At 41.3% G+C, this 144,179-nt stretch overlaps 1 protein-coding gene across 1 annotated transcript; it reads right to left on the reverse strand.

The window, feature by feature from the left end:
• Positions 1-12,355: 12,355 nt before the first annotated feature.
• On the reverse strand, positions 12,356-87,942 carry MAP1B (microtubule associated protein 1B). The gene is made up of 7 exons (XM_051642073.1): positions 87,776-87,942; positions 82,893-82,994; positions 34,878-34,960; positions 27,538-27,678; positions 16,116-22,635; positions 13,700-13,938; positions 12,356-13,024 (listed from the first exon to the last, which is right to left on the reverse strand). Exons 4-7 carry the CDS (start codon positions 27,667-27,669, stop codon positions 12,869-12,871), a joined length of 7,047 nt encoding a protein of 2,348 aa, XP_051498033.1. The 5' UTR covers positions 27,670-27,678; positions 34,878-34,960; positions 82,893-82,994; positions 87,776-87,942; the 3' UTR covers positions 12,356-12,868.
• Between the last annotated feature and the right edge of the window lie 56,237 nt (positions 87,943-144,179).

Consider the following 144,179-nt stretch of genomic DNA (forward strand, 5'->3'; position numbering starts at 1 on the left):
TTGGTGGTGGGGTGTATCAGCATCCATCCCTGCTTACGTTTCCCATCACTGCTGAATCTCATCAGCTGCAGCGACTATGCAGCTCACGGCAGGACGGGAGATCCAAGCAGCAGCCCTGCTGTATTGCAGCTTGTAATGCCAAAACCAGTGTTGTCTTACTGTTTTACTACAGGGTCTGATAAACATTTCCAGTTTTATCATGCACCTGTTTAGTCTTACAGTGGTGAAACTCACATCACAAACTCACTGTAAATCCAGTGAGAACACGCTGCAAATCTGTGTTTTAAGTGTAGGAAAGCATCTTATCTACATACACCAAATATTTTTCTTATTCCCAGCAAACGCACTCAGAGCCTGGTTGCTCTTTCACATCCAAAAACTTGGCAGTAACGTCCTTCACCCCACCTCGTCAGCAAGTTGCATAGTTTCTCCCATACTGCAGTAAGAGAGTGCTGTTTCCAGGTAAGTAGATCATTTTGTGGCTTGGCCTACCTAACCAGCAGTGGACTTCGCTGGACAACTTTTCTCAAGTCTCCAAAAATCTTTTCCTCTTTCTTGGTCTAAATTCTTTCTGATAACCAGGAGAGGTTAAGGAGCATTAGGGGAGAATAAGAGGCCAAACATGCTCTTAAGAACAATTTTGCTAAAACTGGTGACTTTCTAAAGAGGTCACCACTCCTAATCCAGCCACAGAAGAATGGAGTGTCCCTTTCTGTCCCCATGTTTCAGTTCTGCAATGTCAGAACATGGGTTGTACCTCTGAAGATTCACAATCACTCTTGCATCCTACTACTCAGCTTCTCTGTACAGACACCACCTCTTCCTCCTTGGATCTTTATACCACCAACAGTTCTTTCTCACTGATACATGGCTTCCAGCCACTGTAGCTGCTGATATTGTTGCTTGGGAGACACTGGCTAGGCAACAACAGACACTTGCACATTTCTCTTTGTTTCTTGTTAGCATCTGTTAGCAAAAGGAGCCTGTTTGTGGCCCCACATCCCCTCTCACCCTGCTCAGTAGACATGCCAGGCTTCTAATGCTAATTGAGCTCTAGCAAGCTGCCTGCTGCCATGTCCCCACTATCTCACAGAACATGCTTCACTTCCCCCACAACAAACCCCTCTTTCCATTATTTAGATTTAACTATTACAGCAACAGGAGAAAAAAAATCCTCTAAACTGAGCAGCCTATTAATGATTCTTACCAGGCAACCAAGGTTGCCTCCTTGTTTTACTCTAGGCACTGTAGATTTGAATGCTCAGCGCCCCATCCAGAGTCTAAACTTAAAACAGTGTTGGTAAAACCTTCCTCTGCCATCCCCTGTATGTCCTCCCACATTGCCCTCTGCCCTTAGGAGATGAGGGATTTCCCTGCCAAATGCATTGCAGGCAGCAAAGCAGATTTCTGGGGACAGATGAAGGACACCAAACTGAAAACTTGCAAAGGGTCCAGACCATTTGTGGCATAAGGAGCAAGAACTGCCAAGCCTGCTCGTCTGTCCCCTTCATATCCGGAGTGAGAAACCACTTCTGACACTTCCACCAGCTGGGCCATCTGCACACCAGGGCCCCTCTTGCCTCCCCATAAGGTATCAGCCAAGCATTTCTCTATGATCCAGTAGTATCCATGTTTCTTCTCACCTCTGTCTCACTTAATAGCAACCAGCTTCTGCCACACCAGTGTTGTCTCAGCTAGCAAACCTTCACATTTCCCACAAGCCTACCTGCACTCGCTTGAATTCTCCAACAATTCTCATGGCTTCTTCCCCTTTGATCTCAGCTTTGATCCTGTTCAAGTTCCTCCTGTGTATCTCACATTTTTCTCTCTATGTCTCTGCTCTGTACCTCACCTCAGCCATCAGTGTGCCCCCAGCTCTGCAGGCAGCAAAGCAGCTTGGGGTACCAAGACCTTGGGAGCCCAAGTGTTGAGGCCCCTGGGTACAGCTTGGTTTTAAGTGGTTGGAAACATGTATTAGCAACTGAAACTTGAGGGAGGGCAGGAAGGTACATTCCTCTTTGATGCTGTTTCCTACTTACTAGCTTTGAGTGTGGTCACCAGTTAGACAAATTGTGAGATGAAGTAATTGACAAACCAGTGTTGTTCAGGCATGGGCTCAGCTTCCTAAGAGAGACACTGACTAGGTGTGCACCATGAATGCAGCAGCATGAAAAATCAATAGAATATAAACTAACTAAGTGTAACTTGCCTGCTTTTCTTTTTTTGCTCTAGGAAAAGTAAGATAGATTTGACTGTCTGCCCTCTCGCATAAACCATGTTGCACATAGAACCTGTTTTGCTGCTGCTAGCTTGATTGCTCTTAAAAAATAAGTTTGAAGAGTACTTATAGCAACACGTAGGAGTGAAACTGGGCCCCAGCTAGTCAAAAGCTGTTCTGTCTGGCTGCCCATGGCTTTGTGTGCACTCTTTGTGACAGCCATCACCTGCTGTGAGGCAGCCAGCTGCATTTAGAAGCAGGACAGAAAAGTCATACAGCAGCTTTTGATCTGCTGCTGCTAGAACGTGAGCTCTGATGCTAAGAAAAGAACATGGATGTGTGTCTGTATGTGTATTAAAAATAAGAAAAAAAAGAAAAAAAATAAAAAGTACTTTTGTACTCTATCAACAGAAAAAGCTTCTAAGTTCATTCAATCCTGCACCCTGATACTCATTCAATGCAAGCTCCCAACCAAATGAGCACATCTGCGTGAGGACTCCCTCATGCTTTTGGAGATGTTGCTACACTGTTTCAGGCAGCCACCTAGACCTTTCTGCATGTGGGTAGGACTAGCAAAATATTTCCAGGAAGGGACAGACCAAAATGTTCCTTGGTAGTAACACTGTCTCCTTTTTTTGGATCACCTCTCCTAGAAATGTTCCATCACATCCTTCTTTTTCTTTGCAGCTACAGCTGTGATTTGGATTAAAGCTATTGCAGTTTTCCCCGTGTCAGTGTATTTCTAAGTGGGAGGAGTGGATCCTTCATGGAAGTTTTTGAATAATTTCCCTACTCATTATCCTGGTGTCTGTATAGCTAGAAGCAGGGGAAAAACTCCCAGTGCTATAAGCAATTCATTTGCATGCATAGTCAACGAGTTGTGCATGCAAACAATGTGTCCAGCAGCCTAAGCAATACCAGGCTGTTCTAATGCTTATGGTACAGCCTTGCCAGATTTGCACAGGCAAATGTGTTAACAGTGTTAGCAGCTCTCCCAGCTTCCCCAGGTCGGGGAGAGACCCTTCTCTCAACGACACTATCCAAAGGAAACAGAAACCAGTACAAATGTTAAGCCTGCTTGGTATGTTGGTATGAATTCATATAGTGTAAATAGAAAAAAAACCAAAACCAGGCACTTCAAATGTTAAAGCTGTGCCTCCTAATTTAAAAAAGCAGCTTCCCAGTTCAAATCCCATGGAAGACACCAAGTATGCTGCTGATTAAGCAAGCAAATATGTAACTACTAGTTGCTCTCAGACCCAGTCAGACACTGTGTCCTATACAAAGCACTGGAATTGAGCTACTTCCCACAGGTTTCAGCACCTGCTCTTTCCCCCAGTGGCCTGTCCCAGCTGCTTGCCTGCCTGTCCCAGGGCTCTGCAGTCATCCTAAAACTGTGGGACAAGAATGATTACCTACCCCAGCTACAGATGAAGGTGGGCTGGGGCAATGAAGTGTCTGACCTGATCAGCTGTCACTGTGCCACACAGAAAATAGTCTGGGGCACAGGCTAGCAAGTGTTCTGTCACATTCCCAAGTAGCTGGATTCATATAGTAACAAAAGACAATTGTACCCTCCACTTCAAAGGGTGCAAGATGTGGCTTAGGGAATAGCATCCAATTCTGCAAGTACTGCTGCTGGTTTTGCTGGAGCTGACTGTGTCAAAACTACAATTAAGCCTTGCAAAATGTATTTCTAGTGAGCATTTGAGCACAAATAGTTAAATTTACCTTCCCAGAAATTTAATGATAGGAAAATTTGAGAAGACAAGGTTTTTTACTGTAGAAGAGAAACTACAGCTGACATATATGACAAACTGAATTTGGGACAGTGACTTGTTGAAAACAAAGGAGAATGAAGTATAGGTCAAGAATTTGTGACAAAACATTAATTCATGAGTAACTTAAGATACTAAAGGTGCTAGAAAACTGTGCCATCTATTTTATGGTCAATCTCCCTGTGGAAATATGTATATCTTTCAGTAATCACAAAGTTTGTCACTGAACTCAGCCAACAATTGCGTAATACTAAAGTCTTAACCTTTCTGATAAACTCAAGTCCACTCAATACACCCTAAATTGCAGATGCCCCAGGCATTAGGGCCCCATTGAAAAGCACATTGGATTATCAGGATAAAATTCAGCTTTCAATAAATCTTGTTTATTGCAAATCCTTACAATTTCTCCCTTAAATGAATTAAGAAAGAAGCTTTCAAACCTGTTATTCTTACACATAGCAACTACTGCTATTAATTACACCTTTGGAAACTGTAAAGTCTTCCTGGAAATACTGACTTGCACTCCATGGGGGTTCATGTGAAGTGGCTCAGTGGTTCAGTTTCAAGTCTCTAAGGAATTAACACAGCTGACTGAGATAACAGAAGGTCTGTAAAAGCTCAAAATTAGTTTCTGGACCTTAACAGGTATACAAGGTGTAAGCCCAGTGTATACAGAATTACTGTGTATTCACTGAGGTTACACCTTGTAAGCTTTGTGCATATTAGGGGAGAAGTTCCATCCATTTCACCTACCCTCTCTGTATTTCACGAGCACAGGTGATGGGCTGAGCTGCAGTATGATGATAGCATGTGCAGTTGTTCTGGTGGTGAAGCTGGGGCAGATGCACTAGCAGCCTCCACCCCTGCCTTGCCAGCTGGAGGCTGGTAACGCTGGATTTGTTGACTGCAGAAAAGGAGCTTCATCAAGTGCTAAGGATCAGTGAGAACCAACGAACAGAGCTTGTGCAGACTACCACATCTACTGATTTAGTTCTTTAGTTCTCAGTATTCCATTCCTCATGGAAATGATGCTGACTGTGCAGTCAAAAAACACCAAATCCCCTGGGAAGCTGAGGGCACTCAGTGTTACTCGTCTTCTGGTGGTTTTGAGCTATAATGTGAAGAAAGCACATGCAGCACAACAGAGGGCAATGCCTTGGAGGCTTCATGCTAATGTGAACCAGTGTGTCTGTGGGAGATGAAAGTAGGGACCACAGCAGTAGGCAGTGGTCAAAAACTATTCACTGACTGAAGGACATGTGCAGTGCTCATGTAGCAGAAGTACTGTGTGCACAGACACCCTCTGGGAAGCCAAGGCGCTTTGCTGCAATGCTGTGAATGAGCCAGATCGATGAAGTGCCACTGTGGCTGTTACTCACAAGACCCTGGAAACCTCTTTTCACCCTGTCCTATGAACCATGAAAAGATACAATTTCCTCCCAACCACAGAACACTAGAAATCAGTATTAAACAGTCTCCAGGTCCAGGATACTACAAGACAGTTTCCTCATTTTACATAGACTGAAAAGGTTTGAGGGACTATCTTTTTCCCATGCCATCAAGAATACTTCATATGCTGATTGAATTTGTTCATTAACAACACTAGTGGAAATAAATTTTCCCCTCAGAGGCTGTGTTGAAGAAGGGATCTCCCATTTGGCATCTGGAAGCAGCCAGCCAAATGCTACAGATCAGGCTGGCCTGTGCTTACCCGCAGGTACCGTGGGTGGTCCCACCTGTACAAATCCAAAATTTCACCCTGAGACTGTAGGTGAATAATTGGGGTTGAAGGCTGACTTGGTCTACTTGGACAGTTCTACGCAGCAGTATATGTGATATATAAGATATGCACCAGTCGACTCCCCTCATCTGGTCTTCATTTTTCTCTGTCACTCACTCAGCCCGATTCAAGTCAAACACAGTATTTCTTTTTGCTAATGAAACCTTAGGTACTGGAGGCACATAAGGGTCCACAAAAAAGACTGCTGTTGGAAGGTGAAGGAAATCCCACAAGGCCACGGCATCTCCTGGGAGTGAGCACCCCTTGCTCCTTGCTGCTCCAACCTTTACCTGCTTTCATGTCATTACTGTCTCTTTGAGCTAAGAAAGCACTGACTGCTGCACCTCACCACAGCAGGCATCACAGCAGCAAGTAACACTACAAAGGTAGAAAGCCTGATCTTACAGCATCACTTTAACAGCACTAGAGGAAAATCTGATGTTTATAAGGTAAAAAACTAAATTGAGAGCCCAGCTTTCCCAAATGTTCCGTCCCCTTTCACCAGGATTACTGGATAGCAGTTGTCAGGAAGGGTCCCTATCCACTGGAGACAGGCTGTGCACTCTTGTTCAACTGCAACAACTTTGGAAAAGATCTCTTTTCAAAACCAGGGTGGGCTCCAAGTTTGATGTAACTTTATTTGTCATCACCTCTGACACAGATCCTTGAACTTACTGTACTTACTGAAAATTAGGCATTTTTCTTATGCTGCTGACAAATGAAGAAATGAGATCAGCAAAAAGAAGCCACATCATGCTACATAGAATCATAGAATCATAGAATCCTAGGGGTTGGAAGGGACCTCGAAAGATCATCTAGTCCAACCCCCCCACCAGAGCAGGGTCACCTAGAGTACATCACACAGGAAGGCGTCCAGGCGGGTTTTGAATGTCTCCAGCGAAGGAGACTCCACAACCTCTCTGGGCAGCCTGTTCCAGTGCTCTGTCACTCTTACAGTAAAAAAATTTTTCCTGATATTCATCTTAAACCTCCTATGCTCCAACTTGTATCCATTACTCCTTGTCCTATCACTGGTCATCACCGAAAAAAGCTTAACTCCATCGTCTTGACACTCACCCTTTACATATTTGTAAACATTGATGAGGTCACCCCTCAGTCTCCTTTTCTCCAAACTAAAGAGACCCAGCTCCCTCAGCCTTTCCTCATAAGGGAGATGTTCCACTCCCGTAATCATCCTTGTGGCTCTGCGCTGGACTCTTTCAAGCACTTCCCTGTCCTTCTTGAACTGAGGGGCCCAGAACTGGACACAATATTCCAGATGTGGCCTCACCAATGCAGAATAGAGGGGGAGGAGAACCTCTCTTGACCTACTAACCACACCCTTTCTAATACACCCCAGGATGCCATTGGCCTTCTTAGCCACAAGGGCACACTGCTGGCTCATGGTCATCCTCCTGTCTACCATGACCCCCAGGTCCCTTTCACCTACACTGCTCTCCAGCAGGTCAGCCCCCAACCTGTACTGGTGCATGGCGTTTTTCTTCCCCAAATGCAAAACTCTACACTTGCTCTTGTTAAACTTCATCAGGTTTTTCCCCGCCCAAGTCTCCAGCCTGTCTAAGTCTCTCTGAATGGCAGCACAGCCTTCTGGTGTGTCAGCCACTCCTCCCAGCTTAGTGTCATCAGCAAACTTGCTGAGGGTACATTCTGTGCCCTCCTCCAGGTCGTTGATGAAGATATTGAACAACACCGGTCCCAGTACCGACCCCTGAGGGACTCCACTAGTCACAGGCCTCCAACTAGATTCTGCCCCATTGACTACAACTCTCTGACTTCTTCCTTTCAACCAGTTCTTGATCCACCTCACTGCCTGATCATCAAACCCATACTTGATCAACTTATCTACAAGGATGCTGTGGGAGACGGTGTCAAATGCTTTACTGAAATCAAGATAGACCACATCTACCGCTCTACCATCATCTATCCACCTAGTAATTTCCTCATAGAAGGCTATGAGGTTAGTCAAACATGACTTACCCTTGGTAAAACCATGTTGACTGCTCTTGATGACCCCCATCTCCTTGATATGTCTAGAGATAGTGCCAAGGACAAGTTGTTCCATTACCTTTCCAGGGATGGAGGTGAGGCTGACCGGTCTATAGTTACCCGGGTCCTCCTTCTTGCCCTTCTTGTAGACTGGAGTGACATTTGCTATCCTCCAGTCCTCAGGCACCTCTCCTGTTGCCCATGACTTACCGAAGATGATGGAGAGTGGCCTAGCAATGACCTCCGCCAGCTCCCTCAGCACCCTTGGATGCATTTCATCCGGACCCATCGATTTATGGATGTCCAGATTATGCAACTGATCCCTAACCCAATCCTCATCTACCTGGGCAAACTCCTCCTTTATCTTGACTTCTTCTGGGGCTATATGAATCTGGGGCTCATGGGAAAATCCTGCAGGAGTAAAGACAGAGGCAAAGAAGGCGTTCAGCACCTCTGCCTTCTTCATATCCTCTGTCACCAGGGCACCCACCTCATTCAGCAGTGGGCCTCATGGTAATCATCATGGTAATCATACATCATGGTAATGTTTTACACCACAAGAGATAAAAGTAGCCTTCCATATTTATTTTCCAGTTTCTAAATGGAGATGGGCTCTTTATCGAGCATTTAAATAGTCATTGATCTTTTGAGAAAAACCCCTATATAGCAGGTAATCATGATTGAAGGAAAACTAAAAAATACACACATAAAGACAAGAAACATGTCAACACCACTTTACCACTTTTGTATTTTATTGTGGAACTGAGTTTGTTTCCTTTACATCAAATATCCTCAATGGAAGAGGGGATATTGCACACAAATATCATAAAAGCACTACATATTACTTTCACTGGAAACTAATTTTCTACATTAGATATGACTGGATAGAATAGAAGTGATGCAAGATTATAAGACATAATACCATACACAGCTGCAGACTGACACAAACACCATTCAGAACAAGAGAGAGGAGGTGTGTGAGGTGCTTCTCAGCCAGCAACAAGACTGTTTCTTTCCATAGTTGGAAGATAATGGCTGCATGCAAATGTGTGAAAGCCTATTTCCGATTTCCTCCTTTACAGTTGTGATTACAGCCCAGTCTTGAAGAGGTAGCTCCTGCCATCTGGAGCTCCTAACTAGTCTAGTACAGAGAAGCTGCTTTTTTTTTTTTTTTTAATTTTTTTTCTTTCTTTCTATATCTTTATGCCATTGTTTTATTTAGTCACCTTTTTTTTTTTTTTTTGTAAAGTCACAACAAACAGACTTTTTTCTTTTATTTTAAATAGCAAACATTTTAAAATGAGGTGAATAATATGGCATTCTAAGAAATGCTATCCCTACTTACTTTTAGTGTTTTGTTCAATTATTAAGTGAAAAGATGAAAGCTTACAGTTTCTTTCAAGTGTAAACATTATACTTCTTCCTTTCCTAGTAAGTCCAGACCAACAAAATTACTATTTTGCTCAGAACATCATTACTGAGCAAAAACTTCTGGCGACAGACGAACAAAGAGAAGCATATGACAGAAATGTCCCAAATGCACAGTAAGCACTCTTTGGAGCTGACTTGCTTGCGGTGGGAGGGGTTGAAGATTCAATTAACAAACTCATTAACTCTCCTAAAATGCATAAGCTATCATAGACAATGAAAAAAATCACATTCATATACACAGTTATCTCCATTCACCACAGTATGTAAAATAAGTAATAAAAAAAAAAAAAATCAAAAGTGACTTCTAATAAAGATGGGGTCAATGAAGTCAGGCCCACCACAGGACTTTGAAAAGGCATGCAAGAGAGGCCCTGTCCAAGTTCAGGAGCGGGGTGGGAACTCCAAAGTTAATTATTCATTGAATGATATGAAGCAGTATAGTAATAGCATAAAGATAATCACTGGGGTTGCTGTAATGGGTTAATTACCATCATTTAAATGGAGTGTCCCTTACACTCATATATTGGATCTTTATAATTGGAGTAATCAATAGCAAACCATGCTCCTAGAAATCTATGCTGATCAACAGCACTCATTGTTAATGTACACAGTACATTTTGATGACTGTTACACTAAACTAATTGTGTAGTACTAGGACTAGCACAGTTAGATTAGTTCCACAGGCAGGAAAGACAGTAAGGGCAAGAGGAGCTAATGGAGGAGTTCATTGCTGTGTTGCACCCAGGCACTGTTGCCTTTTGAAAGGGAATGGATGGAACAGGCATTACAGTATCTCAGAATAGCCAGACTGGTTTTTAATATTATTGTAGCAGAAAAGAAAAAAAGAAAAAAGAAAAAAAAAAGTACATTATAAGATCAACTGTAACTGTCTAATTCTTATTATTTTAAAAGTAAAACAAATCCTTAAGCCATCACAAACTTGCTTGGGGAGACATAAGGCTTGATTTCAATTTCATTTACAGTAGGACCAAATGACTGTAACTTCCTTGACTATAGCGAAATTGCTCCTGATTCACAGAAGTAAGTGGCATAAGTAAGATTGGTCTCAGGACCACTGTTGTACTTAAAACAGATTTTCTACCAAAGCAGAGATACAAACCATTTCAGGTATTGTCAGAAGATCAGAAAATCTGTTCCCACTCACTCAAAAAAGTTTGGTATCTGACCTATGTAAGAAAGTAGACAAAGCAGAAAGAATTTTAGAAATACTACATCTATTCTGCCAAACATTTTGCCTACAGCTTTGTAGACTATGTATTACAAAAGCAATTTTAAGTGAATGATTATGAGCCCAGCAAACATGCTTGTTTCCACAATACATTCCCATTTGCTTTTTGTGCCATAGTCATTCTGAGTTAGTCTTAACGACCTAAAAGATATAGCAATAAATAACATAGCATTGCTAGAGATACCTAAAAAAAGGGAAGACATTAAAAATAAATCAAAACCCCCAACAACTGACAAACAGTAATTCACAGCATTAAATGGGCCTCAGGAGCCCACATTTAAAGGACCCTAAAGCAGTATAAAAAAAAACCCTCATAAAAATTAGGAGTGCAAACATATACCTATTAAACAAAAATATCCTAACAATGTAAAATTGAAATAAATTATAAGTAAAGAAAATAAAATGAGGTCACAGTTCAGTAAACTGTGAAACTTAATACCAACCATAATGGTGAATCATACAGACCAGCACATATCTCCATTCTGGAGGCCTTTACACCTTCTTTAAATTCAGATTTGCAAACCTACAATATAACACAATTTTTTTGATTGGGGTAAAATTTCTGAGACTAAAAAAATCCAAATTGTCTTAAATCACAGAATAGTGATGCTGTTCCTCTGCAAGCACACTAGTGAAGGAAAGGAAGGGGCAGAGAAAGAAGGGAAAGAAAGAGTAAAAGAAGAGGCAAGGAAAGGAAGAGAAAAGAAAGAAGAAAGGAAGAAGAAAAGAAGAGGAAATTATGGCAGGGCAGGGGACTTACTTTAGCTTATTGCTTATTCTATCTTTTTTGAAGATCTTGTGAGGGTTGAGAAAGTAGGTTACACTCTTGTCTTAGGCAATCAACTTTTCAAATCCCATTTTCTGACATCATCAATAGATTAATTTTATCACCAGGATGCCCTTCCACCTCCCACCTCCCCAAAAGGTATTGGCAGTTGACTATTTTCACTAAATTTTACCTCAATATCCATTTTCACTAGAACCTTAAACAACATTATTTAGTTATTTTACAAAATTACTAAAAAAATTGCCTTCACCTGAAAAATTTTTCTCTGCATGTTCCTGTAAATGAAAACGTTTGTTAAAAATTCATCTATTAAAAGTTTATGCAATATTAAAAAAAAGGTTTCTATACATTTATTCCCATATTCACTCTTAAATTAAACAAAAAAAAATAAGGTAAGACAAAGGAAGGCTGAATACTGTACAGGCTCACAGGTAACCTTTTTATCGTTCTGAATGTTTCACTAAGTTTTGTAACTCTGATACTGGACACCACTTCAATCTTGTTTCCACAGTACAAAAGAAACTTTCAAGAAAATGCTCATCTTGCCTTGTTGAGCTGTCGAGGTGCATCAATGAAGTGTTCACATAGCTCACACACGTAATTCATAGCACCAAGCTGTTTGACCAGTCAGATAGGTTTCTAGTACCACGCTTGCACACTCACACTTCTATACTGGTGTAACTATGATCCTACACAGATGTTTTATAAATTTGCTGTCTCAACATTAAAAAATAAGTGCATCAAGTTTCTTTGTACATTCACATCACTTTCTAAGGCAAATTGTCTACTGAGTGTACTCCCAACCGCTTTGGTATTTTGCTTCAGTTAATTGACAGTGGACATGGGTGTTCAAGCATGTAGACTGGTCAGTTCTGGCTGGAATGGGTGGACTTTCACTGGGAGCATGCCTTAGACCAACAATTCTGCATGTTGAAAGAAAGCTTTTAGACTTCTGGATGAGGTGCAGACTACGTGCATATTTGGCCTATGATTGTTATGGTATGTCAGTATGCAGAGTTCAAATTAAAGTGGAAAACTGCTGAAGAGCGCTTAGGTTGTACGTCCCTTCCTATTCCTAGCCACATTCTGTTTCTTTTTATTTTCAAGCTACCTTAATTCTGTATAAAAAAGTATCCCCTTGCGATAGCTTAGATTGTTAAAAGTTTAAAACTTTCTTTTCATGTGAGAGCATAAGCAGACTGCAGTAAGCAATACATCTATTGCCATGAGAGTAATGCACATCTAATTATTTATTAGTTTCTCCTCCTACCATTCTCTCTCTTTCTCTCTCTTTGTGTTTCTTTAGAGGGCAAATGCCTCTACCTGGTAGAAGTCAGTTGGGGCTGCTAGTGCATGGTTTCCAAACGTTCAGCGGAGATGAAACTGGATCTATATTTTCGCAGTAATTTGAACCCTACTATGGGAAATCTGTTAATTCCCTTAGCAATCAGCAAAGACTGAAAAATATTAGTGACTTGCATCACCATGACACAGCATAGCATTTGGCAGGTATATAGTTCAGCAGTTGAAATAGATGGGTTGAATTTTTAGAAAAGGTGTTTTCAAACTGAAGAATTTCTGGAAACAAAGTTTAATCTTGTGGTGCGTGGTCTCGCTCTTACAACTCAATCTTGCATGCAGGAAAAGATTCATCTTGCATAACAACAGTGCTGCTGCTTGCCAAAACCATGATGTTGAGGTCCTGTTGTTTCTCATGGGTCTCTTGGTACCATTCCCTCATCACTTCTGAGTCATGGGTTGGGATCAAAGTCACCTGCAATACAAAACACAAGAAGTCCTGAAGAATGGACAATAGAAACAGCTGATAAGAAAAATGCCAATGTAGAAACCCCATCCAACAAGTATGTTTCCCTTTTGGAAAGACTGGGTCTTTATGCAGTAAGTACTTGAATAGGATGGATAAAAGGAAATATATAATGTGTAGGTAAAACAAAATTACTGCAAAGAAGTAGTTTATCAAAATAAAACCTTGGTTTTTTAAGGTGCTGAAATGCACTGACAGCTCTTCAGATTGTGACCAAATACTTTGTTTACTTAGTGATCATGATGGAAAAGCACATGAAGTTTCCATGTGCACATGATTATCATATATCCCATGAAACCTTCACTATTCTTTCCTAGTTACAAACTACAACATTCCTAAACTTGGATCATTTATAGTATTGTATTAAGATGAAACAGCCAAATGACCCTGTAAACCAGCTCCCAACTGTTTTATTCACCAGGGACAGGTCAGAAGGTCCAGAAATGGGAGGACTAGCTAAGTGCAGTGCAGCTCTGTGCTTCACTCAGGTGTCTTTTCACATCATCAGGGAAATGCGGTGCCCAGTCTGGGCGGCCCATTCCTAGGCAGCTGCCGTTGCAGTCCAGAGGCACTCTGGTTCCCAGAGGGTAAATTTCCAGGTAGAGACACTAATGAAGAGCCTACCTGCATGTTACTCTCCCACTGTGCCTTGCCCTCCAGCAGGGAGTCCAGAACAGCCCTGCTTGGCTCCTCAGCTGCAGAATCATTCCCGCTCACCACATAATAGGATGACCGCACCCTCTTGAAAAACTCAACATCAACATTTTTGCTGTTGCTGTGGTTGGGAATGTACACCAGATCCAAATACACTGGAGGTCCTGGAGGCACTGCTGTAGATTTTGCCACTTTAGTATTCCCAGGTCCTTTGGAAATCAAACAACAAACAGAAGGTATCACAGACTGGTTAAAACCATGAATTTATCAATCACTGTTATAACCACTGAGAAGAGATGTGTCCAATTATGGCATTACCATCCTACATCTAATTATATATTCCAGCTTTGTTGTATCTGAGTTACAATTGTAATGGGAGGAAAAACCTGAATAACTGTAACTATATAATACAATAAAAACTCACTACCACAGAAGCAACAATTGACTGAACCTTTCCCAGTAACATACTACTGTTGTCTGGCAACTACCATGCAAGGCTGTGATAAACTAATTGTCATTCAATAAATGGTGTTACTACTTTCCAAGTGAATAAGCACAGCTTTTTTGAAAGTCTCAAGTATGCATGATTATAAAAACAAAGGTCACACAGGAAGCACTGCAGTTTTGAAGAAGTCCTGAGACATGGGGTATCAGCACACAGCAAGAGATGGTAGCTGTTGATATGCTTAGTTTGCCTTACAGGTGCATCAGCAAGATACTGTATGTGAACAGAAAGAGGAATGAATAAGAGATTGGGAGGACAGAGAGACTTCTAAAGCAATTACTTCAGGGAACTGGGAACAAGTGTTTGTTTGCCTGCTGGACCCTTATTTGCATACACAATTTAGCCACTTGTCACAAAAAGCAGGGGAATCAGGCTTTTACTGCTGTACATCGTCTAATACTTCTTTTAAGTATTAAGAAAGTACTAAGTACTTGCTTAAATAAAAAGGAATTTCAAAGTTTAAACAGTCACATCATAAATGCTATCCAAGAAAGGCAGCTTTTCCTATGCGTTGGATCATGGTATGAACGGTATGAACTGATAATCAGGATTCAACCAGTAATTGTATCCAGATGATCACCATTTATGTTCTATTAGCCTTTCCATGTTGTTTCATAGGATTAAGTTTGGTAAACAATTATCTGAGCAGTGCTGTGTATTTAGGGCCATATTCTGTAAGGCCAGCAAAGTCCATTACAGTTGCTGAGCATGTACTGCCATTCATCATAGGGCAATATGCAAAACAAGCATCACAATGCGGTAAGTTTTCCTGAACTAGAGAGTTTTTAGTATTGGTTATGTTACGAAAGATTTTATCATCTTTTATAATGAGAAATCTGTGATACATCTTCCTGCATTGTGGGTACAACACTGGATAAAATATTAGCTGTTACATTTTACACTTAAATGTCATTATCAAATAGAGCCTTGGTCTGCTATAAAGAATCTCATATAGAGCTAAAGTGCTGGAGAAATGTACAGCACAAGTAACTACACTGCTGCTTTGAAATGCACCTACTAACAGAGACATGAGAATGATAGTGTAAGAAAGGAACAGTGGAACACTTAAAAAGGAGAAGCTAAAGGCAGGTGAATGCTGGTTTGTTTGTACTGAATTCTAGACCTGCTCCTTGTAAAAAGGCTTCAAGCAGAACTGGCTCTCAGTCCTGACAACAGCAAAATCAAAGTATCCCCCAAACAATCCCTAACAAGATCTGCCAGAAAAAAACGGATTTGCACAATGCCTCCTTCAGTAATCTAATTCATATTTTATTACTACTTATGATACACAACAGTAATTCAAAATTACATTAACTTTCTGTATGTTTACTCATCACTGATGGCATAAGACTTTAACTGGGTTATGTGATGTACATGCTTAGTTCACTGACAGTGCTTCTACTACTGTTAAATTTTTTTTTAAATACTCCTTTTAAAATTAAGCCAGCAAAAAGAGCATCCAATGGTTGATGGTACCTTTGCCTCCCACAATATCGAATTGCATTAATATTAACAGAATTGTGCCTGCTTGTTTCTTAAAATGAATAAAGTGGTTTGCTTTGCTGCTGATTTCACTTCAACAACAAAAGTGGTGCTTTTTAATCTATTGGTTGGTTAACAGTTTAGACAGCTAGTGTTAAGTTTTTTGTATTTCATGTACTCTCTGAGCAAGTTGACACATCAAGTTTCTCAGATTACAAAAGCTAATTTAGTGAATTTCATGCATTTAAATATGGCCTTTATACAGTGGATTTATATTTAAAACCTGGTCTTAATTTGGGGATCTGCTACAAACCATGTTTTTGTATAATATAAAGGCAAACCACTCGCACTGCAACAACTAAAAAATCTTAACAGTAGGGAACTGCTATCTGTCTTTACCTGTGCTTGCAGTCTTTGCTGACTTGGATGTTGTTGTATTTGCTGCATTTTTGGTGTCCTTATCTTTCTCTTCCACTCGAGACTTTACTTCTGGATTAGAGATATTTTTGGTTGCCTTCTCCACAGACTCCTTCTTTTTTGGAGAAGCTGTTTTGGAAATTTTGTCAAAAGATTCTTTTATAGCTGGCTTTGGTGAAGCCACTTGTTTTGATTTACCATCACTTTTTTTAACAGGAGACGATGACTTGGTTTTAGTACCCTGCTTTTTTGTCTTTGTCTTTTCTTTGAGGTCCTTCTTCAAAGGTTTACCCAAATTCTGATCAACAGGCAGAGCCTCTGGATCAACCATGGAAACATCAGGGTGCCTAGGGGACGGACTGCGATCCTGCATCGGGACAGGCGGCGGGTCGATGTGTTTGTACGTAATTGTCTTGTCCGTTGGAATGGTTTCTGATTCATCTTCCGAGTCAATGTTAGCATCTGCAGTGATGGAAGGACATTCCTCAGTCTCAGGGGGAACATCCGAATCAGTCTGAGATGGGGCAGACTCACTCACGGATGTGGGAGGGGTTTCATCACACTGCCGCCCTTGCTGCTTTCCCCCGGCAGGTGGCTGGGCTCCCCCCGACTGCGTTAATGGCTTCTCTTGATCTTGAGACTGATCTTCACTTGCAAACCACTCAAGGGGGTTTGGGTTGATAAATGAAGGTGAAAGTTCAGTTTTGGGATGCTTATATTCACAAGAGGACACAAGGCATAAGTCAACATCTTGACGGGATTCTGATAATGACTTTCCTGGAGTGAAATGTGCACTTGCTTCATAGGAATAGCTAGTAGCTTCAGGTGACCCACTGGCTCTCCCAGTTGTCTCAAATGAGTAATCTGTGGCTTCAGGTGAGCTGGAGGCTTTCCCAGTTGTCTCATAGGAGTAAGTCATGGCCTCTGGTGACCTGGTGGTTCTCCCAGTTGCCTCATAGCAGTAGCTAATGGCTTCTGATAACTTAGTGGTTTTCCCTGTTGTCTCATAGGAGTAATTAACAGTATCGGGTGATCTGGTAGTTTTCCCACTTCTCTCACCGGAATAATCTGTGTCCCCGGGTGACCTAGTGTTTTTGCCAGTTGTCTCACAGGAATAATCCATGGCCCCTGGTGACTGGATGGCCTTCCCTGTCTTCTCATAAGAATAATCTGTGGCCTCAGATGACCTCATATTTTTTCCAATTATCTCATAGGAATAATCTGTGGCCCCACATGACCTGGTAGTTTTCCTGGTTGTCTCATAGGAATAATCTGTGGCCTGAGGTGATCTAGTAGATTTCCCAACTGCCTCAAAGGAGTAGCTAATTTCCTCTGGTGACCTAGTAGTTTTCTCTGTGACCTCATAAGAATAACTAAGTTCTTCTGGTGATCTGCTGCTTTTCTCTGAATCATCTCTTTCTGGGCTGAGTAAAGGTTCTGGGCTGTGCTTTGTTAGGGGTCCCTGGTAACCAAATGCTCTGACAGAAGACACCTGCAGTGACAACGAAGGTGTATGACTAGCTGACACTGCTTCTGGGACTGCAGGAGGTGAATCTGGAAAACTAGGAGAGTATAGAGGAGAAGATTCCCTTGGAGTTAATGGAGATAGGTCAGACTTTGGTGACAGCTTTTCTCCTAGGCTCTGCACCTTTTCTGAGGTAAAAGAAGAATGTAGTGACATATCTCTGGGTGGAACAGCACCTGAAAAAGTTTCCTCTGGCAGTGGTGAAGTTACCTGAGAAGGTGTATGAGCTGAAGAAGTTGAGGATGAAGCTTCAATTTGAGAAACTGAAATAATTTCTGAAATATCTTTCTCCTGAGAGTAAGATGACTGCTCTACAGGGGAAATCTTCTGTGCAAAAGTAGGCTCCTGTATATCTGAAGGGCTATAATCTACTTCTGTTGGTCCATTTTCAGATATATGGTGTATACTAGTGCCTACTGTAGGATATTCTGGAGATTGCCTACTGAAGTCTATTGCTAATGACTGCTCAGGGGACTCCTGACCAAATCCTACTGACATAGTTGACTGCTCAGGAGATCTGTGATCATGCACCAGTGTTCTTGCTTTTGCAGTTTTAGGGGAGAAATCTGGTGGAGAAATTGACATGGGTCTTGGGCACTCTTCCTTAGATGGAGACATGTCTGTTTCCTGAAAAGTTGTTGGTGTTTGCACAACTGACACTGAAAGAGAATCATCAACTTCAGTAGAATGGGGGGATCCAACCTCAGCATGCAAAGAAGGAGATACATCATCAGTAGTTGGTTCTGGAAATGAACTAGTCGCAACAGATGCTGTAGAGACAGAAGCCACTCCTTCTATATGGGAATAGGTGTCTTCTGCTACAACCTCATCAACAGGAGTTGCAGACTTGTCTGAAACAGTGCCTTCAGAAATGGACATTTTGGTATCTTCTTTTAAAGAAGGGAACTGGCTGATATCTATTTGAGTAGGTGAGAGGTCACCTGCTAATTTCCGCTCATCCAAGACCAGTGAAGACTGGGAGCTGCTGGGTTCTGTGTCCTCCATTTTTCTTTCAAGGCTGAAGCCTTCCTTCATTACCATAAACTCCATACTTTTTTCATCTTGTTTTTCTTGGAAAAGGCCCACTGAGCTGGCTTCAGAAGCTGGACTCATCTGAACTGGTGATTTTTCTTTTTCAGGCTTCACCTCAGAAGGACTTCTGTAATCTCTGGTGGAAGATGTTAAATCAGCACTCAAAAATGTATCATAAGTCATCTCTGAACCTATCAGTGGTGGACTCCGTAGAGGTGAGAGAACCTTTTCAATAGGAGATTCGGAATCTGGCACAGGCTCATCCATAGGGCTTATTCTGGGTTTTGCAGAGTCATCTTTGACTTCACTGATTTCAAAGCTAATGGGAGCTTCTGTTGACTTTTCACTGGTTTCAGAGGGAAGCTGACTGGACTTTTCATCAGTGGGAGACTGATAATAGGGTGTGTGGCCAGCACTACCAGCAGCAGACTGTAAGGGAGATGCTACTTCTAATGTTTTATCTTCAGGGCTTGCACAGTGCTCTTCAGCAACTTCTTGACGTACTTCAGACAACTTAGCAATGGGAACAGGCTCAGACGAGACTTTGATCTCATTGGGAGTGAGTGAAAAGTTCACACTACGTTCGCTCAGTGGTGTTTTGGCAACAGGTGATGGAGGGGACAAACTGTCAGATGGACTCCTGGCTGGACTATGTTTTCCACCAACACGTTCTTGATAGGGTTCTTTGATTTCTAATTTGGCAGTGCCTTGGATTTCACTTTCTCTTTGCCGGTACACATCTTGGAATGCAGATTTGCAGAATTTGTCTTCCTCTAATGATGAAGGTGGTGAGATGGTGGAAGCTGAGGCATTATAGTCTTTACCTTCTGTGGCTTCTGTTTTGGATCCTTCAGATAATCCATTAAAAGCATCTGGAAGTGGTGAAAGTTTAGGTCTGCCAAATTCTTGAGAGTACAGTGAGGTCTCATACTTGGTAATGTTCACATACTCCTGAGAGGGTGACTCACTTTCCTCATTGTTGGTTTCATCACTCATGACATCCCGGGGTGTTGACATTTCATCCATTGGAGTTGGTTCACTGGATATTTCGATGGTAGATTGGGTGTAACATGAAGTCGCAGTGAATTCCTCAGGCTGATCCTCCCTATTTTCTTCATCAGAAACAGTGGCTTCACTTTCTGAACCACCAGGTAATGTCTCATCATGGATAGAAGACGCTGGCTCAACTGCTGGAGACTGAGGTTCTGAGCATTTTGTTGGTGTAATTATGAGTAGGCCATATTTATCTTCAACTTCACCAGCTTCTGTAGCTTTGTCTACCACAGCCATCACATAATCTTCAGCTTCTATTCTTTCTGTTTCCTCTTCATCTCTGCTGTCTTCTGCCTTGTCTTCCTCCTCTTCTTCAGTCTCTTCAGTTTCTGCTTTTTCTACTGCTTCTTCTCTGTCTTCCTCAGCCCGCTCATCTGATGCCTCGTAATCTGCCTTTTCAATATATTTGTCATCTTTAATGCTAGCATCTGCTTCAGCCATTATTTTTAAGCTCTCTTCGATTTTTCTTGCTTTCTCCATATATGGTTTTGTGGTCTCCAGTGGTGTCTTTTCTTCTTCATCTTCACCTTGTTCTTCAGCTTCTTCTGTTTCTGCCTTTTCCTCATAATCTCCTGCTTCAGATGATTCTTCCAAGCCAGTTCCCTCATCTTCAAACTTTTCATTGTCATCAACCCTGTGCTTTTCCACAGGTTCCAATTCTTCAGGTGTTTGTTCACACTCACCCTCAGCCTCTGTGGTAGTTATGCCTTCATCAGAGGATTCAGCAGGTCCTTCATTATCTAATTTTTCTTTTTGTACTTCAAATACCTCTTTTTGTACTGTGCTAGTGAGTTTCAGTTCATCCTCTATAAGTGCAACTTGAGGTTTTGTTTCTTTTATTTTTTCTACTTCTTCAGCTTTTAATTCCTCAAAGTCCTTTGTTAAATCCTCTGGTGAGGACATAAGGGATCTCTCTGCCTCAAGTTCCTTTCCACTGCCTGTAATTTCTGCAGCTGCTACAGTTGTGGCAGCAACTCCAACTGCTGCAAGGGCAGCTTGTGCTCCACTGACTTTGATCTCCTTCTTCACAGTCTTAACTTTTCCTTTTTCCTTTGGCTTTCCAGAAGATACTGCTTCTTTTTTAGCTGGTTCCTCCTTCTTCTGTGTTTTAGGCTTTGCTGCTGGCTTTTTGACTTCATTCAAAGGAGTAGCTGTCTTCTTTGTTTCTTTAGGAACCTTTTTGATGTCTTTTTTGGCTTCTTTTTCTTCCTTCTTAATTTCTTTCTTCTCTTCTTTTTTCACCTCTTTTTTAAGTTCCTTTGGTGAAGCTTCTTTCTTTACTTCCTTCTTAATTTCCTTCTTCTCTTCCTTTTTCACTTCTTTTTTAACTTCTTTCTTTATCTCTTCTTTTTTTGTTTTTTCTTCTTTTTTGATGGGTGTTTTCTCTTCTTTTTTGATTGATGTTTTCTCCTCTTTTTTAGAAACCTCCTTCTTTGGTTTTTCTTTTTCCTCTTTCTTTTCTTCAGGTTTGGCTTTCACTTCCTTTTTCACTGGCTTCTCCTTTGACACTTTTGGTTTTACATCTGTGCCTTGTTTTTCAGGAGTTTCAGATTTTACTAATTGTTCTTCTTTACTTGTTATGTCTTTTTCTGCCACTATAGGTTTGGTCTCCACTTTCGCTGGTTTATCTTTTTTAACTGGAACTTTTTCTTTGCTTTCCAACTTCTGAGTTTTTTCTGATGCTGGACTAGGCTTTGCAGGCTCTGGTGTTTCTTCTTTAGATTCTTTTCTGACAGGCTTGCTCGGTGGTGTCTTTGCAATAGGCTTGAGACTCTCCTTGCTGTCTGCGCGTTGCTTCAATTTTGTTTGTTTCACAGCTGGGCTAGCAATGTTTTCTGTTAGGTCTTTTTGTGTAACCATTGGTTGTTTAAGGAAGTCTAAGTGTTTGAGCTTTTCTAGTCCTTCTAGAATATTATATTGGGTGCTGTTTCCAGGAAAGAGAACTCGGATTATTTTTTCTGCAGGGTTAGCTGGATGCCACACAATCAGGGAGGAGACTGAGGTGAAGTAGGACAACGGAATGTCTAGTTCTTGACCATTTGGCAGCAGGAATTCAGCTTTGTCTTTGTTAGTACCACTCCACTGCTGCATGAAATAGTGCATCTCTTTGCTATTTTTGACAGGATTAAGCACATACATCTCAAGCTTTCCAACTCCCATTTTCTGAAATAAAATGATGGGGTCAATGGTATTTCCCAAATTTCTGAAAAGAGGTTCTGGTTTCATGGACAATTTATTTAAATATTGGAGAGTAAAACAAGCTTCTTCCACACTCCTTTTTACTCTAAAGCTCGGATCCAGATTCTTCAGGTTCTCAGGAACATTAAGGAATACAACTCCTAAATCAGGGGAGATCAGATTTTTCATCCAGTCACTGTTGGTAGTAGATCCTTGGGACTGTTCCTCTTCTAGTTCAGCTATCTTTCGCTGAAGCATGCTATTGATTCCTGGCAGGTTGTCATCTCCAATGTGAGTGAGCAGAATGGAATCTACCCTGTCCAAGTGCCGGATAAGTTTCCAAAAGCAAGATTTTCTTTCAGATCCGCCATTGATAAGCATGTTGAATCCATTCACTGCAAATAATGCAGAGTCCCCTCTTCCCCCGGGGAAAATATAACAGCAGGGTTTGGAGAGTTTCAAGAAGCCTCCTGAGGTTGGAGGTTCTAAAATGTCAAAGGGTGATGGCACTTCTACAGATTCTGACAGATATTCTGTGAATTCAGACAGTCCTTCCATCTCTGGCAATATGGAAGCTGAGTTGAGTTTAATGTTAATGAAGTCTTGGAGGTTGTGTCTGTCAAGATTGGAATTTTTCCAGTCGCCTTCCTCAGGGCAGAAAAGAGTTAGGCTGGCTTTGTTGGCAGGGTGTGTGGTGCTTAACAATTCACCAATCTAGGGTTGTAAAACAAAAAAAAACAAGAAAATGCATGTAAATTCATTTTTAAATTACACTTAATGTCAGAACATAGTATCTCCTGATCAGATAGATACAATCTTTTTTATTCATTTCTGCATTGGTGAGTACCCACCTAGAAAACAAATGAACCTGTTACCACAATTAGTTTATTACTGTATTGTTTTAAATACAAAGAAGGACCTTATTCCTGGTCACCACTGCCCAAAGAAAAACAGTACCCCAAGGTTTCCCCTTCCCTCCTCCACCCTTTACAGGAGGAGGCAACAAGCTTTTATATGGAGGGGGTATGAGCACTATAAGGCTAATGCTGCCAGAGCTGCCACTATCTCTGACATTGGTTCATGAATCTCCCTGCTGCCTCAGCTCATCCAGAAGAGCCAGCCCAACATCTAAGGGACACAGCACATCCCCTTAACAGGCAGAGAATAACTGCAACCCAGAGGAGGCCAGTGTCCTCCAGGGGCAGCTGCCTTCTTCACCCCTTCTCTCAGGGGATATACTCCACCACACCATTGTTACTCCAGTTCTTTCTGCAGACTGGCTCCTGAAAAGCCAGTGTCACTCCCAGATTAGCACAACTGACTGCAGGGATGTTTTCCACAACACTAAGAAATCAGTTGTTTATTCAGAAATGCAAAGAGCTACAAGTTTTTAATTTCTGAGACTATGAGGTACAGGGATAAAGAGGAAAAAAAAAAAGTGTTAGGGTTAAAAATGCAGATATGCTAAAGCTGAATTATTTGAAAGTCTTGGACCACGAACTGAATCAGCAGGAAAAATTAATATAAAAAAATTAGTGTCATTTGATTGTAGTAGATCTTTTTGGGTCTCCATGTGTGTATGTCTCCCTTTCTTTGTGTTACATAGTTTATTTCCAGCATTTACCAAAAATAAAACTCAGCAAAGAGGAAGTGGCTGTTAACCAAAAAAAATAATCCAACTGATACATAAATAAAGCAAAAAATAAATATGTTCTGTCTTCATTTGTCAGCCTTACTTAGCATCCAAACCAGATGACAAGAGTATAAATAAATCTCACTCATACGTCAGACATGGCTTTGTCTGAAAAGGAACAAACAAAAAAACCCAAAAAAAACCCAAAACAAAACAAAAGGCTGAAAAAGATGAAAAATAAGGAAAACAGAAGAACCATTCCTGTTGTTTATTGCAGAAATAGAAAAAGAGGGGCAGTGCAGAGCACAGCTCTGAAATGGATTTAGGATCTCAACTGTACTCCTTATACTGTGTCTCTGGTCAAGGCTGAAAATAGATCATTAGGATGAGACAAAAGTTGTGAAAGATAACTTATTTTGGATTAATTAATTGAAGTCTGTTGCACACAGAAGGAGATAAGTATATACTGTTTCTCATGTAGGCCCAATTTTCTGGTTAGATAAACAGTTCCACTGCTTACACTATTTGATAATACAAAGACAGGTTCTTCTCTGCTCCGGATTCAAAGTCACTCTGGAAGCAAAGAAATGTATCTGTGAACCTGATCATCTTTTCAGGCACTGAAAGATGTCTCTTGAGGAATCCTTAAGTTTCAAAGGCGTCACCCCTGGTGAAGGCAAACAGCAAGTTGACTGCTCAGAGAAAACATTAAATTGTTTCCTGCCCTGGGTCACAATGGTAAAAAGAAAGGTAGCTGTTATTGCAGAGGCAGGGGAATGGGACAACTTCAGTCTTTTGGCATGAGAGAAGCTGAAAACACCACTTCTAGGCATTGCGTGCAGGGAGTTCTGCAGGCTAGACAGAGGTTTTGGAATTAGATTTCTTAAGAGTATCCTCCAAAGGTTATTTACTTATTTGTAAGACCATACAATGATGGTCTGACACGAATCTGAAGGTGCACAAGTCCATGCTCCCTGATAAGATACATCCATGGGACCTGAAGGAACTGGCAGATAAAGTTGCTAAACCACCGCCATATTTGAGAAGTTGTAGCAGTCTGGTGACTGGAAAAGGGGAAACAAAACCCTCACTTTTAAAAAGAGAAAAAAAGGAAGACCCAGGGAACCACAGCCCAGTCAGTCTCACCTCTGTGTCCTGCAAGATCATGGAGCAGAAGATCCTCCTGGAAACTAAACTAAGGCACATATATTCTTGTTTCTAAATTAGAGACACATGGACTTGACAGATGGCCCACTTGGTGGATAAGGAATTGGCTGGATGATGACATTAAAAGGGTTGCTGTCAATGGCTCAATGTCCAAGTGGAGACCAGTGACGAGTTGCATTCCTCAGGGGTCGGTATTTGGACAGGCACTGTTTAACATCTTTGTCAGTGACAGGGACAGTGGGATGAAGTGCATCCTCAGCAAGTTTGCTGATGACACCAAGCTGTGTGGGCAGCATGGTGGACCAAAGGGGTGCCAACCAGAGGGACCAACACAGGCTTGAGAGAAGGGCCCATGCAAATTGCATAAAGTTCAACAAGGCCAAGTGCAAGGTTCTGCATTTGGGTCGGAGCAATCCTGAGCACAAATACAGGCTGGGCAGAGAATGGATTGAGAACAGCCCTGAGGTGAAGGACTAGGGCGTGTTGGTAGATGAGAATCTTAACATGAGCCAGCCATGCGTGCTTGCAGTGCAGAAAGCCAGCCTGGCCAGCAGGTCACAGGAGGATTGATTCTGCCCCTCTGCTCCACTGTCCTGGAGTACTGTGCTCAGTTCTGGAGTTCCCAACACAAGAAGGACACAGAGAGGAGACGGTCCAGAGGAGGGACACAAAGACAATCAGAGGGCTGAAGCACCTCTGCTATGAAGACAGGCTGAGATAGTTGGGGTTGTTCAGCCTGGAGAAGAGAAGGCTCTGGGCAGACCTTATAGAGGCCTTCCATACCTGAAAGGGGGCCTACAGGAAAGCTGGGGAGGGGCTTTTTATGAGGGCTTGTAGTGCTAGAAAAAGTTTAAAACTGGAAGAGGGTAGATTTCGATTAGATATTACAGAGAAATTCCTTACTGTGGGAGTGTTGAGACTGGAACAGGTTGCTCAGAGAAGCTGTGGATGCTTCCCCCTGAAGAGTCCAAGAACAGGTTGGATGGGGCTTTGAGCAACTTGGTCTAGTGGGAGGTGTCCCTGCTCATGGCAGGGGGGTTGGAACTAGATGATCTTTAAAGTTCCTTCCAACCCATTCTATGATTCCAAGGTCCTATGACCATAGTTCAGGATTGGTCCAGTGAAGCGAAAATGGGTAGAGGCCAGAAACACCAATTCCACACAGTGCTCATCAAAGTGTACATGCTTATAAAATTATAGAATCATTTAGGTTGGACCCTTAAGATCACCGAATCCAACTGCAAACTTAACACTACCAAGACAGCACAGAAATTCTTTCTTCTGATCACCACTTAGAAAGCCACTAACTGCTTTTATTTTAGCCCTTTTTTCTAAGTTTTTTTCCCAATTTGTAGATCACCTAAGAATTTCCCAGTTACAAGACCCTTTAAAAAACACCACATGCACAGACTGCAGTATGGCAAATGCAATCTTTGCTTTTGTGAAATCTTGTAGAAGCACTCAGAGGCCAAGGCTGCAGAAACAATAAGCTGGAAGCCAGCACTTTTGAAGAGCGTTGCTAGTTGCTGGCAAACCTGCTGCCAGCTGCAGAGATGAGCCAAGTGAGCCTTACTCACAGCCCACAGGAATATGCCCTGCTTGCCCACCACTGTGGAAATCCCTTGGTGGCTGTACCTCATAGCCAGCCACCACCCCCCTGCTTTCCCGCCAACAATCTGCTTACTGATTGTAATGGTAGAATTTGTCCCTAATTTTGCATGTAGTCATAAAGTAATTATTAGTTGCTAACTAGCCAGAGTTGCAAAGAGCTCGGGTTTGCAATTTCATAGAAAAGTAACTCTGTGAACTGCCAGTGAGTTTTAGGCGTCATGTGTGTTTCAGAGAACAGGAAGCCAGATCTTTCCCCAGCCCCAAAATCATGAACATCATATGAACAAAAAGGCTTTGCCAATAGATTAAATGGATAAAATGAGGTCATGATGGAACTCATGCAAACTTCTGCCTTTTCAGTGCTGAACTTTCACATCTCACTCCACCGACACGCTCCTAATTAATTTTGGAAACTAAATTCTTAGAGATGCAGCCATATAGTTTATTTAAATATATGCTTTACACAGCTGTCAAATTAAGTGTGACAGCTTGCTAACTAAGGGTCCGTGCCCTGTGGGGGCTTTCAGACACAGTACATTAAGCAAGACAGCAAATATCAAGTCCTAAACCAAACAGCATTAAATACTAGCATACTTAATATTTATATTTTCAGTATGTAAAAATGACAAGATTTACAGATTTCACTGGCCAGTTTTTAAACACTACTATAAAGAAGCCAAGCAGGTATCTGTTGCAACAAACTAAGAGCTATTCCACCAACAGTCTTACTTAACATCACCTGTTACTTAGCTGCCACCAGACAAGAACCCAGTGTCAAGTTCAATTTCACTGTATGTGCACCTTGGGTAGACAACCTGCATATTTTAGACACAGAGCTCTCTCTTTCCATTGTCAAAAGGTTCCTTGATTTTCTGTTTCTGGAAGTTACAACTCCCCAGATTAAATTCTAATTCTTTTGTTAAGCAATTTACATCAATATAATTTATATTATATATGCAATATAAACATAAAATATATTATACATATATAATAAATATATAATGTGAATATAATATAGAATGTATATATTATATATACATATATAAATTAAATAAATGTTTTGATAGAATGCCTATAAGAAAGAGTAAAGAGCATTGGCATCAGGCTGCTGGTTCTAATTCTAACTAGAAAGAGGGCCATTTTCGGTCCTTTAGAAACCTCTGCCATCACACGACAATGTATGGAAGACACTTATCTAAACACACCTCTTGGTCTGTGAAGATCTCAATGAAGTTCTGGAAGGAGAAGGACCCTGACTGAAGAATGAGTTCTCCTGTGTTTTCAAAACACTGTCCAGTTAGTACAAGGAGCTTGTGTCTTGCAGCATCTGTGATCATTAAGCGCACCTAGAGTGAGGGAGAGAAAAACACATCAATAATGGGAGTTACTATGTGTTTCTGTATTCCACTGAGAACATGCAGTTTACCTCTCCTAATTTAAAACATAATTTGCAACACAGTCTCCCAGGATTGTTGAAACATTATCAAGTTCCATTTACAAAAGACAATAAGAAAGGCACAAAAGGGAAAAAGGAGCGACAAGAAGGAACTACAGAAAAGGTCTGTTTAATAAATAAAACTAATGACAGGAGGAAAAGAGCAAAGAGAAAAACAGAATAAAATTTTAATGAAAAAATATTTTTTCCAATGAACAAACATATTACCGAATCACAGAATCACTGGAGTTGGAAGGGACCTCTAGAGAGGATTGCCTAAAGCGTGATTGCCTAGAGCACATTACACAGGACTGCATCCAGGCGGGTCTTGAACATCTCCAGAGAAGGAAACTAGACAACCACAACCCCCTGGCCAGCCTGTTGCAGTGCTTTGTCACCCTCACCATAAAGAAGTTTTCCCTCATGTTCCATAGAATCATGGAATGATTAAGACTGAAAGGGACCTTAAAGATCATCAACTTCCAACCTCCCTGCCACAAGCACGGACATCTCACACTAGATGAGGCTGCACAAAGCCTCATCCAACCTGCCCTTGAACACCTCCAGGGAGGGGCCATCAACAACCTCCCTGGGCAACCTATTCCAGTGCCTTACTACCCTCATGGTGAATAATTTCTTCCTGATGTCTAACCTAAATCTCCCTTCTTTCAGTTTAAAATCATTACCACATGTCTTACCACTGCCCTCTCTGATGAAAAGCCCCTCCCCAGCTTTCCTGTAGCCCCTTCAGGTACTGGAAGGCCACAGTAAGGTTTCCCCAGAGCCTTCTCTTCTCCTGGTTGAACAGCCCCAACTCCCTTGGCCTGTCTTCACAGCAGAGGTGCTCCAGCCCTTTGATCATCTTTGTGGCCCTACTCTGGACCCTCTCCAATGGCTCCGTGTCATCCCTGTGATGAGGGCTTCAGAGCTCTACACAGTGCTCCAGGTGGGGTCTCACCAGAGCAGAGCAGAGGGTCAGAATCCCCTCTCTGGCCCTGCTGGCCACACTTCTTCTGATGCAGCCCAGGATGTGTTTGGCTCTCTGGGCTCCAGCACACACTGGCAGCTCACGTCGAGCTTCTCATCTACTACCACCCCTAAGTCCTTTTCCTTGGGCCTGCTCTCCGGCCGTTCTCCCCCAAGCCTGTATTTGTGCCCACACAGGTGCAGGACCTTGCACTCGGCCTTGTTGAGCTTTGTGAGGTTGGCATTGACCCACCTCTCAAACCCATCAAGGTCTCTCTGGATGGCATCCCTTCCCTCTAGGATGCCAACCACACCACACAGCTTGGTGTCATCAGCAAACTTGCCGAGGATACACTCAATCTCACTGTCCATGTCTCCAGCAAAGGTGTTGAACAGCACTGGTCCCAGTACTGACCCCTGAGGGACACCACTTGTCACCTGCCTCCATTTGGACACTGAGCCATTGACCACAACTCTTTGGGTGTGGCCATCCAGCCAATTTCTTATCCACGGAGTGGTCCATTTGTCAAATCCATGTCCCCCCAGTTTGCAGACCACGATGTCATGTGGAACAGTGTCAAATGCCTTGCACAAATCCAGGTAGATGACATCAGTTGCTCTGCCATTATCCACCATCTCTGTAGCCTTGTCACAGAAGGTCACAAAGTGGTCAGGCATGACTTGCCCTTAGTGAAGCCATGTTGGCTGTCACCAATCACCTCCTTACTTTCCATGGGCCTTAGCAGATTTTCCAGGAGGATCTGTTCCATGGTCTTGCCAGGCACAGAAGTGAGACTGACTGGCCCGTAGGTCTCTGGGTCTTCCTTTTCCCCCTTTTTTAGAAATAGGGGCTGTGTTCCCCTTTTTCCAATTGGTGGGAACCTCACCAGGCCACCATGACCTCTCAGATACGATGGACATAGGCTTAGCAACTGCATCTGCCAGCCCCCTCAGGACCCTGGATGGACCTCATCAGGTCCCACAGACCTGTGCACCTTCAGGTTCTCTAGATGGTCACAAGCCTGTTCTTCGCCTACAGTGGGGGATGCTTCATTCTCCCAGTCCCTGCTTTCACCTGCTGTGGCCTTTGCAATGAGGCTGGAGCACTTGCCGGAGAAGACTGATGCAAAGAGGTCATTGAGAACCTCACTCTTCTCAATATCCTGCATAGCTAGGTCTCCTGTTTCCTTCAGCAGAGGGCCTACATTTTCCTTGGTTGTCCTTTTATCCCCAACATACTTACAGAAGCTTTTCTTACTCCTCTTTACATCCCTGGCAAGATTTAATTCCATATGGGATTTGGCTCTCCTCACCTGATCCCTAGCTGCTCGGACAACCTCTCTCTAGTCCTCCCAGGGTACCTGCCCTAGATTCCACCCCCTGTATGCTTCCTTCTGAAGGTTGAGCTCTTCTAGGAGCTGCTTGCTTATACACTCCAACCTCCTAGAGTTTTTACCTGCCTTTCTCTTAGTTGTGATGCATCGCTCTTGGGCCAGGAGAAGGTGATCCTTAAATATCAGCCAGCTCTTATGGGCCCCTCTTCCCTCCAGGATGTTATCCCATAAAGCTCTCTCAAGCAGATCCCTAAAGAGGCTGAAATCTGCCCTGCTGAAGTAAAGGGCAGTAACCTTACTGTGAGGCCTCCTTGCTTCCCTAAGGATCTTGAACTCTACCACTTCATGGTTGATACAACCAAGGCTGCAACCACACACTCTAGGAACCTCGTGGATTGTTTGTGCTTTGCAGAGTTGTCCCTCCAAAAGATATCAGGGTGTTTGAAGTCCATGAGTACCATGTCTTGTGAATGTGAAGCTGTCTTCCTGGTCAGGTGGCCTGTAGCACATCCCCACTGTAATGTCACCTATCCCTGCCTCCCCTTTAATCTTCACCCACAAACTCTCAGTCAGCTCCTCCTCCATCCCCAGGGAGAGCTCCATGCACTCCAGCTGGTCTTTGACACAGAGGGCAACACCCCCCACCTCATCTTCCCTGCCTTTCTTTCCTAAAGAGTCTATAACCCTCCATTCTGGTCTCCCTGATGCCAATAAGATCATAGCCTTGCAGACACGCACACATCTCCAGCTCCTCCTGTTTATTCCCCATGCTGTGTGCATTTGCATAGAGGCAGTTAGGCTGGGCCTCCAGTGAAGGTGTCTGAGTAGCTGGAGGATCTGGGATTTCATTATGGTGTACTCCAGGTACTCTGCTGACCTGTACCCCTTTTGCAGGTTCTGGGCATCTGTTACTGGTACCAGCATCACACTGAAATTGATTGATGTGAGATGAATGGAGGTTCTCTCTCCCCCCAGCCTTATCAGTTTAAAGCCCTCTTCACCACTTTGGCTAGTCTGTGTCTGAGGATGCTCTTCCCCTTTTCTGAGAGGTGGATCCCATCAGGCCCCAGCAGACCAGGTTTGTCAGAGCTGGTCCCATGATCCAGATACCAAACCCCAAATACAACTCTTGGTGAATTTTAATAGCATTTAATCAGGACCCTCTTCACAAACTCTGTCCCACATGCTAATGAGGGACAACTCCATGTGTCAGACTCAGTGTTTGGAAGGCTATTCTTCCTCAGAATACAGCATTACTTGTCATTCAGTTGTGAAAATGTCACTGAAAAGTAACAACCACAAATCACACACAGAAGTGGCATATTTAGATTGCTATTCTGCTGTAACCTGAACCATCTAGACGATTAAAGAACAATTCTGCTTCACCATAATCATAAACTTGAACTTCAAGCACTCAGATGCAGTCACATACACTATTTACATCTCATTATGTCACTATGGACATGAAAAGTTTCAAAAGTGTGCCAACCTTAGACCTTTTTCAATACACAGTAGTAAATTAAGTTGATGTGTGATGGCACAAATCAGCTTGCTACTGAGAAATAACCTTGTTCTGCAGTTTTAATAACTCCTAACTATTTTGAAGTAGCTCCTTGTTACTTTATTTGACCCTCATTACAGCTACTAATAACTTCCATTTCCTCCCCAGGGGGAGATTTACTTGCATGCTAAGAGAAACCCATATATTCAGTATACTTCTATTGGCTAAATTCAACTTAAATTTAAGAACAAAACTAAACAAAAACTGTGTAAGATTCTGCACTTTTGACTACATTTTTTGTAATCACTTTCAAAATCTTGTCCAACACTGAAAAATTAATTCAACCTATGGTAAAGTATGGATATTATGTGTACTAATCCCTCTGTTCAACGAAGAATTAAGCCAGAATAGTGATTCCTGAACAAGGCTGTCCACATACTCAACTAAATGAGCAGAGTCCATCTGGTACAACTCCACATGATATTGCATGCAAGCTTCATCTCCATGGAGATGATATAATCACTTCAGCTCTCCTAACAAGCTGTTCTTTCAAATTTTTATATTGCTTGTTAAGCAACATGTTGTTCTAAATAACTCCTGAACCAGGCTAAACCGGTACGGCTCAACCTGAACCTCTGTTGAACAACACACGTTTTCATTAGAGTAGAAAAGAGGCACTGAGGAGCGTGTATCTGAAAGAAGACCCCAACTCCAGCACATATTCATTGTTATTTTATTGAATAAGGGGCCCTGATACTGAACAGCAGAAAGTTCCTTTAATTAAATGCAGGACTAATGCTGGTCTGTTATTAATTAAACTAAATAAAGTCAGAAATATCCTTGCTAGATTTAGTGTATCTATTTCTATTTCAGACAAAAATACAGTTAAGTGCAGACAGCTGTCTGAAGTGTATGGCTGTATTTGTATTTCTATATTGTATCTTGCCTGTTTTAGCTGTATTAGAACTGTAAAAGAACTGGCTTCCCCTTCTATGTTTTCACTTGTTGCTGGCAGCAGTGTTGGGCAGTCTGCCAACTTATGTGTAAACTCACCAGGTTTTTCAACAGCAAAATTATATCCTGACTTGTTAATCACAGATATGCAACTGTCACATGATTCCCCTTCAACCTATTTTTTTAATTGATAATGAAATACATTCTACAGAACTAGCAAACACAAAAAAAGAGTAAATATATGCTTTCAGATTACAGAGCATAATGTATGATACACTTGGAAGACCTTGAAGAGACACATAAATTCCGTGTCTGGGTATAATGAAGGCTTCCTGAAGGACTACCAGAAATTCATCTCCTGATTTCAAGACCACTTCATTTCAGACAAAATACTGCAAGGTGATTATTCTGTTCAGCTTTACCCTTGGTTGAAGTCCCAGATTGTCTGAAGGAAGTAAAGAGGAGGAGGTTGTAGTCTCAGTCAAAACAGAAGTAAAGATGGAGTGTGAGCAGAGACAGGAGGGAGCATCAGCAGATCAGCAGTTTCCCAGATTTACAGTACAGTCACAGGAGGGTTAGAGCAACAGAGCGGGATATCCTTAAGAACGACAACATTGTTCATGGGCATTTCAGAACCTTGTTTCCTTTGGGAAACTACAGTCTCTCTCCCTTTAGGCCTCTCTTTCCTGGGAGGTATTTTGGCATTTGACAGAACATGACAGGAGCTTTAGGCAGAACTATGCTCAGATTGCCATCAGTATGGCTATTATCAGACAGATTAGTAGATTAGGAATTTTTTAAATAAAATTTTCCTTTGTTTTTCCTGAACAGATAGATTCACATTCCTCTTCTGGTGAAGTAAGAGCTCCATGGTATGTCACAGTCTCCCCACATGCAACCTGGCAATCTCTTGATAGCTGAAACTGTTTTCTACTTGCCATAATGGGCAGAACCTGTCTAGCCAACCTCTGATTCAATTATCCTACCTCTTTCTTACTGTCTTTTTCTGGTTTATGTCCATCTTGCACACCAAACCAAGGTAAATCTCAGTTTGTAACTTCTGGTTGTAACCAGTTTGGCAAGATGAAGGTGAGAAATTATTGCCTCTCAGTCTACCAAGAGGGAATTAACCTAGCCAAACACCTTCCAGAGCCAAAGAAATAAAGCTAGGGTTCAGAAATAAAGCCAGGGTTCAGAAGTCATTAGTGGGCCTCAGACAGTGTTCTTCCATGTGGTCTTTCATCAAAGAACAGCAGTGACAGAAACAGCATTTCCCAACTTTTGGCAGTTCTTTGACTCTCCCTCCCAAAACACACACACACACATACACACTCACACACTTAATAGCTTTTTACTCTGAATGTCTGACTGTACGAGAAGCTGCTAGCCAGCTGATCCCCTTGCTCCTTACCAAGTACCTCTAGTGCCTTATAAGAGATTTTCATGCACAGTTTTTTAGTGAATGAGCTGCCACTAACAAAGCTGAGTTACTTATTTAAACTTTCACAACATTCAGAAATTTGTTCTGGTGTCCTTCCTCCTGTTTCTGTTCAATATCATTTAAGGTTGGTAACAAAACACGTTTTTCACTACATACTACATGCAGAGTCTCTTCACTTCCCAAATGAAATGGTAGCATGTCAGTGCTTCCCAGCACAGGCTAGCAAATGCAATTATCCCTATTTTTAAAACCTTCAGTCTCACTAGTTAAATTTGTCAATTTTGTCTTTGAACTATACGCTTAATTCTTTGACTCAGCTCTAGTGAGTTCATGAGGAACTGGCAGTCCTCTTCTGGGGCACTCACAAGTGCCCATTGAAAACATCACATAGTTTCTGAAGGACAGATAGATCAACCTAGAGTAATGACTACACAGCTTGTAGTTCTCCTTGAAGACCTAAATTTATCTCAGAGCACTTCCAGGCACTTTTTTCATGTGTAGAAAGGCATCCAGAGCTAACATACAAGGGATTAACAGAAGAAGAGCAGATGTAGTTCCACCACCGCTGCCTCCACTTCATCAAGAAGGGTGTTTGGTGCATTATTAAAGGAATGCTGGGATGAGAGGTTTGTTTCTGCCCTATACCTCTGATGTTTTATCAGAAGTCTGGTAAACCTGAGAGAAAATCAAGGCATGTATGATGTTTTTCATTATATTTGCTCCTAACGTGTGCTTTCATGCACAGTTAGGACCTGCTCTTTGTCTGCTAAGACTCTGAAAAACAGTATTGGGGTTTGTCAGTCACTGTGCTGGTAGGCAATAACTGATATTCAAGAATTGTTTTAACTACATGTGTTTCACTGCTCTCATCCTGTCTGCTAAATGGAGCTTTTACGACAGTAATTCTGACTTACCTCAGTACTAACTGCTTCATCTGAGGGATTGATCAGGACTACAGTTTCTAAGACATCGCTTCTGTGGTGAAGAATCTTCTGGCCTGCAAGCACAGAGAAAAGAAAATAAATTAAATTCTATAACCAGGGTTTAAACCAGCACTTTTCATGAGCTTGTTGTATGTTCTGCAGTGTGACAGCTCTCTGGTGACACGGAGCATCGCACACCAGCCACAGTAACTGCTCTACTGCTCATGTCTTCAGAAGCACCCATGGGAAGTGGTACTGTGGCCCAGAAACACTGCCCTGTACAATTCAAGGTAACGAAAATGAACTGGCAACAGCAGTAGGTTCTGTCCCTTACTCCTGGCTGGATGAGTCCCTGTAACTCACCTTGGTCTCACAGAGCTTGTGTGGATCAGAGACTGGACTATCCATCACCAGTGAGCATCTGGTCCTGTATTTTCATGGACATATCTACACCACAGATACAGCTGAGATTACACAGTCCTGTAACATGCCCGGGTGGTTTTAAGTGAGCTTTCCCCAGCAACTATTAGAGGCTTAACTCCAGCAGCAGGAAAGTCAGCATGGGGCTGCAAACTTCCCCTGCAAGAAGGAAAGTGAATTCTTGAGGTCAACACTGGAGCTGTCTGCCACAGCTAACAAGCACAAGTTTGTGACAGAAGTAAAGCAGCTCACCTTGCCACCCCACTGCCCACCACCACCAGCACTGTCTGGCACAGCACTCACATGCTCTCTGTTGCACACTGTGGGAGTGCTCCCAAGCCAGGCAGTGCCCCACGCAGACCCCCTGGTCCCTGGCTGCACCAGATGAACCAGGTGAAAGCTGGGACCCACCCTGTCAAAACTCTCCTTTCAGCCTTCTGCTAATACTCATTAACACTGGGACATTGCACGAAAATCTCTATGGGACTGGTCAGATACTTGCTTCATCTTCCTCCTGCTTAAAAAAATGAAGCAAGTTATGTTAGGCAACAAGAGTGACCAGGACTACAAATAACTGCTAGCTCCTGAATGAACAATGTCTGGGCAAATTTGGAGCAGCCTTGTGGCCTGCTGGCTTTCACACTTACTAGTCTGCCTCTGTATTTGGTAGTGATATTCATCCAACTGGAAGCAGATGCCAGAAAAACACAACAGGACTCTTAACATATTTTTTTTCTTATGTTAATTGGCAAGTTCTTATCAGGGTGTCTTTCTGTGAGAACAGCAGTGAGATTAATTAGCAACTGTATTGTCATTCAGAAACCCAGACTGGCAATTAGTCCAAAAAAACCGAAAAGGCTGCCTCTTCCAAGCAAACTGCTTGGTGCAGTATTAATCAATTAAAATAATTCTGCTTAAAAGGAAGTGCAAAGGGACACAGAACAAGTCAGCTATTTGCCAACTTAGAAAAACTCCCCTGTAAAGAGATGCAATATAACGAGGCAGAGAAGGCCTGCGCTAAAAGGAGCTCTGCATTCCTGAGAGAATCAGGAGGCTGGGGGCAGCCTGAGAGGGTGGGCAGTCAGCCTTTCCCACACCCCTGCTGCCCCCCAGCCCTTACCCTGGGCAGCCCCCCAAGGCAGCAAGCCCTGTCTGCCCCAGTGATGCTCTTCTCCTCCTGCCCTGCCAGCATGCCCCCTGCTCTCCTCCTCACCCACCCAGCTCACACTGTGCTGTGTCCTTTCTTCTGCTCTGGGGAATTTCTACACTTATAAGCACAAAAACTTATAATCAAATTGCATAAAGCGATGGAAAAGGAAAAAGAAGAATGTTCCTAAAATGTGAGATTTGTCTGTAGTTCACTCTCTTGTGCATGGCAGTCCCTAGAGACTTGTGGATAATCATCATTTGAAGAAACCTAGTTTTCTGAACACATATTCTTCTTGCTGTACTGCCTTGAAAGAAAGAGATACACTACTTTACAAAAGAGTAGGAGGGCGGGTTTCCCTCTGCATCATCTAATTACCTTTGTAATTTATTTATTTTTTATATAGCTCAAATTCCTTCCCTAACTGGAATGCATATATAAGGCTACATTCAATAAAGCATCCATATGGCTCTGTTAGCAGTGACTCCTTCAGAAGATGCTCTGCAATCTGATATTTTAGTTATTCTGCAGATTTTCCTCAAATTAAAAGATTAGGCAGTGTTTACTGGATCTAGTCTTTACCATTGGTAAGAAAACAAAGGAAATCATCACCCTTCAGATGTCATAGGTATTTCTTGCTTAACAGTTGGTGACACAGAGCACACAGCTTCAGGCCAGACTAAGCCTCAAATAGGATCAGACATTAGCACAATAAACACAGACGGAAAAGAAATGTAATTAGCCACAAAGACGCATAGCATCCACCTGACTCAGAGGTCTGCACCATGCACAGGGCGCGTGTTCAGAGCTGCAAAGCATGACTGCCTCCCTCTGCAACTCCTCAGCATCAACATGTGTTACTGCTTATCACACCGGGTGGGCACCCGGCGCCGGCAGCGTCTGAGTCAGTACAAGGGATTCCAGCCCACACAGAAGTGGGAAGTTTGTGGTTACTTTCTGGTGTCAGTAACAGTCCCATGTTACTGCCCGAGAAATTAAAAAAAAATATGTCTTTTTAAAAGCTATTTAAAATTTTGTAAGAGCAACACAGGCTTACTGCCCAGACTGATACCCCCAATATGCTCAGCTGGAGTGAAGGAAAGTCTCCCAGTTCAGAAACTATCACAGTGTGGGAGCAGAAAACAGTAACAGCTTTTCACAAACTGCCAAGAGACTGCGACTTACTGAATTACAGATGGAGTTGGAAAATCCAAGACTCATGTAGGAGATGCTTTAAATTAACTCTACTGGATTTTTGCAGCCCATCTCTACACTTTTGACAGAACATTTCTGTGATGTGTCAGAGGAACAAAGGAAGAAAATTCCATGTTGCACAAAGTGTTTGAGTTATCTGATTACAGTTTCTGAAAAGCAAGTCCAAGTCCTATCTAAGACCTTCAGAAATAAATATTCACTAAGTTTGGAAGAAATCTAAGTATCTGCTTACCCCTGATTTTATTAAGTAAAGCTTCAAAGCACAGAGAGAAGCAAACAGCAGGTGACAACTGTTTACAGGGTAATTTCCACACGTATCGTTCCAGTTCCTATGGCTGTAGGATCCCATTGCTCTCTTACCCAGCTAAAAATCAATTACATTTATAGTAAGACTATTGAGATGAGAATAGTGTCAGTAGCATTTCCTAGAGGAGTGACCAAACTTATTTCTAGCTTACACAGTTGATCTTTTCAGGCTAACCAAGCCGTGGGACCCAGTTTTGACAGTGACTATGTTAGATTTGTGCAAACACAAAATGTAAATTAACATAATTAAAGAAAGAAAGCCCTCCTTCAGGTCTTGTTTAACCAAGGATCAGCACTGACACACTTCACCTTGCTGGGCATGCCTGTGCAACACCAGCCCATTGGGATGCATGCTATAGGCCTCTTCTGCTGCCCCTGTATTGTAAAGGAACTTCTGAACATAGAAAGGAGATTGATTCTCCAAAGTGAACCATAAAACATCCATTCCTATAGTTCTTTCTTCAACGCAGAGAAGACGTCTTTAAAAGACAAATACAATCCACTGAGGAAAAGACATTTTCCCAACAGGGCAAGGCTGCATTTGAGAAGTAGCAACTTGCAACCTTTTTCCTAGACATTTCTGGGTATAAATGGCAGGAAAGGCTTGATGTACTTGAACTCCTACTCAAAACAATACCCTGTTTATTGATATCCACGCACAGTAACATCTTAGAAGCTTTAGTCCTCATTGCCTTTTTATCTATGGTAAGCAAGGGCCAAAAAATATCACCAGCAAAGGATTTCATATGAGTATATATGGGGCTTGGAGGTGAGGAGGGGGAACAGAGGAGGGGTTTTGCACGTTGTTTCCATGCATCCACACACTAAAAGTCAAGCCATAGGCAAATCAGACACTCTTTTATGTTTAATTAATTTGGTAAAAGAAAATACGCCTTTAGCAAAAAATGAAGTAATAAATAACCTGAGGAACACAACAAAGGTCTCGCCACTAACCAAGAAGTCAGATGGAGCACAGACTTTAAGCTGCCAATATTCTTAAAATACAGTATTTGGGTTTGTCAGTAACTATGCTGGAAAACAAGAACTGATGTTCAAGAGTTGTCTCAACCACATCTGTTTCAGATTTCCCATGTCGGATGAAGGGTGTCAGAGGTTATCATATCCCTTGCACAAGATATATTTAAAGCAATAAATTCCTTTGGAAAAGAAGGAGCTTTTTGCCTAGCCAACAGTAGCGAAATAACGTATACATTTCAAATAACAAGCTGCTCATTGTTCCACCTTTATTTAATGGAGGCTTCAAATTTGGCCTCTAAAAATATGTGTTAACCTTGTGTTCTGTATGGTTTTTCTCTATTATCAAGAGTATTCAGAGATCTGGATGACTGGTTATCTTTCTTAAACTAGTTGAATAAATCTTCAGCTTTCAAGACAAAGATCAATGGGCAGAAACGGTGAAATAATGCTTTAATTGTGACCAGCCCTCAAACCTAGGCCCAGAAAGTTGTGGTAAACAGGGTCTAATCTAGTTGGCGCCTGGTCACCTGTGGTGTCCCTCAGGGCTCAGTTTTGGAGCCATTCTTTATCACCTTTATCAATGATCTGGATGAGGGGATTGAGTGCACCCTCAGTAAGTTGAGAGATGACACCAAATTGGGTGGGAGTGTTCATCTGCTACAGGGTAGGAAAGCTCTACAGAAGGACCTGGACAAGCTGGATCAATGCGCCAAGGCCAATTGTATGAGGTTCAATAAGGCCAAGTGCCGGGTCCTGTATTTTGGTCACAACAACCCCAGGCAACACTACAGACTTGGGGAAGAGTGGCTGGAGAGCTGCTCAGCAGAAAAAGAACTGGGGGTGCTGGTGGACAGCTGGCTGAACATGAGCCAGCAGTGTGCCCAGGTGGCCAAGAAGGCCAACACTATTCTGGCCTGCACAAGGAAAAGTGTGGCCAGCAGGAGTAGGGACTTGATTGTGCACCTGTACTTAGCTCTGGTGAGGACAAACCCCAAGTACTGTGTCCAGTTCTGGGCCCCTCACTACAGGAAGGACACTGAGGTGCTGGAGGGTGTCCAGAGAAGAGCCACCAAGCTGGTGAAGGGTCTAGAGAACAAGTCATACGAGAAGCGGCTGAGGGAACTAGGGATGTTTAGTTTGGAGAAGAAGAGACTGAGGGGAGACCTCATTGCCTTCTGAAAGGAGGTTGTGACTCTTCTGTCAAGTGAATACTGACAGGACCAGAGGAAATGGCCTGGAGCTGTGACAAGGGAGGTTTAGATTGGATGTTAGGAAGAATTTCTATACTGAAAGAGTGGCCAGGCACTGGAACTGGCTGCCCAGGGAGGTGGTTGAATCACAGTCCTTGGATGTATTCAAGAAAAATGTAGATGTAGAACTTCAGGGCATGCTCTAGTGGCTGATATTGTAGATTTTGTGTTTGTGATGGGGTTTTTTTGTGTTGTTTTGTTTGTTTAGTTGTTTTTTTTATATGGTTGGCCTTGGTGATCTCAGAGGTCCTTTCCAACCATGACTCTTCTGTGATCCTCTTCACGTTCTCCATTGAGACAGGGCCACCAGAACATATTAAGTTTCCTGCTGACCTAGAATGAAACCTAGAGAAACAGTTAAGTGTACAACATTAAGCAAGGTAGTGGGTTTTACAGAGTTGTCAAGGCAAGTTCTCATGTAAAAATCTGGGTTTCTGTATCTGCAAATAAGAAGAAAATTGTTTGCAGACTTGATGGAGAAATTGCTATGTAATGTCCAGGCAGTGGGCTATGAGCACACAACTTCAGAAAGCCCCTTTCAGGCCCACTCTGAAAGCCTTGCAGGTGATGTCATGCGCTGCTTAATCAGTCAGTCTTGTAACAAGCTGACATGATGGGGAGTGCATAAAACAGGCATAACTCCATCTACACTAGAGAAGATTGATTCACTACCTCCAGGGCTCAATTCAGCCCGAAGACTTAATAAATTTAAGCTGTGGACAAGGTAGTTACAGTTATTTTTTCTAGAAAGAATTCTTATATATGTACAGATATCAGAGTAGTTGACACATTTCTAGGTGGAAATAAAACACATACCTGCTAGGATGCTGAGCTGACGTGACAGCTGTGGACAAGAAGTCAGCTCTACTAACATTGCTGAGCCCTCTGACGATGACAAGGATTTGGAAGAGTGACACTGACTGCAAAGTGTGACTGTTTTATTTGTAATTATTTAAACCTGCTTGCACTGAACACAATTCTCAGCTCAGATTCTTAACTAATGTTGTATGTTTTTTATAGAGAATTCTGTGTTGTCTCCACCAAGCTAGGTTAATATTTCTTGCATCTGATCTGCTGGAATACTGAACTGTGTTGTGACTCTGAAGGAAGCATAAATCCCTGTTTTATCTTCTCCCTTTCCTAGCATAAATGGTATGCATATTCAAATTTCATATGGTTTATCTGCAATCCGGTGATAGCTAAACATTTTTCCTTCTCACATCTGACCTGAAACAACTATAAACGACAGGTCCTGAGAAGCAATGTCCTACAGCTTATTTGTTTTAGGATTATTAATTTTATTATCACACTTATTTAATGAAATAAGGATAGTTGCATATAATTTCATTTTATCTTTTGGGTAAGTCCTTATCTGTCAGATTCCATTTGGGTTTACATACTTCCAGGTAATAATAGAGCCCTGAAAGTGGAAGGCTAGACAGAAGACAATGATGCAGCCTGAAAAGTGACTGCAAGATTCACCCTCAAGTTACTGTACATGAACCCCGCCCACCAATCCTTGCTCAGAGCTCTTGAGCTACAGTAAGGGATAGCAAGCTGGCCTGTTTGCACTAATATAAATAGCTACATTCCTATCTTCTGCCTCAAACTTGTACTTCTAATATTTGCAGACTTAAGAACTACACTGTGCTAGGAGCTACTGCAAGAACTGCAAGTGGTCACAGGGGATTCCACCACTCTTCAATTTTTTCCCACTTAAATCTCCTGAAGTAAATAAAGGCATTAAATCATGTTTTTAGATACCCTGCTAATCAACAGACTAATTGTATCAACTTTTCACACTAAAAATTGATTTCTTGCACTGTTTGCCAACTTTGAGTGACATCTAATTTGCTACCAAAATACAGTCATTTATCAAGTGGAAGCAAGCTGCTGGCCTTTCACTGCCATCTGTTAGTGTCAGGGACAAATTATTACCCTCAACTGTCATTCCTCACCTTCAGAAACAGTATTTTTTACATAATTCTTGATGTTTTACCATTTCGGGGGTCTATGAAGGACTGCTAAAGCATTAAAAATCTTTTCTGAACAAAGTAATACTATAAAAAATACTCTGGAAAAGAAGTAGAAGCAAATCAGTCTAAAGCACAATAATACTAATAATAGTTTATATATTACATTTTTAATGCCTACTAAAATAGGTTTATGTCCCAAAAAGGGCATATGCTGAAAAACTGAACTAAGTACCCTGGAGATTTAATTACTGATTTAAATAAGACTCTGGAGGGGAGTGAAATTTAAAACCAAGATTGCTGAAGACCTCAATAAACTCAGAGTCAATGAGAACTGAACCTCCTGTTTATACACTGAGTTTGCAGCAGTAGTGGAATCCAGTGCTCCTGATCAATGGGCTCACTCTTGACTTTATCTAAGGAAAAAATATATCCACTGGTCAGTCAACAGCATCAATCTGTGCAATGAGTTCAGCTGCAAGTTACTGCTATTGAGCATTAAAATCCTCCACCGACAGGAAAAAGATAAGTCTCTTCTTGGAGTGAGTGACTGTCTTTAACTATTGGAATACTTCTTTGATTAGGAAACCAAACATTCCTCATCCGTCCTATGATAACCAATTATTCCCAATCCCTGTGATTTCATATTTCTACTGGAACTAGCCAATACCCTGACCAGCTGTTGTAGACATAGTGGGTCCTTGGTAGCAGTCTTTGCTTTCTCATTTGATGCCTAATTACTGCTGTAGTCAGTCATGGGTGACTTTGAACTCAGCCATTTCTGTTCTTTCATTGACCTGTGTCATTTACAATCCAGACAGTGGATACAGCTGAAATCCCAGAAGCCTTGTCTGCCACTACTTGGCAGCACTGTAATTTCAGTGAGAGGATGGCAAGTAAAGGATATAAATGTGAACTGGCACAGCTGAAATTATGCTTTGCAGACAGGTGAGTGCACCTTTATGACCCTACTCCAAGAAATGATCTCCTGTAATTATAGGAAGGGGAAAACAAAGAGTGCTTAGAAAGCAGCACAGTTTAGTATCTGGGCAGAAACAGGGAAGAGGGATGGCTGTTTACCACAGGGCCATGCAATGTCCTTAGTCATGAGAACTAAACTGTTCAAGAGCATGTCTGTAGTCAGTGTGGCTTTTAGAAGCAAAAACACCATCCCAACCCAAATGTCTGATGTGAGCATTCATCATCAATTAATTTAGCTGGACTCACCATCTCCCTCAGGAATCACCCATCTAACCTTGAAACAACAGGTTTCAGAGACAGCTAAAAGACCGCTGGACTCATCAACATGGAAAACTTCGTATGTACCTTCATGTCTTATTCTTCAATTTTTTTCTTATTAAACCTTTTTATATAAATTGTGTAGTCTTTCCTGATATTTTCAAGAAAATATTTAGTACTTATTAATGCTCCATATAAAAAGAAACACCCTAAGATACTCCTCCAAAATATTCACAGTTCAGAGTGGCATCTTGAAATACGTATTTTAATCTAGTTTAGAGATATTTCCGCGTTTTGATTTTGTAGATTGAACGTCTAGAGAAACCCAGAGCAACTCTAGTATCTCAACATGTAATCTCTGAGTAATTACTTTCACAATGAATTTTATCTTTAGAATACATCTGATAGGTGTAAAAGGATTTTAACCCCATAAAATAGATACAAATAAACAATTTCCAAGGACATACAGAAACAGAAGCCTGCATCTTTAGAAGCCAATCAGAGTGGTGCAGTTACACAATCTTTTTTATTCCGGAGATACCTCAATGTGTTGTGCATTAAAAAACAGTGAATACTTTCAAAATTATGCATGGTGGATTATCTTTTTTAGACACACCCCCCAAGTCACCTTAAGCTACTTCAGACAGCTGAAATTTGTCTGGCTAGTAAGATTCCTGTATTATTTAACAAACAATAATGTTAACACTGTAGACCTTGAAACTCTAGTGACGAATTGCAGCAGAAAACAAAAACCAACACTCAATTTGTCAGAAATTTATATGGGACTATCTAGACAAAAGCAAAGGAATTTAATACTTTCATCTCAGTTTTCGTATTCATAAACTTGAGGCAGGCAAATGTGAAATTCTTTTGAGTTACACATCTCCATTATAAGTAATAATCTTAAAAAGCTGTTAACAGCAAGTCAGTACATGAATAGCATGTATACTATGGTCAGCTCTATGTTTTTAGGCTGTAACTCTTTCATTGCTTCAAGTTAATCTCTCTCCTGCCCTTAAATCTTAAATGCACAGCATATGGCAAGGGCAGCTTTATGATATGCTGCAGAACTGATCGGTGGATGAGGAGCTGCAGTTTTCAGCTGAGCACATTGCCCCAGTACTGCATAGAAATTGGCATCTGACTCACACTGCGATGGGAGATTGCAGTGGTGCAGAGCTGACTCATTGTTCCTGAAGGTCAATCAAAGTCTTTGTCTGAGCCTGCATTTGAGAATATTACTAGCCAGGGAAAAGAAAAACAGCCGCACAACATCAGACTTCTTCCAGAGACAACCTTTTCTGTCTAGGAAGAAGGAAACTTCTTCTTTTACCACTAGAAAGCCTCCTGGACCCTGAAACTAAAATAAACCTTAGCAGAGTGGACCATTTCCCAGTAAAATTTTTTTGCAATAGCTCACACAATGCAATATTTTAACTTTGCTAAGTTATTCAGAAAAGGGATCTTTCACATCCCAACTTGGTATTTGTTGTCAAATAGCCAAATAAAATCTTATTTAGGAAAGATACTACTTCTTTCTCAGTACCCCTGTGGCTCATTAGCTGCCACTCCACTGCTTATGAACAGCACCATATCGCATAATTCACAGAACGGCTTAGAAGCTTTAGTGTCCTTCTGTTGTACCATGTGCCTGACACATTCACATTACAAACAAAACTATGTACTAGGCTGTTAAAGATCTGCTCATCAAAAGAAAAGTGCTTGGGACTTTTTCCAAGGGCTGCTTTTTAGGAAAATCAAAAATCTGATTTATTTTAATGAATTTTTATAACAAAATATGATTGTTCCATTCTGCATTAAACAAAAGTGCCTAACTCAAATCCAAGTGCACTCTATAGGAAAATTGCCACTGAGCTCAATGAGGAATTGAAAATGTTCTCCAAATATAAATATCTGGTATTTAAAAAGAGATAGGGAACATCAGCATTATGTTTCTTGTTCATGGAACTTAAGGAAATAGCCAAGAAGCTCTGCATATTAAAAAAACCCAAACAAAACCAAAACAACCTCAGTTAAATGTACATTATTTCCTTTCTAACACTATTGCTAAAACCTTCTTACATCCTTCCATTTCAGCTCCCTGTGCTGCTCTGTCATTCTGCCCTCAGCATCCCAACTGCCAAGAAAAGGAAGTTTAGTCAAAGTTTTTCTTTTCCTTTTCTCTACAGCACTCTGTGGAGATGCTTCCTTGCACTTCATCACAATTCCCACCATATGGAAAAATGAGCACATCAACAGCAGGGAAAAGCTGATGTAAATGCAAAACAGGCAGCAAAGGGTAAATACTGAAATGAGTATTTCAGATTGCCATAGCCTACTTACTAGTGGGTTCTCCTCACTAAAGCAGTTGAACCCAAACCCAAAGACCTAACTAAAATCCTCTGGGGGTTATTTCTGGTCTTGGTCTTGCTGCATATGCAAATTACTGCATGTGCAACTTAATTTTAAGTTCATCTGCCATCTCTGCTGAAAGTCAGACAAGTCAATACCACCTATAGGGGTTTCATGTGGCAAACTGGTTCTTTCCTTCAAACACTTTTGCTTCTACATGCACTTATAAAGTTGTTCAGTTTATAAATAATTTCTTTCCCCTCCTCCTAGTTCAAATCAGACATTGATTTCCTTGCTTTACAGCCCCAGAGAAATGAATGACAGATCTGTCTGCAAGCACAGAAGGCTGTTGCAGGAGCACTTCTCTCGAGTTTAGACATTCAACCTTGCAATATATAAAATTACTTACGGTTTAATCTTCCTAAAGTCTGGTAATAAGTAAGTTTTCTTGGGAAAATCCCCACAGTCTATAACCTAGCCTTGATGTTTTTACTCTAATGGTAATGATGTACTAATAAAAATCCCAGGTTTGTCAAAATACCTCTTTAAACATAATTTACCTAGTGGTGCTCTTCGAAGAACTGTTAAGTTCTTCCACAAGTAACATCCAGCTTTATTGCGGTTTCCTGAAGACATGACACAACCATTAACAACTGTACTACAGTGGAAAAATTATATTTTTGAATACTTGGGTTTACACTTGTGTGCTTTAGAAACTTGACATTCTCTTGTATGTATTTTTACTGTCAGCTAATTTACCAGCCTCTGCAAAACCTAACAAGATGCTCTGTTTGTAAGCCTTTAATGAGAGCTGGGTTTAAGCTTTTCGCCTCACAACCATCCAGGTTTCCAGCTCCATGGGACAACTGGCCCAAACCTTTTATTTTGCTTTACATCTAGCCAGTGAAAAAAGCCACCATGACAACTAGTGTTGCTAATCAGTTTCTGGACCTGACTTTACTGTCCTGTTGAAGCAGCACTTGCTTCCCTCTTCGGAAAGAGGAGAGCAACTGCTCTATCTGAAGGCAGAGATCTTGCACCGCTAAAAGCCTCAAAACACCTTCATTCTCTGATTCTTTACTGGATGTGTGCAATTCTCCACTGTCAAGGTTTTATACAAATCGCAAAAGTAATAGGAAATCCATTGCCTATGTGTACAATAAAGGCAGGTACTATTAATCAATTCCACATTTTACCAAGAAGAAAATGAGGAGGCTCACCTGCCAGCTATATGTTTCAGCACAAAGCAAACATCGAGACTTCAGGCTTTCATTTCTGGAATTAAAACAAGCCATGAAGTCCTCCCTCCAGTTTTTTGCCTTAAATTTTCTGATTATGTGCTTGAGTACAACTAACTGGACAACACTCTAAGACTCTAGGACAACATCCTGTAACACTACCCTGTAATTAGCATATCAAAAACAGGGAGGAAAAAAATGGCAAGGATCTTCAGGAAATACAAACCCATACCCAAACAGTATCAGCAAAAGTCAATATCTTTTCATACCTAACTCTGAAATTTAACAAAGCAATTACCCTAATTTGGTTGGTGGAAACTGTAGTATCAAAAGGGAATGTATGAAAAACAAATAGTGATAGCTCATGTTCTCTGATACAAGAGAAGAATACCTGCTAACAGAAGGCAATGGTCTTGGAAATCAAAAATCAATGAACCGGCAAGTGTGAAAGAAAAAGCTGGCCTTCTGAATGATGAAGTGTGTGGACTCCAGAGGTCAGTCAGAAGCCTAGCTTGCATTCTTTTTGTATTTACATGCTCTCCCTGCATGAACTTCTGTATGGAAAACTAAGTGAGGAACAGATCTAGTTCTGAAAAAAATACACTTTAATCTTCAAGTGTTTGAGTTACCATTTCTGATACCCTCTCTTACTTCCAGTCTTCTTCCTAGGGAGAAGCAGGTGACCCCTAGGAATAGTTCAGGCAGCCTCTGAGTTGAGAACCAGATGACTACCCTTGCTGACCCTTACACAGAACAGCAAGCTTTTACAGGAGGGCGCTGAATTCGCACCTACTGAAATAGTTTCCTCCTGCTGATGCAAGAACTGCTGTGGAGAACTATGTAATCTAACTAAGTAAATGTCCAGCAAACTCCCAGGAAGTCCACTGCAATGCTCAGTACACATCAAAACTAGTTAATTTACAATGAAATAAACAAAAAGCTCCTCCTGTCATGGAATAGAAAAATGTCTAAGTAAATACGAGATCTGCCTCAGATTTTGTCTCTTGCCGCTAAGTCTTCTTACCTTTTCCTAAAGCTTCATTGTTATTTTGGAACCTCTAATCACCCTTTATGCCTCAAAAATACAAATCTCTGAAAATGCTTAATGTAACCCAGTGGGAACAGCTGTAAAAGTTCAGCCTGATCCTCTGTGAAATTGTTGGAAACCTTTAGCATACTATGATTACTTAAAACTTTAAGGTCTGTTCTTCCTTTTATGTGCATGCTTAACTCCTATTAATGCCAGTGCGTGTTATGTGCACACAACAATGGAAGATTAAACTGTTAGTTGTTTAAGAGGTAGTGATCAGTCCTGTGCTGCTTAAGTGAAAAACCTCAAAAATACAGCAAGTACTGTGAGGAGTTAATCTCATTACACACTACTAATAGCATTTGTGGCAGTGTTTGCTTCTTAAATCAACCATAGGTGACCACCTGGTGCCCTTTAACTGGAAAGCTGCTTCCACAGCACATGCACAGATCAGTCTCTGCTTAGGAGATTAATCTGTTAGCTGCTATGAATCTATTCTCCTGATACTTTCTTCCCCACTGAGCACAACATATATTTTTATTTTCAGTTTCCATATTTGTAACTAAACAACAGAGCATTTAAAATTTATTTGTGACTACATAAGTTGGGGTTTTTTGTTTGTTTTTCTTGTTGTTGTTGTTTTGGTTGGTTGGTTGGTTGTTGGTTTTGTTGTGTGTTTTTGTGTTTGTTTTTTTTTTTCTTTGTTTTGTTGGAATTTTTTTAAGAATTGTGGTTCAAATGCAACGTGTTTAGTTAGGAATTAAAATACTGTGATTTTTTCGGTTCAAACTTCACAGTCTTGCCTTGTTGTGTTACCATATGATTTGCCTCACCTAGTACTTTCCAAAAGTAAAATTGCTGCAGGACTAATTTTAAGTATGCTTCAAGACAGCAATCAAGAGAAAATAAAGACATTTGTGAAAGAGAAACTAGTACACTGAAAACCATGAGATGTCTCTTTCATCAATCAGCAATGTCTTGTCTATAGAAGCTATTAATACAGTTCTTAAATATATATATGGTAGACTTAGTGCTTACCAATTAAATCAGCAGAGTAATGCTGACTTGAAACAGCTAGTTACCTAGCCCACAAATCATTTTTACTGCAGATTTGAACAGAAAGGCTACTAATCACTAAGCAACTGCTCAGAGTCACCTACTGAATAATTAAAGCTGGTTTCATCATACTGTTAAAAATAAAATTACCATTGGCAACTCAACACATCTGCATCTGAAATTAAAAAATTTACAAAAATAAAACTTAAGAAAAATACTTTTTCGCACTAGGTTGATTATTAGAATTAATTCCTCTGGATTGCATCCAGTTGTGTGAAGCTTCAAGGTACAAGCAGGAAGAATGGTGATCACCAACTTTTAAAAGAAATTTAATATTTCTAATTACTTTTCGGCAATTGACACCAAGTAGCCTCCAGCATTGTGAAAATGAGACTTTAAAGATAATTAGAGAAGATGCGCTTACAAAAGTGTCCAAACTGAAATCTAGAGATGTGTTGATAAATGCTATTAACAGAGCTGATGTGTTGATATAGATGTAGGAAAATAAGGGCTGCAATTAAAGTGGAAACACTGATGAAAGAAATGTACAGTACTTTAATTTAGGATGTTTTAACAGATGTGTTGTATCCATATTCCATCTGGCTGATAATGACTGACAATTATAATTTATTAAACTGGTTGCTCTTGAGCAATACTGGGTGGGTCCTAGAGTTGTAAAGGTTCTGTTTAAACCTGGGGATCTAGATAGATGCAGATTTTTAAAAAGAGCCAGCCCACTTTCTCATGTATGAAGATGGTCCCTTCTAGTCTCTGGCCCCTCTACCCAACAGGCTCCAGGATTTGCCATTATGTCTGTGCACTGATAGCCCCTGCAAACATGCTTCAGGAGTCCTCCAGTCTGGAGGCTCTTACCTGTAGCCCCAAGGGTTATACTGTTGAAATTACCTTCATGCTGTGTTTCCCCAGATAAAAAAATAAACCTTGGTAACATGACAGCCAGAGGAAAAAAATCAAACCAAACCAGGTCATGGGAGTTTCTCAAAAGATGATGATGTGCCATAACATGGAAAAACATCTGAGTTCTCACACAGATGAGAATGAGGGAGTGTGGTATCAGTAGATGGAGTAAGGAGAGTTTTGTTGAAATTTTGTAAGAATAAATACTTTATCAATAACCAACATTTTCATTTTTATCTCAAAAATTCCTGTAGGGGTTCCCCCCAAAAATTCCGCAGAATCTGGAGTGACAAAAGTTGGAATTTTATAGCTCTTGGCATATATAGGATTTGGATACTAATATTCATTTGGATGTCCATAACCTTGGACAGGCACGCACAAAAGGAAGCACATTCTAAGCTCAAACCTTGAAGATCACCATTGGAAAAATAAAGAAAAAGACATTTTCCTGATTCAGATATGATGGTGTAACATCATGTGTTGTCTAAGAATAGATGTCTACAGAGTAAATGAAAAAGCTAAATCCAAAGTAGCATTAGGACAGTCAAGTGCTGTACAAATTAAGACTGAATGTGCCTCAAGCCACATCTGTCTTATGGTGAACAGTACACATTGGGTCTGCACATGTGGCAAGAAGCAAGGCAACATCACTGTTGCACAAAGGGTAAGGCTTCACTGTGTTATCTCTGTTTCCACATATTGCCTGCATTTCTAAACCTAAGGGTAATTTCTGGAGACCTGCTCTTCAGACAACAGTCAGTGTGCAGGTTTTATTGTTTGTTTTTTTTAATTTTCAGCTAATATATACAAAGACTCTCTTATCCAACTTAGAATCATAGAATCATAGAATCATAGAATGGTTAATGTTGTAAGGGACCTTAAAAGTCACCATGTTCCATCCTTCCTGCTATGGGCAGAGATACCTCCCACTAGATGACTTTGCCCAAAGCCTCATCCAACCTGGCCTTAAACACCCCCAGGGAGGGGGCATCAGCAACCTCCCTGGATAATCTATTCCAATGCCTTACTATGGTTGGGCCTCTGGGCTCTGAGCACACACTGGTGGCTCATATTGAGCTTCTCATCTACTACCACGCCCAAGTCCTTCTTCTCAGGAATGCTCTCCAGCCATTCTTCCCCGAGCCTGTATTTGTGCCTGGGGTTGCACTGACCCACGTGCAGGACCTTGTACTTGGCCTTGTTGACCCTTGTGAGGTTGGCACTGGCACCTCTCCAGTCTCCAGTCAAGGTCCCTCTGGATATCATCCCTTCCCTTGCAGCCTACAAATTGGCACAGGATGTGCTCCATATCCCACACTTCTCATTACTACACAGTTCTACCCAGTCTGATGAAATCTCCCCCAATCCTGAGAACTGTGTACTTCTCTCACTTGAAACAGAATGGGCACAGCACAACACTGAAATAGGCCATTTTTAAGCACCTGGAAAAAACCCAAAATCCAGTGATTATAAAAAGAGCTGTTGGTTACAGTGCCCTTCACCACATAAGCCCAGCAATGTATGTTAAATCCTCTACACCGCTGCTCAATTTTATGAATGCTTAGGAAAAAACTGGATATGACAGCTGGTAGGCATAGGGCATGTGATTGTATCTTTACATACAGAGGTTATTTATTCCTCGTATATATCTAAGAAAGATAAAACTAAAAACATACATGTCTATCCTTACACTGGCTCTGCACCACTGGAAACATTTAGCACTTACCCCAAAGCTGCTTGTATACACCCAAGTTAAAGGACAGAACTAGAGGAAGAACCATTTACTGATCTGCAAGGCTTGGGGGTTTTAGAAACAAAGCTCACCCTCAGGAAGAGTGGGTATCACCCAGACACCAGAGGGCCTTGTCACTGCCTCAGGATAGTTCAAATCAGCAATCCACAGGGAAACTGCATCTCAGTTTTAGGACCCCATCCTCCGTGATGATGGGCAATGGGCTCGGCTGAGATCAGAATGATGCACCAAGGTGGGTAAATTTGCTTCCCCATCACTTCTGGGAAAAATATGGCGGGTCAGAGCCAGTGCTGTAAGTAATCACTAACAGGGTAAGAATAAACATGATTTATATTTGAAAGTAATGTCTCTGGCCTTCTCCCTAACATCCCTTACTTCCCAGCTTGAAGGTCTCAATAAGATTCCCAGATTTCCATTGAGTCGTCCTTGCCCCATTTTCCAGAAATACTGTGAAACAGTACATATGCTTTTGGTTTTAATTTAGATGACAACAAAACACAGGCTAGAGTCCAATCAAATCCTAAGCACAGATATTGTCTAGTATGAATATTAGACCCTGACACTAATATTTCATACATTTATCAATAAAACCCTCATAATGATAGCTACAATTGAAGAATATACTTTCTTTTTCATGTGCCACAGAAGGAGAACAAACAAAAAATCCCAAGAAAATTGGCCCATTAATTTGCAAACTGTCCTTGGCCTGGTTGCTTTAAACAAAACCAGAAGTTCTTTGGCACAGCTCTCATTGTATATAGATTTAATCTATTTGCTGTTAGTGAATATTTCATCTTGGTATGCAACTGCACACAGATGTCTGCTGTTCCCTCAGGTCAAAGCATGCGGACTTATATTTTATAGATGTATCATTAAGCCACAACATGTTTGCAGTTAGTTCAATGTATTTATCAATAGCCTCCTGCAACTCTCCTTTGAATGCTATAAATTGCTTTCAGGATCTGCATAGGGATACTGAGAATTCAGGTGGTGTTGCAATATTTAATTAATGAAGCTTTCAGAAATACTTTATAACATTCAACTAAGACAGACCAGACAGTTCTTAAAAATACTAAGGGCTTATTTATCTTCAGAGTTTCAGTTTTCAAGCCCATGAGTTGTGCATGCAAACTACATTTGGGGGGAGGATATATTCAGGAACATAAAATCAATTAGTCAGTCTGACTTGAAATTTTAATTAAATCAATACAGTCCATCCTATATCAGGATATTTTCCCCTCACTTGACTTCTATATATTAACATTCCTCTGAAACAGTGCTTCATTCTCTTTTCTCTGAAAGTTGATCTATGGCAACATTTATATGGCCACATTTTTCTTATCTGCTCCAAATATATGAGCTCTTATCACCTCACCGTTGTCAGACTTGCTATATATGCTATTCTACATCCATGTCCATACTCATGATTCCTGTAGTGCCCTCCTTTCTCTCATTTTAATCTCCAAGAAAAATATTTATTGCCTGTCTTAGCATCAGATAATACATTAAACAATTATCAAACCAGAGCAACAATAGATTAATTTAAATTACAGATTGCAGTACATCTTCAAAGTTTACATGGCAGCAAATTCTGGGCCTTTCCAAATACTAAAAGATCTTAATTCTCATTCTTAACAACTTAATTCCAGCTTTTGCTTTGTGCCTGTGAGCTGCAAGCTGCAAGAGCTGCAAGCAGTTCATGCTTGTGCACTGAGGCGTGTAACAATAAGTGATAAGAGAAACATTCCATTATAATTTCTATGGTTATACGGATGTGCTTGGTTCTCACTTGTTTCAATTTTGTAATCTCAAGGACAAGCAAGTAGACACAGTAGCCATGACTAGATTACCATAGGGAGAAAAAAATATGTAAGTAGGTTAGTCCATACTGTACATGCTCAAAAAGATAATTCAAGCAAAGGCACACCAAAGTGATCCCTGAAGACCAAAGACCCCCACAGAAGGCCCTCAGAGGCTCAAAAAGGATGTGTAATTAGAATGCAAATATTACAACTAGTTCCAGGAAATAGAATGCAACCCAGGAAAACTAATGTATATGTACGCTGTTGAACAATATTGGCTTCGCTTGTTGCAACTGACTCCTGGTGACTCAGAAGGAAATAGGAGAATGGTAAGCCACCAGATCCTCTGGGAAGGTTTGGTTGTCTTACCTTACAATGGCTGAGGTGGCCCCCAACTTTACACTTTGAGAGTGTGAGGAGAGTGGGTGTGGGCAGTATGAGCACATCAGGCCACAGCTGTTGCTACAACTTACGACCTGAGTAAGTGTCCATACCTCAACTGTGCAGACCTTTGTCCTTTGCCCCACTCCTTGAATAGACTGGGGGAAGGAAGCCTTTGTACACAAGTCCCTGATAATGTCAGTCTTACATTGTATGGAAAACAAGTATTTTCTGCCAATATTTTAAAAAGAGAACTGAATTTTTACACCACATTCTATTCGGAAATTGTGGGTGAGCAAAAGGAAGATAAGATCTGACACATTTCACTTATATCTTAAAAATACTTCATCTGAGGGAAAAAATACATTTTAGCAGAATATGTGTTTTACTGGAAGGGTATTTTCAATTAAAATACACTTAGCTACAGTATTTGACAAGCTTTACAATCTTTCTTTTTAGTGAATGATGCCAAAATTCTACTTCTGGTTTCCTTTCAGCACTCCTTCCAGCTCACTTCCCTAGCTCCTGGGGATGCTTGCTTGCTTTATTCCTGACAAAACCTCTGCAAGCCACAGGGACCAGGGGTTAGTCCCTGTGTGCCAGATTCACATTTGGAGTGAGTGCCATGTTTCACAGCTGCAGCTGTTGGCCTACTGTTTCTGCCATTGTTTGCATTACAAACAGAGTCAATGAACTACAAAATAAATTCAAGTTCTGCATAGAAAACAAATGCCTTTTATAAATCTGACTCAGCTGCTGAAGTACCGAAACATGGAAAACGTGGTAAGATTGCACAGTCCATAATACTAAGTAGCATATCAGGTGAGATCAACAGTATTTATATGTCAAAAACTGTAATTAAAAAAACCACTTTTTCTACAGCTGGTGATAATCTAGTTTTCAATAAGTAATAATCTCACAGAATCACACAGAATCACCATGGCTGGAAAAGACCTGTAAGATCATCAAGTCATCAATCATCAAGTCCAGTCTATGACCTAACACCACCACATCAGCCAGACCATGGCACTAAGTGCCATATCCAGCTTTTCCATGAGCACATGCAGGGACGGAACCTCCACCACTTCCCTGGGCAGTCCATTCCAATGTCTAATCACCCTCTCTGTAAATAAGTGCTTCCTAATATCCAACCTAAACCTCCCCTGGAGCAGCTTCAGGCCAGGCCCTCTTGTCTTGTCACTAGTTGCTTGGGAGAAGAGACCCACCTGACTACAACCTCCCTTCAGGTAGTTGTAGAGAGTCATAAGGTCCCCCCTGAGTATCCTCTTTGCCAGACTAAACAACTCCAGCTCCCTCAGCCTCTCCTCATAAGACTTTCCCTCTAGTCCTTTCCCCAGTTTTGTTGCTCTCCTCTGGACTTGCTCCAGCACCTCAATATCCTTCTTGAAGTGAGGGGCCCAGAACTGCACACAGTGCTCAAAGTGAGGCCTCACCAGTGCTGTGTACAGGGGGGAATTATGCTCCTGGAAATTAGGAAGCAATACTGGAGCATTAGGAAATGCTCCTGCTGGCCACACTATTCCTGATACAAGCCAGGATGCCATTGGCCTTCTGGGCCACCTGGGCACCCTGCTGGCTCATGTTCAACTGGTTGTCAACCAGTGCTCCCAGGTCCTTCTCTGCCAGGCCACCCTCCAGCCACTCTTCCCCCAGCCTGTAGCGCTGCCTGGGGTCACTGTGGCCAAAGTGCAGGACCCTGCACTTGGTCTTGTTGAATTTCAAGCCATTGGCCTCGGCCCATGGACCCAGCCTGTCCAGTCCTTCTGTAGCTTCTTCCTGCCCTCCAGCAGGTCGACACTCCCCCCAGCTTGGTGTCACCTGTGAACTTACTGAGTTGCACAGTTTAAACACATTAAAATATGATTCCAAAAACAGTGCAATAGAACAAAAATTAAGGCTTAATAACTCTTCTTCCCCCAAGTATCAAGTCTGCCTTTCTAAGCTGGAAGTCTGATTAATAATTCAGATTGATTCCTAATTCAGACCTATTCTTGTGTCCTTTAGGTAATTTCTCACTTGCAGTGATTCAGAATTTGTAAGCTTACTTTGGAGGTTAGTGTCAGATATATTGGAGAAACTGCAGGCAGTGTTACAACTGGAGATTCTAGAGGGAAATAAAAAAGGCAGGAAAGTCAAAGAGAAGCTGCAACATCTCTATGCAAACTCCAGGGATATTATCTATGACAATGGTCAAACACAACCGCAGTTTATATGCTTCATTTTGGCATGGCAGCACTTCTGCAAGGTGCTTCTACAGCACTAGCATATCTGCAAGCAGGCAGGTCTTCTACAGAGAGCAGAATGAAGAGCTCTCTCCCATCTTTACCTCAGCTAGCCACTCTGGCCATTCCTGCTGTAAACACATCATTCAGTCCTGCTTCTCCTCATAGACTCCAGTGTAATTTAATCCTATTTGTTCTACCCTGTTTCTGAACAGCACTGTCATCCATGCCCTGCTGTACCCCCAAACAATATATATAATCACCTCTGAATGCCAAAGAATATTTCTGGCAAAAAAAACCCTATTCCCTGGGGAAAGGGCAGCACTGGAAATTGAAATGGCCACAGTGAGTGTATGGCTATGACATCAGACCTCTTAAGCTGATGGCTGGGACACTAATAACAAGAGTACTTTGCTTCATAATGGACCTCTGGGTTACTCAGTGCACCCTCGTGTGAATAGTTAGGCATCAGTCCTGCACTCAACTCTCTTTACCTTTTTTTTTTCCTCTTGAGGTAGACCTAGACAAGACATCTTTATAAAACAGTGGCAGAATCAAGGCTACTATGCTGCCTTCTAGTCCCTAATGGGAAATGTTCAAAGGACAGCTAGGTCCTGCAGGGACTCATTTAGTCTCATCTCTCTGTAAATGTCAGGATACACTTGCAGCTGTGGTGACTCAGCGAGGCACAAAATCAAGGTCCTCTCCACAGAGTCTCTCATGATATCTTGCAGAATAGCTTGTGTGTCACAACTGAATTCCTACCCAGAAGTAGTTTGTTTTCCACCTTCTTAGCTGCTCCCTGGCTAATATATTTGCTAGTTTTTGTGATAATTTCCTGGGTGCTGTTAATAAAGTCGTCACACATTTTGGTCTACGTTGTGTGTCAAATAAGGTAATGTCTGTTTACTGTTTGCATTTCTGTTTGTAAAGTTGTTTAATGAACACTTTAAAAATACTTGTATTTTCGAACTTGCTGTGCACAAGGGCCTTTGTTCCAGTTACGGCTATTGTGCATGATAAAAATAACGGGAATACTACAGAATATAAGCTACTGTTCTTCTGTATAGAGACAACTTGACTGTGTATATTTCTCATTCACCATCTATCACAGATACTGGAAAGAAAAAACATCCTAAGCTACAAAGAATAAAGGCCTTCAGACAACAGAACTTTTTCCACTGCCTTCAGTGGGAGCTGGACAAATTCACTAGAGAGCTAGACGAATGACAAACAACAGTCTAGAAAATATGTTTTACAAGATAAAATTACAGGATTTTTCACACTGCCAAATATATTGTAACTTGCTAGTCAGCAATTCAAGGAAACAATGCTGACAGATTTTCAATTAATTAATACACTGAGTGTGCACCACAATGTGAATTCTCCCATGACTTCAAGAATAAGTTAATTGTGAGTTGGTTCTTGGTCTAATATTGTGAACTCAGACATAAATTATTCACTCTCTCGCATATAGTTCTATATCCCATCTGCAAGTTACATGGAAGTCGCCCCCAGGCTCAAATTCCACCTAATGTAAATTGGTACAGCAACAGTGAATTCAGTTATCCCGTGTTTAGCACACACTTAGCAATAGGCCTAAGAAATTCTACTCAAGAATGTCTTTAGTAACTAAACAGCTCCTGTGTACCAAAGTTTGCAACATATGCATGCAGTAGCAATCCCAGCATAAACTCTATGGTTCACCTACCAGATGGATTAAGACCTGTAGCAAACAGTATAAAGAAAAAACAATATTTCAGTATAATACTAAAAAACAACTTAAAGGCATTGGTCTCATGCTACTAATTTAGACCCAAGCATCTGCAGATAGGTGATCCTTTTTTTTACCATTCAAGCTTTTCTGAACAAAATCAGATTAAGGAAAGAAGTCAGGGGACAAAGGGAAATCACTATAAAATGATTATGCTAAAACATAAACACATTCTTAAATCTTAGAGCCAAATCTGTAAGTCCACTTAACGAGCCACCCAAGTTACAAGTTCAGGGGTAGACCCAATGTTGTAGTGGTATAAGTATTGTGATACTAAAGTTCAAACATTTCAGAAGACAGTTTCTTGCTTGCACATCAATTTAGTGCAGGCGTTAGCTTTTTATTGTGTCTTACGGTAATGTTTAAAATGTACTTTTAATACTTATATTTGGGAAGGTGCTAATTACTTTACCGTTTAACTTTCATGGGTGCTTATTTCTCTTAAGTGTATGTGCAAATCACCACCCAGACTGACATCCTTCTTTAGTCCACAAAGAAACAGTAGCTTCTAGTTTATGTGCTCTTCATGTTGAAGATAAGTCCTATCGCTTCATATACTTCTCCAGTGACAACTTAAGGAAAAATGATCAGTGAAAATAAAAGTTATTTCACTTCCCTCTCTTACCTCCTAGCACTTCTGATTCTATTAATGCCTGTCCTTTGTGATCTCCTGTTGTACAGCACACAGCTTATCAAATGACACAAAAATAATAATAAAAGAATATTGTACTAGAGTAGAGAAAGGAGTTTTCTAAATATAAACTAACTGTCTGGTCAGACTTCTACCCTCATCCCCAAGGATAAATGCTGTTGTCTTATGACATCTCTTGACTTCTTGCAGAGCTGTCTCAAGCACTACTTGCAACTAGTAATTAGCCTAGTTCTCAGGTGTCTTGAGTGTCATTAGAGGGAAAAAAAGCAACAGCTCCTACACAAAGCTATTTTAAAATCAACTGCTTCAATTCTAATATTTAATACATTGATTGTAATATTTTAATATGGTGCTGTAGCAGCAGCATATCAGAAACATAAGGATAAGCAGCTGCTCGAGGCATGGAGGAGAGCTGGCTTGGCAGAAGCCTCAAGCATCTCATATGCAATATCACTTCAAGTAACAGACAAGAGGCCCAGTTGAAGAAAGTGATGTCTGGGAGAGGAAAAGTCAACCGATTCGATTTAAAAATACCGCAAATGGATATTAACAATCTCTTTTTCCTTATTTTTGCTATCAAAGGACTACAGAGTCAAGAGCTCCCAAATTTGACATTCAGGTGGCTTTTGCATGCCCTAACAAAGAAAATGGCATGTGACTTTGTCCTAGGGCATGGAAGAAATATCAGAAGGAAACTGCTTGAATTAAAAATTTAAGACATTTTTTCCATTTCAAACCTTTGTATGTTCTGCTATTTCTTGTCTTCCTTTTCCAGCTGACATTAACAAAGTGAGTAGGAGAGGCTCTCTTCTGTCTGGTTGTTACTAATAGGTGAAGTCTGATTTAGAGAATCAAGAAAATTTAACATATTTCGCAGAAGGTTGAGATAACAAAAAGAGAACCAGTAGGTTCCTGAGGGTTTCAGCCTTCATTTCAGTTTATATACTTGCACCTTGCAATGGAGTACACAATTATTCAAGTCCTTGGATAGTGACAGTAGTAATATTTCTATATTTGGAACAGCCTGAATATAGCATTTTCCAAATAATTAATTGGAATTGAAGCAATCAGCACATATTTGGCTTATGATATCAAAAAGTGACACAAACTTATTATATCTAAAGTTAAACAAGTAAGGTTTAGATTTATCATAGAAAGATTATATTGGATTAAGAATATATTAATAAGTATTATTATTTATAATTCTGAGGGAGAATAAAACAAGTGGGATTAAATCCCTGGGAACACTAGTAATTTTTAAGGAAACAAAACCTCAGTTTTCACTCTGCTATTTTCCTTTTCCTTTGCCACTGCCACTACTGTCAGGAAGTTATCTCACTGCTGATGAGGCTTCCAAAAAAGGTATTTAAGATAAAACCTTGAACAATTTCTAAGACTGGAGATAGTTAAAAGTACTTCTCATTGTTTCTGTATTTTTCATGTGGTTTTGTACAATGAAAATATATCATTCAGTCTCAAGGTATTTATGATCAGTATCTGCACTCTGACATACTAAAGCAGCACTATGAAGCTCAAGGAAGCACCACTGCAAGAGACTTCAGAAATACAAACACATTTTATCCGTAGCTTAAATAAAGCATTATTTACCATAGCAAAATTTATTCTAAAAACCTGGACCTAATTGTCCCTGTGAGGTTAGCTGGAAGAAAAGACCCTCTAGGGCATGAAATACCTCCTTGTAGAGAAGACAGCACTGGTCATCTACCCCCAAGACACCAGGTGCCATTGTTTGAGGTGTAGCATTGTTCTGGGTGGGTTCAGGGATGAGTGAGGACATACTGCTCCTGGTCCTAACCAGATCCAGGGACAATCTGTGTGAAGAGGCCAACAGGCAGGGTGTGTGAGCTTCCTGTGCAGTCAGACCTCGCAAGTACAGATGTCAAGACACGATCAAGGATGATCTCTACATGTGCCACTGCTGCTTGGGACTCCAAAGACAAGTCAAAACAACTTCATAGTTAGTAAGACATAACAAGACCTCCAAAGCTTTGAGCTTCTGATCATGGAACTTTCACTACCTTCACTACTTTTAAGTCACAAGAGAATAACATTTTAATGCATCAGAGTGCAATTACTTTGAAAAGGAAAATAACTGATCTTCCATTCTGTTTGAAGACATCTAAAAAAAAGCCCCCCAAAATTAGGGACTGTGCAAAAATCATAGAATAATTTTGGTTGGAAAAGACCTATACGATCACCGGGTCCAACCATTAACCTAGCACACTGTCAAGTTCAGCACTAAACCATGTCCCTAAGCACCACATCGACATGTCTTTTAAATACCACTAGGGATGGTGACTTCACGACTTCCCTGGGCATATTGTTTCAGTGCCTGACAAGCCTTTCAGTGCAGAAATTTTTCCTACTACAAAATTTAAACTTCCCCTGACAAAATCTTTTCACAGGAGGATCTGAAACACATCACGATGCACAAGTTTCCCTTTCCAGTAATAAAAAAGACAGGTTTTAATCATCTATTCAAACTAGCTCTGGCAGTTGGTTCTTGGGGACTCTCATCTCACACTTCCTACTTGCAGAGCACCAAATGCACTTCAGCTGAACTTAAAGAATTAAGTACTGTCTGTCCAATTTCACTAGTTCAGTACATTGGTAACAGAGCAGAAAATAAATGAAGTTACCAGTGACAGTAGTATGGCTATTAAGTTCAGATTAGTCACTTAGAAGAAAAGAATAAAATGTTAAAATTCTGTCCTTCAAAGTCTAAGGACTTGATGTGTAGAAAACAGATCTTCTTGCATACCTTCATGGGTTTGAACTTACAGCTTAAGGCTTAACACACTAAGGCTTACACTTCAGCATTTTACTAGCCAAGGAAAGATTAAAGAATATATTAAGTGTTCTCTTGAAACAATGCTTGAGTTTCTTGCACTATCTCGTGTTCACTGTGTATTGTATTACTGCATGATTATTCTAAAAAACCCTTGCTACCTTTTATAATAATGCACAAAATATTTTCAGTAAGAATTGCAAAATTGTAAAATCTGCCATCTCTGCTTTCTGTGTTGAGTAGTAATAAGGGTTAAGACAATGTCTGGATCCATGGCGTTATATGTGAACTGGTCAAGCCAGCGAAGCTGACAGAATGAGATCCAGCCTTAATGCAATTTCCTGACAAGGAAGTTTTCTTGCATTTCCTCCTGGGATCTGGGTATATTTATGCTCAGAATTCAGCTAACAGTATAAGATCTTTGTAGTGTACCTCTTACATCTAGCTTATAACCTCACCATAGGAATGGCCCTAGAGTATAAATGCAAGTGCAGACATTTTCAGGTCTGACTATCATAATTCACTTCCCTTAGAAAAAAGTGTAAGAAGATAAAAGTCTGTTGTATTGTTTTTAAATGAGTACTGAAATTTCACAAAACCATCAGGTTTTAGTTACGTTTCTAATCCAAATTTATTTTTGTTTCTTCTACAAATAAAGAAAAAAACAAACTCTAATTTTAAATTATCTCCCTCAGCTTAAAATCTTTTATGTGAATCATCTAGTTCAGGCCTTTATAATAATCCAGTAATCCTTTATTTTATGAAAATTATATATTTCCTATGCTGACAGGGTTAGAATCTAACTAGATGGGAAACTCGCAATGGAAGTGGGAGTAATGTAAGAAACATATTATAGAGTTCAAGGAAGCACTGAGTAAGGGTAACACAGAGAGAGCACTGCAGACTTGAGTTCCTCTGATATTAATGATTATTTTCTCAGCCATCTTTCTAGAGAAATTCGTACTGGAAATCTATTTAAATAAGGCACAATGGGAAGGTCTGGCTTCCCATCTCTTATATTTCTTTAAAGAGGAAGGGAAAGAAAAATTAATACTAAATATTAGTACTAAAGTAATTTTTCAAAGCATCTTGTGTCAGCTTCTGCTTTCACATTGTTTATGGAAAAATATACATACAAATACAAACTGCTTAACTACTTATGTAGAGTAAGCACTCCTGTGCAAGATTAGCAGCAGCATGTATGGTTTCCCACTTGGGGACTTAGTCCTTATTTTTGCATTTTATTACTTCGTCAACAAATGCAGATTTCTTAGTTATTAAACCAGCCATTTAAAGTTCTGAAGTATGTGACCATGTCACATTTACATTTGCTGCAATTTGTCCTCAATTATCAGGCTAGTACAGCAGAAGCCAGCTGTTAGCAGAAGCATCAAGATAACAAAAATAACCCAACTATAAAGAAACATAGCAGTGAATTATCCCTACCCTCAGATATTATTATGCTAATAACTGGTCTGAACAGGTTGTTTGACTACTGAAGAACCACTTATGTAGCAAAATTTTCAAAGGTGGAAGCATTATAAGAATTGCCTTTCAGTACTATTAATCTGAAAATTATGTTTTAATAGCACATGGAATAAGTTCTACACAGACTTTTTCTTAATGGGAACACAAAAGCAATTTCCAGCTCTGAAGTTCATTATAGGCTATTAATATTTATTGCCTCCAGGGAAAACATTGCATTACTTCGGAAACAGTAAGATTTCCCTTGAGCTGATATAAAGGAAAAAACAGGGTTTTTAAAGGTCTATTTTGAATATATATTTTTAAATAGCTTTTTCAAATAACAGTAAAATTAAGAGAAAACTAGTTACGTTGCAGTGTGGTATTACCAACAAAACATTTTCTCTACTAAGGAATAAAGCCTGCTCAGTGAGTCTCTCAGTAATACCCAGGAAAAGAAGGTGACTTTCAGTCTCCCTCATCAGCTGCTTCTCCACTTCTCCTCCAATCAGCATTAGCACAGTTCTCTTCTAAGGCTTGCTGCAGGGTGGATGGACAAGCTAGTAAGTCTGGTTCTTTGGGGTTGTCTTGTTTTAAAAGCTATCTCAAAACAGATTTGGCACAAGAAACAAATCAAAGCCTTTTATACCATCTGGAGTGATTTGGAGCTCTTCTCTTGCAGACTTACCTGGATGATGTTCAATCAGGAAATGAAGAAAAGTGGACAAACTTGGCTCTCATTTTAATGCCGGCATTAACTTTGGCTTCTGTGATCTGCACTTTTTCAGTGAGAGAGCAAAAAAGCAGCTGGTAGCTGTGAAAACTGAGGGGTCTCTGGCTAACCCCTTCTTAGGTGGAGGGACATTCTCATTAAACACTTGGGCCTGTCAGAAGATATGTGACCAGGTACCACAAGAGGTCTGAGCAGACCATAGCCCCTACCCCAAAGGGAGGTGACTGGGAGCATTTTGCTGGAAAGAGAATGCTAAGGTGCAAAAAAGGAAGTAAAAATTCCCTCTTCAGGGCTTCTGCCACTAGCAGACAACCAATAAATAAATAAATTTAAATTAAATAAATAAATAAAAATTCCTTGATGGTGTTCCAACATGAAAATATTGTAAAACTGGACATAAGTAAATGTAAAGGAATTGAAATATACTCTCTCAGCTCATGCATTAATGAATTATAAGACAACAGTAAATTTCTGCCATTTTATTATTTTATAGCCATGGGGGACATCCACAGATTTCATAGCAGGTGAGTAAAAGCCATCAAGTCTGCCCTTTTACCACTATCTTCTGCTTGATATATTCCTTAGCCCCTATCATTCCTCCCCCCAGAGCAGCTGTCACTAACACATCACTCCTCCTCTGCCTTAGAGGATGGAATCTGCAGCCTCTGGGAGGCTGATCTATTCATCATCTGGCAGATAATACTCTCAAAGGCAATTCCATTAGCAATATCCATCTCAGTGACAAAGCACCATCTTTTACATGTCTGGTTTCCAACCACACAGATATAAATGCTCTGCTGGGCCCCTTTTTTTTGAGAATGGAAATCACTGACCTTGTACAAGTTGTGTTTATTACCCATTTTCTTTCAGTCAGCAGGGTTGACCCAAGTTTTGCCTTAAAAAAAAGGCCTGTATCCTTTGGTGACAAACACGCTGGTTTGGCTGAACTAAGAAACCTAGTAACAAATACTCAGCTTTCCACATAAGGCAAAAAAAAAAAAAAAGTTTAAAAATAACTGATCTTTGGAGTCTGATGCTGTACTTTTAAAAGATTAATCTTTCAAAATAAGGTTGAGAATATTGCAAAAGGACCTTTGCAAGCTATTGGAGCTCTGCAATGAACTTTACATTACTATTGTTAAAATGAGAAAAGTAATCCAGTGAAAACTAAATCAACAACTTCCATGTGAATGTCTGTGGGCATAATTAAGATCATAGAAAGTCACACTGCTTCATCGTAAATTGATCTGAACAAGGTAGTAAATACCTACTGCCTTTTTAGTGTTTATAAAAACATTCTGCATTACCAATGTTTCTGAAACAGGCTGGCTGAACTGATTTTTTCCCTACATACACAGCCAAAAGGTAAATGCTCCAATGTTTTCCAGTGGCAGCACCCATCCTCCTGTACTTTTGCAGCAGGCAAAATAACCCTGATTAAATTAATCAGTGTCTCCAGCTACTGTTGTGCTCATTACCAACCCTCTAACATCGTATGTCTGAAGATACATTCTTAAGTGCAACAATTGTAGGCATTTGTTCATTAGCAAGTATAATCAACATGGGTCATCAAAAGTATATTTCATGCATAACAAACCCAGCCAATTAGTAAACCAACAGAGGAAATATCTAAGATCTACAGCAGATATTTCATTAACATAATTAGAAGAAGATGTATAATAACTTAATTTTCCACCTTCTTTCATCTAAAGAAGGCCAGAGATACTTTGCTGCTTTCTGCAGAGAGCTCATGCCCTGACTGGGAAAATGTCAGGTGAAATTAGACTATGTAATGAAGAAAATGTTATTTAGATGTGATACACTCCCTTTAGAAATCTTGCTTATTACAGACAGGCTGTGTAATTACACACACTCATGAACTGTCCTTCATTAGAGTGACAAAGTGTCAGCATTGGTGAGACCTCTACCGCACCTAGTATTAAATGAATACAACTAAAGTATATTTTTAGGATCGTCACCATTTGAAAAAAACAACACAAGGGGATGCTTTATACCAATAAAGTTGCATTTTTCCCCCCCAAAGATTAAAAAACACTCACCATTTAATTTATTTTCTCTTTTTTGGGAAGAGAAATGCTGTGAGTTTTAACATCTTCTCTTGATAAAGAAATGCAAAGATTGCCATTAGATTTCCACTGGAAGCTTCCATGGTCTTTCATGATAGGCAGAGCTGCATTATTTTTCTTTTTTCCATATTAATGGAGATACATTTTAAGTCTGGAACATTTAATTTTCTAAGGGAGTTGCACTAAAAGGAGAACTCTTACTAGATGTTAATTAACTGACGTATGCCTGATGATAGCTACAAGCTGTGCAAATGCACAAGTATTCTTTCTTAACTTAAGTAAAAAGTACTTACCTATGGAGAACCGGAATAGTAAATAATGTTTTCACTGAGATCAAGACCAAAATTCTGACTGATTTTGAAAAGGAACAGTTTCATATACAAGGCTTTTCTTCTACAAATCCAGGTTATATTGAAGACTTCAGCAAAGAAAAGGGAGGTAAATTTATGCTGAACTAGTAAATCAGTATAAACACACTTTTTGAATTGCTGACTGTGGTCCTTTACTGTATTTTTTTTGAGATGGCTACACTTCTACAAAGGTACTATACTATGTTTAGAATGGACATTCAGAAAATTTGTTCACAGAAAGAGTGGTTAGACACTGGAATAGGCTGCCCAGGGAGGTGGTTGAGTCACCATCCCTGGATGTATTTAAGGGTCGTTTTGATGTGGTGTTGGTGGATATGGTTTAGGGGAGAACTTTGTAGAGTAGGGATGATGGTTGGACTTTGTGATCCCAAGGGTCTTTTCCAACCTGAATAGTTCTATGATTCTATGATATGACACTAACCTGAAAGATACAAATTTTAAAATAGAAATATTTATAATAAATAGTATTATAAGCTTATATTTTAAAAAGTTATCTATAAGGAATACACACATGAATGTAAGTAGTAAACTCAACCATGTAAATAAAGCTTAGAAAGGGAAATATTTGTTTTCTGTACAAATTGTATAATTTCCTCTTACTAGTTGACATCACAGGGTCTTTCACCCTGACTTTTTCTGTTGAAAAGTTTTGATTTATGGCTTCTGTTTCAACTCCTTTGTGAATCCTCACAAATGAGCAGATTTTGCATATTGTTCCAACATGGTCCCTAAAGGGAAAACTGCTTTCCTTGTACAGAATGCTAAAATTAATTTTGGGAAAAAAAAAATAATGAAAAAATAGATCAACAATTACTTGATCATGCAAGCTCTCCTCAAGTGGCATTTAATGGACAGCCAGTGTAAACCTGGCTACTTACACAAGCATTTAGAAGACTGGACCACTTCATACTCAACATTTCACATCAAAATTGGATAATAATCAGAATAAATTTTATGCAATTAAGCTATCCAGAGTTCATCCTAGCACACTGGTAGTATATTCCTCTATAGTTACATATTTCTGCTTGGGCTTGATAATTTTTAGGCAAAGCCTTGACCCATTTTACATCCTCCATTCCACTCTACATTGCTGCAAGGGATGGAGAGCAGACTCTGAGCCCAGCTCTCTCTATCAAACCTATATAGCAGATGAGAATAGTAAGGCATAATAACACAGCCAAGACTAGAGAGAATACAGAGTCTGTCAGTGCTAATCCTTTTTAATATTCCACTTTGCTCCAGAGAGGATTTAATTGTTTCTTAAATGGTTCTAGGGCCTCTGAATGAGCAAACCTGTCTAACAAAGCAGACATTTTATTTGAAAGAATCTTTATAATAAATATTGATCTATCGTATCTGTAGATCATTCTGGAGTCATAGCAATTTCTTCTTGTCTAATTAAACTGTGCTAATATGAAAATGTGGGCCAAGCCCATAAGGCATAACAGATCTGCAGAGTGTGGAAATGCCTGCAAGTCCTGAGCTCTGGGAAGAAAGGCAGGGAGGCACATGAACTCTGCCTGCATGCTAATGAGGTCCACCAGATCACAATCCATACAGATGCAGCCAGGCAGAGGCAGGGATGGGCCCCGCAGAGGTGACAAAAAGCAAAAGGCTATTCCTTGCTCCTTCTCTTTCCCCTAGGATTTGAAGTTCATGTCAGTCACTAAGCCAAACTCAGACAGGTAATCAAAATGATATTTACTTCATCTCCTCATGGCATTTTAACTTTTATACTGTAAGTATTCCTGGACCGGCAAGATCGTTTTAGTAATCATAAAGCACATTTCCACAGACATGTGGCAGTGTTTGGAAACATTTCACTCCCACTTGACATGGAGCTTTGTTGGAGATGGCAGACAATATTTCATCAGCTTTTCTTAAGCTTTGCACAGACACTCAGCTTCCTACAGAAATTTAGGTCTAATGGAAGTCAACTGATTTATTACCAATTCCAGCACCACCCAGACTTGCAAGAAAACCACAGGAGAGAATTGCTGGGCTTTATATCAAGTGGTGCCACAGCAACCCAGCAGTGCAGCATTTCATTTTGCTGTTACAAACTATAGACCAGCTCCCCACAATTTCCCTCCAACTGTCTATAGATGGTATCTACAAACTGCAATTCTTCAACAGCACTCCAACGCTGCCCTAAAACATAATGTGGTAGAACTGGAGGAACTCTTCAGTAAAATTACTAGTAATTTACACTTGTTAAAAGCAGAATTTGTTAAAGTGATCTAGTAATCACAATTTAGAATAAACTGATGGCTATGTTTTTTAATATTTTTGCTTTTTTGTTTGTTGCTTGCATTGGTTTTTTTCCTAATAAGTGGTAATGGACAGCTGCTCCCAGTGACTATCCAGAGTCCTGCTACTTTGTCCACAATTAAATCAACTGCAAAGTATTTGAATGGCCATTTACCAGTATTTGCAGATATCAAAAGGCTTTCCCCATGCAGATGTATGTGGGTGTTCAGTTTCATAAAATAGTCCTCACATTTGTTTTTTTAATACAACTCAGAAATCTGATGGAGTTAGACAAATTGGCGAGTGACTAATCTCAGCTTTTCATCTTTTGTGTTATTTTCAAATCAAGTTGAGTGATCCCTGTAGTGATTACTTTCTAACATCTGGCTGGTAGTATTTGAAGAGAGTTGGTGGCCTCATTTTGAGTTCTAATGAAGACCACACTGCATAAATCACTGATGCTGGATTCCCTACTGGCACACTTGGCACAGCAGTCCTTGGTGGGAAGCAGAAGCAAGACAAAAATAATTAAATGTCATTACATTCCTGCAACTGAATAATCCAGATAAAGGATTGTCCACAGCATCTGAGTGTGACAGCCACAGACAGTCTTTATACAACTGAGGGCAACTGTTAAGGAATAAACTTTAGGTCTCTTGATTTAGGGTATATCATGTGTTCTATGGTCACTGAAAGCCATTGTTTGTCTGTTTTTTTTCCACCTCCAAGAAAGGTAAAAGGCCACACTGGGATTTAACATGTATGAACAAGTTTTTTAGACAGACAATACTGAAATGCTTTGTCAAACTACACACTACTGTATTCCTGTGTTCCTAACAAACAGTTATAACATAGACTGAGTCAAGGGAAAAAGTATGAGATCTACTAAACCTGACAAGTGAGTCTGAGTCTACTTGCTTAGGTCTCAGGTCTTTTTTTTCATGTTGTGCTCTAAATTAAGCATGGGAGAGAGAGGAAGCGCCACTGTACATCTAGTTGTGGTTATATTGCAGCTTCAAAAAAAGGGAAGCTCAGGTCTCTCACAGACATTCTGAAACTACAGAGAATAGGTTATCCGTAAGGCTGATTTCCTCAGCTGTAACTACAGCATGTGCTAATGTTTGCACAAATACAGCTGTAGGTGTAACAGTCTTGCTTTTCTCCCTACTGGCTCTGCAGAGTTAATATAATGTTAAGCATTTTCATAAATGATCACTATCTATGGTCTTCAAACTGAGAGCGCTCTTGCCCTGCATGAGCTATACTCTGCTTCTCCTTCATTGACTATGAGAGATCTGAAGTTTGTCACATTGAGAGATTTGTCCTTCACTGTCAGCAGAGCTGAATTGTCTGATATTTAAATTCCAAACAAGATCTCAGAGCAAATTAGAAACATGTGTCTTTTATTAAGTACTATGACCTAAAAACAGTACAGAAGTGATCACATGGACTTTAGCGTGTGCTCATTTACTGCACAGCAGAAAGTCTGGGCATTGAGAATGCCACCTACTGGCAAAAAACCACGAGGGAGTGTAATTCAATGGCAGACAATTCCCAAAAAAGGGAAAGCATAATGAACATGATGTGGGTTGTTAGTTTGCTTGGGTTTTGTTGGTTTTCTTTTTTTTGTTTCATTTTGGGCTTTTTTGTTTGTTTGGGTTTTGGTTTTTGGTTTTTTTCAATTGCTTATTTCAAGTTTTTTATATCAAGTAGTGGTAACTGCATGATATGATGCTGAATTTTCTGTAGAAACTTTGCTGGGAATGAGTTTTGAACCCTAAGCATATTATTAAAACTTAACTTTGTACCAGGAAAGGGTAATGTTTGAAAACAGTAACAACTTAAAAGACATCAGACATAATAAGAAAATATGAATACAGGGGTAAGACTGAGATTGCTCCTTCATTCCTATGCATCCCTTTATTTCACAGGATTTCAAAAAAGACTCTCAAGGGTTCTTTAAATATTTGGTGCTAATATTCAGAGCTTAAAACTTTGACACTAAGATCCAAAGAAGCATCAGGCTCAGCACTGAATCTGTTTGTTATTGCTGTCAGCTATAGCAACCATTATTTCAAGCTTTCTGTGGCCAATTTGTGATTTGATCACCAATAGTCATCTCAGTGGAGAGTATCTGTGCTGTTAACTCCACTTAGAAAGGATTAACTGCTGTCACAGTACTACAGCAAGGCAGATCCATGTAAGCTACATCTCTGCTGGTTTGAAAACATCTTCTCTGGTTTTCCCACTCAGTGACTATTGATGAGATTTTTTTATTGTGTCCTGTTCACAACTAGCCAACAACCTGGTTAGCTAGATTATCTAATAAAGAGCAGTTGGTCTAATTTTGACTTAATATTATCTAAGAGTCTCGCATTTTTGCAAGTAAGCCACAAACATGAAAGGGAATAATACTTGGTGGGGTTGAGATCCGAGTTTGGTCTAAATCTAATTTGATCATTGCCCAGATTAAGTTAATAATCACTAACAAAGAGACAACAATCCGCTCAAGATGAAGAGCAAAAAAAACTTGGCAGTGCCAGAAGAAGCTGCCAATATGTTTAATAGCAGAGGGAAGACAAAAGTAGAAGCAGAAAAAAAAACAAAAAACAAAACAAAACAAAACAAAACAAGCTGTCACTGGTGACCAGAGACATCCCTGACCACAGCTTTTTCTAAACTCATCTCTTAAAAAAAGTAAGCATTCTTTTGTGGTTAGATGTGGTGTGGCTCCAAGAAAGGCATGAAACCTGGAAGTGCCAATACTTGCTGACAATATACCATTCACATTTTACCACTAAATTACCATGACTTACAGTGACACAAGGGAAGACTGCAGGAGAAACAGCATAGTGAAAGGAAAAAAGTGTGTCACACAGGATCAATACAAGCTTCTCTGTAGTCTTGAAAACATCTGCTAATATCAAAACAGCATTTCACTAATTTTAGGAAAGCAGAAGGAAATATAATGCAATGCTTAAAGTAAGCTGAAGAAATAAGAAAGTAAATCAGGAAAATGGAAGACGTAGTTTAGGAAATTAGTGACACAGAATAAAGCATTTTATCTGTGCTTTGTCCATGCAAAAACTGTTCTTGAAGACATCAGAGCTGCCTCTGAAACACAGCAGTAGAGCCCTGCCCTATAAGAGCTGTGGCAAAGCTAAATACTGATGTGATGAGGCACTCTTGATGGTCTTCTGCGAGGTAGATCACGGATGAAATCATTCTGTTCCCAACCTGCATAGGTTGCACTGTCCTGGGCAGAGGTACCAGCTCACCCAGAGCTTGAAGGGTAGATCTATGCAGGGCTGCCTTGCACCACCACTCTTTCACTGCCAATAGAGAAAGAAAGGTTTGAGTGGCCCCTTCTTTTAAAGTCATCTCTGCTTTTTTGTGACTGCAAGTCAAGACAAGAAGGGAGAAAATGTTACCATGCCAGGACAGGACCATTGCCCTGGAATGAGTATGCCACACTAACTCCTACCACCCTGGAAAGCAGCAGGTATTATGTTAAAAACACATTTGATTCTCAGAGCACTCTAAGAAAGCCTGAAAAGCGCAGGAGGACATGAATAATTTCATAGACGTCCAGCTGTTTCCAGCATCAGCAGGGTAAAAGACTCAAGTTAGGTATGGACTGAAAGTCAGAGGAGTATCAACTCTGCAAATGCTTAACATGCTGTGTGAAACTAAAAGAAAAAAAAAAAGTAGAAACCTCTAAAATAAAGTAAATGTCTGTGCTTCTTCCAGGTTCTCTGAAAGAAATTGATTCTTTAGCCCATAATTTCCTTTCAGATGAGACTAATTTAATTACAAATGGTTTACACAGGCCATGAAAAAACGCAGAAGTCACAACTATACCTTTTTTTAGGTTAAGTATATGAGGATATAAAATGCACTCTCAATAAGTTTGCAGACATCAAATTGAGTGGGAGTGTTGATCAGCTTGAGGGTAGGAAGGCTCTACAGAAGGACTTAGATTGGATTGATGGGCTGAGTCCAACAGTATGAGGTTCAACAAGGCCAAGTGCTGAGTCCTGCACTTGGGCCACAACAACCCCAGGCACCACTACAGGCCTGGGGAAGAGTGGCCGGAAAGCTGCTGAGAGGAAAAGGACCTGGGGGTGTTTGTTGACAAGTAGTGCTACATATGAGCCAGCAGTGTGCCCAGGTGGCCAAGAAGGCCAACAGCATCCTGGCTTCCATCAGAGACAGTGTGGCCAGCTGGAGTAGGGAAGTGATTGTCCCCCTGTACTTGGCACTGGTGAGGCTGCATATTCAGTACTGTGTGCAGTTCTGGGCCCTTCACAACAAGAAAGAGACTGAGGTGCTGGAGCTGGTGCAAAGAGCAACTAGGCTGGTGAAAGGTCTAGAGAATAAATCTTATGAAGAGTAGTTGAAGGAACTAGGGCTGTTTAGTCTAACGAAAAGGAGGGTAAGGGGAAACCTCACTGCTGTCTAAAACTACCTAAAGGCCATTGAGGTGCTGGTCCCTTCTCACAGGTAAATAGTGATAGGGCAGGAGTGAACAGCCTAAAGATACACCAGGGAGTTTTAGACTGGACATTAGGAAACATTTTTTCTCTGAAAGGGTTGTCAGACATCGGAACAGGCTGTCCAGAGAGGTGGTTGAGTCACCATCCCTGGATGTGTTTAAAAGTTCTATAGAAGTGGTCCTTGGGGATATAGTTTACCGGTTAACATGGCAGAGTGGGGTTAAAGGTTGTACTAGATGATCTTACAGATCTTTTCCAACATATATGATTCTATGATTCTATGAAGTATGGCTCTAATGCATGATTGTATTATATTGTACAATGGTAGAATAGTAAGTCTATACACTCTAAGGAAAACTGAATGCTTTGCATCTCCTCTTTCCTGCGACTACTGTCTATAAATAGTTGTGAAAGATCCAGATCTGTCAGCATAGCCCGAAAAAGGGGTTTCCCCCACTCAACACCTCCTCCTAACAGATTAATATTATCAGATCCTTTTATTCAACACAAAATGAGAAAGTTGTCAGGGTCTTCTTCCATATTATAATCCCCTACTTGACATACAATGACATTATCCCACCAAAGCTGGAGTGAAATTGTAATTCTTGCTGTTATTACAGGCTTTACTAAGTACAGAGGACTGTTAGGTGCACAGCAACTATTCCCACTAGAGACACTTCAGGAATACAACTGGTACAGCCAAACTATTTATGCAGTTGAGTCAGTGCTATGATCAAAGGATCCTGTCCTTACTTTCAAAGAGTCACATTTCTGTTTGGATTTCTCTTTTTTGGTGACTTCTGTATCTTCCATGTGTTACATGCAAAGGTGGCAAGCTATTAATATGATCCAGAAATTCATGTTGTAGGACACAATAAAAAGTAGAGAGAAGATAATTTCAAACTTTTTTATACATAGTGGATTGAAATGTAAAAAGAATGGCATTCCATAATACAATTATTCCAAAAGTGGGCAAAAAGATTAAAAATTATGAAGTTTTTAGGAAATGTTAAATGTACAAAAGCCTAATTAGTATTGAAAAATATTTAAATCTTCCAAGTCTAATGAACTTTTAGAATCTGAGCTTTGCAGCTAGTAATGCTAAGTCTGAAAAATTCAATAGTGCTAGACAAATTATTATGAGTAATACAATTACATTATTAGCTTGCGACAAGCATTAAATCCTATCCAGAGATACTCCTGAAAGTATTGCTTCTATTTGTATTTAAAGTACTAATCATATAGAAAATAATTGCTCTAGATGACCCTGCTCTGGCAGGGGGGTTGGACTAGATGATCTTTTGAGGTCCCTTCCAACCCCTAGGATTCTATGATTCTATGATATATATATATAATTTATTTTTTTTACAGTTTGTTTAAAACTCCCTGTGGGTTCTGAAAGACAATTTTTCAAAAACTTAATTTTGTCTTATATTAGCAACCATTTTTGAATCATAAACAGACTAATTCCAACCAATAGAATAGCCAGGAACCAGAACAGTCATGTCCATACATTTATGAGTCTATGCTGCCCACAGAGACCGTGTGAAAACCCAGGTCATCAGGAACACTGCCTTCCCTTGTTACTCTAGGAAGAGAATGCCATCAATGACTACAAGCCAAAAGTAACTTTTTGGTGGTACCATCTGGGGGTTTCATGAAGAACCATAAACCTCTGTTACAGAACTATCCAGAACTATCACTATTTGTGACTATTACTGACTGAAGTGTGTACCTTCCCTACCTATACTCAAAGGGACTGTGAAGTACTATGGGATACTCACAGCAATCTACAGACTGCACCTGGATCTGTAGCCAGCATTAATGAGTCTCTTGCCTTTGACTCTACAAGGTAGTTGTCAGCTTGAGCTCCTATAGCAGCAGCCACCATGGCAACTCTCATTCTACAGCTGGCCACACAGATGAAGATGTGCTCCCCATTCCACTAGTCTACAGACAAGGAGTGTCTTCCCTTGGTCTGGTCCTATTATTGAATGCAGTGGTAGGCAACTCACTGCAAACAAAGCACCATTTTTATTTGGCAAGAAAGAAGTGAAAATGTTCATTTCCTCCCTCATTATGTGAAAATTCATTCCTTGTTCTACCTTAAAAATAGGTAATATTTCCTCTAATCCAAAGTCCAATACTTCAAGCCTTTTCTCATTATAAAGTGTAATTACAAACATTTAATACTTCTCTTAAGTGACTGATAAACTATACCAGGAAGTAACAGAAAATACAGGCAATCAAAAAAGATAAAACATAATCAAAAATAAGAAAAACAGACACATGAGAAAAATGTTGCCCATGACAAGCAGAAACTAGATTAAAAAGCGGCAGTTGTTACACATTCATTACAAATCCATGATGTAAGAGATGAGAGGTAGGTCATCTGTAAATAATTAAATATTGCTGAAACCTTCAGTTTCAGACATCCCATGTAGACAAAATGTAGGAAAGACTGAGGAGTCTAGTAGGGAACAAATTAAAAATTGTAGTTCTGTAATTTTTTTAAATAAGCCTTAACAAAACAACCCTTGTGAATATACCATTAGGTATGCTGAATTATCATTCTAATAAAGTGGAATGGGGATTAAAATTTTATAATGGAGTTAAAATTCTATCATTATTCACAGCTAACTTAATCCCATGGCTCTGGTAGCTGCCTCACCTAGGTCAAAAACCTATTCCCATAAAACTGTTCTAGGACTACTGAACTCATTGCATGTACTTGTGATTCAAGGCATTTAAAAATAACCTCTCAGTCATTTTGCTGACTCACGTTAACAGTTTAGCATCAGCAGGTACTGGTGTTTTGGCAGCAATATAACTTCATGCTAATTTTCTTTGAGATCATTCCTATAAAAGCAGAAATGGAAGTAACTGCCAGAATGATTGTCACATTAGTAAAACATTAGTAAAAAAAGGGAAGGGAAGGGAAGGGAAGGGAAGGGAAGGGAAGGGAAGGGAAGGGAAGGGAAGGGAAGGGAAGGGAAGGGAAGGGAAGGGAAGGGAAGGGAAGGGAAGGGAAGGGAAGGGAAGGGAAGGGAAGGGAAGGGAAGGGAAGGGAAGGGAAGGGAAGGGAAGGGAAGGGAAGGGAAGGGAAGGGAAGGGAAGGGAAGGGAAGGGAAGGGAAGGGAAGGGAAGGGAAGGGAAGGGAAGGGAAGGGAAGGGAAGGGAAGGGAAGGGAAGGGAAGGGAAGGGAAGGGAAGGGAAGGGAAGGGAAGGGAGCAAGAAAGGAACTTCCATTTTGGGAATTTTGATTAGTAGTAAGAAAGGAAGGCTTTGACAATTGATGTATTTGAAGATACAGGCTGTTACACTGTAATCCTCTCCTGAGCTACCAAAATCCTAGCACCTTCCAGAAAGAAAAGCTTGGGAGCGGATGGGTGGGCTGTGTGTGTCCCCCAGGCGAGTCCTCTGAGGGCCTCAGGCATCCCCAGCCTTGCATCGCCAGGCAGCCCCAACGTTGCAGCCGTGGATCACGGCAGCAAACCATGTGGGGACACCACACACAGCTGCAGCACTGTGAGTCAGCTCAGCTCCCTTTCCAAGTCCTATTCTGCCTCCATTTTCTTTCTTCCAAGGCACAAATACTTTAAGACACAAAACATGTCTGGCAGCCAACTAAAATTACCCTCTCCAAACATATAATGAGATAAAATGCCTCCACTAAACAGCTATTCCAGCAATTACAGTCTTTAATACCTGAAGAATCACATTTATAGGATGTTCCTAAATGTACAGACCAGAGTCCCTGAGATTTTAAGTGAAATTCCTAGGCACTTAGTTATGGTACCAGCTGATAAATTTAGTCATGGCTTCTTGGATCTTTTCTCTTTCTTTCATTTTAAGTGATAGGTTTCACTCAAGTACCTATGTCCTCTTACTTGACAAATTTTGATGAACTGCAGTTTTCAGGCAGACAGCAAGCACTACAACCATGCCCTTTAGGTTTTTAATGGGAACTCCATGAGCACACAGTGCAAAGTACTGGATGTGTTTAGAACTGCTTTGACTAAGGCAATAGGATTACACACACCGCTTTGGCAAAGCATGGAGCTGTGGGCATTGATAACCAAAATTCTGAGATCCAGAAATTCTCCACAGGATACTAACAATCCAAAACAGTAACTTTCACAATGAAAGCTGTTAAGGCTTTCTGGGGTAATGACACTTTCAGAGAAAAATTACCTTCTTTTGGCAGCTTGAGAGAGGCAAGCCCACCGCGGCTCATGAGTCAAGTGGCTGCCAAGGAGACATTGATCATGTCATACATTTTCCAAGGTCCCCCATGGCCACAGGCAGGCTGGAGAAAATAAAAGTCTTGAGCACATGTAAGGAAGGAAACACCTAAATCAGTGCAGACACCAGCTGCTGACTTATGGGCAACAGAAGACCTACAGGTACTGATCAGATGGAAAGTGCATGTCCTACAGATAAGCATTCTTTGTAAGAGGAGAAAGTACAAAGTAGCATTGCTTGACTGGTATTTCATGGACACCACCATGGCCAGCAGGGACACACAAGCAGGTCCTAGAAAAGCTCAGACTTCAGAAGGAAGTTTACAAACATTGGAAGCTAGGGCAGGTACCCTGTGAGGATTACAGAGAGGGTGTCTGAGCAGCTAGGGATCGGGAGGAGAGACAAATTCCAGATGGATGTAAAGGGCAATAAGACTCACCTCTATAGGTATGTTGGGGATAAAAGGACAACCAAGGAAAATGTAGGCCCTCTGCTGAAGGAAACAGGAGACCTAGCTATGCAGGATATTGAGAAGACTGAGGTTCTCAATGACCTCTTTGCATCAGTCTTCTCTGGCAAGTGCTCCAGCCTCATCACAAAGGCCACAGCAGGTGAAAGCAGGGACTGGGAGAATGAAGCACTCTCCATATAGGAGAACAGGTTCATGACCACCCAAAGAACCTGAAGGTGCACAAGTCTATGTCACCTGATGGGGTCCATCCACAGGTCCTGAGGGGGCTGGCAGATGCAGTTGCTAAGCCTCTATCCATCATATTTGAGAGGCCATGGTGGCCTGGTGAGGTTCCCACCAATTGGAAAAAAGGGAACACAGCCCCTATTTCTAAAAAAGGGGGAAAAGGAAGACTGAGGAACTACAGGCCAGTCAGTCTCATCTCTGTGCCTGGCAAGACCATGGAACAGATCCTCCTGGAAAATCTGCTAAGGCCCATGGAAAGTAAGGAGGTGATTGGTGACAGCCAACATGGCTTCACTAAGGGCAAGTCATGCCTGACCCATTTGTGACCTTCTGTGACAAGGCTAAAGAGATGGTGGATAATGGCAGAGTAACTGACAGCATCTACCTGCATTGTGCAAGGCATTTGACACTGTCCCACATGACATCCTGTCTGCAAACTGATAGGATATGGATTTGACAGATGAACCACTCAGTAGATAAGAAATTGGCTGGATGGCTGCACCCAGAGTTGTGGTCAGTGGTTCAGTGTCCAAGTGGAAGCAGGTAATGAGTGGGGTTCCTCAGGGGTCAGTACTGGGACAAGTGCTGTTCAACATCTTTGTTGAAGACATGGATAGTGGGATTGAGTGTATCCTCAGCAAGTTTGCTGATGACACCAAGCTGTGTGGTGTGGTTGACACCCGAGAGGGAAGGGATGCCATCCAGAGGGACCTTGACAGGCTGGAGAGGTGGGCCAGTGCCAACCTCATGAAGTTCAACAGGGCCAAGTGCAAGGTCCTGCACCTGGGTGGGCACAACCCCAGGCACAAATACAGGCTGGAGGGAGAATGGCTGGAGAGCAGCCCTGAGGAGAAGGACTTGGGGGTGGTAGTAGATGAGAGTGTGTGCTCACAGCCCAGAGAGCCAAACACATCCTGGGCTGCATCAAAAGAAGTGTGGCCAGCAGGGCCAGAGAGGGGATTCTGCCCCTCTACTCTGCTCTGGTGAGGCTACAATCAGAGTACTGCATACATCTCAGGACAAGCCTTAATCACAGGGACAACATGGAGCCATTGGACAGGGTCCAGAGAAGGGCCACAAAGATGATCAAAGGGCTGGAGCACCTCTGCTATGAAGACAGACTAAGAGAATTGGGGCTGTTCAGCTTGGGAAGAGAAGTCTTTGGGGAGACCTTATAATGGCCTTCCAGTACCTGAAGGGGCTACAGGAAAGCTGGGGAGGGGCTTTTCACCAGAGAGGGCAGTGGTAAGACATGGGGTAATGATATTAAACTGAAAGAAGGGAGATTTAGGTTAGACATCAGGAAGAAATTATTCACCATGAGGGTAGTAAGGCAATAGAATAGGTTGCCCACAGAGGTTGTTGATTCCCCATCCCTGGAGGTGTTTAAGGCCAGGTTGGATGAGGCCTTCTGCAACCTCCAGTGTGAGGTGTCCCTGCTCATGGCAGGGAGGTTGGAACCTGATGATCTTTAAGGTCCCTATCAACCCTAACCATCCTATGGATTTTAGATGGTTAGGAGTAAGTAGCTTCTGAACAGCTTTTTAAATAAAATGGATTTCCATCTAGACAGGGGCTTGAATATGCACCAATGCAACAGTCAAGTATGCCCATGTGGAAGCTGAAGGACAAAACGGCAGGTGTGGAAGTCTTGCAGAAGGTCCTCAGCTGCTTCACCTTCCCACATCCCCATCCCAAAAACCATTTAATTAGTCTTTTCTGAAGCTGCTTTATGCAGCTGAAACTTTAAAAAAAAAAATAAATTAATAAAAGATTGGTAGGTACAACTGCAATTTCAACAGATCTCTTTCCATTACACTCCGCTTGCTCTGCCACACTACCAGATGCTCAGTTCCTTTATTAGCATGTACATGTTACAAATCGTTGTTTGTGTTTTTGGTCCTTGTGATATGTTAACATAAGATGGAAGTTATTGTACATGACAGAGAAAACAGAGGGAAGCACTGGAGTACCCATTTTAAGTCATGTTGCCTGTTGTCTTGGCAACCAGTTACTCATTTTTCACCAGCACCTGACAACAATGTTTTGGAAGATCTGGTATTATTAAGGAGTCTGCCAACTCAGCTGCTTCAAAAGGTATCAGAAAAGATCGGCTGGCATCACCATTCTGTATCCTATTTTTCAGGAACCATAAATCATCCATAAATTGCTCAACAGCTGAATGTAGGATGAACAAACACCACTGTGACAATCCATTCCATTGAAAAGAGCATAAAAAGTGTTGACATTCAGTCATGCTCCCTGCAGTATCAATATGTACATTGCTATTCACTACACAGGGAGAAGGATTAGACCTCAAATTCCTCAAGTAGAAACACATGAATGCTTTGACAGACATTCTCTCATATGTCTCTCCTTCAACACCACAGGCTTATGACCTGGGGAGAGAGATGGCCCCGTTTCCTCAAAGCTTCCCTTTGGAGAAAGAGTTCTACTCTTCACACTGCTGCTGTGTGTATCCTCAAGCTGCTTGGAGAAGCATACAAGCATGTACTGAGCCAGCACTGCAATTACCATAATTAAACATTATAATCAAACAGGCTTCAGTCAGCAGTCAGACCTGGCTACAGTAGGAGCTGTGCAGACTTATTAGATGACTCTGCCCTTTCTCAAGAGTAAACTGTCATTGTGTGAGAGCCACACAAAGAGCTCAGTCTCAAAGGACTAGGGAATAAAAAAAGCCTGTTTAATTACATCCCATAGATTCCCCCATCACCTGGGATGAATACCTTCCTCAGACAAAAGGTCACCTAGTTACCCTAATTCCACAAAATTTCTGAGTTTGGGACCATAAGGGGGTACATACTTACAATCATATCTTTAGCATGAACTTTTACCATTTCACTAGTTAAACACTCCAAATTCAACACTTGGGTGTTGTAACAGAAAACAAACATTCTGAAATTGTATTAACAAATGGCAACAAGAACCCTGCTCCCTACCAAACAGCAGAGAGGACAGAAACTAGCCTCACGCATATTCAACATCAGAGGACCACAGAGAGGAAATAAATTACTCTGATTTGGGCAGTGGGATTCAGGAGGTGCCAGTGGGCTTCTCCACAAAATTTTAGACAAGGAATTGGTCAAGTGGGCTACCTTTATTCCTGGATGTTCCCTTTATCCAAGTTTCAGGCTCCTTTAATGCTTTTTCAACACAGATTTTGGCAGTCTACTGTTTAAAGATTGAGCAGTAGTGAAAAACATATTCATTATTGTTTGTTGTAGAGATGTTGATGAATTCCAGTCACATGCAATTAAGCTGTAATTCAGTCCAATAACAGACTAAACAAACAAGTCTAGACAAACAAGAAAAGAAAATCAACCAAAAGTAAAATTCCTAGAGAAAAATTCCTAGAGGGCTCTATAATATTTATGTTGCAAAAATTGGTGTATGATCTCTTTTTATTCATCATATGAAAGCAGAGTATTCGCTTTATTTTAATTTGTGCAATGATACAAGGATGTATCATCTAAACAAGACAGCAAAACCAGACACACTGTAGTATTTTTCCTAAAGTAAAAGCACAGCATCTCTTTTTCTCCCTGAAGTTAAAAATTAAAGCATATCCATGTTAAAATACGGGATGCATTGCATCTTGCATTCATTGATGATAACTTCTGCTGATTTCACTTATCTGAACACCCTCTCTGTAAAACAAAGCAATAGTGTCACTGACAAGTTGATTTGGCTTCATGACATTTCAACTGAAATAAAAGACATGTATTCTAGGCCTGAGTTTACTCTCATGTAAATCAGGAACTATTGTCTTATTGGTTCTGTTGGTTTTCAAACCAGGGGAAGAATCAGAGGTTTGATGTTTTTATTTTTCTTTAGCAGTGTTTTACCCTCTATAGGTTTGAGGAGATATTGCAAAATCTGTTACAACCTATACTGCAAGAGGAAGAATTAGTTATACAAGACATTCTGGTACCTTATTCGAAAACATCAGATCAATGCTGTCATGCTAGGAAGACATTATCTCTTTGTCAACAGTGTACAGCAGCTGACCCAAGGAATGTAATGTAGTAGCATGATACAACATTTCACCAAGCTTGAGAGATGTTCCTGAAGCTGGAATTTATAACACACTTCAGCATTAGGTTGTACTAGTCAATATGTATATGGCCACAATGATTTCACCAATGAAAGCAACTTCTAATCCTTTAAGAAGGTTATACATTCTTACATGAAAAACATTATTAATTTCACCCATGCTCACTCAGCATTTGTGTTAAAGTAATGAGATGTTAGAAAACTTAGCAAACACTTTATTGCCAAGCAACCAGAACGAAATCAAATTTTACACTTTACAAAACTGGATTTTTTGTTTTGTTTTGCTTTATTGTATAAATCCTCTAAAGGAAGGACAGGCTTGGAGAAAAGGCAGAAAAAGAGATTTAGTCTTACGAGCCCTGTACGTTTCTAATTTCTTCTTACAAGCCCTATAAAGCTCCTGCAAGTGAAGCCAGCACTGTAATTACCATAATTAAACATTATAATCAAACAGGCTTCAGTCAGCAGTCAGACCTGGCTACAGTAGGAGCTGTGCAGACATATTAGATGACTCTGCCCTTTCTCAAGAGTAAAAAACCCTTCACCCCTCAGCTTTTCATGACAAGAAGAAAAAAGTCTAGACCCTTTGGGAGGAAACACAGGGCTTGAGCCACACTTGTGTGACAGCCATGACACCTTTTGTGGCTCTATGAAACTGCAGAGCTAACCTTTTAAGTCATTTTTTTGTACATGTTCTACCTACCACAATATCAGTCTCTGGGACTACGAGATTGATGGTACAAAACTGTTTGGTGAAAAAGTGAGTTTAATTTAACTTCAACATGGCCCTAAAACAAACAGCTACTAGTGAAGTAATCATGGTGATATATGTGAAGCTAACCCAGAAGGATGATTATTGTAAAGATAAGTTGTGAGAAAGTTAAAACAAATCAGAAGTTTCAAACCATATTGTAAAACAAATGAAAAAAAAAAATTGTAAAGAATCACAAATGAAAGTGGGCCATACAAGTCCAAATGTATTTCTTAATTCTGCTCTTTAAACAAATAAAAAAACCCCAACAACTAAGTCAAACATTTCAAAAAACTCACCTCGAACTTCAGGAGAGAATCGAGCTGAATGGCGAGACACAAAAAGTTTCAGTTCTTGATCCAAGTTGCACTCAATCAGGTTTGTGTCCCATGATCGGATTCCTAGAATTCAAAAAAGCAAAACACATCTAGCTTGGTACGTGAGCACTGGAAGCTCTAGCTGAGTATTTCCCCAGTTGCATACATGCTATTTCCATATTTCTAAATTCCAAGCCCAGCCTCTCCTCCTTTCAAGGCACACAGCTATCTTTTGGAGAGTGCTGAGTTCCCACAAAGAAAACTCTGGACAGGAATCAGTCACAAGCAAAACGAACTTCCCTTTTCCAAAGGGTGATCATCCTTTAATGTCACAACTTTAGGACTGCTAGCCCCACATTCTAGTAGCCACATTATGAGAAGTTACTGATGTTCCTGGATTGACGCTAAAATACCAATGCATTGGTTTATAAAACCAAAAGAGTGAATCACTTGGAGGACACTTTAGTCACATTGCAGGAACACTGTACTTGCCCCTCAGAAAAAAAATAGCATCACCTAGCATGTTGCAAATTAATATTTAAATACAAAGTTTTAAATTGCTGACTTCTTAATTCAAAAGCTTTGAAGCAGTCCATATTTAAAATAAGATTTAAATTAATTTTTATTTATGAATATAAAAATTTTATTTTGAGATTTTAAAATGCTATACTTGATCTTTTTCTGTTAAAAACTGAACAGCATGTCTGTATTCCCCACCATTTTTCCCCCCCAGATACTTAGAAAGTGAGACATTTGACATATATATGACCAAAAAAATCTATTATTCCAAAAATATTTTTAAGGATTGAAATATGACCAGGAAAAAAAAAAAATCATTGCACCCAAAATGTCAAATTTTTAGTTTCTTCTCAAAAGACGGTGATGACTAAGTAAAAATAAACAAATAACAGGAGAACATGCCTAACATTTTTCTATAATTTTCTTGTTTTGAAATTACTCTGAAAAATCTTATAATTTTGAAAAATTAGGCACTTGCATCACAGGTAAGTACAGGCACTGCTGCAATTTTGAACAACAACATTACAATTTATTTTTTTTCCCTAAAGGAATATCATTAGACTTACACAAATTAGCTGGCAAATGCAGAAAGGACTACAGCTGAGGAAGTGTTTGGTGGCCCCTCCCCACATGCCAGACCATGCCTTTGCATGAAATTGTTCAGTTAAATCACTTCGGGATTTGGCAAGGAGAAGCCTGAAGAAGTGTGTGGCCACCCCCTCACCACGACACTAGCACTAAAAATCCTTCCGGTAACTCCATCAGGGTTTCAGGCTTCAGTTAGTGTCTTTGCTACTTCCCATGTTATATTCTCTTTCAAGGCAGCAGAAACATCAGGACTCATACTGGCAGAGGCCATGTTGTTGGGCTGGAGGATGAGAAAGATGGGGAAGAGCAGAGAAACCAGATCTGCAGTGCCAGTCTCCCATTGCAGCTCTGGGTAGGTTCTCCATGTAAATGTGAGCACCTGCTGATCAAGAGCCTGCAGCCTCTTTAGAGAGAATTCACACAGGGCTTTTCCTCATCAGCATCTCAGTCCAGGTAGGAGCATGCTTACTACTGGGATATGCTACTAGCTATTAAATAGCTGCCACTTGAAACTATAAATTAATTTGGAAACACAACATTGCCTGCATGTTTCATAACCACTCAAGAGAAAGTAACTGAGCTATAACCAGCCACCTCCACTTCCTAACTGATGCATCACTGTTCAAAGGCATATGCAGTAAGTCTCTTCTTCAAGTTGCCTTATTTTAATTTCTCAAATATCTCTTGGCCATATGGTGTTTTTTGGGGGCGTAATTTTGGCAGACAGATACAGCTCAGCAGGCTTTAATGTCTTCCAGGTGTTGGAATATTTGAGAGCAAGAAAGTAAAGATGATACAATACTACGCATATAGAGCACACATGAAAATTCTGACTAGTAAACCGGCATTGATCACAAAGCTTAAGCACCTTGAATGAGAGCTGAACTTCAAGAAGCCAGAAGATAAATAGCTAGCTGGCCTCTGACAGAAAGCTTGTGTAGGGAGACTACAAATCCTTCTGGAGGTCAGTTAAGCAATATGGACTATGATTCAGCAATGCTGCTAATGATAGGGCCTGTCCACCATCCCTAGCTGGTTTTGTAATGAATCCAAATTTGCTGTAGGGATAGGATTCTGATTAGGCATAGTCAAGACTGCTGAGCCAGGCACTGTTCAAAATACAGGACTCGATGCAAAACAGAGGGGAAAAAAAAATTAAAAGAGAGAAAAAAAAAAGAGGAGAAAAAAAGAAGAGCCTAGGCATCCCATGCACACAGTAGTCCTACAAGCTGAAGATGGGATTTGAATAGAATATCCCAAATCTGCAGCCGCATGATTCAGCAGTCTGGATGAAAAAATTATGCATGTACATTATAAAGTAGCATATTGTAAGATATAAAGTATATAATCAAATTAGGTTTGGGTAGAATGGAGGTAAATCTGGAACTAAAATCCAAGGTCAACCCAATCATTTAGATCATGAAAATACTGGAAGCACGGCTGAACTGGAGCTATTTCTTTCTTTCTGCAGTCTTAGGAGTGCAACGCCACTAGACACAGGACTAATCAGACAGCAGGCAGGGCACACCCAGTAGCATCTGCCAAACCAGTGGAAAAATCTTGAAGCTTTCTCTTCACTCCCCTCTTCTTTTTTGGTGAATGGTGGGTTGGAGGATTGCCCCCTTAGCAAAGTCACATCCCAAATGTAATTACTGAAAATGCACCTCACCACGCCATTCCCTCTTCCTGATATATTAGGAAGTGACTCTGCATTCCACCAGGTTGCGTAGCATCACACCACTGATGTGCTATCAGCAGATGTTTTCTTTGACACGTTGCTCTGCAGTTTGGCGCATGAATCCAGAGTTTTCAGTGATGGTACCCAGGAGATGTACCAGAGAAGACAGTGGGGCAAAGATATCAAGAACCCAAAATGCATTTAAGGCTCTTTTGAGAACAAAGGTTGAAAGAAGCGTGTTTTTTTTTTTTCAGACTACAGCCCACTTTCCAAAGAGAAAGAGCTTAGTCAAGCCCATATTGCCTCATGCAGATAGGGCTTCAGACTCCCAGTATGCTTATCCAGAACAATGCACCTCAAAATCTGATCAATGTTGGTTTGTTTTTTTTCCTAGCGGGCAAAATCTCAATCAGATCATCTGGCACCGGAAGCAGTGAGGTGACTTCTAATCCAAAATGATGAATAAAAAAGCCAAAGTGTTCCCTCTGAACATCTAAAACTGCAAGTGGGTGTTATGCTTAGTGGTGGGAGGCAGCAGAAACAGCTATGCAGCAACAACTGTACAATAGAAGCTTCAAGAAGAGACTGAAGGGCATTTCTTCAGAGGAAGGATGACATCAGCTATCTTGATGGCAGAAGTTTTATCCATTTGCTCTATAATTTTTAATAATTCAATTAAAATGCAGCCAATTCACTTCTGACACAACCAAAAATTAGACAGAAAAAAGTGTAATGCTGAAGAGGCTCTGCATGACAAAGCATCTGCCTCAGTAGTCTTCTTAGGAGACAATGGTAGCAATAAAGATGAACAGGACATGGTGAAGCTAGTTAGCTGTGTTGAGGCAGTTCTTTACCACAAGCAGTCATGAAAAAGAATCAAGAGAAATAGCCAACTAAAGCAACAATGCCCAAGAAAACAACAATAGAGACAAACGAAGTCCTAGCCGGACTGCTGAACCACACCTACATGGCAGGGCTGCTACCGATTCCTCATTCCAGGGTCTCTTCCTCCCCCCTAACAATGGCAGGATTCTGAAATCTCTGCTTTCACCCGCCCAGAACAAACATATGTTACAAAATCAGGTATCAAATAAGTTCAACAAACTATAGGTTCTGGTAACAATTTTCTTTGTGCTTCATACCACTATTACCGCAATGAGGCATCTTCCCCTCTGCATGTACACTGCAATCTATTGTATCAGCAACCACATCCAGAACTTATAAAACTGTCATTTCACTTGCCACACCTTCCTGTATCACCCTCTTAGGACAAATAAGCAGCATGTCAAAGCAGCCCGCAGCCGGACAATAATGAGGCTGAGGGTATTAACCTTCTTATCCCGGTGGGTTTTTTTCTGCATTGGAATATATCTACGCGCACATAAAGCTTGGGTCCTGAAACCTTCTCCAGCCAGGAGCAAAGTCCCACCGCCCGAAGTTAGACACAAAGACGCTCCCGCTCGGGCACTCCCTGCCGCCCAGGAGGAAAGCGCCCCGAATCGCGCCGGCTGGGTTTGGCGGCGGGGGCCGGGGCTTTGCGGGGAGCACCCGCCCCGCAGCCCCAGCCCATCTCCATCCCCATCCCCATCCCCATCCCCATCCCCAGCCGCTTTAGCCGCCGGCGCCGCGGCCGCTCTTTGTCCGCCCGGGGCTGCCACAGGGACCGCAGTGCGGTCCGCGCCACGCCCACCCGCCGGGGCTCCGGGCGGCAGCGGCGCGGGGGGCGGGCGGGGGGCTCCGCATCGGGCCCCGGCCCGTCCGCCCCAACAATGGCGGGCCGGGGGCTGGCTCGGCAGGCGCCCAGCCCGCTGCGGCTTTCCGCGGGGCCCGGCCCGCAGATGTTGCTCTGCAGCGTCCGCGCCCCAGAGGGGAAGGATGGGGGGTGCAGGTAGGGAGGGGGGGACTGAGGCGGGACGCCGGTGCAATAAAAGAACCAGAGACCGCGACTTGGCGACTCGCGTGTCCGTGCCCTCCGTGGGGTGGGTGTGCGGGGGCAGGCGAGCCCCGGCCGCGCCCGGGGAGGGGGAGGGCGCCGGCGCGGGGGTGCGGGCGGCGTTCCCGCACCTGGCCGCCTCCTCACCTCGCTCGATGTTGGCGATGGCCCGCCGCAGGTGCTCCTCGGTCACCAGCTCGCCGATGACCACCAGCAGGTAAAACTTGCTGTCCAGGAAACGGTGGGAGAGGCTGGGCGAGGGCGAGGTGGGGTTGGGGATGCTGCAGGAGGGCTCCGAGTCCACTTCCACCACCACGGTGGCCATCGCCGCCGCCCCGCTCCGCGGCTCCGGGGCGCTGGGGGGAGAGGGGCCGCTCGGCGACAGCTCCGCAGGCGGCGAGTGAGGGCGGGCGGGAGGCGGCGGCGCTTTTATACGGAGACGGGGCAGGGCAGGGACCTGGCGAGAAGGAGGAGGAAGAGGAGGAGGAGGAGAAGGAGGAGGGGAGAAGGGAAGGGGGGAGCCGGCGCATCCCTGCGCCGCCGCCGCCTTTCGAGCATCCACAGCTGATGTCATCTGCGGCAAATCCTCCCCGCGGCGGCCCCCGGAAGCAGGAAGGACGCGGGGGGCGAACAACGCCCCGAAGGGTCCGGTCCCGGCTGCCCGCCCCGGCGGCTGGACCTTCGGCCGGCGCAGGTTCCCGGGGCCTGGGCTCACCCCCTGGGCTCCCCGTGCCCTTCAGGGCGGCACCCTGCCGAGCTGGCCAGCACCCTGCCGAGCTGGCCAGCCACGGGAGCTGGCTGTGCCGCCTGGGCTCCCCGAGGCCGCTCCGGGGTCTCCGCCTTGAAGCAGGGCTTTGAAGAGCCGCGGGTGATGGTCTAGCAGGCCTGGAGAGCTCCTCTGGGAAGGCTGGCATCGGGACTCCAGCACCCCTGATGCAGAGGGATGAAAAAGCAGTTCCACTGCCCCAAGGCCCAGGGTCCTGTCTCCTGAATCTCGCTGTAGCACTGCAGCAAAACTTGAGTCATGCCAACCACAGGCACGTAACCGACAGTTGAAATGTTCTTGATAGCTTTCTTCATTCAAAAGCAGTTCTCTTAATGAGACACTTCAAACATAACTTCTCTGCATACATTCAGGGCCCATGGTTATATGAATTACACCAGAAAATCACTGGTTTGGGCCAAGCTGCTGCAACCCATATTCTTAAAGGCTCCAGAAGTTCAAAGGGCTTTGGGTCACTAATTTTGATCAAGCTTAAGCAACTCCAGAGGGCAATGGTACCAGGGAACATCTATGATAACAAAAGAGAGGTTTCATCCTTCTCCAGGTGAAAGTTTAACATCTTCTTCCTGATACTCATGGAGATCCACTCGAGATTATATCTTCCTAAAAGTGTTCTCTCCAAAAACAGGATAGAGCAGTCATATAAATCAGCCACACTGAGTTCCTCTCACTTCACTGACAGACGCAAGGCACTGGTTTTACACTAAGCCTCTTTGTTTATATGCCTAAAGTGGTGTGGGAGAAACCTCACTGTGACCTAGGAAAGGGTATACACTTTTATAGCCTGTTTTTGAAGATAACCTCTGGTCCCTGGCTGGAAATGCACTTCCCCTGTCTGCAGCTCCTTCCAGTACCCACTGCTCAAATTCACTGCCTGCTGCTCAGAAACAGAGTGCTCACCCACATGAATTGATACATCAGCCCTGTTTTCTTAGAATATGTACTTTTTCCAGGGCACTCTGGACTCAAGCTAATTAACATGCATTTCAGGTTGTCACTAGTAAGTTATTTTTCTCATGTGCCTAGAGGCACACACAAAGGTTGAAACACCATTGTTGTATGTGCTGGTCCATAATATTATATCTGCCTATAGCACCTGGTGTTTTCAATGTGATTAGTTCCTCTGCATAAATACAGCGTTGAGAGCCTTGGCTAACACAGTGTGCTGTGGTTGGAGGTTGCATCCAAAGTAGGCTGTTTTTCTAAGCTGCCATTAGTCTGAAAGTTGTAGAGTGCAGGCAAGTGATTTTACAGCCATGTCAGGTGGCTGAGATGACACAGTGGTAAAGAGCAGTGGTGCTCATTCTCCACTAGAGCTGACACTGCTGACAGAACAAATGCAATGGTGTAGATGAAGAAGAAATAGCAGCAGTTCTTCCAAAGCTCATGAGTTGTTAATGAGTACAGAGTATTGCTCTTAGGGATTCCCACCTTCATCTCCGCCCAGCTGTGACTTTGGTGTTTCCTTGCTAATGCTGGAAGTTTCCATAGAGTAGTATAGAAGGCTACCTAGAAATAATGTACACTCTCCTGTGGCCATGCCCTATAATACCCACACCCTAAAAATGTATTCTAATTATAGATTGAGACTCAAGACTTGATACATGGTGCCCTCTGGAGAAAGCCAGCTTCTAGTTTCTCCCACTGCAATACACAGCTTTCAGATACACTTTTATTTCAATCACCAATCGTCAAGAGCACCCAGTCTCTGGAGCATGGAAGGGTCTTGCCAAGGTGGCTTGCTAACTGGTTGCAGAATAGACTGGTAGTGGTTCCTGGACATAAAGGTAGAGAAATTAGTTGCCTCAGAAGCACAGCAGGATAAATGCATCACTCTGAGAAATGCACACCAGTGCACAAAATGCACATGTATGAAGATTTACATACCTGGAAAAATACCTGTGAATTTGAAAAGTAGAAGCTGAAAATAATGTATTGTATCAAAGAAGAAAACACTCATGTGCAGGTAGGTAATACAGATACTTTTGAAATAGTCTGCTGAGGTAGTCCTCTATGTTATATTGTTATATTCTGCTGTAAAATAATATGTAGCTAGAACATGGCATGATAAAAGGTGACCTGTTACAGTTGAACTGTCTTGTGATGGGAGATGTGTCACACATCACAACTCTAAGGACAATAGGCTGCTTTTGGAAGAGAATGATCTTGTGCTAAACTCTTCAAGGGATGCAGACTTCTGCCCTCCTCTACTCACAAGTGTATGCTACTTCATCCAAGAATGAAGTTAGACAAGCGAAGATGTTTCAACCTCCTTAACATGTCTCTGAGGAAGCTGCACATTCCCAGCTAAATGGTCAGTGTTCATGCTGTGACTTACCTGTTGGTATCTTAATCGGGTAGGTTTTTAGTTTGTCATCATCTTTCCTTCTCTGGAAACCCGTGTATGTTCTGCAATATGGAGCTTATCAACTGATCTGCTGCTGGGTGGAACGTGGCGATGTGCTGTGTAAAGCTGACTCAGTGTCATGTGACCCTCACTGTTGGAAAGCCATGCCAGCTTCCTAGCTGCAGCCGCATCACCTAGGTATGCCACTTCAGTAGAAGAAATGGCAAAAATCATGTGGAGTATGGCCTCTGTCTTGCTATTTTAAAGACAAATTATTGATACCCACTGCTGCCTGGCTTTCATTTGCTTTGCTTTGTGTTGTTTTTTTTTTTCCTTTAGTATACTCAATACCAAACTGGTGTTCCCCAGTTGAATATGATCAAACATTACATGTAGAGCTGTATTTTTCTTGAGGATCTGGTATTTTTAAAAGTAAGCTGGCAGTTTTAAATAAAGCACTTGAATTCTAAAACTAGACCATACTTTTAGATGGTGAGTGCTGTTTGTTATCCACTAATATTCAGGTTTTGATCAAGCCCTGTCTTCAAGTTTTAAATGAGGTTTCAGTAATGCACAAGCCCTTAGGCTAGCCCTTTGTCCAAGGCCAAATGTTACACCAAGCATAAAAGAAATACATATCCATGTGCATTACTTCAGCCCAATTTAAGAGCTTCACTGAGAGTGAAGTGATTCAGAAGGGTGTCTTCACTGAGGGAAATGTCAGTTTGAGGACTGCACAATGTGCCATGAAGCAGGTTCCTAGAGTGGGCAGGTTTTCATAAGGAGAGGCAGTAAAGCATAATGTATTGTAGAGACTAAGGTTTGCTGGACTACAGCAGTGGTGACAGAATCCCAGAACCACAGAATGACTCAGGTTGGAAGGGACCTCTGGAGGTCATCTTGTCTAATCCCTTGCAGTAGGTTGCTTGGAGCTGTGTTCAATCGTGTTTGAGTATCTCCACAGTTAGAGACTCCACCACCTCTCTGGGCCACCACTGCCAGTGCTCCATCCCCCTCACAGTGAAAAAGTGTTTCCTGACACATGATGGAACCAAGAATATGCCACCAACATTATAGCAAATAACACCCATAACATTAGTACCTCACCAGATGCCTTCCCAATATGATCTACTGTAACTCTCAATACTCCTACTCCCCCATGTGTGACCCCATACTTCCCATTTCCTGCAGTCAGCAGCCCCACCTCTCCCACATGATCCAGCCTTTACCTCCCAGAGTATCCTCCATACGTTGCTCCTTTAGGGCAACTCAGCAGAGCATGCAGCAACAACACAGGCACAGAGGGACTGTCATTGCATCACCCTGACCTCAGCAGAGCAGAAGTGTCATCTTGTAGCCACTGGCCATGACATGATCAGTCAGGAATCCTGCACATCCCTGCATGAGCCTGGTCTGCATGGTTCATGAAGACAGCTCCTCTTGCCTTTCCCCATTCTTTTTTTTGAGGCTGAGGGGCATTTTCGTCCCTAACATCCTCAAGCCAGCACTGCTAGAGGAGCTTCTCCTGCAGCAGGGATATGGCAAAGGCCAGGAGCATTACAGAGAGCTCTGTCTGAGTGAGCAGACGGGGACTTGGACTCTGAGAAAGATTCTTTAATAGGGGAAATACTTACTTTCCTTTTTAAGATGGCAAGCTTTATGTTTAACTAAGTGCGAAATAAAGAATACTTGTCTGACATCAATTACAAGTATTTAAAATGGTATTGCTTCAACTTTAATAACTACTTTTTAAGCAGTAAATGAAAGGTTTTATTTGCTTGTGGTGAAATACCCATGTCAGTCAACATTTCAGCTGTTTTCCACTCCTACTTCTCTCATAGGAAAGAGAGGTTAATATTTTTAAAATGTGAGGAAAGCAACACTACTGCTTTTAAAAATAACATTTTCTCTCACTTCTAACTTTCTGTCTTGAAGTGAGAGAGAAATAACACCAAGCAACATTTTGCTTTAGTTCCCTATGGAAAATATGAATTTAAATATATTTTTTTATCAGAGTAATTTCCCTCTTTTTTTCCTCTGGAAAAATAATTTAGGAGTGAAAAAGGAAAAATACTTTATCTAACCTCAGTGAGAACAAAATTAGGAAAAAAAAAAAAAAAAGGAATTTCCTCTTATCTATTTAAAAAAAGATAAACTGGAATTTACTGATTCTGAATAAACTTAGCTTGAAATTTGCTATGAAAAAACATGTAGTTTTGCATTAAACCAAAAGTATTTCTTATCCACCATTGGAGAGAAAATAGAGAAGTTTAAAGTCATTAGATCCTGTTTACTGATTACAATGAAAAAATTCAGTAATAAATGATAATAAAAACATTGAAAGCAATGATATCCACTGTACCACAAAGCTGGGTGCATAATTAAAACAGCAGCAACAGCAGCAACAACAATGATAAGACAGTGAGAACTGGCAGCAGGCAGTACTTTCGAGCTTCCTTTGAGCAGGTTTGAACCCTTCTGAACAAGAGAGAGAAGAATGGTCTTTTGAGGGAGGTACAGTCTGAGTTTCAGGACATGGATTCTGCAGGTTTTTAATTCTTGCTGAAGGACTGCAAGTTACAGAATTACGTATAGTTTACAGGAACAAGTTGCAGTTTGGTCCTATCACACCAACCTGAGGAGCCCTTGAGTCCAGAGGCTCAACATAGGCTATCTTTCAAGCCAGTTTTAGAGCTCTCTCTTGACTTAGGAGGGGGGTGAATCAAGCCAGCGTACACGACCATCTGCTTAATGTTGGGGGACAGCTAGAAGTTGAGAGTTTCCACAAGTTGATGTTGGCTGCTGCAACACCTGGGTTACACTCCGTGTCCGCAGCCCTGCTGGAATGCCATCAGCTCTCTTGTATGCCAGCTCTTGGTCTTGTAACTCACAGCAAGCACAGAGGAGAAAAATACTGAGGGACTGTTGGTCATGCTATTTGGGAAACAAAAGCACAGGAAGGTGCCCTAGAATAAAGAACATTATTTTTTTTGTTTCCCTCAGGCTGAATCATTCTGGGAACCCCACAGCAAGTAAGTACTCTACATGATACTCTCACCTAGTTTTAAGACATGCCTTAAAATACTTTGCGGTTGCCTAGCTCTGCTAGTTCTGTAGGATTTAACACTGTACGTTATTATTTTACAAAGTTCCATGCTCATGTTCTCTTGAGCACACTCTGATGGAAGTGGCATATTGCTGCTGCACAGGGAATAGGAAGCAAGAATCCCAGGCAAGCATTATTTCATAGGGTGTACTGGCAGGCTTTTGAACATGGAAACTCAGAAACTGCTGGATCTGTCTATGGCAGAGGTCCAGCAGACCACAGTATTGCACTGGGAACATCGCAGCTCTTCCAGGCCTCAGCAATTTCACGTATTTCATAGCTGAAACCAGGGCAGTGGATCATTTTGTATGCTTGCCCAGTATTTCTTCTGCATGTAAGCTGCATTACTGTGAGAATAGTAAGTAATTCCTGGTCATCAGTATTTTGCAGTAGGTTGGGATGTGCTGACTAAGGGTCACACTGCAGAATTTAATGAATGGCCTGAGTGGACAGTGTGAAGCAGGGCTTCCCAGAGAGGAAAACAAGCTGACCCTTTTGCTAATGGGCCCCTGTTTTGGGAGTGGGGAGAGACCACCACCAGTGATGTACAGGGGGTCACCATCAGTGCTTGCCTTGTGCACATGGGAGTCTCTACAGGTCCTGCTGCATCAGTGCCTCAAGAGTTCTTGTGGAGCTGGAACCATGCCATTGGACCGAGAAGGGTCTGCAATGATTTTTCTCTAGGAACTGTCCTGATTGTTGTCAACTATCCTGTTTGCCAGGTGTTGCATTATTTGGGTAATGCTAAAATGCTGCTAACATATTTCTGAAATTCAGAAAATTTTGTTCTTCTTCATTAATTGTGAAGGCAGTAGAGCAACAATGTTAGTTAGAGATACTGCTGAAAAGTATTATTTCCAATACCAAAATATACATTTTCACCCAAGTAAATTTCAAAATTTAAAAAAGGAGCATTATTTTAAGTGTGGGTTGTTGTTGTTGTTTTCAAATATTACATTTATTTTTACCCAAGATAACTTAAACTTCTTTGGTTGTGGTTTTTTTTTCCAACTTCTCTTTATGCTGGTTCCAACAACTTTTTGAATTTAAAAGGTCATGGTTCAAAACTCAAGAAAGACAAGATTTTTATTATCTGGATCCTTACTGCAGTCACCCTGGACACAACCTTTTGAGATAGCAACTATTATATTGTCATTATGTGGCATAATAATATAATAGGACCAAAGAATAGTAGAATGGAAGGGACCTTAAAGATCATCTGGTTCTAACCCCTCTGGCATGGGCAAGGACACCTCCCACTAGACCAGATTTCTCAAAGCCAGCATTAAAATATTACGGTTTCTGGGATTACCAGAGTATGCTGCAGTTGCACTCATTTATGTGAAATTACATGAATGAATCACAGATTCACAGAATTATCGAGGCTGGAAAAGACCTCTGAGATCATCAAGTCCAATCTATGACCTAATACCACGACATCAGCCAGACCATGGCACCAAGTGCCACATCCAGTCTTTCCGTGAGCACATCAAGGGATGATGGCTCCACCACTTCTCTGGGCAGTCCTTTCCAATGTCTGATCACCCCCTCTGTGAGGAAGTGCTTCCTAATATCCAACTTAAAACTCCCCTGGCATAGCTTCAGGCCCTGCACTCTTGTTCTGTCACTAGTTGCCTGGGAGAAGAGTCCAACCCCCACCTGACTACAGCCTCCCTTTGGTTAGTTGTAGAGAGTGATAAGGTCTCCCCTGAATCTCCTCTTCTCCCCTTTCCAAGCAAATAATAAAATTACATTGCACAGACAGAATGAAATATCTATTTTTGGGTAATAAAAAGGCTTCAGATGTCAGCAACATGTGGTCATACCTGTTTTTACATGTTTAACTGAGAAAATCCCGGTTTTGCTAACCATAATGTGTCACCTCTGTAACAGAAAATAGGTTACTAATAAATTGAGGGAACAGCATTGTTTATCTGGACATCTTTAGCACAAACACCACATTTTCTTTGGAGGATTTGCACTGATTAAATTCCATTACAGTATATTTTGTCATCACAGAGAAAAAGCACCCAACAATTGCTTATGACCCACATACCATCAATTTTTTTGTTGTTATATTCCTGCATTCACACATTCTGTTTTTTATAGCACTAAAATAATTGCAGATTATTCATTCCATGAAAAGTTTTGCTTGTCTCCAGAGGAGTCTCTGATTACCTTTTCATTTTCCAGCACCTCGGAAATGTAGGCTCCAGATTACGGTGTGACCACAGCATTTTCTTTGGGTAGAATTAGTGTCCCAATCTCATTTGATACTAACAGACTCAGTGGGGAGTATAGAGCATCTATCCATGGCCACTTTTATAGGAAACTAAATTAAGACCATGGTAGAAGGACCAGTAAAATTGTATCTAGAAGAAAACTTCTAAAACTATCTTATGGTGCAAAGTAGTGAGAAGGGTCATGAGTAGAAGAAAAAATTGGGAGACAAAGTGCAAAGGACATTGGTGAAGGTAAAGTAATATAGACAAAGAGCTATTTTCTCCCTCAGAAATATTTTCTGGAGTCTAGGTTTGGGTTTTGTGCTCCAAGAATGATCAGGGTTGAAAATAAGCATTTTTGCCCTTATCTTTCCAGAAAGCCAGGTTAGGTGGGTAGCATACTGGTCTGGCTCTGAAGGGCATTGCCAACTGGCAAAGCCCATGTTCTGCTAGCATCCAGTACAGAAAAGGAGTAAAGGTAAAGACTGTTAAATATTTTTCAGAGGATAAGTTTCTCACTAAGAACAACATAAAATCAAGAAAGAGTCATGATTATTTTGGCTGAGAAAGGTGCCCCAGATACTGTGCAACTTTCTGTGATAACACCTGGTTAGTACTTGCTTCAGGGTGCAGGCACTGGAGGAAAAGCAGTCCTGCTTAGGGAGGGCCATGATATAGTCTGTTGCATTTTGAAAGTAATTATGTAGATAAAGTATCGGCAGCTGTAAGAAGAGGTTTGGACAGATGTAATAAGAATCTAAACAGACATTAAACCTCCTCTTCCCATGCCCTCTCCTTGGGAGAATTAGTGTCCCAGATGTGGGATGGGAATTCATCATTTGGGCAAAAAAAGAGGGGGAGGGTTGATTCTTCACCCTCAACCCTGCAAAGTCCAAAGCATTGCACAAAGACCAAGTCTAGGTGGGCACTGGCCAAAAAGGGTCACTTCATCCCCTCAGACGAACAGAATGATTTCTTGTAGCAGTGGTCATTTGTGTTCCCCCTGGCAGAGCACTGGCCACACAGCCAGCACTTCTGGCATCTCCCGGCTCTCAGGATCCCTGCAACAGCTCTCATTTTCTCCTCTGGGTATTTATGAAAGGTGACCAATACTGACTGCACTGACCAGCCACCTCCAGGAGTTTAAGACTGACCGAACAACTCTGGATAATTTTTATTTTATTTCAGCCTTTATCAAATATATGGGCTGTCCCATAGGGATGCAAATCACCACAGTAAGTATGTAAACCTATTGAGGACACCCTAGATTTTCTGAGTTGCCTTCTACAGAGCCTGAGAGGGCACCTGGAGATTCCCCTTCACCTACAGAGCACACTGAGACACCTGCTGTGCTCAACAGGTCTGTTTGTCCAAAGCAGGGGCACAGCATCACATCACAGGATTGCTACACAGCATGCTTCTCTTTACCTTCTTTTCAAGCAGCGTCAGCATGCTCTGGCTCCAAGTCAAAAAGCTAATGGGATGTTCCCATGAGTAAGCAATTTCCTGAGACTGAATGCACTGTGATCTCTCTGAACTTTGCATCTTTGGGAAAAAATTTCTCAAGACTCCTTGCAGACCCCTGCCTCCCTCTCTCTCTGCATTGTGCCACTGCTGACTTGACCTGTCCATCCTCTATTGCACCAGCAGCAAGTGCACAAGGGCTTACCATGGGCATCTAACAGATCTCCAACCTGGTGTTGCCTTGCTCTCTGGCTGGGGGTAGCTATTAAAATTTTAATCTCATGAAAATTGTTTTCCAGTGGCTTCTAGACAAATTTCCATTTAAAACCTTTTTTTTTTTCAGTTTTGTTTTGCTATGTTTTTTCCTGAGCTCAGGCACAAAAACATGCACCAGGATCTAATAAACACTGAAAGCCAAGCTGGGTTATTTTGGGTGAATGCATCAACAGTGATATTTTGCACTGAAAATTTAATCAACAGTTCTTTTGAAAATAAATAAGCCAGAATAAAATCCAGCTCATTTTCCAAGAGCTGAAATTTGTTCTCTACTGCTAATGGCAGTAAAAATTAATAAAACCTTATTTTTGTGAGAACAGAAAACTCAGATCAATCTGAAAGAATAAGAAGGCCCCACCTGCCAAGAGAAACAACGTCTTTTATGTTTGCTGCATAGATATATTTGTATTAAGTCATGTATTGGACCTTCATTATTCTCCTGTTTTCTCATTTATGAACTACAGATTCACTTGGTTTTGGAAAGCTATTTAAATACATAGGAGAAAAAGTAGATAGGAGTTCTTAGAGAACAGCAAAACCAGAGGTATTTCTTCTCCAGACTGCTGTTCATACTTGTTTTCTTGTGCTCCATTGTCTACATATACATTTGGCTTTTAAGGAATTTTCTGCTTATGTTACTTGGTTGGTTGGTTATGGTTTTTTTTGGTTGGTTGGTTTGTTGTTGTTTTTTACCCTAAGCATTTATGCTCTTGATGTCATTGAATCAAAAAGCAAAAGGAAGATGTTGTCACTATACAAATGAGTGAAGGTGAGAATTCATAACATGAGGAATTATCATCTTTTACTTTCCCTTTTGCTCTCTCCTAGCCTAAGGGTCCCCTCATCTGCCCTCCAGATACATTTTAAGCATGCTGTGATAGTATTAACCAAGGGAATTTATCATATCAGGTAATTTCTCATTCTCAGAGAATTTAAGATCCAGGCATACTGAAGTCTGCTCTAAACTGTTCTGGGTTGGGGTTTTTTGCGTATTTTTTTTTCCATAAGCAAAATACAAGAGACTGGGAAGTTTACTGAGTTAGGGTAATAGTATATCCGGTATAATATAGCAATATAGCTCTCTTTGTACTTGTGATACAACGCCTCTGGCTTGGTATAACCTTATTATACAATACGCCCCGTTTACTGAAATTCTGGAAGCTGATAACAATAATTAAGCAATAAGACATGACAAGTAGTATTTTATTATGTAATCCCAGAATGCTTAGATGAGTTGCTAGGCACACAGCCAACTGCTTTGAACCACCTGGAAGAATAATTTTTATACGTATTGTGGATGCTGGTAGGGGACAATCTGATTTGCTTGCAGCTATGCAGTTATCATAACGTAATCACCCTGATAAGAAGCTCATCTGCTTAGTAACTAGACTGATACTGACTTAAGTAATAATGATAAGGGGTGTACAGTGCAGCTGGTTTGATGTCTGATGGGGATAAACACATGGTCCAAGGCATAACAATAGGCTTCTAGACCTCAAGCAGAGCCCTGGAATGCAGCTGTGAGTGTTACTATACACTCAGATTGACTACAGGTGTTTCACTTTCGGAGGTAGGGCCGCAAAAAGACAGCACCCTTGGGTAAGCATAGGATATACCTAATGAATAAGGTGTGCATGAGCCACATGATTGAAGTGTGTGCTCAACATTTCATAGGGGCTATAAAAATGTGTAAATTGACTCAAATAGCTTCTAGTAATATAGTTGGGTTTTTTCTTAATATTTAAGATTTTTTTCATGAAATTGAATTAGCTTATCCTGAAAGGTTACATTTCCAGAAAATGGGGCATCCTCAATATGGGCACTTCATAATCTTATGTCCAGCTAATAGAATCATAGAATCATAGAATCATAGAATCCTAGGGGTTGGAAGGGACCTCGAAAGATCATCTAGTCCAATCCCCCCGCCAGAGCAGGGTCACCTAGAGCACATCACACAGGAAGGCGTCCAGGTGGGTTTTGAATGTCTCCAGAGAAGGAGACTCCACAACTTCCCTGGGCAGCCTGTTCCAGTGCTCTGTCACTCTTACAGCAAAAAAATTTTTTCGGATATTCACCTTGAACCTCCTATGCTCCAGTTTGTATCCATTACTCCTTGTCCTATCACTGGTCATCACTGAGAAGAGCCTAACTCCATCTCCCTGACACTCACCCCTTACATATTTGTAAACATTGATGAGGTCACCCCTCAGCCTCCTTTTCTCCAAGCTAAAGAGACCCAGCTCCCTCAACCTTTCCTCATAAGGGAGATAATTTTTTGCCTTGATTTTCAAATTTCCTTCTACACCTTTCCAAGCTTTAACTCACACTGGATCTAATCTGGGACATAATGGAATCAGTGCAAAAATGTTTCAATGGGACGAGAACTGAGGTGGTTTTACAGCTTCAGGATACCAGCTAATTAAATTTTTCAGCATTTTTCTAGTCCAGACCTCAACAACTGTATCTCTTGTCTTCATTGCAGCCTTAATAACATAACTCTGTCCTTGTGCATTACTACTTAATGCTGCAAATGTGTGCCTTGGGGTAACTATCACATCAGGATTTCCCAGTAATAGTCACTACAAGTTGAGTTTGAAAACTGTACGGTGAATTTTTGGAACAATCATGCTTTCTAAGATAGACCCCAAGCTTGAGTTTCTGGGTTTGGAAGAAAATCTGTGTCTGCTCCCTGTGTCATCAAGAGGCGATGAGATGTGTTCAGAGCAGAAGCCTAACTGGTGTGCTGCGAGCAGCACCCTGGGGAAGCACCCCTTTTCTTCTGCTCATTGCAGTGGAGACTCAGGACGCTGCACCTTTTCATTCAGGAATATAGGTTAGATGACTAAAAAACTAACTCTGGTTAACTTTAGCTTACAATGTTATTTTTTTTTTTAATTGTATATGCAAAGTATATGCTCAGTTACTGATTTTGCATTAAGGCTGAAAAAGTTTTGGGGGCTGAACTGGTAACAACTCATTGGTTCTTAGGAGATACAGAATATCTAGCATTGGTTTGTGAGGAAGCCCAGCTGAAGTGAATGAACACATTGTTACTTGCTCAGTGGTCTCTGTGTGCAGTTTAATTTAAACTTAACTGTCCAAATAAAAAGTTAGCTAATGAAATGTATGGAGATGAACCTCTTGATTTTGCTTCTTGAAGTATTCATTGACTGCCAGGATGCCCTGGGGGAAGAAACATTGATGTATATTTTAGACTAAAGAAAGGTCATTTAGTTTGCCTTTTCCCCTCTGTCTCCATGTCATATTGGTAGACGTTGACCCATAACCTCATCCTATAATATTGATTTGGGTTTGCTCTCATTGAGTATCACCTGGTTCTCTAGCAACACACACAGGTCACAGTCATTTTAACGCAGGTCATTGTAGAAATGGTTGTTTTCTCTCAAATAAGTTTCGCTGGTATTGAAACTGAAATCTAATGAAATAATGGATGGTAGCTCAAATGTGGAAATACTAAGTAATTCATTACTGCATTCATATCTCTTCAATAAAAATTCTTTCCCTCAGACATGCCAGCTCTGCACTTTAGTTCTTCCTGTTTTCAAGGTGGGATCTATCCCAGGACAAAAATAGTAATAAGAAGGTTACTTATGTCTTACTTGCAGTTGAGGAGGCCGGAGAGTTGAATGGAAGAGCCCTGCAAGAGCTCCCCTGCCCTCCACCATGTTGACAGTACTGGAAGGTGAGAAAGACCAGAATCATAGAATCATAAAACCATTTTGATTGGAAAAGACCTTTAAGATCATCAAGTCCAACTGTTAACCCAGCCCTCCAACATACGCAAATTATGCTGGATTTCTAAATATCCTTATCTCAGAGCATGGAAGGCAAAGTTAGCCCAGTTCTAGAAGTGAAGGAAGTTGTTCCATGTGTTTTTGCTTTCTCAAGGAAAAAATCTTGATAGCACTTTACTAAGCTCTTAGATCTTTTCAGATCTGTGCAATGAAACAGTAAGTCATAGTACAAAATCATGAATAATGCCATTATTCTGATGCTTACAAGTACTGTCCAATAGGGTGTTTGATTTTCTGTTTTGAATAAGTCAAGGACCTATAAGCATTTTTTCCTTGAGTGTTGCTTCTGAAACTTAATTTTGTACTGCTTTTTATATGATTTAGAATGCAAATTCTGTAAATTCACGAGCATAAAATTCTATGCACCAGTTACAAATTAGGCTTATTTTCTTTAAAAATATCTCTAACTAAAATTGGAATGGAGCTGTTTTACAAATTAACAGTGTTTATGGTTAGGCAAATAGCTGCAACTCAGATTCTTCTCGTTTCTACAATGCTGTCCCTTTGGAAAACTTGTCATGCTCTTTTCCCATTTTAATGCTAAGTGCTAAATGAGAGCAGGGATCATCCTGGCCCAGGAGGCCTGACTGGGTCCAGTATTGATGTTATTCCCTTTGTGAGTCTGTGGCTGATAGTGAATATGGTAGATTCCTTAAAACAATATATTGATCAACCTGATGATAGGAACAGACCAGGATATTAAAGAAGAGGAAAGCTTCTAGACAAGCTGTCTAATTCCTGAAAGAGCTTCCAGAAAACTTTTGCAAATTGATCACTTTTTCAGTAGGGAAGTTTTGCTTGGCAGTTTTCTGCTCCTTACCCTGCAGTTCACCACGTGTTTCCTGAACTTCACAGGAGGTCAAGCCAAGCCCTTTGGATCAGCTGTTCATCAAGTCATCTTTGTGCAAATTCCCAGAGTTTGTGGGAAGGTTTTCATCCTCATTGAATCATTTTTCTTCATTATTTCTATCCTGACAGTCCTGATAGCTATTTCTAATATTGTTATATATTCCAAGATCACAATACAATAACAACAAATATGCTTATATAAATTATATTATTGTATATTCAAAGTTTAATTCATACCCAGTCTCAGGCTACCAGGGCTGTATGCAGGCACAGTCACAAACACCCAAATAATGCAGTTGGGTTTCCTAGGAATATTTCACCTACTCTATGTGGGGTTTTGCCTTCCAGGCACAGTGTCCCCAGCTCTGTCTAGCCCTGAGACCACAGTGCCAGATGGGGCCAACCTTGCTGATCAGCCTGTTGTCCCACAGGTCTGCAAACACACTCTTCAATGAGGCAGGAGCCAGCAGCCTTGTGATGAGATGGCACTTATCTGCAACCTCAGCTTGACACTCCTCCCATGCTCTGAGCCTCATGCACAGGATGAGACGTCTGCAGACACAAGTATGTGTGTGGACACCCACAGACGTGTGCCCTGAGAGGACTTACTGTGCTTTCAGGTCAGTGTAAAAAGGAGCAAGTTTTCTGAATATATTGCTATTAACTGATGCAAATCATAATGGTGTCCAACTCTGGGAGTGTGAGTGCAGAGATTTTGAAAGACATACTCCTGAAGCTAGAGACTCATATCTGTATTTAAAGAGTAATCTAATTTTGAAGTGGAGTTTCTCTGCTGGTTTCCTATTGCCAAAGGACTCTTACTGGAGACACCTTTAAAAAAAAAATTTAAAACCTTGGCTGTACATATGTCAACACGCATTTCAGTTATACACACTGAAAGCAGAAAAGACTATGCATCTACTATATTCCACTGCCAGCACAGTTGTACCTGTGTATTATATTCTTTAATCTTTTTTTGTTTTGGAGTCCTGTAAATCTGTTATTCAGGTTTCAATGAATACAGCCCAAATAAATGATAAATAATAGGAATGCCATAGATCCACAATGAATGTATAGTAAATCAAGATTTTTTTAAAAATACATTTCCCTGGAGAAACTTTTCTTAAATACATTTGCCTGGTAAAACAGTCTTCTCATGGCTTGCACAGGTGTAGTCATTGCTTGTAAAAAAAACTGGCTGTATGGCTGGGCTCAAATAGTTGTGGTGAATTAAGTTAAATACTGAAGCTGGCAGACAGTCACCAATGGTGTCCCCTAGGGCTCAATAACGGGGCCAGTTCTCTTTCATATCTCTGTCAATGATCTGGACAAGAGGATAGAGTGCACCCTCAGTAGGTTTGCAGATTACACCAAGTTGGGTGGGAGTGTTGATCTGCTAGAGAGTAGGAAGGCTCTGCAGAGGGACCTGGGCAGGCTGGGTCAATGGACTGAGACCAATTTTAGGAGGTTCAACAAGGCCACTTGGGCCACGACAACCTCAGGCAACTCTACAGGCTTGGGGAAGAGTGGCTAGAAAGATGTTCAGAGGAAAAGGACCAGGAAGTGCTGGTCGACAGATGGCTGAATGTGATCCAGCAGTGTGCCCAGGTGGCCAAGGAGGCCTGCATCAGGAATAATGTGGCCAGCAGGAGTAGGAAAGTGATTGTGGCCCTGTACTTGGCACTGGTGAGGCTGCACCTTCAGTACTGTGTTCACTTCTGGGCCCCTGCCTACATGAAGGACATTGAGGACCTGGAGTGAGTCCAGAAAAGGGCAACAAAGCTGGTGAAGGGTCTGGAAAACAAGTTATGTGAGGAGCAGCTGAGGGAACTGGGATTATTGATTATGAAGAAAAGGAGGGTGAGAGACCTTATTGCTCTCTACAATTCTCTGAAAGCGGGTTCTAGGGAAGTGGGTTTTGGTTTCTTTTCCCAGGTAACAAATGATAGAACAAGAGGAAATGGTGTCAAGTTGCACAGGGCAGTTTTAGGTTGGATATTATGAAAAATTTATTCACTGAAAGGATTGTCAGGCACTGTAACAAGGAACGGGTTGAGTCACCTTCCCTGGAGGTTTTTAGAAAATGTGGTGCTTAGGGACATGGTTTAGTGGTGGAATTGGGAGTGCTAGATTAATGGTCATACTTAATGGACTTAGAGGTCTTTTACAATCTAAATGATTCTGTGATTCTATGATTCTAAGATAAGACCCAAATAAAATGTAGAGAAATGTAAATTCCCACTCATTACACAATTCAATGCAACTGAAGTGCAGTGCAACTTTTGAACCTTCCCAAGTCCCAAGAGTTTCTTGGTCACTTATTCAACCCAAACACCAGAGCATCTTTGCAGTTGTTCTCAATTTGATAAGCACCCTCCCTGATTTTTAACTCATAATATATAAAATACAAAAGTACTCAGCTGCTGACAGAAGCCCTGGTCTTCTCATATTTTCCATGTGTTTAGCTGTCTGTATGATCAGTGAGGCTCAAGATGGAAAACCCAACATGCATGGCCATATGGGCAGTACTGACAAACCTCTGCATGGCCATCACTGTGAAGGGAGCATCAGTGAACAACAAGGGAACAGCTTTGTGTTTATGGGTTTGTGCACCTGCAGTGTTTTGGAAATCTGACTCAACCACCTTCAAGTTATTAATAAGAACTTCACACCTCAGTAAGAATGGTAATGTCCTTTTATTTTTCACTGCTTCTAAACTTTTATGGTTTCCCATTTTTAGGCATACACAAAATCTATTAAGAAGACTTACACTTTTCAACACCTTCAGTCTTCAGATAACAAACTATGAAAGCTGGAAAGCTTTACTTAAAAGCAGTCCACATACAAGAGAAATATTTTTCCAAACGAAGTTAAATTAAGCTTAAATCTAGTAAAATATTGTTTCTATCTCTAGAGACAAAATTTCCAATCTTTTAGTTCATTATTACATCTATATGCAGTATTTGGCAACCATAAGCATTACGTCAGTATTATGTACTCACTAACTTATTAAACAGACATTTTTTATTTTATTTTATTTTATTTTTAATTAGTTACACATTGTGTGAAAAACAAGCTCACTACTTGTTTAAGTTTTTTTTCTCGTACAATCAGCTCCTTGGATGTCAACTATTCTACTTGCAGAGCAGCACACAGGGTAGCAAGTCTCAGCTCAAGGAAGTAAATGGGCAAACAGCTTGATTGCAGAAGTGTTACTGTGCTCAGCAAAGCATTAGATAAAGATCTTGTCTCATGAAGTTAAGACAAGCAGATTTACTGCCTTAGGAATATGCTCTGTCCTCCCAACCCAGATTAAGAACTTTTAAAAATATTATGAGATTTTAGAAGTGAAGCTTTTTAAAGTTTTCTGTGTGCTTTCTTTCCTTTTCCATTTCCTTTTCCTTTTCCTTTTCCTTTTCCTTTTCCTTTTCCTTTTCCTTTTCCTTTTCCTTTTCCTTTTCCTTTTCCTTTTCCTTTTCCTTTTCCTTTTCCTTTTTCTTTTTCTTTTTCTTTTTCTTTTTCTTTTTCTCTTTCTTTTTCTCTTTCTTTTTCTTTTTCTCTTTCTTTTTCTTTTTCTTTTTTATATGCCTTTTGAAACTCGTAAGTCTTGTTTCTAAGCTTTTCTCAAAAAGCATGTAGACTAGAAACTTGATAAATGAAAGCAGTCTCATGTTCATAGGACTGCAGGAGCAGGCACTTTACAAGATGCTAAATATTCTAAGAAGGATTATTTCCGGCTCTTCTGGCATCTTTTTCCTCCTTTATTTTAATCTCTCTACAGTAAGTCTGGCTTTCCCTTGCTATATTTTCCGCAGTACTCCCACCTGAGTACACCTACCGAGTCTAGGCAAGTGTTATGCAGCCACAGGCTAGCCACAGATTACTGCCAAACAGCATATAAAAACCACATTTTACTGCCTTTCTCTGAAACAGGGACACTAGTTAGTCTCTCTCTACTCTGCCACTAATGCTCATAATATGTCCATAAATCCAGAAGTCACAGGGAGGACGAAGGAGGGAAGCTGACAGACAGACAGACTGTGATCACACCAGTCCCACGCTTTTTGACACTCAGCTGGAGACACAGCTCAAATTCCACAAGTCTTTGCAATTCAACATAGCACAGAAGTGCATTTGTAATACGGAATGGTGATTTTTGGTATCCTGGCTGAACAGCAGACCAGCTTGGGTGGCTGTCTAACAATGGCTTGCATTTGCACATGCCATGGTCAGGTGGATTACAGCAAAGGGACCAGCTGGGGACAGAAGATGCTATTGATTTCTTACCATATGGTCTGTTTGTTTGCTTGTATTATACTCCATGTAGCACTAAGTGAAATAATTGCCTGGAAGAAGAAATCAGCATAACTGTGATTAAAAAAAAAAAAAAAAGGTAAGTACTACAGGCAGAGTTGTGAGCCCATACACAGGTTGGGGGAGTACAGTATTAACCTGTGATTTATATCAATCTTTTGAAAGAAAAAATAAAAGCAGATCTGACATTCTGCCTTGGGAAATCAGGAGCCTGCAAAATTTCTGTGTAAGGATTAATAAGGAGAGCATCTGAATGTATATTTACATGTCATATAAACCCTCCTTCTTAGAGAAAACACTTAGCAGAAATCTTTTGTCAGACTTTATTCATGCAAGTTGCTGACTGTAGTGAAAGGGCAAGTGGCACAGGACATCATCGCTATAGTAGCACCAACACAGAGGCTTGCAAACTGTGTTTCCAAGAGCAGAGCTACACAAGATAAGGGGAGATATCACAGCTCTCCTTTCACAGTTTTGGCCCTGCCTGGAATAGCTACACTGCCTCTTGCTTCCCTGGCAGCTTAGAAGAAATGTAGCCTATGACTATAATGTTGCCAGCGCAACGTGGCTTCTCCTTATTATCAAAACATTCAGCACAGTGTGTAACACAGGAGAGCACAGGGAAACAAAGCAAAACCCCTGCTTTAAGTTTTTATTTGCTATTGTAACCCCAAGGGAAAGTGCTATCCATGAAGTTTTCCATAAAGCATAAGAGGGAAATGGAGTGGAAAAAAGAAAAAGATTACAAGTGAAGATTTTCCCACTGTGCAACTCTTCTTAGTGGCGTGATGGTCTCAAGAGCTGGTTTAAAAACAGAGCTCTGCAGGTGGCTGCAGAAGACAACCAAGGTCTGGATCACCATGCTCTGAAGAAATTTCCAGTTTGGTATCTCAGAAGAAAGTTGCCCCGAAAGGTGCTATACTATTGGCAACTGCTGCCAAATGTTCTCCTCTGGAAGTTTCAGGCTTTTAGCTCTAGGACCCCATCCAACTGAGGGCTCAGCAGTGATGATAAAGCAAAGCTTACAATCAGCTAAGCTAGACCGAGAGTAGTCCTTTTGATGTAAGTAAGGAAGGTTGCTTGTCTCAAGTAACAGCACTTAAGATTTCCTTTGTGTTATTTGCTTTTCTTGCATTTAATCTGGACCAGCAAAACAGAGGACATTGAGGCTTCTCGTGCACTCCTTGCTATAAGAATAGGTTAGTACTACACTCCAGCATCAGTCCCATACAAAACAAGGGGCTATATACTAATATATTTTCAACCTTCACCTCATTAAAAAATGTCAAGATTTTCACCCCTTTCTGCTGTAGTGTTTTTGGTCCTCAGTCTTCATTCGTCTTAACTCCTATCTGAAGGCAATGCTGGCGGATGGCTGAACTCCCTCGCACAGCACAGGGACTTGTGCCAGAACAGATTGCAAGGAGAGTGATGCAGCACAACTCAGCTCCCTCCTTCTCTGCTCAAGATAGAAACTGTGCATTGGAAAAAAACCCAAGCCTTCCCACTAGGCATGTTCTGAAGCCACCCTTCTGATAATTACCGTCAGCATCCATTTAGGACCTGAAAAGTGAAACTAGAAGTCAAGCTTCGGCCTATTTCTGAAGTACGATAGAGTGGATCATCGGTTTTGTAGTCTTGAAAAATATAAACAGTTGATGAACCACAAATTACCATTGTCTCTCAGTCCCTTTTCCTGCACAGTATGTATCACACAGGGACCAACCTAAAATCCAGCTGTGGAGAATGGCCCATCTTCTCCTCCCACAGCCCAGTACAAAGACCACATATCCATCCCCATGAAATAAGCTGTTAAGGTAAATGCATTCAAGTAAATCCTAGATGATAATTAAATTCCCAGTATCCTATATTTTGAATGAAAAAAGACTTTGCCATGACTTTTATATTTTCTCCTGCAATACCAAACTTCTTCAGCCCTTTCTCCTGGATCTTTCAAATGTTATAATTTCAAGTGCTGTTAGTTTTAACTCATTGTTAGTAAAAAACTCTGAAACTTGCTACAATGATGGTGAATTTTATCGCCTCCACTAGGGTGTTGACAGGATCTGAGACTGGACGAATAGACCCCTGTTTACTGCTGAACATAGCCAAGTGTCAAGCTGACAATGAGGGGTAAGATTAACTTGAAGGGTAAGGATCACCAATAGGTGTGAGAACAGATATTCCACATTCAGAGCACTGAGAAAATTAAAAAACCCAAATCATTAGCTGAAAATTTGAGGAAAGACGAAAGATTACAAAAATAAAATAAGCAGTAATTTTTCCTTCCAATTTTTAAACTCAGTATAGTTCTCTGAAGCAGAACTTGGTCAAAGGACTTTTCGAGAAGGCTTATTCAAGGAGCTTATAGCTCTCTTGCAGTCACTACCAGACAGGAATATTGCATGTTTATTTCAACAGATGAGAAAAATCAAAGCAATATTTGACACCAGGGTCACCATAAAAATAAGCTCTTCTGGTAATTCAAACTGTGTGAGTTTTGACAAAGAAAATTAACAGAGACTGATAGTAAAGTTTGTTCCTTGTTTTTTCTCTAACTAGAACAATTCTCACAGTTTGTTGCACTACTTCGCTGAAAACAGTTTACTCTGATGTTCAGCTGTCCCCCATTGAACTAGGAACTCCAGCCCAACACTGCTCTGTTTTTCTATGAAGCCTGGTATTACGCATCTTCACAGCTCACACATGCTTTTAGTCTGAAAGGCTTTATTTAGATTATTGCAGCTAGCACAGAAATAATTATTCTAACATCTCCTTTCTCCTTGACAGAGCACAGAGCCTGTACAATGCACACAACAATATAATTGCTCTTGGACTACCTCATATGGAACTGCCCCAAGATGGGACACGAACCTCACTCTATACCTAAGCAGGCACTGCACAGCTTTGGGGTTGCATGGCTTTGTATGCTACCAAGCAGCAGTAAAGAGTATTCCAGCCAAAAAAGTGGGTTAGGTGCAACTCCACAACAGGCTAAACAGCCTCAAATCTATTCAAAACCAAAATAAGTAAGTGCATAAAACCACAAACACCTTCGCTTAGTAATATCTTATCTGTTCAGGGCCAGTTATGTCTCTTTGGCAATGATCCTGTAGCATCTTGAATGCAATGGATAAGCAAGGGCCAAATTCTACCAAAGTGAACAGGAGAATGAGAACAGGCATAAAGAGGGTTTATTCAGGGTTTTTTTGGGGTACTGTCATGGATAGTTTCATCCCCCAAAAAAGAATGAAAAATATATTTAACTCTGATATTTCATCCTGGATTGTTTCAATTACTGGATTTTCCATTTTCCTGATCAAAGCAATAAGAGGGGTAACTTTTTCCAACTGAAAGAGGGTGTATTTAGATTAGCTATTAGGAAAAAAAATCTTTCCTGTGAGGGTGGTGAGATTCTGGAGCAGGTTGCCCAGTGAAGCTGTGAATTCTCTCTCCCTGCAAGTGTTCAAAGCGAGGTTGGATGGGGCTTTCAGCAACCTGGTCTATTGGAAGGTGTCCATGCCCATGACAGGGGCTTGGAACTAGACGATCTTTAAGATCTCTTCCAACCCAAACTATTCTACTATTCATAGTTCTGTGAAAGCACAGTAATCACTTTGGTGAATCAACTTTTGACCAAGAATCAACTTTTGTAAAATACAGCTTTGAGTTTCTGAAACAGTTCTTTCAGGCTTAGGAAAGTACAACCCTTGATGAGAACCAGAGCTATCCCTACATTAGTGACAATACCAGGAATGTCATGGTGGAATTATTTTTCTTCAGATGAAAATGGTTTGGTAAGGACATTAACTGAAATGTTTATTTTGTTTTGTTTTTTAACGAAATAATTTACCAGAATGGTTTCTATCTTGTTTTAAATGCATGTTTGTTCCCTTCTATTTTCAAGTGTGATACCAAATGTAAACTTTATCATCACTTGCTTAAGAACAGTACTTGGTAATTGGGACACAAGATATCCAAAATAGTAATTCAGCAGTCCACCTCTCACTGCTGGCACCTGAAATATAGAAGAAATATTCTATTCCTTCTTTTGCCACAACTGCATTTACCAAATAAGAGGCATATGCTAATGGATATAATTTTGCCTTCCCTTAAACTCGTCATATTCATTACTCCCTCTCTTCTACTGAAGCAAAAGTATAATGGGATATACAGGTGATGGCTGAGCTAAAATATAGTTTAAGGCTGCCTGCATGCTTGATATGTGTGTACAACAGCATTCAATGTTTGAAAAAAAATAAGGTGACATAAAGTTTACTTTGTGTGAGTATAGGTTTTTAACAAAACAATGGTCCGAGATTCCATAAGATTTTTTTTGACAACTCCCCTTTAATTTGCAGCTTGGGTGTTGCTGGAGCTGTTGGATGGATGTCATCAATATGACTCTGAAAATGATGGTAATTTTGATGCCAGACCATTTTGATCTTTTCCTCAATCAGTTTAATGATGTCCCAGGAGGCTGATGATGGTTGTGGCACGTCACTGCTTGCAATTCTAATTTTTATATCCTGCAGTCTTGAGCTTACGATCTAAGGACCTGTAAAGGAACACTTCCATATGTCTGCCTTTATATGTCTTTTTTCTTTCCTTTTAAGTAGAATCACAGCCTTTGTGCTAACATTTTACTTGCATTTTCACATGTAATTTGACATTTTCTTGCAAGCATCTACTGGAATTGGTGCATGTGGTGCTTGTCAATTCACACAACAAATAGCTCATAGATGTGAAAAAGCTCACTATTTGTCCATTTTTCTGGGGCGGTGATAACCTTGAACTAATATGAGACTTTATTATTTGTGATTTTTCCTTATTTTTGTAATTATTACCTTACGGACTTCCCTGCACTCAAAAGTAGCCCGTTGGCACAGAGTATTCAATGGTATGATTCCTTATTCAGCACCAATGTAGCAAAATCTTTCACCTGATTTGTCAAAACCCAGATATCTTCATTTAACTGGAGTTGACATTGCGGCCATAACTGCCAATGCTGGGAATGTGATAACAAAAAAATCTAGATATACAGAGATCTTCATACAAATAAGAGATATCCTTTGGCAGTCAAAATGCAAAAGTCATATTGTGTTTTACTGATAAATAGTGTTCACCTTTCATATCTAATGCATGGGAGATAAAAAATAAATGTTTTTTTTAATAACTGGCAAAAGGAAAAATAGTCTACAAGGAGTGGTGCTTTCTTTCAAAGTGCAGACACAGATGCTTCATATAACAGCAGTGACACACTGATTCACAGCAGCTACAGCTTCTGCACCATGCTTCTGGATTAATGTAATAAAAAATAAATTAAATGTTCGAGTCCAAAATATTGGCCAGATCTCTTATTTATTCATTTATGTAGAAAAACTTGCTTTTCAGTGGATGCATAAGGAGGCTGGCGGGTATTTGGATGCACGAGAATGAAACACCAGGAACAAAACTACAGAGCAGTCTTTCTTCTGTCAGAAAAAAAACACATTGCCACTGTCTTATTGTCCAGAGCCAATTGCAACAGTGTGAAAGTGGGCACTGCTTTCAAAAGACATTGCACTGATCTACACTAATTTATTAACCCAGTCCCTTGAGCAGGCATTATTTAACAGTGCACACAAAGTTTACTAGCAGTCAGAACAGAAAATGAATGGAGAAATCATGGAGGGGCTGGATTTGATCCTAATATTTACACCACTTGTCACATTTTTACTAATGAAATAAGACACCGGGCTGAGTCTCCACTTTGTGATGTTATTCTGAGATTATAATGAGATGCCAGAAGTGATTCAGCAAAGTTTAGGATACGGGGCAGAGAAAACCCACCTGCCAAGTCTTTTAAAATGGGAGCCAAAAGGGCTCTGAAGTGACTTAGAGATTCTGAAGACCTGACCTATCCCAGCTCTTCAAAATCCAAAGGCCTTAGACAAGAATGGCCTTTTAAACCATCAGGCAAATTAACATGCATTTAGCTGTTTGCCACATGAAAATATCTTCTTCTTTGGTAAGGAGCCTTTCCTACTTTGTGCCATTTCATCTCTGTGCCATTTCATCTCTGTGCATACCTCCCAAAAAACCCCCAAAAAACAACACAACAAAAAAAACCCAAAACAACAGTTTGAAAGTTGCCCTGCAGCAAGCAGCCAGCTTTTGCTCTGATGCTAATTGCATTGCCCACGGCAGGCAGAGCCAATGAGCCTGGTATGAGTAGAGCAACTCAGCCTGACGTGCTACGCAGAGCTGGCTCTCACAATGAAGCTCACAGGGCAGCTCTAAGTTGGCACAGAGGCCTTATCAGAGGTTCTGCTGCATGTACACAACATCGCACATGTGAAAACACAGGGTCAAGGCCTGAGGTTTGACTAGGACAGCCCTGCTGCTCTTAACGTTAAGCAATATTTTATGAGCATGTTACCAACAAGAGACAGCAGATAGCAGTTAAATAAATGAGCACACTGGGCTGTCAGTTGCTCTTTGCCATGTGTTGGTATCAAACCAGTGGATTTTTTCTGGATTTGTACCACTAGAAATGAGACCAGCATCCTTCCTCCTGTATGTAAAGCTACTGTAAATTCAGAAAAAGATAACTTATTAAAATTAAATATGTGCCAGCCTTTTGTACACAGTTTGGTTAGCTTCAAAGTGGCTTCTGTAGCACAGAAATCATCTAACTTACAAAAAAAAGGAATAAAAAATCTGAAGTGAGCTCATTTGCATGAATCTTGTATGTAGTACACTAAGCTATAATAATTGCAGTTGCAGTTCTAAAGAAAATAGCAGTCCTATATACACTTTTTTCCCACTGTAGATTGATCTTCTGTTTGAGACACATCTTTTTCCACAGCTTTCTAAGGATATCCCTTTTCCCCCACTCTCTGCTTGGCTATGTGCCTGAAGTCAAGTGTGTTCTTTGTTCTATAGGATGAGGAGAGAGAGGTATGGAAACATGCTCTGTGTTACCACACACACACTAGCCCTGCACACATCTGGGACGATAAGAGACTCCAGTGGCCTCACAGACCCCTGCCCATCCCCCTTGCATTCATCCTGCAGCTGCAGCCAGGCTGGACAATAGCCTTTCTTCCCCCACAGTACTCCTGCTGGAGCTCCACCAGGGCAACAACAGAGTATCCGGCTGGAGAACCAAGTGATGCCTGATGTGTGGTATATTGTGGGGCTCCCTGCATGCCTACCTGGGGAGGCAGTGGAACCGGTGCTTTCCAGGGGCTTTTTGAGACAAGAAGGTGGACATTGCCCAGCTCCTAGTCTAGTGTGTAACTGTGTGGGGATGCTGCCCAGCCAATGTCCTGGGAACGCTCAGATGCAGAAGAGTATCCAATCCCCTAGAACACTGCAAAGGGTCTGGAAAGCAAAATTCCTGGTGAAGTTCACCTTGCTTTCACAGCCACCCTGAAGTTACAAACCTCTTAATTCCCCAGTCTTCAAGAAAGGCTGCCAGGATAAAGAAAAGAGAGTTTCCTAATGTAAGAAAGAAGCATATTGTTCTATATAGAGCAAAGACCCACTCACACAGAGATCACAAACCCTTACTCCACCCGGTTAGAAGTATATATTTTCCTTGGAAAATATTCCTTTATTTGTTTTTGGTTGTTTGTTTGCTTTTTTTGGAGGTAATGGGGTGGTTTTGTTGGGTATGTTTGATTTTTTAACTGCTCAGTTTTGCTTCATCTACATTCAGGAACAGTTTATCATCACTATCATTACTCATTTGTGTTACATTACTCTTTAGTTCAAATCCAGGTTGGACAGTTTGGTGCTGGGTGCTGCAGAAATATGAAAGGAAACAACAGTGATTACTTCAGACAGATGAAAATGTCCTGCTCTGGTGCAGTCCTGGCTGCTCCTATAAAAGCATTAACTATGCAGGATTCAAAGCCAACATTTTACTACCAATAATAGAGTTGAACAATTGCCTGAAACAAATAGATGGATGAGGAGGGGGACAAAGCAGGGATAACTTGGGCATTTGTTCTCACAGATTAGCTCTCTACACAGTTTAACTCACCACCTGCCCCTTCATTACCTACATGTTCAAGAGAGCAACGAGTTTCACTACTGAGTGAGAATTTGCCTTATGCATTTTGCTGAGATGTTTGCTTCCTGTACAATGATGTGTCAGTGGTCCTTCATCATGGTGGCTGCTTTTCAATATATACACACATACATATATATATAACGTATATGCTGTGTAGGGAGACATACTTCTATGTGCATGTGCCATCTCCGCCCACATGCACAAATACAAACACCCACACACACATATCTCTGTATACATGCATCTACACAGTATAGAGTTCTGTAGGATTAAGTCTTTTAAAGGTATATTGAAAGCCTATACCTGGACACTCATGAGAGGAAGGCAGCAACAGAAAACCAAATTCAGGTTTCAGCACAGTTGTTAATTATTGTAATAAGCATCTTGTCTATAAGGAAAATTCCTATTTTGCAGAATTAATGGAAAACTAACAAGTCAATATATTTCATGCATGAGTTGCTTATGCAGCTTTGTATCAGAAGGAAACAAACATATTGACTAACCTCTCTTAAAATTACATTTGCAAGTAACTGCTTAAAATAAAGCAGTGGCTAAATATGTAAGAGATGATGTAATTTTCACTCTTAGGGCTACAGCTCCTGTTTACAACCTTTGGACCTGGACTAAATGCTCTCTCTCTCCCTGCAGGAGCTGGACCCAGAGCTCCTTGGTCTGCTGGATTTCAGAGGAAAGGGTTTTACACCCTGAACAGCCAGCTCCCCCTCACCCGCCCACACGTCTCATTTACTCCCGCTGAGCTTTTATAAAAGGCTATTCTCTTCCGAGAGCAGAGAAGCATCCTCTAAGCTCTGAAATATGAAGAGCAGGAAGGGTCTCTGAGCCCTGCAGATGCCAAACTCCAAAGCTCTGATTTGTTTCCAATTGTATGGACTGATCAGCAGTGAAAGAGAATTGACTTCAAGAGGGCATGATAACCCATCTCTCCATTTGTACTTCCATAGCTTCAGGGTTTTTGTAAGCAAATATAATGCTCTGGTATGGGTTTTGAAGGCAAAACATAGAGCTGCATAATTCAGGCCCCATACATTTGTTATAACATTTCAGAATTTGCCCCATCTATGTATTTGGCTGCTAATGTACACTCCACCGAACACTTTTGGCTTCTCAAGGGTCCCACAAAAGGTAAGGCCCTAAAGACACAGTTTCCAGTTTTTCTTAGCTATAAACAATCAAGGATGTCCTGCCTCTGACACTGTTCTCTCCCCAAGGTATTTCTCCATGCCCCAAAAAATCTCCTTTAAAAGCCAGGGTGGAAAAAAATACCACAATCAGAAAGACTACAGGGAATGCTGTTCCTGCACAGACTTGTGCAGATTTCAGCAAGCACTGGGAGCTTGTCCTCTTGCTTGACACTTAACAGGAGGGGAGCAGAGTCCACTGCATGTACGTAAATAGGTAGGGGAGTTCTATGAGAGTGTGCAAGGATGCCACCCTCTAGTCCAGCAGCATCCTAGATGCCTATAGAAAAGCCTCAGGTTTGGCTTTTATAAATCCCACCCTCTCCATCTCTGCTACTTTCTTCTGTCTTGCTGTGTTTGAGTTTTAATTTGTTTAATCCATCTTCCATATTCTTTCAATGCCACCTTGCTCTCTACCTTCTTTTCTGTCTCCTAACTAGATACTTCCAAGATGCATTTTTTAAACAGCCTTAGATACTGTCTACATTGTCATTTCCAACCACTATTACTTTGCATGCTTACTGTAGAGAGAATGGGAGAACAAATACATCTGTGATCAATCACGGACTTTCAAAATTGATCAAACCTCTTCTCCTAAGTTTTTAATGTTTATTTTGATACACCTATTTTCCTGAATGAGCTTTTTAACTGACTTTTTGCCGTGTTTTCTAATTACAAAAATTTGTAGAGGAAAATTTCCTTAATAAATCTGATGTCTGCTTGCTCAACACAAGAGGATGTCTGCTAATAAGAGGGCATTTAAATAGTCAGCAACACAGCCCTCAAGAGCAATGTGAAGAAACAGGAAACTGCAACTCTCAATGAATCTGTAACGGAGGGATACCCTCCACCCAAGCGTGCTATGTGAGAGGAGCACCTGAGCTCTTCGAAATCAGCTAATCAGGACCTGATTTACATGAAAAAAAAAACACCCAAACGAATAAACACAAACAACAAGCAAAACCAACAAAAACCCAAAACAAAAAAACCCAACAAATATTGTCTCAGGACAAGCTGCAAATAAAAATTAATGAAAAGGGAGGATTTTAAGCCTGTGCTGCAGGCTGCAGCCTTTGCCAAGGTAAGAGCATTCATACTCTAGGGCTTTAGAAATTACACTGGCCAAGCAGCTCTCACACACTGCTGGGATGCAGTGGAAGGAAGATGAGACCTATTGTCTGCCCATTCCCCTAAAGCTTCTCAGATGGTTGCCCTCTCTCATTTCAACAGCATTGTACTTAACTTTTGATGTTCTGGGGTCTTTTTTCCACCAATGTATTTAATGTCATCTACCAGAATCTTTGGAGACTCGCAGGTTTGCTTGCTTTCCATTGTTGAGGAGTCTTTAAGCTGAGGATGAAGTACTGCCTAGAGCATCCCTCAACCCATTAAAAAATAGCAGCAGGATTTGGATTTAAATCCCCTCATGCCTAAATTTGCTTGATAAAAAATGTTTCTGATTTTCTCATTCCTAATATTTTCTGGGACACTGCCACCTGCCCCAGAGCCATGGGCCACTTGCCATCATCCTGAATGGGGAACTGCTACAAAAGTCACTGGGAGAAAAACACAATACTCAGTAACAGATTTTGGCATCTTGTGTCTCTAATCCAAACCTGCTCAAAGGATCCTAGGATTTAATCACTGTTTGTATCAACCCCCTTTGGCCATGTAATAGTATATTCCATAACTGACACAGCATTAAAAGCTTGACATTCATTACCCACTGAACCACTCATAGTAATTTTGATGTCGCTCATTCTTACACAAATCAACTTTGGTACAACAGAAGTTGTTTCTTGACAGTTCTGCAGTTCTTTATAGTCATTAAAACAAGTTGTCTCCAGCCTCTTGCCACTTCTGCTTACTTTAAGGCTCTGTTTTTATTACTAGTTCTTAAACTGTATGTGAAACATGCAGGCATGCAAGTAGAAATGCATTCATTCAAATTAAGACATTCATTGCTAGACACTTCCTAGTTTGCCTTTGCATACATGCAGAAATGCTAATTCTGAAAGCAGAAATAAAGGAAGGTTCATCGTATGTACCCATGAACCCAAATACCGGTTTGAAACTGACCAGCGTTTTGACCTTTACCACTCACCAGCTCAAATTCAAAGGCAGGAATGTGCAAAAAGAACAAGAGTGAGAGGGTCTCTTTTAATGCAAAATATGACGAATAAGTGACACTACTGAAATTGAGCAATTATTTAAGCACCAGTGGAGTGAAGCTGTTGAAGATTTATTTTTGATGAAAGCACAAAGTGCAGACACAATTACCATTCACTTTGAGACATAAAATTGAAATTTTACCAACCTCTCTTTACAGACCAAGGGCAATTAATAATTATATACTAAAGTTTTGAAAATGAGCCCAAATACATCATAGTGTCTAATCTTTAGTAACCAGCAAATAACCTCTAGATGAAACATTAAATTACCAAAACTTGGTAAGTGAGCATCTCAAATGAAAATTTGGGCCACTAATCCAGACCTCCACCAGGGGCTTTCAGCTGTTTACTCTGGTCTACTCCTTGGAAAGTTCAATAAGAAATGGAAGAACACATCCAGACGCACATAGAGAGGCCAGCAAGTCCATTTCCAAGTCACTGTCTATTATCCCACATAATTTCACCCTTACTTTCAGGAAGGTCCTTGCTACACCTTCCCTTCTGGTTTGCCTCACTGTTCAAAGTGGCCATGGAAAAAAAAAGCATGTGATGTCTTTCACCATCCCTGGCAGAACAGGGATGAAAGATGTCCTTTCTAAACAAGAACCCTGCTACTACAGTTTCAAACCATTGGGGAAAAAAGAGTGTCAGCATTTGACTCAGGTCCGACAACAACACTCTCAATCCCCTGCCCCTCCCACCCAGGTAAGGAAGGAGAGAGAGAAAAAGAGAGAGACTTGGCTGGATTGAAAACTGAACTACACAGCTTTAATTAAACACCAATTATAAAGAAAATATACACAATTCTGTACAAATATGTTTAGGAATGTGCAAAAGCCTCTTGCCTCCCCCCACCCCCAGCAACTCCCACAGCATCTCCTGAGCTGGAACAGTCCCCAAAAATCCCAGAGCTGCTGGAGAAAGCACAGAGTGAGGAGGGTCAGGAGAGCTCGAGCCTGGGGGTCGGTGGTAATGGATGGACAGAGTCCTCCCCGGACACCAGCCATGGATGGAAGAGAAGGGAAGAAAAAGCAGGAAGGAGGTTGTCTTTTGTGATCTCTGACCTTCCTCTGAGCTTATGCAGAGATATAGAATGGAATATCTCTGGCCAGTTTTGCTGTCTGTCTAATTCAGCCTCCTACAGGGGGGTCATAGATCTCCCTGTAGTGTCTAAGCTGGCAGAGTAAAGGTGTGACCTTTAAGACCCAGCTTTCCCATAATTCCAGTTCTTTTTTCAGGATTTTGCTAACTGAAATGCTGCTTTTCCATCTTTGTTCCTGGGCTTGCATCCAATGTTTACATTGCATTACCAATATCTGCTCTATATTTTTTCTGTCAGTGTTTCAGATAGCATACGTTTTTCATTTTATAGCTCTCCTGCTTCCCTTTAACTTATGACCTTTGTTGAAAACGAGTGCATTTGTCTGCAGATTGTCAGGCAAAAGGTTGAATTATAGGGGCTTGGCATCTGTGAAATGCTTTGCAATCCACTGCAGCTGTATCGGGAAAGCAGTGATGGAAAATCATAAACTGCCTGAGATTAGAAGTTCATTCTGGAGGACCTTAATTCTTCTTTGGAAGGCCAAGCACATTTCAAGTGCTCACTGACATAATAATAATAAAAAAGTCCTGTTGGGAATGGACATCTTCATGCTTCCCTAACATCTTTCTTGGTTAACTTTTCAGTCTTCTAAAATATTTTCTGTCCTTTTCTTTGTATCTTTACTGCTCACGACTCACAGTCCTCCTCAGTGGATCCTAGGTGTTTGCATAAAGAGTTTCAGAAGCTGAACAAGGACTGGGTAATTTCCAGAACTCAGCAGTCTTTGGCAGCAAGAACCCAACCACAGCGCCAAGACATAGCACAGTACAAAACAGAGGCAAAAAGCTATTTTGCTTTTATTTCAGTAAGTCATTAAACCCCACCCACTCAGGATCTTACATCTGCATCGCTTCCCAGCAACATAAAGGATGCTCTAGGCTTAAGAAATATGTGTGTCTTACTTTCAGAGTGGAGCAGGCAAGTTCTGCAACAGTGGCCCTGGCAAGGGGAAGGCTTTAGCACACTTACCAGGAGGATGGGATGGGTATGAGACTGCTTGCATATATGTGCCATTGCTGCAGATATTCCTGTAAAAAAAGACTCTTTACACCATGACTTAGAGCTAAGGAAGCTCTACCTGAGAGTTCCATTTAGGAGACTGCACGTTTTTCCAAGGTTTTAGGTGGAAGCAGACATGGAATTAAGTAATTCGTGGAGGGCAATCACAGCTTAAGCCAATCTTCTGCTTGCTGCCCCTGCCCTACTAGTAATTCTCTGAAAGTGTGTAGTGGCAAGACCGTGTACAGTTGCCCTCATCATGGACCACAGATGGATATCTTTTTTATTCTGGTTGCCAGGGAACAGAAACCTCGTGGCAGCTTTCCTGTTCAAATAATTGAACTAAAAATATATGGAGCCCTCAGGAGTCTTCTAGCTGTTCATATGAGTTCTCCTTGGCCTCAGCAGTCTACCCCATGCAATGGTCTGCTCTATACACGTCTCTTCCCCCCCCAAAAAAAAAACATCCCACACCCCAAAATAAAATAGACATTAGATATATATTTTGCCTTAAGAGGACCTCTCAGATCCTGATATGCAGCCTTGAGAATGAAGGGAACTCTGGCAGACACCTAGACAAGTCACCTAGACTGGCCCAGTGGCAAAAAAAGGTTAAGATCTCAGTAGCAGCCAGGATTTCTGAAATATGTGAGCTGCATGTTCACATGAAAACTTCATGCTCAGAACTCATCTGTGCCATTAGGGTCAGTGCTTGCCTTCCCTTAGAAAAACATTATTTCTGGCACTGCATGAAAAAGATGAGGTTTTGGTTTGGTTTTGTTGTTTGTTTCCTTTTTTTCTTGTTGTTTTATAGGTTGTTATTTCAATGCTGTCCTTGCTCAAAATTTTTGTTTGCCATTAAACAAAATTACTTGTGGGCTGTAACATACTTTGTGATCTCTTGTTGGAGTTTCAAGCTGGATCAAAATTGCACTTTATCTCCAAAGTATATGTATTTTTCTTTGCTCAGCAGCTGAAATACCTAACCTTGTCTTCTCTCCCTTTTTTGGTCACTGCATAAACGATGTGCTTCAGGGCAGGGTTGTATTGATCTAAAAAGACATCATAAATTTTCCAGGTTCAGATTCAAGTTGCATTAACTGGAAAAGGCAGATCACTGTAAAATGCAATATTCTCAAGAATCAATGCACCTTGCTTTTGCAATGGAAGAGGGTTTTAACCCCCTCCCAGCAGTTTCCACCTCTCTCTTCAGAGAGAAGCAGGACATCTTGCCATGCAGGAGGAATGGTCACAAGCCAAGTCCTCATAGCACTGGCCAGAGTTGCTTCCTCCCATGGCAGGAGCACTCTGGCTACTGAACTCAGCACAGCTGCTGGAGCAAGAGAAGGGATAGAGTTGGCAAACTAATCCAAGTAGCCTTGACAGAGCATTTCAGGTTTACTAGTCATCTTGCTGCATTAATAAAGCTGAGGTGTGCCAGGCCTGCATCAATCACTTGCTCAATTTCCTTTAGCATTCCTCTTTATAGTTGGGCTGAGTGTTACAGTTTAGTGATGCATGTCAGTGTTTTCTAATTCAGTTCCCACATAGGACTTTTTTCTTGCAATCATCCTTCAGCTATCAAGAAAACAGAGTACCATTTTGATTTTTGTCCTCTTCCTGCATATTTTTCCTTATAAGATCACTACTGTGGACATATGGTCACAATAAAGTCTCATTGCAAGACCTGTTGCTGCATTAGACGCTTTGCTGGCTGTTTTGTCATGAACAGAAGGTCCTGAAAATTTCATCTCCTGTAGCATGTATTCCAGGGCATGGATCTACTTCCGACAAGTGGAGATGAATCTTCCCTGCAGTTACTACAGCTACTACAGTTCCATACCTTTTTACTGTACCAACAATTCATGCAAAGACATTTTCTGTGCAGCCACTGCAGCCAAAGTATCCTGGATAACTGAGAAATTATAAAAGAACTGGTGACCTTATAGAGAAACTGGTCAGGTTGAAATTGCAAATTTAAGTGTCTGAGCCCTAATTTTTTGCTTCAGGGTAGTATTTTAAAACTATCAAAGCCACTTGTCTTTTATTCTTAAGACAAGGAAAATGACAGGTCTCACATTCTACTGGTGCCCTCAGGAAGAAGAGTTACATATTTAACTTCTACTCCTTTGGTCCCGGTGACTTCAGAAGTGGCTCTGTAAGCTTTTGCCTCTCTAGCAATCAGGATAATTGCTTAGAAATTTTACTTCATTTATTTCTTTGCAAGTCCTATAATCAGGACCTACCTGCAAAGAATGGTATATTTCTTTCAACAACTGAAAATGCTGAATTAAAAGCAATATATGATTTTACTCTTTGGTAGCATCCATCACCTGGGCTAAGGTCTGGCATAGCGTAGTCCCAACAAGTGCTCATTGAGCACTAGCAGCAGCAGAGCAGCCGCACAATTAACTCATGCTAACTGATGTCCTGGTGGGACATGATCTCCTTTCCCCCAGCCATCCTGCTGACGCCTTTACTGGAGGAAGAATCCCTGCATCCAACAGCAGCTTTCCCAGTTCAAGGACCAATAGGTCAGCCTACCCTGGACCTTCAGCTGTGACCTGCCATCAGGGTATTCCTCCATATGTGGAAGTGACCAGTCTGGCAAGGCCATGAAAAAGCACAAACCAGACAGTTGGGTCAGTACCTCAAAGTTTGGGATGGAGACAAAGCAAGCAGATGGCTTGTAGCACCCCACTGCGCCTCAGTGGGATACCCTCTGTCTCTATGGGAGCATTGTCTTTAAAAAAATAAATGTTTGGCCTCAGCCTTACCAACCTGGGGTCCATGCTGGGCTGCCTCGGTTTCCTCTGTCTTACTGTTAGAATATTCTGACGTGTTTTTTCAGGAATGAACAATATCATTTCAGGTTTTTTACTTTAACCTACTGTTTTCAGACTTGGTTTCCCTTCTAGTCCCTGTATTTTTAAGTTTAATAGCTTATTTATCTGTCTTTAAATGTTTTATGTAATTTATAATTACTCACTAAAAGTAGATGACCTACCAAATCTGTTTATTTCTAGGGGCAGTTTGGGGGGGAAAGATCAATAGCAGATTTAACATAAGGAAAAAAAACAAACCACAAAATCTTGGGAAGTGGCTAGCACCTCTGGAGATCCTCTAGTCCCACCTCCTGCCCCAGCATGGTCAGGGGCAGCAAGTTGCCCCAGAACACGTCCAGTCAGGTTTTTAATATCTCCAACAATACAGAACAATGTTGTTTCATTGTTAGGAAAGTAAAAGTATCTAGAGAGCCAGAGATAGCTACAAAATTTCCTTGCTAATTCAGCAAGTAAACAATCTTTTATGTACTATTGGCTGCAACAAATGATGTCTCATTAACAATTTGGGAACTCCCTCTTTTGGCACCAGGATATTTCCAGCTACTGTATCTTTCCGTCTAATCCAAGACAAATGCTTCTGCTGTCTTTTTGGAACAGACAGTTTTCTGATGCTAAAAATTAAATGGTTCTCTGAACAGGGCATTTTAACCACTCATTATACAAATATAATTGCAAGAGTCCCTTCTTTCTCTTACCAGTTGATCAGCTGATGACCCTCAGGCTCCAGGTTCCTCCGTGTGACATGCAGCTTGGCACAGAAACTACCTCAGAGGGGCCCAAACACTCACCTGCAGCTCAGGAAGGTGCTCTTTTCATGAATCCTCCTCCTCCCCTCAGATGCACATCAGTCAAGACAGTGTATGCAACCTTCTCCTGACCTTGCCTATAGCAAGGACCGCCTGTTTTGCATCCCATCTGACCTGCCTTTAAGGTTGCTGCAACCTTATTACTCCCTGTGAAGGGACGTATTTGTGCAGGGCAACCTTCAGAGGTGCATTTAGTAAGTTGAAAAATCCTGTTATCACTTTCATCTCTTCTGATTTCAGCTGATGAAAAAACCTTGCTCAAAGGTTCAAAACTCAGTTCTGCAACACAGAAACAAGTGAGCTTTCCTTGCAAATGAACATTCTATTTCCAAAATGAAGCATGAAACTGTGAAAGTGCAATGGGCAAGACATTACCTAGAGTGTACCGAAGCAGACCCTAGACCTGGGGACATGCGAGAGTCACCATCGCTCCTCCCCTATGTGTTAGCACCGCCAGGTTCAAGTAGCAAGATTAAAACTAGCCCAGTCTACTGCTGGCCTAGGCAGCAGTGGGTGATAGAGCACAACCCTGCACAAAAAGGGCTTGGGCTGAGACCAGGGAGGAAACAACCTGGGAAACTCAGCTCCTTATGGGCACTGAAAATGCTGAAATGGCAGTTTGCTCCCGTGTAGCAGAGAGCATGGGGTTACAGAGCAGACAAATGAGTCACAGCAGCAAGGTCTGTTGCTCCACTTGTCTGCTGAGAAGACTGGTTACATATCAGGAAGGTGATTTCGGAAATGAAGGTGCTGTTTCACACGAAAGCCTGCCTGCACATCTTGAAAAAATTGCAAGGTCTTTCCAAGCTCCTCTCCAGCCTGTGTGTAAATGTCACAAATGCATCTGTGCTCACGTAAAATCAGCTAAGGTGAAAAATGTTTCAATAAATCTCATGGCTGACTTCTTCTTTATCCTATCTGTTTGCAATCTGTAAATAAACCCTAGCAGGTAGTAAGCCAACAAAGTTTGGCATGAAATAATTATTTATTTATTCTTTGAACACCCTTACAATGACAATAGAGCAGTCACAGAAATTATGCAGGTGGCATTTTCTGTTGCTGTTGCAAACAAACCAGATAAATCTAGCAGAGATATTGAAATGACATTATAGGGGTAGATTTTCAAAGCCAGCTTGCATTCTCTTGATTCTGATGCCATGAAAGAAAATGAGGTCAACTCTGAGAAATACTGAGAATGCCAGCCATAAAGTACATTTTTTGTACCCATAAAGTATATTCCCTCCAAGAAGGCATAAGTCATTCCAATATAAAGCACCTTATTCCAGCCTAACTTTGGGCCCTGCCCTATGGACTGCTACATCAGTGAGGGTATTGCAGCTCAGGCCATGCACCACAGGCTGCTGTTGTGTTCACCAGGCTTCAAGGGCCTGTTCAAGGTCACAGAAAAAGCCTGTGGCAGAGTCAAATATTAAAATCAGCTTTTCTAATTGCTGGAGCACCACATCAGACTTAAGAGGAGTTACTGAAATTATAATCTCATCCACAACTCAGTCTCCTCAGTTTAAAGGCAGTTAAGATCTACTTTGATAGCACATGACTTTTTTTAAAAAATTAAAACACTATATAAGTGCATTTTATGTTGAGCAGCAATGATTTTGATGATGCTTCTCTTGCCAAAAACCTAACCTGCAGCACACCTTTAATTTATTTTCAAAGCTTTTTTCTTCCTCTGTATTAGAATACTAATAAATCAAATCCAGCATTGTCCTTCCAAAAACACAGCATACTTGTACTCAGTTTTAGCATCAGAACATCATTCAGCAACAATAAAACTGATTAACACAAGAACAGTTCACAGTGTTCCAACTTATCTTTTAAAGTGCCACTAGCAAATGAAAGTATGTGTTTTTCCCTGATTATTCCTTGAAATATTCTCTTTCTTTTTTGTGCTCATTTCCCATGATTATTGGTGCAGTTTCACTTTATTCCCATGGTACCTGCAGAGTACAATTTTTAAATTCAGTTTAGAAACTCAAAACACCCCTCTCCAAACAGAAGTATCTCCCAAGCTTTTAATCACAAGGTACATCCATCCAGAAAAGACATTAAACCCAAAACACAACAGAGCAATGCTGTGTGATTGACACACTAGTCAATGTGGCTCCAGTCTTTGGCACTGAATTCTTACAGCAAAATATTTGCCATAAATCCAGGGCTCAGGAAAAAGGGAGAAGTTTTGCTGAGAAATGCAATGGTAGGAAATCAGGATTGTCTCACCACCATTCTGTAAGCAGAAGGAGAGCTGAAATGAATAAAACAAATCAGCCATCACTGAATTTCTTAATCAGGACGAGCCAGGACATACTTGGCACAGAATTCTTCAGAGATGAGGTTAAATTCAATGTTGCTGCAGCCAGCACCGTCAGGTGAGTCATATTTCTTTGGCCACGGAGTGGTTTGGGTTTTTTTCCCCATGACTAAAGTGCTTATACCCACTTCTTGTCAATCAGCCACAGGGTATTGTCTGGCAGCTCTTGAAGAGCTGAGTGACAACGTCAAGGGAGACACTACTAATATAGCATGAGCAGCTGCAAGGGGAAAAAAATCAAACTTGTGCTGCGCTTGTCTCTGATTCTCCATTCTCTAGGAATGAGTGCTCAACACGGCAACCACAGTAATCAGTGGAAAACTTACAGCAGTAATCAAGCCTGTGATTTCACTCAGTGCTCTGCCATAAAGTGCTTGTATCACAAAGCAAAAACAGTCTTGCAGTTAAACCCCTATCAAATAAAAGTAGGGCAAAGGTGTCAGAAAATAACTAAGGGCTTAAAGGTAAAAATAAAAAAGCACCTTTTATTTTCTTTTTCCTTGAAACTACCAGCATGTATCTCTCTCCCAAGGTCTGTAACTGTGCTCCATGTCACCCCACAGCTCAGGAAGATTAAGTGTACCACTGTGCTTCTGTTAATGTTCTTTATGTTACCCTGCTTGGTGAGGCTGAGACAGCTGCAGTGCCTCAGAGACAGGGATGTTGTGCCTGGGGGCAGCGGTCCCACTGGGGGTCCCACTGGAGCCAGCCAAATACCAGAAGCCAGTTCAGATGGCTGACTGATTTTCTTTTCTCCACACCAGTGCTGAGCTGTTTCTGAAGCCTCCCCCTCTCTTCTAACATGCAACAAATGCTCTTTCACAGGGAGGGGCATTTCCAGTTCAAGGGTAGAAAATCTGTGGGGTTTGGGTTTTTATGGGGGAGAGGGTGGAGGGGAAAGAAATAATTACACAACGCTTCAGCCAGCTGCTCTGGTTTTTCCAAGTCTTCAGCAAGCTTTCAAAGGAAAGCCAGTAGTTACTACAAAAACTGCCACATCATACAGTTGTTTATGCTGCCTCTGAGATACTGTCTTTTTAATGAGGCATTTGTATTTTTTTGCTGCCTTTAGGAAACACTCCACAGCAAACAGCTGGGCTTTGTTGTATGGGTTAGTCTGTTGGGTATTTTTAATTATTATTATTTCTTTGGGTTTGATTTTTCACCATTGAGTGGAAGGAAATATATGAAGCTTTATTTGGAAATTAATTTCCAAAAGTGATAAATGGACGATCACATCACACTGCCTGAGCTTAATTTTAGCAGCAATGTAAGAACTCCATTGCAGGTTGGGTATTAAAAAAAAACCAGAGAGAACACAAAAATAGCTGTATTTAAGCAGTCAATCCACAGCTCATTGAGAAGAAGGAGAGGTGAAGAGATCACAAGCACAAAAATCCAGCAGGCCACTAATTAGGAACTAAATGTCTATGGAGAAAAAAGCCCTAGCTGTTTGCATTGACTTTATAAGTTATTGAGCTGTCACGTAAGAGATAAGACTCTGATACATGCAAAATACCTCAAGTCAGTGAATTTCTCAGTAAACATGTTTTAAAAACAACAACAACAACAAAACAAACAAACAAACAACCCCAGCCTGCTCCCTCAGCCTTGTGTTCTGTTCCATCACACAGGCTCAAGAACCCTTGCTGGTCTTTGGGTGGTTCTCTTCCTGCTGTTTCATTCCCAACCCCTTCCCATCTTGAAAATATGTAGTGTGTCAGCTACTGTTCTTACATCAAAGCAGGCTTTTGCCTGCTTAATTCTGCTAGAGCTACCAAGCCTTTACTTTCATCAGGCCCTCTGCATGCTCTGCTCCTGGTGAAGAAGGCAGAAAGCAGAGGGAGAAGCATGCCTGGGTCCAGGCTGGGCACTTTGTGCCCACATGTTTCAGGCTAGTGGGCAAAGGGTGGCAGCAGTCCCAGGAGCCAGTCAAGGAGCTCAGATCAGTAGGTGTAAAAGCAAACAAAAAAACTAACCCACAGCACACAGCTGGCAACAGCTGGCCTAATTTCTGTCTTTGTCCAGCCAGAGACACACACACACAATCACACAGAATCACCAAGGCTGGAAAAGACCTGTAAGATCATCAAGTCCAGCCTATGACCTAACACCACCACATCAGCCAGACCATGGCACTAAATGCCACATCCAGACTTTCCTTGAGCATATCCAGGGACAGTGCCTCCACCACTTCCCTGGGAAGTCCATTCCAATGTCTAATCACCCCCTCTGTGAAGAAGTGCTTCCTAATATCCAACCTAAACCTCCCCTGGAGCAGCTTCAGGCCAGGCCCTCTTGTCTTGCCAGTGGTTGCCTGGGAAAAGACCCCAGCCCCCACCTGACTACATCCTCCCTTCAGGTAGTTGAAGAGAGTGATAAGGTCCCCCTTGAGTCTCCTCCAGACTAAACAACGCCAGCTCCCTTGGTCTATCTCTGTAAGACTTTCCCTCTAGTCCCTTCACCAGCCTTGTTGCTCTCCTCTGGACCTGCTCCAGCACCTCAATATCCTTCTTGAAGTGAGGGGCCCAGAACTGCACACAGTACTCAAAGTGAGGTCTCACCAGTGCTGTGTACAGGGGGAGAATTACATCCCTGCTCCTGCTGGCCACACTATTCCTGATACAAGCCAGGATGCCATTGTTCTTCTGGGCCACCTGGGCACCCTGCTGGCTCATGTTCAACTGGTTGTCAACCAGTGCTCCCAGGTCCTTCTCTGCCAGGCCACCCTCCAGCCACTCTTCCCCCAGCCTGTAGCGCTGCCTGGGGTCACTGTGGCCAAAGTGCAGGACCCTGCACTTGGTCTTGTTCCATTTCAAGCCATTGGCCTCTGCCCATGGACCCAGCCTGTCCAGGTCCTCCTGCAGCTTCTTCCTGCCCTCTGGCAGATCGACACTCCCCCCAGCTTGGTGTCACCTGTGAACTTACTGAGGGTGGACCCGATCCCCACATCCAGGTCATCAATAAAGATGCTGAATAGGACTGGGCCCAGTACTGATCCCTGGGGAACACCACTGGTCACTGGACGCCAGCTGGATGCAGCTCCATTCACCATCACTCTCTGGGCCTGGTCACCCAACCAGTTCTTACCCCAGCGAAGGGAGCACCTGTCCGAGCCGTGGATTGCCGGCTTCTCCAGGAGGATGCTGTGGGAGACCGTGTCGAAGGCCTTGCTGAAGCTGAGGTAGACCACATCCACAGCCTTCTCCTCATCCACTAGGTGGGTCAGCCAGTCACGGAAGGAGATGAGTTTGGTCAGGCAGGACCTTCCTTTCCTAAACCCCTGTTGGCTGGACCTGATCCCCTGGTTGTCTTCCACATGCCGCTTGCTGGCTCTCAGGATGATCTGCTCCACAAGCCTTGCAAGCTTGCATTTCTACGTTCATCTCTTCTTTAGAGCCACCACAGCTCTCACTCTCATACAACCAAATTCAGGAAGGGCTGTTTTGGAGCTTTTTGGTTTTCTTTTTGTTTGTTTGTTTGTTTTGTTGCTGTTGGTTTTTTTGTTTTGGTTTTGGTTTTTAAGCATGCCTTCACAACATCCTTTGTAGTTTAACTTCTGGAAAATTACTGTTAATCAGCCACAGGGGACTGGCCATGGTCTAGAAGACTGGAATGAATTATGAAGTACACGGATCCTGGATCTCTACCAAACATTACTTCAGCAGCATTTTCAGTGCAGTTTTGAGTCAGAGACTGGATAAACCCTACCCATCAGAATAAACTTGAACAGAGGATACCTTTGTGTATCAGCTAGACAGATCCATATTCAGATGTCTGACGGCTGCTGCTAGATTTCAAAGTTACGAAGACAGTTGATAAATTTGGACATTCCTGGTGGGCCAAATAAGTCTGTTCAGAGCTCAGACGTATATAAAGCTATCTGATGTATTTTTCTCTAGGTGATGACAAACATATGGCTGGAAAAGTTGGAAGATGAGGCAGAACTGGCAGAACAGCTAATAGATCAGGTCTTGACTACTGTCAGCTCTGTATCCCAATGGTATGGCAACTTGATAGCAGTATGTTGCATTATGTCTATAGCTATGCATGTAGAAGTGTCCCGACCTGAGCCAGGATGAAGCCAGTTTTCTTCTGATTTTTTTTTAATATTTATTTTTTTTCCCTTCAGAGAACTCTCTTAAGTAGCAGCAAGTTTTCCAGCTAATGGATTGATAACACTGAGATGTTTATGTTATTGTCAAGACATCAAAGACACTTTGCTCTGAGGCCTCAGATGCTAAAGGAGCAGAAGAGTCCTATCTGCAAACCTCCCATAGAGAGGACTGAACTAGACAGATGGCAAACCTGGCCAAAGAGATATTCCTTCCCGTAATATCTATGTAGCTCTCAGTCTAAAGTCAGAGATCACAGAAGTCAAGCCCCTTCCTGCTTCTTCTTCTTCTTTCCTTTTCTCCACGGCCAGTGTCCAGGGAGGATTCATCTCTCCATCACCATTGATCCCCAGGCCCGTGCATTCCTGACCCTCACAACTCTCCCCTCAGCTCCTGTCTGCTCTGCCGCTCCCGCCGGCAGCTCCAGGACATTTCAGAGCTGCTCATAGCTCAGGAGATGCCGGGGGAGCTGCTGGGGGTGGGGAGAGGCAATAGGCTGTTGCACATATCTGAACATACCTGTATATAATCGTACAAACTTTGTTTTATCATTAGTATTTAATTAATGCTGCCTAGTGTAGTTTTCAGTCTAGGAAGTCTCTCTCAATTCTCTCTCTCCTTCCCTACCTGGGTGGGAGGGGATCAAGAGCGTTGTTGTCGCTGCTTTAATTGCCGATCCTGACTCAAACTGTGACATGGAGTGAAGGCTGTATCTAGAACACGCAAATACAGTCACAGTTTGGAAAGTCAGGATTCAAAAGGGTTTGGAGTCAACCAGGTTAATGATCTGACCTTGCTTAGCAAAATAAGTAATAAGCACAGGATTATGACCAGAAGAAGTATGGAAGTGTTACCCTGTGGCTATATGTGGCATTTGCACGGCCCCTGTGTGTCACCATTTGACTCAGGTCCGACAACAACACTCTCAATCCCCTCCCCCTCCCACCCAGGTAGGGAAAGAGAGAGACAAAAAGAGAGAGACTTGGCTGGATTGAAAACTAAACTGCACAGCTTTAATTAAACACCAATTATAAAGAAAATATACACAATTCTGTACAAATATGTTCAGATATGTGCAAAAGCCTCTTGCCTCCCCCCACCCCCAGCAACTCCCACAGCATCTCCTGAGCTGCAAACAGTCCCCAGAAATCCCAGAGCTGCTGGAGAGAGCACAGAGTGAGGAGGGTCAGGAGAGCTCGAGCCTGGGGGTCGGTGGTGATGGATGGATGGAGTCCTCCCCGGACACCAGCCATGGATGGAAGAGAAGGGAAGAAAAAGCAGGAAGGAGGTTGTCTTTTGTGATCTCTGACCTTCCTCTGAGCTTATGCAGAGATATGGAATGGAATATCTCTGGCCAGTTTTGCTGTCTGTCTAATTCAGCCTCCTACAGGGGGGTCATAGATCTCCCAGTAGTATCTAAGCTGGCAGAGTAAAGGTGTGACCTTGAAGACCCAGCAGTTAAAAAAACATTCCACCATTTGTTATCATTTCTAGGCGGAACACTCTGCTACTAGTTAAAAGAAAGCTTACTGCAGGAAAAAAAGAAATCAGTAGAAGAAAAATTGGCTTCATCCTGGTTCAAACCAGGACACTGTGGAATTCCTCACCTCTTCCAGGAGCAAAGGTACCAAAGGAGGACAAATCTAGTTGGTTTAGCCAAGGAAAGGTTAAGAGGTAACTTGCTCCCTGTCCAGGAGTAACTGCAGGTGGAGGCGATTACTGCTAGCAAAGAGCTCTTCAGCAGGCAGAGACGTAACAAGAGCAGATGGCCAGAAGCAGAAGCCAGCTGAATTCATAATAAAAAAGGGTCTTTTTAAAAAATCAGTAAATGTAATTAACCAACAGAACAATTTTCTAGGCCAATGGTCTCACCTCAGTGCTTTAAATAAAAACTCCTTGCCTTTCTCTACAGTTGTCTCAGGAGTTAAGTTCTTGAGGTAAGAACACCTCAGTTAACTCCTATGGCCTAATTACAAAACCATGACAACAGCTGCTGCAGGTCTGACTTACAGGTCCATGTAAGCCATCTCTCTCCAAAAGAGGCCAGTGCCTATGTACAGGGGACTGTGAGATGGGGCCAGGCACAGTACAGGTTCCACAGTACCCATGGTTGGCAGTGACAGGAACTAGTCTGCAGAGAGCTGCACATTCTTGGGAAAAGCTGCTAGCCTCTGGTGCACTACAAGAAGAGGCGTGGTGACAATCCTGCTAGAAAGCAGTGCAGACAGTGAACTGCCTGGTTCTGAAATGCCACCAGTTCCAAACCAACAAACCAAGGAAGGTCATTCAAAGGCAGTGAGAAGTCTGGGAAAGAATATCCTTTTCCTATGGGCCTCATGCCAAGGGCATTGCACAACTCAGCCACTTTCCTTCTCTCCTGAGGCCACCTGCCCTCAGGATCAGCAGCTGTTGCCACGGTCCCTTGGGTCCCACTGGGTCCCAGTGGCATCTCTAGCATCACTCCAGACACCCAGCTGCTGCAAAGATCCTAGACCATCTCCAGGTGCTCTGACACTTACCTTTTTCCTCATTTATGATCTAATACTACCAGTCATTACCATCTATCAGCTCTGCTTTATCAGGCTTCCACCTTCTCCTTATTAGTGTCCTTCTTCATCTTCCCAGTTTTCCTCCTTTTCCACAAGGCTCTTTGCAGTGTACACTGTGATGAAGGCTCCAGTATGGAAATCCCTAAGCACAACTTGTCCGTGTTGTGTGGCACGTGGATGCCTGTTGGACAAAGCCACACTACTTCAAGAACCTGGAGTGTTTCCAATGGGAGTCTTCCCAGCACAGAGTTCTGGTAAGGTGAGAGATTAGTACAGAGCTTCTGAAAAACCTAATGTTACAAACGCCATGAAAACACACAAAAAGGGAAGTACAGTCAACACATGAGATAAGGAACAATTATCCAATGCTTAGAAAATAAACAAACACACACAAAACAAACAACCAAAACCAAACCAAACAAAAAACTCAGGAAAAAAAAGAAGTTCCAAAGAAGTAGCTATGTGAGAAAAAGCCATCAGCTCTTCAGAGCAAAGAGTGCTTCTAAGTAAACATGAAACACTCTTGGGACTTAGCAATTAACTAGAGTAACAAAATGTTCTCTATTGTTCTTCTATTGTCTAGAAAACTTCTGTTTGTGCATCATTACTTCTTGCAAAATGTTAACAGAAGAATATTCCACCTCCACCAGGAAGAAAGGCATTTCACCTTCCATTTGCTATTTGCAGCAATCTGTCTTTGGTTCAGAAGTGCATCGAGTAAGACCATAAATCTCAGCGACCAGGCCATAGCTTCCTGCCTCTGTGTGCAGCTGTTCACCACCACTCACAGTAGCAGTGAATCCTGCCATCCACCACCAAGATTTTTGCCATTGATCTGCACATTCAGACCTGGATGGTGTTTGCAGAAAACTCTTCCACAGACAACTTCACTGGACTAAATCCAGAGAGTTTGTTAGCTGGGCAGTTGGACTCCTAGGTCATCTCCATGCCTGCTCAAATGACCTGTGCTACAGTCAGCGTAAGAAGGACTGCCTTTATAGCCCACCCCACACGGGGGAGAAACAACAGTCTCAACTGTTTGCATCCCTGCAGATAAAATCCATGCAGTATCCTTTAGCAATTAAAAGAGTGGTGGCCCTGTTTCTTGTCATCTGTGACAGCAGGATGTTTTCTATGGATGGATGACAGGTGGCAGCTTATAGTGCAATTTCTGTTAACCTTCACCAGTCACAGAGGCTTTTAATTGCAGGCTGTACTCCACAGGGATTCCCTTGCCTCTCCCCTTGATGAGGCAGGTGCTGTTTACCCTGCTCACCCTCCCTCAGGATTTTTCCTAAAGGAAAATAACTCTATAGCAGCCTCCTTAAGCAAGGCCAATAGGTAACATGTTGATGAGGATATGAGCACGTGATCTTGTCTCTGTCTCCTCCCTAAGCAATCTGAGAGATGCTTTAGCTGAATCTAGCAATTTACAGTTCATAGCTGCCCACAGCTGCTTCTGACTGGCTTCCATAACTGCAATTCATGTCAGATCCTGAGAGTGAGAAGAAGTTTTGGTTCTAAAGGGAATACAGGGTTTCCCATTTTGGCAGATTTGTGTCTTTTCCATTTTACAAACAATCTATGCAAAATTCTTGACTGGGTATCTGTATCCAGTAAGTTCAACTTTTGGAGAAAATATAAGCTTTGTATTCTCCAGTTTACACCATTGTTGGTTTAATGCTAGATATGTTTTATGTTTGAATGTCTCAGGGACCATTCTGCTAGTAGCAGTTCCTGGTACATGCACTTAAAAAGCAGAGCTCTTTAAAGGGAGAATTGTTTATTTCTGTTTCCCATGCAAGGAACCTACAGTCCTTTGTGCAGAAACCTTTCTTACTTAAAAAGCATTCAAGCAGTTTTTCATAGACTTTTAAAACACTACTAGTAGTTTAGGAGTTGAGAAACCTCCAACATGCCTGACTGAGCATCCCACACAGCCCCACTCAGCTGGGTTACAAAGGATCTTCCCAATCCTGAGGAAAAACATATAAAGAATAAATTCTAAACATTTAATTCAGATATTAACTATTACCTATTTTAATCCTTTGAAACTGCCTTGTTCTTTGAAATAACAATTTTCTCTCTAGAAAACTCTCACTTTCTGCTGAGGAAGCATCAAAACAAAGCAGGTAAGGGATTTCAAAAAACTAGTCCACAGGAAGTGCTGAATCAGGTTAGAGCAAATCTTTGTCACAGCTTGTGTGTCCCTTCACTGGCAGCTGCTATGCTTGGAGCAGGGCAGGCAAAGCAAGTGTTTTGTGAAGCTGCCCCTGAACATTGTCCCAGCAGCAGCCACCAGCCCAGCACTTCCTCAGCCAGGACAGCTGGGTTTGTAGTTAGCAGCTCCCCGTGGCTTTTCCTTTGAGAAGCTCAGTGCCTTTTGCATTACTGTGGGATTTTAGCACCTACTGTACCCTGTGCCCAGGAGTTACCTGACTCAGCCACAGGCTGTGTGAAGATCTGTAGGCCTGCAGAGCACCAGGTGATGGAAAAGGCATTGAGGTGTTGTTCTCCACCCTGCGCACCCACATCTCTCAGGTGTCTACAGGACCCTCTGACCTCCACCCTGTCAGCTGCTTTCTGAGGTAAAACTCTCTCATTCCCTGGGCAGAGACTGTGCCTTGCTTCTTGTAGTCCTCTGCCTGTGGCTGGGCTTTTCTGATTTCTGTCACATGCCCTCTGAGACACAGAAACAGAAATGCAGACCACTCAGCATGTGGGCACACCAGGGATTTAAACAGCATTGCAAGTGCATTCTTCCTATTCTCTTTCTTAGTAATTCAATTTGTTTTCTGGCCTGCTCCTGTTTTTTTGTGCTTTCACAGACCTAGTACAACATCATGATCTCATTTCCAAGTAGACAAAGCAGTAGTGTCTTCAGTCCAGAAATAAAGGTAAACTGCCCCTTTTAAGCATGAAAAGTTTAAGTTTTGACAAGCCACCAGAAGTTCATAAAAACAGGAAGGCTTTGCTGAAAAAAATTCCCAGCTGGTTCAAGGGAAGAAACCTTGTCTTCCACAGGCATTAGGCTAAGCTATGAGGCTTGCTGTCATCTGATCTGTCACAGTGCTAATTTCTACCCCAAGCAAATCTGAGTGAAGGAGGTCCTTCCAGCATCGCCGAGCAAAATGGGTTCCTTATGCAGTGGTGCAGATTGCATCTCTTCCATTACACCCAGCTAGCACTGCACGCATCATGGCACTAATTAGACCACAGCATACTGTCAATTGAGTTCTAGAGGCTGTTAAACCCTGATACTTGAATTAACCTTTAATGAAGATCTTCATAAACACAAAACATCTTCTCTCAGCAAACAGCACCAGTCAAGACATGGAAAAATAATTGGCCTAGTAAAAGTTAAGGATTAAGGAACAGTGATAAATACAAACAAGGAAAGCAGATGCTGTTTTTATGGAAGCCTACTCCTAGCTTACAATCAGAAGACATCAAGAGGAATGCTGCAGTATCTCCACAAGTCAATTACTTTTGCTGTAAAAGGTGAAAACAGTAAGTACAGTTCAGCAAATAGGTCAAGAGAAACAAATATATTTGAATACGTAAGTATTCAAAAGAGTAACACAGAGTGTTTCTAAAAATACTACTGACGTTAATAGAAAGACATGAGCCAGCAGTTTAGCAACAGACAGGGCAGGCAGCAGCTTCTGATTTCCAGCCCCAGCATCCTCTGTGGGCTTCAGCATGCCAGGCTGAGTACCGATCTGAGGCATTCATAAGACGGTCATTTCAGTGCTCTCCTCATAAATGCACAAGTTTTAGCAAAGTCCCTCATGCACTTTCAGGAGTTTTGAGCACATTTTCATTTTGGGTAAAAGTAGCAGACCACTTTGATGGGCAATTTTGGAATTTCTGTTATTTCAGTTTTGGTGATGAGGAGCATCATTATTTCCTTGGCACCTTTGTTGTTGTTGGTAGAGAAGTAAAAAGGAAATTAACAAATACTAAGCTGTCATTATTTGGGGACTGTGTCATGCTCAAGAGATAACACTACTCATTATTACCTTGCTAGATGCATGCTTATGAAAATTTGTGCAATTTTCTAAACCACAGCAGAGATGACAAATACAATTCAGGTTGTGACTCATTGATATATTTGACCTCTGCTGTAAAGTAAAGGTCACAGGGCAGGGAACACACGCTGGCCTTGTGCATCTCCCATTCTATCCTGTAGTTTTTGCAAGGGTGAGTGCACCACAGGCCTGAACCCTCTTGTCTTGGTAAAGTCAGCCCTCACTAGCTGACCAGCAGGGCTGCCAGGACAGATCTTAGTTTGATCCTGCCTTCATGCCATCTTTGACTGGAAGCTTGTAGCTGTATTTTATTAAAAATCTCAGGCCAGATGCCAGCATTGAGCAAAGGGCTGAACATCCTGCTCATCAGTGGTTATCCATCACTCAGCTGCACATTCTTCCCTCTTGCTCTAAGTGCAAGGTGCCTTAGATCTACCACAGGGCAAGCCATTACATGTGTCTGCCACTGCTAAAATCTCTCCGAGGTTTGTATTAATTTCTCAAAGCGTCTATTTATAGCTGAAAAATAATCTCCATATTTTTAGATACACATTTGCTGGACCATTTTAGTGACAGCAGTCAGAGCGAAAATAGCCACCCACTTAAAAAGAGGGAGTTTTTTCCATACCCTTCAATAGAGACAGTATTTTTTACACATAATGAAATTCCATCTTAAGAACACATACTATGCAGAAACTGCAGGTGTCTCATTTCAATCACATCCCTGCAAAGAGAGTGTGCCAGTTCCTGCTCTGAAGGTAGCTGTGGACAAGAAGTGCAATCAAAATCTGAAGAGAAAATGTCTAATGGGTAAAGAACAACTCAGGGTAAAACCAAATTAAAGCTGGGGCATCTTTATGGTAACATCTGGGATACTTCTACTTTGCAGTGGGAAATTGCAGTAAATTTTGTGACAAACCTTAATGCTGTGACTCCATGTGTGCTAGTTTGCAAAAGCTGATCATGGCACAATTTTTCTGAGAAAAAATGTGAGTTCTAAGCAGAAGTCTAGAATTTTCTAATACTTCATGTCTGAGCCAATAACAAGGATGAAAAATGAAAGAGAAATGGCTGATTATATTAGCAGAGAATAAGTATCTTCTTTCTTCTGGAGTTTCCTGCAGAACTGGCTAAAGTTTGTGATGATAGTTAGGTGCTCAAATGCAGGAGTTGCAAGAGTCCACATGTGTTACACATTAAAAAATGCACAGATTTTAATAAAGATAAGTTATTTTGCCTGCCTTTGTTAAGTACATGTAGGGCTTAAGGTTAAGCCCTAAGGAAAAAGTACTGGATTTGAATCTAATCCTCCTGAAAAGGATGGAAGTCAATAGATTACTTGGATCTAGTTTGTAACATTTATGTTTATTATTAACAATAATCAAGAAAAAAAAAAATGATGCAGAGGAGATGACTGGAAACACTGGCAAACAAAAAGGGCAGTGAACATCCACATTGGTTTAGGAAGTAACTGAAAAGCAGCATCAAAAATAGAAACTAATTAAGATGGTAGATTCTTGCGTGATCATAAATTACTTTAGAAGGTTACACAGTGACAATCTCAAAGGTAGATTAGTCCCAAATACTTGTCTAAAGGGTTGTTTTTTACTTCCTGTATCTTTGCCATAGGTTTCTCTCTCACTACTGCTATGCTAATAAAAGAGCGGCTCCCACCACTTTGTTCCTGTCACCGATCCTGACCCCTATTCTTGTATGCAATACATTTAATCTAATTGAACTAATACCTTTTTTACTGTGGAAGCTGAAATATTGCCCGTGGGGGATTACTTTTGCTTTTCCTCTCTCATTGTAAACTTAGATATCATACCTTCATAGAGGACTTTCCCATGACAAAAAAGCCATAAAAATTATGAAAGCAAATGAACAGACGCCTGGATGGAGAGATTCACATGTGGATAACCACCATGGATTGTCGTCATTAAGTGGTTCGTGCCAGTGGCAGTTGCAAAAGCTGAGTGTTTGAAATGAGAGTGACTTTCAGCAGCCAAGGTGCAGGCATTAGGTGGATCAATTTCAGGTGCAATTCCAATGTTGCTGTGAAAACATCATTGCTGGATGATCACTGGATAAATAGGCAGATATAAATAGACATAGAGATACTCTTTCTGTGCTCGTATTTAAGGAATTTCCATCTGCGGGATGGTGTGATCTTGGTTCACCACTTTACTTGTACATTAATTTCTGCAAAACTTGAGCAAACATTTCTGTGAAGTGAAAGAGAGACAGAAAACTTACTACGTGTTTCTCCATGGTCTTGCAACACCCTTTCCTTGCTCTCTTGGGGAAATCTGTTTCCTTAGTACACACAGAAGTTCAATCCTGCTTGAGAAACTCAGGCCTGTTGCCCTTGTTTCACAGCCTCGTGAACTCTCGGATTAAAAAAGCAAAAGAAAACCTTGAATTCTGCTACTGAAGACATCTAGCTGCTGCAGATATGTTATTGCTCTGAAACAGAAATTGCACCTATGCTGTATCTATTATTTGTCTTCAGCTGCTTTTGAAGTTTTAAGGTCCTGCTCCACAGATTTCTGGGAGATCAGAGAGACAATGAGCCTCACATGAAGAACAAACACCACCCCCAGGAAATATTTGATAGGGTTTTTCAGGCACGGACCCACACTAGGTGCTTCAGAATGTGCACACATCCCCGCTGCAGAAAAGCCTCCTCATCAAAAGCAATTCATCAAGACAGAAGAAAATAACTTCCTTCAATCCTCATTCCAAGAGAAAGTTGGTATTAACTGCATGGACCTGCATGCCAGACGTGAGCCTGGCACATTTGCTCATGTCTGTTCTGATGTTACCTTTGGAAACCAAAGGCTGTTGGGTAATTCTTTTAGCAACTCTGTGTGTGTGTGGTGCACACATGTATGGTTGCACAGATGCAAACATGCACTAGATACACGCTTACATCATGTTTGTCAGTCCACTAGAAATGTTTTCAGGGCAAAAAGAAAGGTGTTTTCACTTGAAACCCTAATCTTTGTGTGTTTGCATCTTTCTGAATGAAAGGTAATATTCAGCATGAACCTTTCACATTCAGAGTCTCACCTTGGTGATTTCTGTTCCCTCCAGACATGTCAGTAAGATTTCACACAGTAGAGAAAATGATTTTGCACCACTTAAGCAGGTTCTTCAGATTATTTTTCCTGTTGACTAAATTTGGATTGTAACTTCCTTTCTAAAAGAATGATGTACCTTGGTGATTGCGGATGAATCAGGGCTTATTAATGTTTCTATAAATCAGGTCTCCAGCTCCTTTGAGAAGGCTACAACAGATTCCCTAAAATCAGTGCTTATGAAAGAAATCAATTTGTTCCCAAGGAAAGGACACTGAAAAACATGAAAGAAAAGAAAATTGGGCTAGCAATGAGGAAGGGATACCCACAACTCATGAACAGCACTCAGGGGCTATTGCCTGTTATGGGAAATCGGGAAACACCTCAGGGTAAGAATGGACTTGCCTTGCTGTGGACACACCAAGAGGTGCTGGAAAAAGGTGGTGAGGCTGGCAGGCCAAATCCCTATTCTTCACTGCATGGAAAAAAAGAGATAATCTGCTTGAATGAAGTGCATATTTAGTACAGAATAAAATATCTTGGGGCTTCAAAAAGTAGTTTTAGGCTGGGGCTTTTGTGATTCAAGGGAAATACACAAGCACATTTCAAATTTTGTGATTTTTCTTCGGCCACTTTGTCTAAAAGAGAGGTTCACATAGACAGTATTTTTGGTAAGACCTTCATCCTGAATTCACAATATTTTCAAGTTGGAAGACGCAACATGATAGTGCAAGGAATTGTTACTCAGCCAGCCATCAACATCAGGTGTGGACTCTTATCCCATGATAGTTACCTCTCAGAAATCAAGCTTCACAGGTTCATATGAATAATCACAGCCTTTTATCTCCTATGATAGGCATCATGTTGTCAGACCAGAGAACAGCTTGCTGATGCACCTGTGCATTGCCAAACATTATTAAATAGACTGTTAAGCACATTTTAAATTTAAGCTATATTCAACTATAGCACATTCCTCGAAAAAAGTGTACCAGGGTACAAGGGGCACATTTAGGGTACACAGCCTCCATGAGGACAGTGAGGCCACATGATTCCAAAAATACTTTCAGGGGATGGATACTCTAGATCCTGATAAATGGCAAGGAGAAAAGGACTGGAGCAGGAATACCTGCAGGTTACCCCCAGGCAAGCATTCACCTTGCTAGAAGCAAATACCCAACGGACATACCATGGCTGCAGGCAGAGCTGAAAAGTCACATCTGGGCTTTCTTTTCTCTGTAATGAACAAAATATTCTCTCTGGTCTACTCTAGATTCATGCATATCAGTAAAATATAGATTATTAAAGTGGGTGTAATCTCCTTAACACAAATGAGATATGTCCTTCTCATTGTACAGGCATATATCACTGGCACACTGGAATTATGCAGGGTTTACCTCAAAGTGGGGATGTGGAGGACAGAGAACATGAGAGGTATCAGTGAAAAACATTCAGCATTTTTTCCAAGTCCAATATCTCACAGCCCCATCCAATGGAATGTGGTATGCCTAACAAGCTAGCGGAATACTACTTAAAAATAAAAAGCCAGACAATTGGTACCCTGTTTCACAGTGACAAAGACTGCATAAACCTTATTTTCCTTTAATAATAAAGGTTATTTCTGAATAACACCCTTTTAGCCACCTGCTATATCCATGCACACTCAGGCTCAGACCACGAAGCTGTTTTCCCAGCAGGAGACTTTTCAATGAGTCTTTTTGAGTGAAATTTCACTTGTAAATGAGGAAGCAGATCTATATGACCATAAATCTGATAGAAGACAAATTGCTGGGGATGTTATTCCAGTGGTTGCTCTCTCTATGCAGCCCCGGTATGAGACAAAGCATGACACATTGCTTATAGATCTAGTGAAATAAAGTGTAAATAATTGAAAGCTTTTTATATTATCCTGTCTTCTTTTAGCATATGTCTTAAATAATTAATTCATTGGTATCTTAAAAGTGTCTTTGTCCTTCTCTTCAGTCATTTCCATAGTTTTGTTTATTAACCTTGGGATATCATGATCTGCTTTGTACATGTCTTTTCCCTGATCTGTTACTGGACATATATACTCTGGGAGTTTTCCTCTCTCATAATTTTCCACATTATGTATGAATTGTCACATCTGCTGCCTCCAGTAACCACTGTTAGCAATAACACATAACAAGATAACAGTGTTTGGTATTTTAATTAGGATTAAAATAATAGAATCTTTAGGATTCAAAACCTGCAGGTTCTTCCTTCCTCTTATTGAGTGTGCACTTCCTGTTCCTGGAGAATTCAGCCTGTCCTTCCAGATCCTGCAGAGAATCACAGCCCTGGTACCCAGGTGACATTTGACACAAGTAATATCTTTAATGACACCAGACTGGTTGCTGATTCATTAAACTCACTTTATATTTTACAGTCTACTAACAAAACAAACAAACAACAAACAAACAAAACCAAAACCAACCAACCAAACAAAAACCCCACCTTTTAAAAAGGGTTTTAGTAAGCTTGCAAAATGTTATCAGTTTTTAATTTTATGGACTTTGTGGGAGAGCTTTTCCAGAATAGAAAATTAATTTTAGGCTAAAAACATGTCACCTACGATGTGTAGAAATAGATATTTCCTTCATCCACCATCATGATTTGATTTACTGGGTCTGTTCCTGCTTCCATTCCAGTCACCAGAATCTGCTGCCTAACTGAATAAGGATGGACTGAATCCTTGAAAGTTTATTTTAAAACTTTTTTATTTTTTAAGCTACCTCTGTCCTACTTTTCATCTCCCAGTGATTGATTCAGTCGTACGTTTCTTTGAAGAGAAATGTTAGACTGTTTGAGTACTTCAGAAATACACTTTCTCTGAATTCTGAAAAGAATACTTATTTTGCTGAAGGTTTTCTAGTTCTTAAAAGACCATTTTCAAACAACATGAAGGAAAAATACTGAAAAGGGTAAATTATGGAGATAGTGGATAGGAGGCTCAGACTAAAAATGGTTTCAAAATAAATTCTACTAGGAAATCGATTGCTCCTCACACTTTGCAACTAGCACTTTGCTAAACTTTGGGAAAAACAGGCACAGAGCAAGGCAACATTCAGGTTCCAAAACCAGACATAGAAGGCATTCATGATTTTCCTAAAATGTCTTTTAGTTTGTTTCATATTGTGCATTGTATATATCTGTAATAGTTTGCCATTGTGGTCCTTCTGCTATATTATATCAATCTACATAGCTCTGTGTGTTTGTATAGATGTGCTTAAATATAGATAGTCTACTCAGGTACTCCTACATGTCTAAACACATTTCTTAAATATGCCATATCAGATGTGAAATATATGGTTTAGGATTAGTTTTCAGTAAGATCTTCAGATCCCGATTTTTAAGACTCTTCAAAATGCACTCTTCTGTAGTGTTAACTGCTGTGCCAATGAGTATATGTTGTTCAGCATACACATGTATTTCTATACAGCTGAGCATGCTCCTGAAATGTGTCAGCTGAAACACTACATTTAGGATCTGCTGAGTGAAGGCATGGTTTGCCTGGTATCATAGACTTTACTTTCTTCCCTTACTTGGCAGCTTTTCTAGATTGAAGGCGGCCCTTGCTAGATGCCTGGAAATGCCTGCTGTTCCTAGAATATAATTATAAATTAATATTCCAAATACTGAAAAATAAAATATTTCCTCATATAAGTCAGTACAAAAAAGATCAGGTATCCCAAAGCAGTAATACTGAAGAAATTAGTGTGAAGAAAATCAGTACATGTCAATCTTGAAACTGGATCTGAGACACAGACACTTTCGTTAAAGGTAGTTTAATGTTGGATCCCATCATCCTTTAAAGAGCTGAGATGAACTGCAGCAATGGCTTTGAAGCTGACAATTAATTAATTAATTAATAATTATTTTGTTTGTTTGTTTATTTATTTGTGTTTACGACCTAAAAATTTGTATTGGTCTTAGAGATGTGACGATCCTGAAAAAACAATGGAAGCAACATCCACACCAGATGGGGTCAGCTCATTTATCCCCTTCCTTTGTGCAATCCACGGTGGATGAGGGAGAGATCTTACTGATTATACTCCTTTTGTAGACAG

The sequence above is a fragment of the Apus apus genome, chromosome Z (assembly GCF_020740795.1).
Source record: "Apus apus isolate bApuApu2 chromosome Z, bApuApu2.pri.cur, whole genome shotgun sequence".
Lineage (NCBI taxonomy): Eukaryota > Metazoa > Chordata > Aves > Apodiformes > Apodidae > Apus > Apus apus.

What these genes read in the sequence shown, in the direction of transcription:
- MAP1B (XM_051642073.1), bottom strand. Translation starts at nt 27,669, where the DNA reads ATGATCACAGATGCTGCAAGACACAAGCTCCTTGTACTAACTGGACAG. An exon ending in AGATCTTCACAGACCAAGAG is followed by an intron (nt 22,636 to 27,537) that starts GTGTGTTTAGAT and finishes TTACAACCCTAG; the next exon opens with ATTGGTGAATTGTTAAGCAC. An exon ending in AGCAAAGACTGCAAGCACAG is followed by an intron (nt 13,939 to 16,115) that starts GTAAAGACAGAT and finishes TGATTTCCAAAG; the next exon opens with GACCTGGGAATACTAAAGTG.